The sequence below is a fragment of the Diadema antillarum genome, unplaced genomic scaffold (assembly GCF_040938485.1).
Source record: "Diadema antillarum isolate AM-2024a unplaced genomic scaffold, OU_Dant_1.0 seq00000320_RagTag, whole genome shotgun sequence".
Classification (NCBI taxonomy): Eukaryota; Metazoa; Echinodermata; class Echinoidea; order Diadematoida; family Diadematidae; genus Diadema; species Diadema antillarum.
In genome coordinates, this window is record NW_027271339.1 from 564,449 (window position 1) to 708,627 (window position 144,179).

Genomic DNA, 144,179 nt, shown 5'->3' on the forward strand with positions numbered 1-144,179 from the left:
AACAGAACATGAAAACTTCCCTTTTCATCTCTTTCTAGAATAAATTATCCTCCTTGAATGTTTCCGATACCTGATTGCCAAACACCACATTCATCAGTTTCAATGCAGTGACAATTTTTGAGATTGTCACAGAACTGAGCTATTATTGCTCCTTTGTAATTTTAGAGTCATTGGTGGTACAGCAGTAAGCATCTTGGAAGTCTTGATAATTGAGGATAACCCACACAAGGGCAATCAGGAAAAACCTACTCATTGGCATTCCTTATTCATTCTGTGTTATTCCAGAAATACATCCAGCAATTATGAGCTCCCTGATGAGTTGTTTCATTTTGTGGTCAACAAACAAGCGTGTGAATGGGATGCCTGGTAGGGTGACCATGGCATTTCTTGCCATTGCGAGACTTTTCCTTGTTTGTCTTCATTCTCTCCAGGCAACATCAAGTTTTTGAAGATCACCTTTAATCGTATCAATGCTTACTTTTGTACAAATATTTAACGAGGTTCCACGACACCAAATAATGTTTTGCCTGAGAGGCAAAAACCAATCACGTGTAAGCGAACCACATACCCGCTTGGCGCTATTATGGGACGTGGGATGTAACGCTTACACGCTTGCCCACACTTATGGGAAGTGGTATGGGACCCCTCCCCTCCCCCCCCCCCACACACACAGTTTTTACCCCTCAGGATGGCTTGATGACGTCATTGGAACCTCGTCCTTACAGTCTGAATTTATGGCGGCCATTTTGAATTAAGATATGGCTGTCGTTCTGCGTGACCTGAAAATGAATTCGGTCTAACTAAGACAATTTTGGCAAATTTATCTAAGGCGCTTACCACAGTATGTTTTTCAATGGCCACCATCTTTAATTTCAAGATGGTGGCCTATCTAACGATCGACAATAGGAAACAGCTGTACTGGAACGTTGGACACCATAAGCATGTGCATTACTGAAAACTTGATGCTCCTACAATAATTGCAACATGAGAAATGGGTAAAAACGCTATGGCGGCCATTTTAAATTTCAAGATGGCAGCCGATAAATTGTATCAAAACAAGCCACAATAACAGAAAATGATATATCAGAGTATCTGACATCACAAACCATGCATTTTGCACCAAATTTGAAGCTTCTACAATGCTCACTGTATGAGATATGGTTCAAAATACTGTTTGCTATGGCGGCCATTTTGAAATTCAAGATGGCAGCCTACAAATTGTATCAAAACAATCCACAATATCAGAAAAAGATATACCAGAGTGTCTGACATCACAACCATACATTTTGCACCAAATTTGAAGCTTCTACAATGCTCGCTTAATGAGATATGGATAAAAATACAGTGCACAAGACTTATCACTTATATTCCGAAAACTCAAGGTTCCCTCATGTATAAGGGGAATTTCCCCTTTTAATCGACCCTTTCCTCCCTCAGTCCCCCCCCCCCATCAGTTTTTTTTTTTTCTTGTGATTTCCCAAATGTTGATTCCATCAAAATTTAATATGCGTACACGAGATATCTCAATTTCAACCTTAAAAAGGCAAAAGCTCCATCGGAAGGGAAGGGTGGAGATAACACTCGCCCACGCCTTCTCCCTGCTCGCCCGCCCCTCCCCCCCCCCCTTCCGCCATGCATAGAAGTAGACTGTGGCTATACCCAGATCGCTTTATTTCAATTCTAAAAACGCAAAAGCTCCGCGAGCGGGAGGGGGAATCCCCCTTCCCCTAAGCTCTACCTCACTAGACTTCATACATACACACAGATGGTGCACATCCGGAATAAGAGCTAAATTCCGTGATTTTAACACTTCGATGAAAAAGTATTGCACCAAAAATTTGCACCAGATCGCTGAATTTCAGATCTGAAAACGCAAAATCACCTCCGTGTGGGAGGGGATATGCCCCTATCTACACCCTCGTGTGCATGCTTATTCTGTTTGATTGCTGAACAGACAGCGTTCATGATATTCAGTGTAAGAATTAATACAAGAAGATTATTTAAATGATACCATTTTATAGGCAAATTGTTCAATAATAATCTACACTAAAATATACTGCAACCTTAAACAAGTGGGACTGTTTCAACTCGTTAAAACACGCAAAACATGCATCAAATCGCACCATTTCCAACATCAAAATGCAAAAAGTTCTCACGTGGGAGGGGGGACACCCCCCTCCCACACCCTCCCCTCCCCCTTCGCTCGCTCCGCTCGCTCGGGTTCAGTCGTGTTAATATATTCAGGGAAAAGAATTAATACAAGAAGTGTATTTAAATTATACCATTTTATAGGCAAATTGTTCAATAATAATCTACACTAAAATATACTGCTACCTAAAACAAGTGGGACTGTTTCACGTCGATAAAACGAGCAAAAACATGCATCAAATTGCACCATTTGCAACATCAAAATGCAAAAAGTTCTTACCGTGGGAGGGGAGACACAACCCCTCCCACAGCCTCCCCTCTCCCCTCGCTCGCTTCGCTCGCTCGGGTTCAGTCGCGTTCATGATATTCAGTGAAAAGAATTAATACAAGAAGTGTATTTAAATTATACCATTTTATAGGCAAATTGTTCAATAATAATCTACATCAAAATAAACTGCTACCTTAAACAAGTGGGACTGTTTCACGTCGATAAAACGCGCAAAAATATGCATCAAATTGCACCATTTACAACATCAAAATGCAAAAAGCTCTTACCGTGGGAGGGGGGGACACCCCCCTCCCACACCCTCCCCCCCCCCCCTTCGCTCGCTCCGCTCCCTCGCAGACTAACCGCCCCCCCCCCCCCCCCCCAAGATGAAATCCTGGCTACGCCGTTGTCTGCTCCATCACTGGAAAAGGGGAGATGATTAAGTACAATTGACATTGTTGAGAGATTATGTTCTGCAAATTGTTGTGATAAACAAAGGTCTGCTTGGTCATGCCTTTCATGGCACAGGCTGAAGTTGAAAATTTGAGGATGTCTCAAAGAGCAGATGGATCATGAATTCTCTTAGCCTTGAATCATGCAGAATGTGCAATGACACAGTCCATGCCTTCCAGAAGTTGGGCGTGGATGACTTCAATCTGGACAATCTCCCGCTTTGCTCTCGTAGAGTCTTGATACAACACATCCAGAGAACAAGCCTTGTAAACCTTCACAACCTAATTTGTGCCTCTACTTACAGGGGAATATGATATGGTACATTGTAGTTATTTCCAGCGGATACACATAAACTGTGCAATTAAATGCTTTGAGCTTCCTACACCAACGGTAGCCACAGAATTCATTATCATGTTCATAATAATGGCAAGAAATGCAAAAGTCATTGTTTCTGGAAGAATTTAGAACCGATTCTCCCCTGTGTACAGCCCTGTATACAAGTGCTGTGACTTTAAAGGACAAGTTCACCTTCATATACATGTGGATTGAGTGAAGGAAACAATGTTAGTAGAACACATCAGTGAAAGTTTGGGGAAAATCCGACAATCCGTTCAAAAGTTATGAATATTTTGAGTATCTGCGCAGTCACTGCTGGATGAGAAGATTACTACAGTGTATGATGTCACATGCGTACAATAATATAAGGAAAATAAAAAGAGACTTTCACAAAACTTGACTTTTTGAATAAAGTGCACATTTCCTTGACTTGTTACTGACTTATGTTAGGGGTAATATTATTCCCCCTGACTTCTGAAAGAGAGAAGTCGAGTGTTCTTTTATTATGTGAGAAAAGTGAGAATATCTTGAACTTTCTTTATACTTTCTTTATATAGTTGTACTCATATGACATCACAAGCTATAGTAGTCTTCTCATCCAGCCGTGACTGAGCAGAAACTTCAAAATTTCATAACTTTTGAATGGATTATCCGATTTTCCTCAAACTCTCATTGATGTGTTCTACTAATATTACTGCATTTACGCAACCCACATGTCTATGAAGGTGAACTTGTCCTTTAAAAACACATGCAGGGAATGAGCCTAGAAGACGTTAACTAAGTAAATTTCCAATAAATTTTCTAGTACACGGCTAATATTGTTTATTTAAACTCTACAACCATATCGTCTAGATGGGGGCATTTAGTCACTCAGACACAGTTATTGAGGCACTTTTGAAAGTCATTTGCTTTGACACCAGAATCACATGATTTCCCATTCACAAGTTTTACCCAAATGCAATGCTCTAAAAATGAATGTTTTCCATGGCAGCCATTCTGCATTTCAACATGGCAGTGTACCTACAGGAAGCAGTCCCTATGCAATAATACTATTTATTGAAGTGATTGACTTTACACATAGGTCCTACATGAAAGTGCTCCAGAATGCTTGAGTTTGCAGAGTAAAGATTTTACAATGGTCACCACATATGGGTCGAAATCCATCTTGAATTTCAAGAGTGGCAGCCAATGCGAATAATCCATTATTATAGAATGTATATAATTATGTCTGTATGTCTGTGTTTGTAAAATAATGTACAATATGCCTAAAAGATGCTTGTAACCATAGATATTAGCTGAAAAGCGGTCATTTTGAATGATAAAATGGCAGCCTCAAAAATGATCTGCAATTTTAGGGAGGGGATCAAAGTACATCTGAATGTTCAACATCATGAGCCCGGTTTATGCCCGAAATGTGAAATTTCTGTATTGTTTACAACATGAAATATGGGTCAAAATATATATTCTGGTATGGCGGCCATTTTGAATTTCAAGATGGCCACTTATAATATCAAAATGGACCATCATTTGAGATAAAGATGTTTCAGAAAGTCTGATAGCAAACGCATGCTCTTTGCCCCAAGTTAGAACCTTACACAATGCATACGATATGAGATATAGGCCCAATTACATTTGCTACGGTGGCCATTTTGAATTTCAAGATGGCCGCCAACCAAAATTATCCATCATTTAAAACAAAAATATATATGTTAGCATATCTGATATCATAAGCATGCTTTTTGCCCCAAATTTATACTTTCCATAATTCTTACAAGCTGAGATACAGGTAAAAATACATTTAGCTATGGCGGCCATTTTGAATTTCAAGATGGCAGCCCTCAAATTGTATTAAAACAATCTACAATATCAGGAAATGGTGTATCACAATGTCTGACATCATAAACATGCTTTTTGCATCAAATTTGAACCTTCCATGATGCTCACATTATGAGAACTGGGTCAAAATACAGTTTGCTATGGCGGCCATTTTGAAATTCAAAATGGCGGTTGAAGACGTGGTCGAAAAAATGGAACCAAAGTTTTTTTGGATTCAACACCCCCAAATTGATCAAGTTAGCTAAAAAAAAAATCAATTTTTGCACGAAAATCTCACGGGATCCAATATTTCGACAAAGCAGACCATACTATTCCTGGAAATCTGTTGATAATGTTTGCAACAGTGATAAATAGATTGAAATTTCATATCCCACAAAAATCATTACTTATGTTATATTCGTCGTTAACATTGCCTCATCTTAATTATGGAGTTTTAGTTTGGGGTAACACGAATCAGAATTTATAAGAAAGAGTTTCCCTTTTGCAAGAGAAAGCTCGCCGCGTAATCTGTTATTCCCCTGTACGTTCTCATACAAATATATTGTTTACCTCTAAGAAGCTCTTAAAAATCAAAGATTAGTGTTTTCGTTTAATTTAGGGCAATTTATGTACAAGTACAGCAATAATTTGGTTCCGTCTATTTTTGATTCTATGTTCCTCAAAAAGCAATCATTATTCATGAATATCCCACCAGGCGTTCCAATGAATTTCATTTACCTCTTTTACGAACGATTTTTGCTAAAAAATCACTTATTCATGTAGGCCCAAATTATTGGAATTCTTTGAATCATGACATTAAAAAAAAGTCCTTTTTATTGCAATCGTATGACTCTACAGTATACTGAAAGGGACTCTACAGTACTGGTTGAGGTGGTGATTCAGGTTTTAACATTCCTAGGTGAGATAACGAGAAATCTCTTATGAAATATGAAAGAGCATGTAATTTTAAGAAGGATTCGACATTTATTTGATGAAAATTAGTTTTCAAATGGCTGAGATATCCAAAAAAGTGATAATAATAAATGGCGACAGGCCACGCCTTTTATTAGGATCTCTTTGTTTCACCTTGTTTTTGGATATCTCAGCCATTTCAAGACAGATTTTCATCAAATAACCCTTTGATGCCCCTTAGAATTGCATGCTCTTTGACATCTCATAGAGCGGTTTCTGAATATCTCGCAAAACATTCAAAGCTAAATCCTCACCTCAACCAGAACTACACCCTTTAAACTATATAGCCATTTGGCCTTCTTTCTTACATACTGACTTACTCACTTTGTCTCCTCTTCGAAGAATTAATTGTATTTTTTTTATGTTTATTGTCATCTATGCTATTGCCCAAAGCGTCTATAGGAGCAAGCAATAAGCAACAACAAAAAGAAAGAAAAAAGGTCTCTTCAATTTTTTTGCTACCACTTCTCCACTTAAAAACAAAAGAACAAAACGAATGAAAAAACAAGGGACAAGCTCAGGACCCCCGACCCCACCCCCCCCCAAAAAAAGACAAAACAATAAGGAGCCCAAGGGGTTTAAACCCCCTAACCACACCTCTGATCCCCCCCCCCAGTAGATCTGCCACTCACATTTTTTGCTGCCACTTCTCCACTTTTAAACAAAAGAACAAAACGAATGAAAAAAAAAGGACAAGCTCGAAGGGGGGGTTAAACTCCCGACCCCCCCCCCAAAAAAAAAAAAAAAAGACTAAGGGGTTTAAACCACCTTACCCCCCCCCCCAGTAGATCTGCCACTAAACCCTCCCCCGCACCAGAGCCCTCTCCCATTCTTTTTTTTCTTTATTATTATTATTATCATTTTTTATTTTTTTTACTTCGTGTTTTTTCACGATGTCTTTATAGGGCTCACACCTGTAAATAAAATGGACTGTCCCAGACCCCTTCACAAATTCGTACCAAAATACCAAAATAAATGAAGAAAAAAATTAATTAAAAATCAATGATGTAGTTTGGCAAAAAACTGAATAGCTGTAGATATTGAGTATGAATTCCTCTACAAACTGCATTTTGGTTGGAAGATGAAAGCTTTTCTGATGGAATTTGAGGGGACTATATTTCATTGGGTACGTGTACGGAAAATAGGTGATTTTTTGAGTGACAAGAACTCGTAGTCTGGCTTTGCGGACCCCTGGACAGAATTAGAGCAGAACAACCCACCCTGGCAATCTGATGGATGAAAGGTAATATCTCACTTATTCAGGTTAGTGAAGATGAAACACCTCATTTCTCCCAGCTATTTTACAGAATTTTTTGAAATTTGAATTTTAACACACGTCTCTATGGGGAATTATTTACCCGTGTGAGCCCATTACTGCACTGGCGTTCCATAAGTAGCCATCGTGCGGATCTTAGCTCTTAGGGCGGACTCACACTGTGCGATTTTTACTGCGATTTACCCTTTGCGATGTCGCACGACGAGAAATCGCACAGTGTGAGGATGTCTGCGATACGACAACCGGCGATTTGGGGATATCGCAGGGATCGCAGCCCCATCGCAGAACTTTGAACATGTTCAAAATTCTGCGACAATCGCTTGCGACGATGATCGAAAACTTTCAGTGAAGCAAGGTGGTAGAAGAAGTACAAATCAAGATTTGGCTGGATATGCTTCCTTTATTCCACAATTGCTTACTGATCTATATCTACATGATGACGAAGATGAGATGGGGAGGGAGTTTTACAACGACTAAGAGTGCAATCGTGAGTAATTCTACCATGAATATGGGCTTCTCGCGTCCATTGCAGCCGTTTTGTCCATACGTAGTCCCATGTATAGAGTTTGAACGAGGGCAGATTACACAGTCTGTGGGTTGGTTAAAATTCTGTTTGCGTACCGCCGGACCGGTACTGTATCATATGCATAGCCTTGGACTAACTTGTTAAGTGTTTTAGTCTAATGTTTGAATTATACTAAGCCTAGGCCCTACTGAGTATGCTATAAAACTAGACCCATATCTAGCTAGGCCTAAATACGTGTGTGGGCCTAGAAGTGGTTCTAGGCCTAGTCTGCCCTAGATCTATGTACATACGTGTTCCAGTCGAATTTTATAAATTAAATCGACATAGATCTAGTCTATAGTACACGTTGTATAAACTAAGTTACTAGGGCTAGGCCCCTGGTCTGGACAGGCTCTTGTAAGTCTAGACCATAATGGCTTAGTACTATTGCACTGCTACTGGATCGACTGACGTGGACGTGAACACTAACACTAGTAACAGTAACAGTAAACACATAACGTTAGGGCCTAACGTTAGACGTGGTTTCTGTCTAAACGACATAACGTTGAAAAAGAGTAACCAACAGTTAGAGATCTAGTCTAGTCTAGAGGCTTCAAATGTGAAACATTCTTCCTGCCCAGCCTGCACATACGACCATACTAACACACAGTTACAAAACGTTGGTGGAGTACAGTTAATTCTGAGTAGACCTCTATACCGACGGAACCGGAACAGAAACAGAAACAGATCCAGATATTTTTTACACGTTGATAGGAAAGGATATTGATAATTGAAAGTCTAGCCCATCAAGATGTAACTGATATTATTAGTGATAAGATCTCTAGAAATCTACATTTTATTATTAAAGTCTTATATAGATTACCTAAACTAGTCTGTCTAGACCCTAAGCACTAGATCTAACAGTTAATTAGTCTAGCACTAGCAGTCGTAGCATGCACTAACGTTAGCACTACTCGCAGTCAGCAGGCTTCTTCTTAGTTTTAGACCCGTTCTACAACATTAAACGAAAGTAATGTTAGTCCCTTACGGTGATCTAACGTAAGGGTACTAACGTTAGATGGGTCTACATTTTTTTTTCTTCCAAAATGTGCTCATGGATTTCCAAATCATACGGTTGGTCTACTCTGGTTAAGCTAGTGATGGCTACAGAAATACAGTGTCGATTATTACTTAGGCCTAGGCACCTACTGGATCTAGATTGTCAGTAGCTGTGCTAGCCTTTCCTGTCCTTGGCTGTGGTCTAACCCTAGAACCGTAGGCTTAGACCTATTTTGTATCAAACGTTAGAGGAATTAGAACTCTAACCGTTGGAGTTAGACCTACACTGTAATTGAGATCCATTGCTATAGTTACAAGCAGTATGAATCCAGATCCTAGACAAAAAATAAACAAACTGTTCCCAAACTTTTTTTTAGAGTAGACGTAGTGTCTAGTCTCATGGAAATTACCTAACTAAGCCAGGAGTATAGCACTCTAGATTTGTAACAATAAGGCCTAAGTGGAGCTGAGGTAACTTAGATTGATCAGTTGTTCTTGGAGATTTGTACAGAAATTGTAGTCTAGAAACACACACACACACACAAAACAAATGCAATGTATTGAAGTGACCCTCTCTACATGTAGGTTACTAGGTGATTAACATTTTATCCATGTTTGTCCGAGTATTTATGTGATGATCGATCATGCACTCCAAACTGAAAGTTGTTACTGTATGAGGCTGTAACATGTTCATGCTCAGGTCTGCAGACTAGTGCTACAAAGTATTTGATTATCCGGCAGTGCGTCATTTGTTAATCTGTGTCGATAATAAACACAGCCTTGTCGTTGCTGCCTCAGCAAGTCACAAACGTGCTGTGCACAGCACTTGGTAAGGCTATATAGTATACAGTACAGTACCGGTGTACATGTCATACTCTCTGTTAACTTTAATTGCCCTTTAATTTCATAACAAAGTATATCAAAATGAACTCTCAGTCTGAAATCATCAAAGACCCTGCCCCAATCTGTAGGGTGTACAAACTGTACTTGCAGTTTGATTGCAGAATGTAAAACATCATTCAAGGGCAATCATGAATTATCCAAAATTGCAGATTGTAGGAAACAATGCTGTGTGCGTCATGTGTTACACATGTATGTATATTGACATACTTGTACTAAACATACACTATATGTAATGCATAGTGTAATTTAGTTAAGCTTTCGAGCCCTTAGACCTTAGTAAATGACTGAAATAATTATGATTATGATATATGAATTTATGAAGCACTTATGTACAGGCCTGTCCAATGATCAACAATGGTGAATAGTTGAATAAATTTGTTTATCACTATATGTGTTTGTTAACTCTAGATTCATTCCCAAATGTTGTCCTTTTTACCCAAATGGTAAATTTAGAGTCTACTGTAATTATCATAAATGCCTGAAAATAGTTGTCCCTTTGTGTCACCCTAAACAGGTCTGAATAAAAATGAAATCTCTAAGGAATTCATACTGGAGGCTTGTCTCAATGTTGAAAAGGAAGAGCAGAAAAGGAGCAGCTGGCAACTGGTTGTCCTGCAGAAGTACATGAATCCCTCTCTTACCTGCACTTTCTGAGGACAAACATGCCAAGAGGATACCTAACCAATTTTGGAGACTGAGGTATAGTATACATGTATATGTTAGAAGATAAAATAAACACTTTTTCATACTTTCCAAAATGTTTATGTGACTGCATGTGTGAATACATCAGTTTCTTTTTCTTTTTATGGTGGCTTGACAATTAAAAAAAAAACAACATTAAGTTGCGAGCAAGAAAGATATTATTTCAAAAAGTGTAATTTAATTGGTCTTTTACAGTATTTTGAAGAAAATAAAAATTTCATTCATGCTACCCTAAAAGTGATGAATAGTTTGTTCATAGAACTTCAAATACAGTCATTGTAAGCAATTTCTAGAAATAAATGAAAACATCATTTCTTTGAAAGAATGAATCCATTGTAAGACATAGGGGGAATGCATCCCTCTTCATCATTCTAATTCAATGCAATATGTAATCATGTTTGTGTGGTTTTTTTTTCTTTTTCTTTTTCTCCTATTTACTAGGAATTACAAGATGATAAAGACTCTACCAGCAAGGCGTCAAAGGCTGAAATGCTACACATAAGGAGCAGGAGAAGGAGAAGCAGGACCTGTCAAAGCAAAACCTAAGAAGATAAGGAGGAGTCAAGAAGCAAAGGAAACCAAAATCTTATCAGCAGTAGGTACCCTGCTGATGCACTAATGGAAAATGTTTGCCTTACCTCTAAAATAGAGAGAGAAAGAAAAACAAAAAAATGCTTGTTGTTGCTTTTTTTTTCCTCTCTCTCTACAGACAAGTGCAACATATTTATATATTTGGGGTGTACCCGAAAATCCCAAATTTGATTTACATACTTCAAAGAACATTGTTGAGTAGACTTTATTCAAAGATTTATCATCCAGGGATACTTCTTTTTGTCAGGGCGTTCAGATCTATGATCACTGTCGAAAGGATTATTCAGGCGTAAGTTCTCTAAGTATAAAATAAAAACATGCCACATTGTTCTTTTACTTTTTCAAGAAAATAAAATTCCACGGTCAGTTCCATGGTCGAGGAACTTCATAAAAACTCAACTCGATAACTCAACTGTGGTTGTCAGTTGCTAATGTGTGTAGTTCAAGTGCTGTAAACACTGTAAGCAAATGGGCGGAAAGTTGGAGGCGTCCTAAACTACAAACATTTGCTTCACAGGGAACCTTATGCATTTTTGTAACAATATTTCCCCTATTTTCTCCCTTTTGCTCTCTTTTTTGTGTTTGTTTAGCCCTTGTCATGTAGTTCACCTCAACACTTACACCTGTAACTGCAAGATCGGTGTGGGATGACATTGCTGTCTCTCTGGGACTTACTGGAAACAAAAGCTACTACAAAGCTACTACAGCAGGCAGTCGTGAAGGTGGAACTTGAAGAAACTAACATATTGACTTGTTTCTTTCATTTGTGTTGGACCAGTGCAAGTTTCCATGAACTTTACATGCATTTGATGTTAACTTACAATGATTTGATTTCTGTTTTCCCACCAACTACAAACACAGCTACCGGTACTCTCGAAAAACTCAAATTTACGTGCAATCACCGTGAGTCATTTTTTTTTTTCTGAAATACCATCAAACAGCTGAAGAGTTTCAATGTGCAAGGTTTTGTCATGATTTTAAGGCGATTTTGCACTGTTACTCCGACAATGCACTTTCCCTTTCTCTTTAAAATGTATCCTGCAACTTTAAATCATGTGCAACAAATGCAGGGGCGGATCCAGGAATTCTGTAAAGGGGGGGGGGGGCGTGACTAATATTTCTGGTGCCACTTCCGGGTTTCATTTCAGTTTTTTTCTTTTTATTTTCTTTGTTTTTAACGAAAATTAAAGGGGGGGGGCGTGCGCCGGTTGCACCCCCCTCTGGATCCGCCACTGAAATGTACCATGTTTTGTTTGTATCACTGGAAAACTGGAGAGGGAAAAATTCCACAAGCTTTTGTTTGATTTGTGAGGGCCATTACAATGTTCAGAGACAATTAGCAACACTCTTTCCACTACTGTTTAGAAATGTACTGTTTTGTGCAACTTTACAATAAACTCAACATGTGGGCCAAACATTGTTTTAATGGCTCGAAAACTGGGGAAGAAAGCTGTTCTTAAAGCCGTTACATAACTTTGAGGGCAATTAGTGCTGTTACAACGGCAACACACTTTGCAGTGAGCTGAACATGCAAGCAAAACTTCTTTTGAATCGATGGAAAACTTCAGAAGTTCAAGAGATGTTTTACCTTGAAGTTGTTGTATAATGACTTGCACTGTTGCAAAAGTGGTAGTGACATGACATCATATTTCTTCGTCACTCACAGGACTGCACAGAGTAAAAACACCTTAGGCCTTTGTGGAAGTGAGAGCTTATTGCAAGTTGTCTAATATTAGTTTAACTTGACCATTGAACAACTTAGTTTTGTAAACTTATTAATCACCCAAATAATGCCAGTCTACATCAACAAGGCTTTTAATAATCATTGCACAATGATGGAATTGCACAGTGTGTTTTCATCGCCCTTGTCTAAGCGTATTGAAATGTGAGTCTGACAATGATACATGTATTGCCAGAAATGTTTGAGCTAGAAAAATGGAGAATGGCACACGTATCATTGCAATAAGTTGTACTATAGCTGCAAACAAGAAATCATGTTACTGTGCAATTCTGAATTTAGAGCAATGTGAATGCAGCTGTCAGCGTTCTGAGATAGCTATTTTTTCCTATGCAGTCGTATATATGCTACCGTATAAGTGCTGCATGGTATTTTAATCATACATATTTTAACTGCTGATCTCCCCCCTCTGCACAAAATTATGTTTGTTTGTTTGCTTGTTTTTTATCATACCTCTATCTGCATCGATGGATAACATTTATTACTGGACTCAACATCTGAGAGTTTGAGTCAGAAAATTGTTATACTGTAGTTGGATTTGCTACATTGTAGGCTACAATTTGCCACTTACCCTTATCAGTCAAAGCAATTCAATGTTCATTCATTTGTATCTTCCTGATTTATTGGTAACACAGTTGTATATTTCTTGCTTATAAGTCAATTCTGGAAAGTAATATGTGTAACCAAAATTACATGTACTCTAGCCTTGAACCTTTTATTTTTTTTCTTCCGCACATTTTAACCAGCACATCTTCTTCTTGCAAAGAATGCCTAAGGTAGGCACCAACATAATCTGGGATGGACAGAAAATGGGCAATGTTGAAGATGAGATCTCCTGTAATGATATTCATTTTTAAGTTATACAATTAACAAGGTTCACACACAGTTGGAATTTCAATTCAAATGACTGCTTTGCCACAGTATTTTGCAGTGTATGCAGTGTCTGATTAATCTGGATTAGGACCAGGAGCACATCTAGTGCATCTCAAAGCACCCCTTCGGATGCTGGTATGATCATTTCAATTTGGCATTTTTCAAAATACACTATATGTTTGCAGTAAGTGTTTATGTACCTTTGTACACAAACTCTAACTGTAAACATTGCTTGTAGAGTATGTTAGATTGCAGCAATTTCCTCTCTGAGGTTTGTTTGTTTGTTTTTGCAACATTATTTGGGAAATTGTAGTGGCATAGGTAGTTGTCTCATGCAAATTGTAATGGTAACTCGTTGAGCTGAACTTATTGTAGATGTTCAAGTTGACTGAATTTATTCATTGTTTATGTGGAAAAGAAATGGAAGTTGATGTTTTTTTGTCACTTTGTGTGATACTTTTAAGAACTATGACATCCATACTGCAGTATGTATATATGAATTGTACAGCACAATTATGATATTGCTTTTCCTACTAGTTTTGCATTTTTTTTGCATTTTTTTGACAGTACAATTGTATTGAACTAATTGAAGCATACAGCTGTAGTCATGATATAGAAAGACAAATCGACAACTTGAACTGCTTTGTACCATCTTATCTTTTTCTTTTTTGATGATGGAAATAAACTATTGAATTGACTTTAATTGTGATCAATGTGTCTATATTTAAGATTTAATTTAATGACTTGAATATATCATCTTTATTCTTGTCACGTTTTTATTTGTGAATCAATATATATTGTAAATAAGTGTGATTCCCTTACATCTGGATGGTAATTACATACCGTACACAAAACAAGAGTGAATTTTTCAAGGGCCACTCAGAAAAATATGTCAGCACAATATTTTATGTGTTTGAGAAACCACAATGCTAGAATTCCACTATCAAAGCCTTAGAAAAGCACTCAGAGAATACAGACCTCCACCAAGCAGTACTTTTTCACCCTTACTCTGATTTCTACCCATTGTAATAATTACATAAATATGCGTAATATGCTGTAAATGACTATTTCCAATGATCAAGAATCCTACAACCACGTAACCCCCCCCCCCCCTCCTCAAAAAAAAAAAGGGGGGGGGGACTTTGATCCAGGCAGTGATCCAAATTAATACCAAAATATGGTATTTCTTTTTTCTATCATTATTAACTTTATTTCTTAGAATATACACTGTTATTCGATTCATATCTAGTAATTTCTGTAGTTACTTTGGAATAATAAAAAAAGCAAGCTTGAACATACATGTACTTTTCAAACCAACGTCGCCAAAAAAAAAAAAAAAAAAAAAAAAAAAGTCACGAGTGACTTCTATTCATGGTGACCGTTCTTTATGATGAACAGGTGCCGTAATGTACGATGTACGCATGCGCACGGTGTAAATCGTAGGCCACAAATCGCACAGTGTGCGGTGTACATCGCAGCACCTGCGACAGAGTGCAACAGGCTGCGATATCGCACATTGTCGCAGCGCAGCGCATCGCAGTAAAAATCGCACAGTGTGAGTCCGCCCTTACGATTTACTCGTTTTTACCTGAATTTAGCAGACTATGTTTTGGGGCTTCCATAGACAATGCACGTGCGGAAATCGCTAAAAGTAGTCTGAGCGTACTAGATTGGCAACAACATTTGGGCCGACTTGCGCTGTTTACGGTGCATTTCGACAACACGCGTTCCGGCGGATCAAACACAGAGTTCTTGTGGGATCAACCCACGGGCGCGGGTTTGTGAGTACAAGTAAGCCATGGCCGATCTGACAAAGTGCATGGGAATGACTAATCGTACCTTCTCCTTTTGGCTCAGTTTCTCGCCTTTACGGATTTTCGTGAAGAGGAGACTACCGCCTCACACAGAAAGTAGAAGTCTACCAAGAACGTTACATTCACAGCTCCTCCAGTCAAAGAACGTTTGTCAGCGAATGCGGCCACCACCGCGACCAGTTTGCCATGTGAACAGTAGCGTTAGAGATCATGTGAACAGCGGTGTGAAGTACGTCCGTTGCTCTTCTTCGACAACCAGAACCTGTTGGAACTGTCACGCTGTGCTTTCGGGCAATTTGTCGGCAAGCGCAGGCCATGAAGACGCCCTGCGTCCCTCCATCGCGTTTTTCTGTCAGTCATGCAGTATGATACAACCACTCGATGAAGACCTGAACCATTTCCAGATCCTGGGAGTGTACGTTGCTGTTACGTTAGAGAGAGTTCAATATGTACATGTAGCATTATTGTTCTAACTTCTATTTATTTAACAGTCTAACTTGCTATTTTAGCTATCTAGACCATCTAGATCTATTATAAACCTAGCCCGACCAGACGCTAGCTCTCCGACTACCTACGTTGCTGTACGTTGTAGTATACGAGAGTGAATGCCATTCAAATAACACGCAGATGAGGAGTGAAGCAATAAGGACGTTTACAGACCTGATTTCAGCCACAGATTTCGGTGAGTGTTTGACGTAATTAAACAAAAAAATCGCGTACCGATTATTGAATGATTATCATAGATTGCGATAATTCCTTGTATTTTAGTTTTCCATGATTAATAAAGATATTCATGAAGGAGTCGCACAACCACACTGAAAAATGACAACGTCTGCGAGGGAATAGAGGTGCAGCCGTGTCGCGCTTCGTGACAGCGGCTGCGTGTAGTTATGTATTGACCTAGATAGTTATTATAAACCTAACTCAGTAACTGCGACCAGCCCCAACACGCAGCATAACTGTGTACACGGAGCGTCCCGGGGTTATTTATAATTATTCTTTAAATATAAACCTAATGTTAACTGGTGTTAGACAGAAAGATCCGGAGCCGGAGGAGTCTTTTTTGACGTTATCGCTCTCCTCTGTATATGAGGGGATCCGTGAAGCCAGACACAGTCTCCATGGAACATTTCCCCGACGACCAGATACAGACTGATCTTTCGGTCAAGATCTAACCCTGAATCCAACCTATCCCTGGGGCGCTCCTTGTGTAACGTTAGCCCCAACGCTTCGCGACCAGCTCCTGGTCGCAGTTAAAATCCAACCTAGCTTAGACAGAAAGATCCGTCTGTCTGGAGGAGTCTTCTATTTTATTTATTTTTTTGACGTCATCACTCTCCAGAGAGGGGATCCGTGAAGCCAGACGCAGTCTTTGTGGAACATATCCCCGACAACCAGATACAGACCGATCTTTCGGTCAAAACCTAGCTAGGCTTAACTAGAGAAATCTTTGTCTACCCCTGGTACACAGCCTTGCTGCTAACGTCAGATTACGGCGACAAGATAGATTATTTATATAGATAGATAAATAGATAGCTGGTAACTTCTATCAGATACCATACTCGAGAACTGAATCACATTGTCATTTGTCCTTTCCAAGAACAGTAAAGGACCTGGAATTCCCTGTCAGAAATTATTGCAGCGCCATTTCGTAACTGACTAATGGTTGGCTAGTCTTTTTCTTCATGTTTGTAAATATCTTCATGCTTGTAAATATCTGCAAATCTGTAAATAAACTGTATTTAATAACACAGTCTGCAAGAATCTTCAGATTATTGAAGGAGGCAGTCTAATAACCAGCTAAGAAGAAGAACATTTAACGGCGATGGGGGGGGGGGGTTGTTTCACAAAGTCAAACTTGATTCAAGATTGACATAAAAATTATGGTATGCCACTGGTTTCCGTTGTTGTTGTTGTTGTTTTTGTATTTGAGGCGCGTCATTCCCAATTCAATTTCATTAGCCTAATCACCACCCACTTCGAATTATCATTAATGTTTATTTTATCTTGTACATGTATTTTATCAATGGCTACATGGAAAAAAAAAAGTCTCCAAAATCCTCATTTTCATAGAAAGTTGAGCAACATTGAAGACACACACAGCATACCATAATTTTTGTCAGTCTTAAATTTTATTTACCCCCTGGTCTGGCTAACTAGGCCAAATCAGACACTGCATAGTACAGTTGGGCTAAGCCTAACCACGGGGCGCTCCTTCACGCAGTTTAACCCAATTTTAACTGGGCTATTTAACACCAAGTTGTTACTGGGGGGGTTCAATTTGACCCCCCCTTCAGATCTCGGCTGCCAATCGCGCGATCGCCGCAAAATCTGGCCTGAACATAGAGCCGGTTGTTAACTACAAGATTACATGGTCATGCAGTAGAAAAATTTTGATTTTATATTCTTAGTAAATTAATTATGGAAATTTACGCATGAAATCATATTTTCACCTACAACTCCATTAAAACGACTGAAGGATTGCTAGATTTTTTGCGTCAGAGTTCCTCAAGACACATGGAGCAATTTTCTTGAAAAAAATAGCTCAATTGAAATCATTTTCTTTTGTTTTTCATTTGAATTTCTTACGTATTTCATTGTTTTTTAAACTTTTGTTTTCTATTGTTTTTTCGCCAAAATCTGTTGCTGGTACTTTTTCAAGCTTATCTTCATTAGAATTGATTAATTTCAATGGTCAAAAGTTGAAATAATCTACATGTAATTCATATCAATTTAAGAAAAAAAAGACAATTTGCATACGATATAAATTTGAGCGGTTTTCAGGTTGACAAGCATATGCAAAACATTACGTAACTTCAGAACGGTGTACCCGGACGTCGCAAATTTGGTCTCAAAATATGCAGGAGACTTCAATGAAAAAAGTCGTGAAACGACGCGGCAAAATCATAGTGCGTTGCGGAATCGTGGCACGAAATGTCGAGGGGGGTCAATTGGAATAGGGTTAAAGGTGCATAGTCCCAGTAGTGTAGAGGGTGCTGTTAATGATACTGTCGATCACCGTTAGCATTGATACAAAGATTGCTGAAGTTAAGCTGTCGTCAAGAGTAAAGCGCGTAGGTGTTGCTAAGTAACGTTGCCTTGGTTGTCTTCTCTGCGCATCACACAGTCTGTAGTAATGCCAGGGTGCGTGCATATGTGCTTATTATTATGAGGTCACAAAAGAAGTTTGCTAAAGCTGTCATCTCCACTCAGCCGAATCACGAGCCGAACTGTGATCGGACCACTGACTACAGTGGATCAGACTTCTTCGGACTCGGAGAAGTAGGTCACAGCGTAAGGGCTAAAGAGGAGTTGATAGCGTAGGTCTCTATAGGAAACTTGCGCCGTGCGCCCGCGTACGCATTTGACTAAACCACCGGGATCATGTGCCTTTCATAGGCTAAGCCTTGACCGAAAGATCAGTCTGTATCTGGCCGTCAGAGATATGTTCAAAGACTGTATCTTGCTTAGTGGAATATTCCCTGAAGTCTAAAAATGATAAAAGACTCCTCTGGACAGACAGATTTTTTCTGTCTAGGCTAAGCCCTAACCACTCCATGTATGTCCTGCAGTACAACATACATGTAGTACTACATGTAGGCCTACTACGAGCCAGACCCTGCTAGGCACAGCACTGTCGCAAAGCACAGTGTTTATTTGGCTACCCCAATAGGCCAAACCCTCATGTTAATCCTAATCTTCGCCGGGGCTGGGGCAGTGCCAGTGAGGATGTTTCACAAAGAATGTTATGTACAATATTGTAAGTCGATCCTAAGTTCACCTGTTGAGGACAAGTCCTGAGTATACTCGGGCAGGTGTCTGTGGGAAATGCATGTTGTAGCAAAATCAGTCTGTCCTCAACGGGTTAAGGTTAACTTGAAATTATAGTAGCCTGTGCCACTTGATTCCCTGTTCAGTTTGATTCACTCTTTTCAGAATCCACTGCACTGCAAATTGTTAGCAAAATTATGTGGACAGATTCCTTTGTCCCTTGTTAATCTCAATACAAATGGATCGTGGCTGCATGGAGAAAGCAAAAGCTCCCTAGATATTATTTTCATTAGGAAGTTAAAATACGGTACCATTGAAGAGATACACAGATTTTGATATTCAGCCGATCTTCACTATTTAAATAAATACGATTAACTTAAATTCTTGAACTCTGTGAAACACCCCCCCCCCCCCCACCCTGCCTTCCTTGTCTAGCAGATTTGGACAGATCATGACATGTGGTCCATTTAGAGTATAGAGTAAAACCACCACTACTTTTATCTCAATGTCGGTTTTGTTAAAGGAAACCAAAATCCAAAGAGAAATGTGGATTGAGTCAAAGCAGCAACATTACTAGAACACATCAGTGAAAGTTGTAGGAAAATTGGACAGTCGATGCAAAAATTATGAATATTTAAAGTTTTGGTGTTGGAACCGCTGGATGAGGAGACTACTAGAGGTTATGATGTCAACAACAACAACGTTATGTGTGGACAACAATACAAAATAAACTAAAATTAATTTTTCATGAAAATTACATATTCCATCAACTTGATACTGGCATATGTTAGGGGAGCTATAATATTATTCCCCCTGCTTTCTGAAAGCAGTTAGTCAAGTGCTGTTTCGTTATGCTAGAAAAGTAAATTTTTATGAAATTTCCTTTATATTTTCTTTATATTGTTGTCCACGTATACGTCATAACCTAGTCTCCTCATCCAGCGGTTCCAACACCAAAACTTAACAAATGCATAACTTTTGCATTGATTGTCCGCTTTTCCTCAAACTTTCACTGATGTGTTCTACTAATGTTGCTACTTTCACTCAATTCACATTTTTCTTTGGGTTTTGGTTTCCTTTAAGTACTGGCACATCATAGAATTTCACAAAATCCCAAAATATATCACCTTAATAATCTATCAGAATCCATGCTGCCCCTCCAGAATTCGGATGGGCGCTATGCACGTTCAATGTCAAAAAAAAAAAAAAAAAATGCTCTGCGCCATACCTTGGTGGCTGACACAAGGTTGCATCGGAGAAGTTGTAGCACCCATTGGTGTCCAGATTTTGGGGAGTCGGCACTTGCATCAACCCCTGTACATTTAGTCACTGCATTGGCATGTACAGAGATTTTGTTTTTCTTTTGTGTTTTTGCAGGTCATATACCATCACAATTTGTGCTTGCAATAAGCGAGAAAATCTTGCAACAGAATGGCATGGTTTTCGATTGTTGGCGCTTTTTCTGCAACCTTGATTCTTAATACTGGACTTAATTCGTGCGTGCTTTTGAAAAGTGCACCAATTCTGCTTTTTTTACAGCAAAATTTGGGATTTGGGATGGATTTCTGGGAGATGACTAAGGGACTTTCCTGGTGTGAAGGACAGTGCCATTATGTGAAATGATACAGTGATATATGGGCCATTCTCCCAAAAAGTGTGCAAAACTGTGATTTTCATGATGCCAGCATGTTCATGCAGTTTAAATCTATATTTTGTCCCTTAGAAATCAATATTTTTTGTTCAATTCACCAGAGAGGTTAGACCTGTAAAATATATGTCAACTAGAGCACCGCACAGGAGACCCGTTCGAGCCCATGTATCTCCTGAACCCGTCTCCCATACCCCATCTAGATGACTTTTTAGGCAAGAATGTTGTATGATATGGCAACTGTCGCAGGATACAATAAAATCCGACGAGAAATGAGGCTGGTATATAGCACATACAAGGAATATGATATTTCATCCTATAAAAGTTTGAACAATGAGTGCGCTGGCAATGAAAACTTTTGTTACCTAGAATAACTCCCCACAAACCTCCATAGCAAGTTTGAATAAAATCCGACAAGAAATGTGGCTTATAGAGCATATACAAGAAATGTGACATGGCCTCCAAGTCTGAACACTGAGGGCGCCGTCACCACAAACTGTTGTGTCCTTCATGTAGAATGACCACCCATACACCTCCTTAGCAAGTCTGAGTAAAATCCAGTGAGTAACAATCAAGTTATTGCATAAATAAGCATTTTTGCAAATTTTGTCCTGATCAGGGTGACCTTTGACCCTGTAAAAGGTGGAACAGTGGGGGCAGCAGTATCAATAGGTATAGGTGTATAGATTTGACTATGATACATTTACATACCAAATTTGAAAAAAAAATTGGTCAAGAAACAAGGCCAGCATCGCACACAAAAGCAGACCCTGTTAAATTTACCTTTTCGTGTATAAAGACAGAACAAGTGAGGGCGCCATCACCAAAAACAATAGGCTTCTTTTGAAGATGATCTAAGAAGAACTGCAGCCAGTAGAGCGCTCACAAGAAAATCTCTGCGGCGGACGCGGCGGCGCAACGAGGCCAAATCCATACTCTGAACTCTGTTGGGGGGATACACTATTTATTGGGACATCTGGGATAATATTAGAAATACGATCCAAAGTTAGATATAACCCGAAATACCCCTTGTCACCAGAAAATGAAGTGTTCTTATCAAGTTCTTACTCGTTAATATGTTCAAATCAAGCCCTATTGTACTTCATTCCATTGCCCCTCAATTGCCTGAATGACAAATAATATTACATAACAATATGAAGTTTTGATAATTCTCTAGGAGATCATTTATATCATGTCGCCAAATTGCAGTCAGACACGATGCCCTTTTTAAGACTCTTAATCTGTTGACGACTGTTTGATTTTGCTACAACACGCATTTCCCATAGACGCTTGCCCGAGTATACTCTGGACTCGTCCTCGACGGGTTAAGAGAAGATCAATGTAATGCCGCATAGCGGTGTAATTTAATATGTTAAACAAAGTCAACCTCACGCATACATGGAACCATGATTTATTCATTGGATCTCTTGTTCCAAAAAAAAAAAGAATAATAATATATATATCTACTGATCCGAAGCCATGGAAACCTTATTAAATTTAAATTTCGTTTATGTCCATCATTCCACAAGGATAAAAAAAAAACCACATGACATATAAAAAACAAAACAACGTTAACACAAGGTATTGTTACATTCATATGCTATACAAATCAGCACAAAGTACACAACTGTAATGATGAAAAATGGAATGCACATAAGAAAGCCCTTAAATGGCTTGTAAGACTGTGCATACCTAATGTATAGAAACAGATTTGATCTGAGAAAACAAACAAGCAAAAACATACAGAAACAAACAAACAAACAAATTAACATGGTCAAAATACATAAGTATATCACCCAAAATCTAAAACCGAAACTTTCACATAGAACTTCAGTATAAACTCAGAAGAATCTTTTTATACTGTTTTTAAAAAATATTATTAAATTGTACATTAAAAACATGGTTCACGTTCAAATCATTCCACAATACAGGTCCAGTATACCGTAATGAATATTTGAACCTATCATTTGAGAAAGACCATCGGTGAATCTGGTAACATGATCTAGTGTAATGTTAGGATAATAATGTTATGTTAGGATGAGCTGATATTCAGATGTTACTTAAACTTTGTTTCATTTAGAAACTAGAAATGTCGCTATGGCGACTGGTATGCCTCCGCCATAATGCCTGATTCTCCTAATGGGTCTATAGTACCAGGTACATGTGGACAATGTGTGATTACATTTTCACAAAATTGGCAAAATATCAAAATGACATGTTTGTCACAAATGTATTGAATGTTTACCTTCCTTGACCTACACGTGTATGTTTAATTGGATGAATTGGAGGAGAGCATGTATTTGGGGATTTAAGAACTTTAACTTGACTTTGACCCTTTCATAAGTTTATGCACCGAGTAATTTTCAAGGTATGGAGAAAAAGTGCAATTTCTGTATTGAACAGTAAATTGTTATCATTTTCATCTGGCCTTTGATTTATAAGAGAATCACGGTCAGGCAGAACATACATAAATATGTACTAAGTTTCAAGATAACTTGAGCCACTTCCGAGATATGGAGAAAGAAGTTCAGCACTTTGACTTTGACCTTTTGACCTTTGACCTTCTTGGCAAAAAAAAAAAATCCCAGATAATTTCTATTGGGTTATACATGCATACATCAAGTTAAACAAAATAATCCTGCTGGCATTGCATAAATATAAGGAAAATAGTAACATTTTGAAGTATTGCCTTGACCTTTGACCCCTGACCTTTGACCCAATGAACCCTGAATTCCCTAGATAACCACTGCCAGTCAGTACATGCATATATACTATGTTTCATGAAGATACCTTGAACAATTTCCAAGATACAGAGAAAAAAGTAAAATTTTAACACTTTACTTGACCTTTTGACCTCATGACCCCAAACTTTCACCAGAGAATCTTAATTGGGTAATACATGTATACACTACGTTTCAAGAAAATATCTTTAGGCATTGCATAGATATGGGGGAAATAGTGAAATTCTAATCATTTGACCTTGACCTTTTGACCTTTGACCTTGAGCATGTGCACCCAAAAGTTGATAGGCACAACTTCACCCCCTAATACACATACATGCCAAGTTTCATTAGGATACCTCAAAAGGTTTTGGTAGTTACCCTGTCCACAAAATTCATTACGGACGGACGGAAGGACGGACGGACGGAAGGACGGACGGACGGACGGATGGACAACCCGAAAACATAATGCCTCCGGCACCACTTCGTGGCGGAGGCATAAAAAGTATGCTGTAAACAAAAGCAAAGCCCAGGTACTTTTGAATACTTGGTAATAATGATAATAATCATCATTGTGGATTTATATTGCGCAGTTTCTATGGAGCATTTACAGTATACTCAACCGCAAATAGCTACATATAATTTAAAAAAACACAAATAGATTGATAAGAAAGTAACACAATCTAATGAGTAAATGAAGATTGTACAATATAATGACATTATGAAATTTAAGGACTAATACTTACATAATCATAATTTATAAAGGATATCTGATATCTGGGAACCATGCAGAGATGTAATGAACTGTGACGACGGGAAACTCTCCTGAAATAGATGTGTTTTAAGAAGATTTTTATGGTGCCGGAGGCATTATGTTTTCGGGTTGTCCGTCCGTCCGTCCTTCCGTCCGTCCGTCCGTCCGTCTTTCCGTCCGTCCGTAATGAATTTTGTGGACAAGGTAACTATCAAAACCTTTTGAGGTATCCTAATGAAACTTGGCATGTATGTGTATTAGGGGGTGAAGTTGTGCCTATCAACTTTTGGGTGCACGTGCTTGAGGTCAAAGGTCAAAAGGTCAAGGTCAAATACATAAAATTTCACTATTTCCACCATATCTATGCAATGCCTGAAGATATTTTCTTGAAACTTAGTGTATACATGTATTACCCAATTTAGATTCTTTGGTGAAAGTTTGGGTCATGAGGTCAAAGGTCAAAGGTCAAAAGGTCAAGTAAAAGTATTAAAACTTTTTTTCTCTGTAAATTGGAAAATTGTTCAAGGTATCTTCATGGAACATAGTATATACATGTACTGACTGGCAGTGATTATCTAGAGAATGTAGGGTTCATGGGGTCAAAGGTCAGGGGTCAAAGGCCAAGTGCAACACTTCAAAATTTTACTATTTCCCTCATGTTCATGCAATGCCAGCAGGATTATTATTTTTTGTTTACACTTGGTGTATGCATGTGTAACCTAATAGAAATTCTCTGGAGAGTTTTTTTTTCTTTTCTTTTTTTTTGCCTCAAAGGTCAAAAGGTCAAAGATCAAGTGAAAGTGCTGAACTAACTTTTTCCTCCATATCTCGGAAGTGGCTCAATTTATCGTGAAACTTACTGCATATTTATTCATGTTCTACCTGAAAGTGATTATCTTATGAATTTTAGGGTCAAAGGCCATATGAACATGGTAAAAATTTACTATTCAGTACAGAAATTGCACTTTTTCTCCATACCGGTACCATGAAATTACTCATTGCATAAATGTATGAATGGGTCAAAGTCAAGTTAAAGTCCTTAAATCCCCAAATACATGCTCTCCTATTCATCCAATTAAACCAAGGTCAAGGAAGGTGAACATTCAACACATTTGTGACAAACTTGTCATTTCAATATTTTGCCAGTTTTGTGAAAATGTAATCACACATTGTCCACATGTACTATCTAGACCTATTAGGAGAATCATGCATTATGGCGGAGGCATACCAGTCGCCATAGCGACATTTCTAGTTTAAACTGTCGATTGATGATGTATGTCTGATTGAGGGAGGGAGGTTATTCCTCCCTCTTAAGGTAATGACTAATCACACAACAGAAATTGCTTAAGAAAGTTAATATTTTTGTATTAAGTGTGAGAACTGTAACAACACATCAGATACGTTACCAACAAACATGTCATATACCTTACCAGTAAAATGAATCGTGCATCAAAGTTTAAACGTGAAGCGCTTTTGCGCACGAATTTAACCGGTTAACATCATGCTCTATGTATATGACTTGCTAACAGGACAATGCAGTTCTAAGAGGAATTAAAACTTTATTTGATGAAAATTGGCTTTGAAATGACCCAGATATCCAAAATAAAGTAAGAGAAAGAGGTCCTAACAAAATGTGATGGTCCATCTACTTTTATGTGGACATCTTTCTTTTCCTTTAATTTGGACATCTCAGCCATATCAAAAGTGATTTTCATCAAATAAATTTTTAATTCCTCTTAGAATTGCATGCTTTTAAGTATTTCGTATAAGCAGATTTCGATTATCTTGTGAAAAGTTAAAACCTGAATCCTCATCTCAACCAGAACGGTACTATCCCTTAGAATTGTGGCATTAACAAAAAAGGCAGTCAGATATATGTTACAAATCATTTTATTAGGTGATCAAAGTATCCTCTCGGATCACCTTCTGTATCTGTACTGATTCTTTCTTTATTTCTTTCTCACCAAATGTTGTGTAGAGGTTAACTCAAAAAGTCCTCAGACTATCAACTTCAAACTTACACCATATATGCATCATGTCATAAGGACGACAGATCTAATGTTTCATTGTGATTAGTCAATCATGACGTCATAGTGACGTCATCTGAAATTTCCTTCTCATTCATATCTCATTGATGAAATGGAATTTTTCAATGAAATTTACATCACATATATTACAGGTCAAGGTCTTTCTACTCATGTTCTCAAAAATCATCTGTACACTTAAAACGTATGCGTACGTGCACGTTGAAATATTAAGATTCTTCAATCGAGCTCAAAATTGTTTTGCACATATTTCAGGTTATTTGCATAAAATATTTGATAAAAAGTCGACGTACGCGCACGTGCACATACGCACGCACAACTCATATGCAATAGAAATTCCCCGTTTTCTCACATGGAGCGGATGTGTAAAATGTCAAGGTATAAATTTACCAAGTTTCAAGTCAATCCGACTCAATATGACGTCATACGGGCCTGTCAAAGTTGAAATTCCCCGCGCGTGTCAATGGCGATATACAGTGCAACTATGCCAAAAAACCGGCAATTTTAAATCCGATTTTACTCGTCGGGATGGACGGTGACCCCCCTTTTTTTTTTTACATATTCTGAAAGCTGATGAGTTGTACATGTAATTCCATGGGTTGACGATGCTGGAAAAATGATTAAAAGATATCAAATTTCTTAATAAAATAAAAAAAGTAAATTTTCAAAATGACGTCATCAAATTTCAAGTTCACTTGAGCGTATCTCACTTATCCTTTGCCGATTTTCACCCAGATTTCAGTATGTTGTAGCTTATTAAATGCTCTTTCATAAATGTAATATCAAAATTTTGATTGGATGATGGCATCACCTCGTAAAAATGGATTGAAAGTAACCTTGTCAAATTTGACCAGTTTACGTGTTATCTCTATGATAGTGCAGTTTTTCTGGAAATGAAAATTGACATGACTATCTTTTTTTAGCCCTAGCTCACATATCCTTCGATGAATTTCTCCCAGATTTTAATATGTTCTAGCTGAGACTTTGGGCTATCGTGAATGGACCCTCCATTTTTTCATACGACGTCGGGATCACGTTGAAAAACTTCGTTAAAATTATCACTTGGCTTCGATGTAGCATCATTTTGCTTAATACACAGAGCCTATGGGGGATGAAATAGCTCAGTGGATAGCGCATCCGACTTTTAATCTAAAGGTCCTAGGTTCGAGGTTCACCCCAGCTTTTTGCTTTTTTTTTAAAACACTTTTTTCTTCTTTTTTAGGTGATCCGAGTATCCTCTCGGATCACCTTCTGTATCTGTACTGATTCTTTGTTCTTCTTCTTCTTCTTTATTTATTTCTTCTCAAAAGTTGTGCAGAGGTTAACTCAGAAAGTCTTATGCCTATCAATTTCAAAATTATACCATATATGTATCATGTCCCAAAGATGACAGATTTAATAAGATCGTTGTGATCAGTCGACTGTGACATCACTATGATGTCATTATATGAAATCACATTCTCATTCATATCTCATTAATGGAATGGAATTTCTCAATGAAATGTACGTTTCATATAGTTCAAGTCAAGCTCTTTCTACTCATATTCTCAAAATTCATGTTTACACTTGAAACGTACGCGTACACGCACGTTGAAATGTTGACATGCTCCAATCGAGCTCAAAATTTTTTTGCACACGTTTCAGATCATTTGGAGCATTTTTTGAAAAATTGAAAAAAATGGACGGACGCGTACGCGCACGCACATGTACGCACGCACAGCTCGTATGCAATACAAATTTCCCATTTTTTGACATGGATCGGATGTCTAAAATGTAAAGGAATAATACTACCAAGTTTCAAGTCAATCCAACGCAATATGACGTCATACGGGCCCGTCAAAGTTGAAATTCCGTGCGCGCGTCAATGGCAATATACAGTGTAACTATGCAAAAAAAAACGGCAATTTTGAATCCGATTTTACTCGTCAGGATAGACCGCGACCCCCCATTTTCTTTACATATTCTGAAAGCTGATAAGTTGTACATGTCATTTCATGGGTTGACGATGCTGGAGAAATGATTAAAAGATATCAAATTTTTCAATGAAATAAAAAAGGCAAATTTTCAAGATGACGTCATCTCACTTATCCTTTGCCGATTTTCACCCAGATTTCAGTATGTTGTAGCTTATTTAATGCTCTTTTATAATTGTATATAAAAATTTTGATTACCGGTAGATGATGTCATCACCTCATAAAAATGGATTGAAAGTAATCTTGTCAAATTTGACCAATTTACGTATTATCTCTCTGGAAGGGCAGTTTTTCTTGAAATGAAAATTGACATGACAGTCTTTATTGAGCACTAGCTCACTTATCCTTTGGTGAATTTCTCCCAGATTTTGATATGTTGTAGCTGAGACTTTGGGCTATGGTGACGGTGCCCTCCATTTTTTCATACGACGTCGGGATCACGTCGAAAAACTTTGTTAAAATTGGCACTTGGCTTCGATGTAGCGTTATTTTGCTTAATACACAGAGCCTATGGGGGATGAAATAGCTCAGTGGATAGTGCATCCGACTTTTAATCTAAAGGTCCTAGGTTCAAGGTTCACCCCTGCTTTTTGCTTTTTAGCTCACCTGAGCCAAAGGCTCAAGTGAGCTATTGCGATCGCCCTTCGTCCGGCGTCCGTCGTGCGTCGTCCGTCGTCCGTCGTCCGTCGTGCGTCGTGCGTAAACTTTTTACATTTTCATCTTCTTCTTGAAAACCCCAAGACCGATTTTCATCAAACTTGGCAGGTAGCATCCCTAGGGGGTTAGGAACTCAATTTGTTAAAATGGGCACCATGCCCCACCCAGGGGGCCCCCAGGGGGGCCCAAACCCCCCAAAATTAAGGAATCTGTAAAAATCTTCTTCTCTAGAACCAGAAGTGATAGAGCTAAGTTAATACTATGAGTTAGTACATTGATGACTGTAGTTTCAAGTTTGTTCATGGCAGAATCAGGGGTGCCCCCCTTGGGACCCAGGGGAGGGGGGTGGGGAAGGGTTCTAATGGGGCCTAAATTGTACATTTTCATCTTCTTCTTGAGAACCCCATGACCCATTTTCACCAAACTTGGCAGGTAGCATCCCTAGGGGGTTAGGAACTCAATTTGTTAAAATGGGCACCATGCCCCACCCAGGGGGCCCCCAGGGGGGCCCAAACCCCCCAAAATTAAGGAATCTGTAAAAATCTTCTTCTCTAGAACCAGAAGTGATAGAGCTAAGTTAATACTATGAGTTAGTACATTGATGACTGTAGTTTCAAGTTTGTTCATGGCAGAATCAGGGGTGCCCCCCTTGGGACCCAGGGGAGGGGGTGAGGAGGGGTCCTAATGGGGCCTAAATTGTACATTTTTATCTTATTCTTGAAAACCCCATGACCCATTTTCACCAAACTTGGCAGGTAGCATCCCTAGGGGGTTAGGATCTCAATTTGTTAAAATGGGCACCATGCCCAACCCAGGGGGCCCCCAGGGGTCCCAAACCCCCCAAATGAAGGAATCTTTATAAATCTTCTCTAGAATCAGAAGTTATAGAGCTGAGATAATATTATGAGTGAGTACATTAATGACTGTAGTTTGAAGTTTGTTCATAGGAGATCCAGGGGTGCCCCTCTTGGGTAGGGGGGGGGGGGGGTGGTTGGAAGGGTCCAAATGGGGGCCTGAATTGTACATTTTCATCTTCTTCCTGAAAACCTCATGATGGATTTTTGTCAAACTTGGCAGGTAGCATCCCTAGGGGGTCAGGATCTCAATTTATCAAAATGGGCACCATGCCCCACCCAGAGGGCCCCAGGGGGCCCCAATCCCCCCAAATTAAGGAATCTTTAAAAAATTGGGCCCTTATTGTACATTTTCATCTTCTACTTGAGAATGCCTGGTCAAATTTTAATTTAGATTAGTGACTGCGTGAAAGGTGAACTTGCGATACTCAGGTGAGCGCTAGACCCGCGGGTCTCTTGTTTTTTTAAACACTTTTTTCTTCTTTTTTAGGTGATCCGAGTAACCTCTCGGATCACCTTCTGTATCTGTACTGATTCTTTGTTCTTCTTCTTCTTTATTTATTTCTCCTCAAAAGTTGTGCAGAGGTTAACTCAGAAAGTCTTATGCTTATCAATTTCAAAATTATACCATATATGTATCATGTCTTAAAGACGACAGATTTAATATTAAAGATCGTTGTGATCAGTCGACTGTGACATCACTATGATGTCATTATATGAAATCACATTCTCATTCATATCTCATGAATGGAATGGAATTTCTCAATGAAATGTACGTTTCATATAGTTCAAGTCAAGCTCTTTCTACTCATATTCTCAAAATTCATGTTTACACTTAAAACGTACGAGTACACGCACGTTGAAATGTTGACATGCTCCAATCGAGCTCAAAATTTTTTTGCACACGTTTCAAATCATTTGGAGCATTTTTTGAAAAATTGAAAAAAATGGACGGACGCGTACGCACGCGCACATATATGCACGCACAGCTCGTATGCAATAGAAATTTCCCATTTTTTGACATGGATCGGATGTCTAAAATGTAAAGGAATAATACTACCAAGTTTCAAGTCAATCCAACACAATATGACGTCATACGGGCCCGTCAAAGTTGAAATTCCGTGCGCGCGTCAATGGCAGTATACAGTGTAACTATGCAAAAAAACAGCAATTTTGAATCCGATTTTACTCGTCAGGATTGACCGCGACCCCCCATTTTCTTTACATATTTTGAAAGCTGATAAGTTGTACATGTCATTTCATGGGTTGACGATGCTGGAGAAATGATTAAAAGATATCAAATTTTTCAATGAAATAAAAAAGGCAAATTTTCAAGATGACGTCATCTCACTTATCCTTTGCCGATTTTCATCCAAATTGGGAGGGCAGTTTTTCTGGAAATGAAAATTGACATGACTGTCTTTATTGAGCACTAGCTCACTTATCCTTCGGTGAATTTCTCCCAGATTTTGATATGTTGTAGCTGAGACTTTGGGCTGTGGTGAAGGTGCCCTCCATTTTTTAATACGACGTCGGGATCACGTCGAGAAACTTGGTTGAAATTGGCACTTGGCTTCGATGTAGCGTCATTTTGCTTAATACACAGAGCCTATGGGGGATGAAATAGCTCAGTGGATAGCGCATCTGACTTTTAATCTGAAGTTCCCAGGTTCGAGGCTCACCCCTGCCAATTCTTTTGCTTTCTTTTTTATGCCTCCGCCACGAAGTGGTGCCGGAGGCATTATGTTTTCGGGTTGTCCGTCCGTCCGTCCGTAATGAATTTTGTGGACAAGGTAACTATCGAAACCTGTTGAGGTATCCTAATGAAACTTGGCATGTATATGTATTAGGGGGTGAAGTTGTGCCTATCAACTTTTGGGTGCACATGCTCAAGGTCAAAGGTCAAAAGGTCAAGGTCAAATACATAAAATTTCACTATTTCCACCATATCATTGAATGCCTGAAGATATTTTCTTGAAACTTAGTGTATACATGTTTTACCCAATTAAGATTCTCTGGTGAAAGTTTGGGTCATGAGGTCAAAGGTCAAAGGTCAAAAGGTCAGGGTCAAATACATAAAATTTCACTATTTCCACCATATCTATTGAATGCCTGAAGAGATTTTCTTGAAACTTAGTGTATACATGTATTACCCAATTAAGATTCTCTGGTGAAAGTTTGGGTCATGAGGTCAAAGGTCAAAGGTCAAAAGGTCAAGTAAAAATATCAAAACTTCTTTTTTTTCTCCGTACCTTGGAAAATTGTTCAAGGTATCTTCATGGAACATAGTATACAAGTATACACGTACTGACTGGAAGTGATTATCTAGAGAATGTAGGGTTCATGGGGTCAAAGGTCAGGGGTCAAAGGTCAAGTGCAAGACTTCAAAATTTTACTATTACCCTCATTTATGCAATGCCAGCAGGGTTTTTTTTTACACTTGGTGTATGCGTGTGTAACCTACATGTAATAGAAATTCTCTGGAAAGTTTTTTTTTTTTCTCTTTTTGCCTCAAAGGTCAAAAGGTCAAAGATCAAGTGAAAGTGCTGAACTAACTTTTTCCTCCATATCTCGGAAGTGGCTCAAGTTACCTTGAAACTTAGTACATATTATGCATGTTCTACCTGAAAGTAATTATCTTATGAATTTTAGGGTCAAGGCCAGATGAAAATGGTAACAATTTACTATTCAATTCAGAAATTGCACTTTTTCTCCACACCTGTACCTTGAAAATTACTCAATGCCTAAATGTATGAATGGGTCAAAGTCAAGTTAAAGTCCTTAAATCCCTAGATACATGCTCTCCTATTCATCCAATTAAACCTACGTCAAGAAAGGTGAACATTCAACACATTTGTGATGAACTTGTCATTCAAATATTTTGCCAATTTTGTGAAAATGTAATCACACAGTGTCCACATGTACTATCTAGACCTATTGGGAAAATCATGCATTATGGCGGAGGCATACCAGTCGCCAAAGCGACATTTCTAGTTTAAAAATACTCTTTTCTTCTTTTTCTTTAGTTAGTCTTATTCTCCCTTCCTAACTTTATCTTTTTCTGATTTTTTTAATGCTTCTCCTTCAAATTTCTATACAAATACAATACCTTCTTTATTTTTCTTTCTTTCTTCCACTTTCTGTGCAATAGATCAACAGCAACAATGGCTATCAACCCCATATTTTGCACACGTTTAGTTCATGTCACGAAAATCATTTCATAAAATAACAACTACTTCCTCCGACACCCTCTTGGGTACTTAGGTAAATTAGGGTCAAAGGTCAAAAGTGTTTAATCCTGTATCTCTGTGAATACGCGTCTTATCTTTCCCACATTTTGCACATGTAAGGACCAGATTGCAAGAATCGTTTCACAAAATAACAAGGTTTTGCTCAGATGCCATCTTGGCTGTATTAGTGGGGTCAAAGGTCAAATATACTTCATTCTGTAACCTCATTAGTGTATATGGTTTCACCGCCATACTTTGCACACACATGGGCCTCGATAGATGGATCATTTTGTGAAATAACAACGCTTTGGTCGGACGCCATTTTGGCTGTGCAAATGAGGTTCAAAGGTCAAATATTCTTTATTTTGTATCTTGCTTACTAAATACTCAATCAGGGCCAGATTTTGTACATAAATGGACTAAGGTGTCTGGATCATTTCATAAAACAACGACTTTTGACTCAGATGCCATCTAGGCTGTGCGAGGTATATAGGGTTAAGGGTCAAGACTACTTTGTACTGTATCTTGGTAACTACATGCCCTATCACTCCCATATTTTGCAAACCTTTAGCCCATGGCATATGGATAGTTTCGTGAAATAACAACTTTCTAATCGGATGCCATCTCGGCTGTCTAAAGTAGAGTCAAGGATCAAACCAATTTCATCCTGTATCTTGGTAAATACATGGCATATTGCACCATATTTTGAACAGATATGGACCTTGTCAAGAGGATCATTTCATAAGATAATGGCTTTTTATCAAAGTGAGGTTCATTGTGTCTCTTTGTTAACATAATATGCCCTTTCCATTTCAAATCTGTTGAGATGAAAGATTTGATTCCCTTTTCTTCAATGAGAATCTCAGAAATCATTTGTACATCTTATCACCTAATTTGTCAGTCTTGACAAATTCTCGGATCTAGTCTTTAGTTAGTCGTATTCTCCCTTCCTGACTTTGTCTTTTTCTGATCTTTTATGCTTCTCCTTCAAATTTCTGTATAATACCTTAACTTTTTCTTTATTTTCTTTCTTTCTTCCACTTTCTGTGCAATAGATCAACAACAACAATGGCTATCAACCTCATATTTTGCACATGTTTTGTTCATGTCACGAACATCATTTCATAAAATAACTACTTCCTCTGACACTCTCTCGGGTAGGTGAATTAGGGTCAAAGGTCAAAAGTGTTTAATCCTGTATCTTGGTAAATACATGTCCTATCTTTCCCATATTTTGCACACGTAAGGAACATGTTGCAAGAATCATTTCACAAATTAACAACTTTTTGCTCAGATGCCATCTTGGCTGTGTAAAGTGGGGTCAAAGGTCAAATATAGTTCATTGTGTAATCTCAGTGTATATGGTATCACCGTCATATTTTGCACACACTTGGACCTCGATAGATGGATCATTTTATAAAATAAAGACGCTGTGGTCGGACGCCATTTTGGCTGTGCAAATGAGGTATTATCTCTATGCGAGTACATTTTTTCTGGAAATGAAAAATGACATGACTGTCTTTATCGAGCACTAGCTAATTCATCCTTCAGTGAATTTCTTCCAGATTTTAATATGTTGTAGATGAAACTTTGGGCTATCGTTTATGTGATCCATATTCTTATTGGAAGTCGGGATTACGTCCAAAGACCTGGTTGAAATTGACGCTTAGCTTCAATGTTGGGAGATATGTCTTTCTCTCGGTGACTTTCTTTGCAATAGCTCAAGAAAAACATGCCCTTTCACCCCCACATTTTGCACATGTTTAGTCCATGTCAAGTACATCTTTTCATGAAATAACAACTACTTCATTAGACACTGTCTTTTCTAGGTAAATTAGGGTCAAAGGTCATAACATTTATTTCCGAATATATCGGATCGCCTAATTTGTCAGTGTTGACAAAATCCAAGTCTAGTTTCTGCTTTGTTTTGTGTTTGTTTGTTATTTGTGTGTGTGTATGTGTTTTGTACATGCGTATCAATATAACTTTGTGTCTGTAAAAATCAACTTAGAAGGACTTCAAGGGCTGAAGTCTGGTACCCACCTTCTGTTATCAACTTCAGAGCAAACAAAGCTACATGAATGGTCTACCTTTGTTCTTTATAATTTTGCATCTTATCTACATAAAATGCGCTCAGTATTATGGTTTAAGTCAAGAGCACTTCCTTAGTTGCATGTTTATGCTCTGAAAATGACAACAGGATTTGATGTCTAATGTTTTTGCATCAGGTTTTTTGAATCATGTTTGATCAGGGCTTGATGTAAATCAATAGTTTAATGTGTCAATGAACATATATGCTGTGTCAGATACATTACCATCGTTAATTGATTCTTGAGACCTTATTTTTTACAGACAGGAAAAAAATTAAATTCATGTGTATTATTTGCATAGAAATCTTTTCAACTTCATTTTTACCATCTTCCGTGTAATTACAAAATTTCAGAACTATATCAGAAAAAATTGTGGATTTGTGTGTTAGGTTCTTGTATTTCACGTATACCTCAAAGTTTTATTGAAGAGTTATCTCTTATCTTCTATCTATGAAGAGAACATTCTGTACTTTTAGAACTGTGGTGTTTTACCAAAAATAGTCACATATCATTGTGATGTTATTGCTAGCTAGTTGTAGAATAAATATATATTGGCATGATTGATGTTGAGTATGAAATTATATTATAACGCATGCTAACGGAACTTCTGATACGTCAGATACGTTACCACACACTGTTCTTTCAATCCAAAATGTATTTAACCTAGCAGAGATGTTACATGGCATTTGCTATTTATGAAAGTGTAATACTTATTCATGTTTCATACATAATCAATGAGATTATTGATATAATTCAATGCAGGTAAAAATTTAAATTAGGGTTATATATCTAAAGCTGGAAGATATGTTCTTGATTTTTATTTAGCCTTCACTTTATGAATCATGATTATTTTTATTACAGATTAGATCAAGGCTAACTCCAAAATGTTTCTGTGATGTTTGTTTATTTGTAAGCTTGTAATTTTACATCAAGGCATTGCCATTTTAAAGCAAGAAATAAGCAGACAATCAGCTACTTTCTATTAAAGATGCTATCTCTGGTAATGTATCTGATATGTGGTTTTAACATGTAAAAAAGGACTGCATTTGGAAATGTTTCTAGGAAAATATATGAGCTTTCAAATATCACTCTTTGATTTTTATTGTATTCCAAAGGGATTAAAGTTTCTGAATAGATAAAAAAGTGAATGAAATCTTTGATGTTAAATTTTTGTCATTTGTACAACTGTAATTGCACACTATTTTGGAGAATGGCCCGTATGCGTTTGTTGTGATAATAAAATTTGCTGGCTTGTGATTATAGTGATAAGTGTCCAGATTCTGGTTGGTGGTCGAAAACTGAGGGTTTCACTCTAAACCGGAAATCTACAATACTTACTGTAAATGTCCATATTTTTGCACGATTAATTTTTCCCACTGAGCAGGTCAAAACATATTTGTGGGTTCTTGAATTTGCACTGCAAGATTGTCAACCCGTTTCATATGTGTAAAAAACATTGTAACGATATTTTCACAGGTTTTAGAATTCGCGCTAGAAAAAAGTAGCGCAAAATGCAAAAAAAAAAAAATTTATGCACCCAGAAATTTTTTTTGCGTTTACAATATAGTTCAGGGGCCTCTTGTTATTACTATCTATGTGGTAGATAATGGGCAATACATCTGTTTTTCTTTTATTTGGGGATTTCTTCTTACCTGTGTGGTAGGTATTACAGTCTACAACACAGTTAACAAGAGGCCCCCAAACTATAAAGGCAGATTTATCTGTCTAATAGAATCATAAACAGGCCCTAAATATTCAGTTGATCCCCAAAATGTCTCAACTCTTGTAGATCCAGCAATATGTTCACATGTACACACACACACAAGTCAGCATGTTATGTTTGTATTATTTGTTATATTATCAGAAGGAATGTGATATTTTCTAACTATACTTTTATCAGTTATAATGCAGTGTTACAATGTATTATGTGGTTGAAGCTGCTGTGTTTGATGTGTGGTGAGATAACCCTGTTCAGCACCTTCATACCACTTCACTGGAGCACCCCTTCAAGTTATGTATTGATGTATATGTAATATCTCTGTAAGTATGAGCCTATGGGACTCAACACCACACATATTTTGTCAGGTTGCCTGCTCGGACCACGAAATCTTTAAATCTGAAATTGTGATGGCGCAAAATAAAAGCAAAAGTAACAATCCATTTTGAATCTAGTTGCCTGTCAGGTCACCAAAAGATAAATTTGGTGGCTTGGCACCAATTTTTAGTGGCCCTCATCCACTCGGCCACTGCTTGATGTCAAACCATGATTTTACACACTCACACATACACAATAATCTCATTGGAGTAGAAATAATGAGAAAAGGAGGGGAAAAATCATCAAGATTGCTCTGACTGCAAGTATACTAGACTTGTGTTTCCACTCTGTAAGGATGCTGGAGGAATTTTGGAAGAATTTTGTCTTCATGTTACGTCTTTCTATCCATCCATATACCCACATCTAGTTAGCATGACTGGAAACCTCAGTGTGGATTTGCATGGAATTTAGCCTAGTCATTAGGTATAGATGTACTGATAAACATTAGGATGTCAGTTTTTCACACCAACAGTTGCTTTGTGATATTTGGAGAGAAGGTAAGAATAGATGATGATTTCCATGATTGCACTTACTGTAAAGCAAGAAGGCCTTTCTCTGAGCATGAAATTTTCGTGAATTGTCACTGGTATTCAGTGCATATAGTGCTGTGGACAAGAACTTACACATGTTTCGCAAATCTGTGCTCTTGCAAAATTTGCAAAATTCAAATGCATGAGAACATTCCTTGTTTTCAGTAGCTGAAATTCTGAGTGGATTTTTTGAAATGATGCAATTCTTTTACAAACTTATTATGAATGATAACTGCATGGCAACTAAATGAGTATTATAATTTATATTATTTTGCCTTCTCTCACCTACATGTGTGTTAAAATGATCAACATGTCAACACAACTTCCCCTTTTTCGCTATTGCTGCCACAGTGTAAGATGACACGTAATCTCATAATATCACATGAAATATGGGCACACTAGTGCATAATATCAACCATAATATCACATGCAAAGTACCATGCACATTTCTTAAAGGACAAGTTCACCTTCATAGGCATGTTGATTGAGTGAATGCAGCAATATTAGTAGAACACATCAGTGAGTGTTTAGAAAAATTGGACAATCCATTCAAAAGCTATGAATTTATGAAGTTTCTGCTCAGGCACTGCTGGATGAAAAGACTACTACAGCTTGTGATGTCACATGTGTAGAATGATACAAAGAAAATACAAAGAAAATTCAACATTTTCCCTTTCCTCACATAAAGAAATGACACTTGACTTGCCTTTTTTAAAAGGCAGGAGGGAATGATATTATCTTTAATAAATGTCAGTGACAAGTCAAGGAAATGTGCACTTTTTTCTTTGTAATGATTGCATTTTTGTTTGTATTTTCATATTTTGTCTCCGGACCTTGACCAAAAACAGCTCATGCTTTCAAGCAATCCTGAATTAATGTGTTAATAAAATGAAAAATAAAAATAAAAAATGAAATTTGTGAAATTCTCTTTATATTTTCCTGATATCAGTTTACGCATGTGACATCATACTGTAGTAGTCTTCTCATTCATTAGTGACTTCACAGATACTTTAAAAATTCATGTGTTATTGTATCCCCCAGCATGTATGCTGGAGGATACTTTGGATTCAGCGGCATTACGCCGCTGCGTCACATTCTTGTGTGCACTCTAGCGGCCACAAACCGTGACAGATTTTTTAAAAACTTTGTATGGCGGTTCATATTGGTAATATCTCCACACCTGTAACTTTGGGTGATGCTGCCCCCAGTGTTCCGTCTGTTATAGGGTAAAATGCCATATTTTTGTGCATAGTTTGTGTGCTATCTATAGGCTACACTGGTTAATGGATTTTGTTCAAATTTGGTATGGAGGTTTATCATGATGTAATCTACAAGCCTATAGATATTGGATGTGCTGCCCCCAGTGTTCTGTCTTTTACAAGGTCAAAGGTCATATTGTTGATGGATCCTTTGTGTGCAATCTATAGGCTACATTTGTGAATGGATTTTGTTCAAATTTGGTATGGAGGTTTATCATGATGTAATCTACAAGCCTGTAGATTTTGTATGTGCTGCCCCCAGTGTTCCATCTTTCATATGGTCAAAGGTCATTGTTGATGGATGGTTCATGTGCCCTCTATGAGGCTACATTTGTGAACAGATTTTGTTCAAATTTGGTATGGACGTTTATCATGATGTAATCTATTAGCCTATATATTTTGGATGTGCTGTGTTCTGTCTTTTATAGGGTCAAAGGTCATATTGTTGGTGGATGGTTTATGTGGGCTCTATAGGCTGCCGGTACATTTCAAATTTTGTTCAAATTTGGTATGAAGGTCTACCATGATCTGAGCTACAAGTCAAAAGATTTTGGATGTGTCTATACTTCATGTAATTATTATTATTATTATTATTATTTATTCGGCTTTCAATCACAAATACATTTTTCGAAATCAGAAAATTGTACATTGGAGTGGTAAGGGGGCACCAGGTTGGGTAGCCCGGGTCTGGAAAGAGCCAACTAAATGACTTAGGCCTCAGGCCATCCTCCCCAACCCACCTGGTGCACTCAAAACAGTCAGTTTACAATATAAAAAATACAAATTTCATTAACAGGCATACATAAAAAACAAAAACAAAACAACTGTTTCTTTGCAAGTGTCAATTTGAGATATGTGAACCTACCAATCTTTCTTATTCCATTCAGATATCAGAGGTCATTTTCTAAATAAAAAACTAAGAAAAAAAATGATACATTGCATATAATATGTCAGCTCTTGAATGACTACCGACATCAAAACCTATACTGCGTGTAAAAATGCATACAGTTAATGAACAATGTATGAATTTGAAATTTCCATGTAAACTATATTCCCTTGCAACATTTCATTTTAACTTCATTATATTTGGACAGATAACAAAACAGAACTGTGAGAGAGAGAGAGAGAGAGAGAAAGAGCGAAAGATAGAGAGAAAAATAATAAATTCATAGATAACCAAAACTATCTCTCAACGTGAGTAACACCCCTACCCAACACCCATGGAGACAGCTCAGCCAGTAATGATCATCTGCATGTTTTCTATTGGAGAAAAAAAAAAGAATACCATGGGAATGTACCGCTCAACATTGAACAAAATGTACACTCTGCTCACTAATACAGCATGTAGTCACGTGTGCCATGTATTATCTCAATTCAAGTGCTCATAACCCGAGTAAGGTATTGGAATAAACAATGATTTCAATTAAGGAATGTTGTTACCATGGCAACACAATGTTTGACATGAAGATAAAAAATATGGGGAAAAATGAAATTTGCACAACTACACAATATATTTCATAGCTGTCACATGTGCCAAAATTTAAATGAAATTGCTCAAATGCTGAGGGAGTTAAATAAATTCACAATAACATTATGATTTTCATTCAAAATATGCTGTTAACATGGCTACACATTTTGTAACAATGACGAAAGATCAATTTTGTACAGGAACCATATATCTATCAGTCATTGACCACACATAAAGGAGAAATACTCGGTTTTTAGCAAAGAAAGTCAGATCCATCGACCACGGAATGTTGTTACCATGGCAACACAATGTTTGACATGAAGATAAAAAATATGGGGAAAAATGAAATTTGCACAACTACACAATATATTTCATAGCTGTCACATGTGCCAAAATTTAAATGAAATAATGCTCTTATAGATCCACTTTTTTTTACAGGGACAAATATCACATTCTAATTTTTGTCTTGATTCCTCTCCGGCAATCACCTTTTTATGCCTTCGCCACGAAGTGCTGCCGGAAGCATTATGTTTTCGGTATGTCCATCCGTCCGTCCGTCTGTCCTTCCATTCATCCTTCCGTCCATCCGTCCATCCGTCCTTCTGTCCGAAATCAATTTTGTGGACAGCATAACTAAAAAACCATTTGAGGTATCCTAATGAAACTTGGCTTGATTCCATTCAGATTTCTAAGAAGCACCATACATGTACTTTACTCTACCTGATTTTATTCTGATGCTGCCCCAGTGTTCCATCTTTTACAGGTCTAATGTTGCACATTGGTTGCTGTCTTGCATGCATTTGACAGTCACATTTTAGACTGACTTCTTCCAGATTATGTATGATGTACATCATAGTTTAGATTATATATAGTACATCATAGTTTACTCTTCCACAGTTTTTGATGCTTCTCCCGATTTCCTTATACATGGTCAAATATCACATTTTAAGCCTCAGTCACACAGTTGCTCAAACAATCCTCTGCGTCCAGCGTTGCATCCAAAAGGTCCATTTAAAACTTACACTTTTTGTGATGCAACGCCAGATGCAGAGCATTGTTTGAGCAACTGTGTGACTGGGGCATTAGCAGCTATCCAGTAGCCATTTCTAGTTTTATTATGCGAGAAAAGTTAAAATGTTGAATTTGCTTTATATTTTCTTTGTATCATTCTACACGTGTGACATCACAAGCTGTAGTAGTCTTGTCATCCAGCAGTGCTTGAGCAGAAATTTCACTCAATCCACATGTCTATGAAGGTGGACTTATCCTTTAGATACATGTATGGCAGCCTTTAGAGGTTCATAGATTTCATTGTTTAATGATGGAGAATGGGATGAAACCCTGTGTTTAGTAATGAGTAAGTGTGTGGTCTTTTTTTTTTATTAGTGGAAAATTGAGCAAAGAAAATGGGATTCGAACCCGAGACCTCCAGATTGCTAGCCCGGTGCTCTACCGACTGAGCTATAGAAAGCCCTAGTTTAGTGTTCGTCCCAGAAACCCTGAATTCTCAGTGCTCGAATGGTCAGAAGCTATAGCAGTGTGTTTGTGTGTGACACACACGCATACTTGCCAACATTTTGAAATCCTGAAGAGGTAGATTTTGCAAGGGAGCGAAGCGACCAAGCCCGAGCGCGCTTGCGCGCAAGGGGGGGGGGGAGGGTGTGGGAGGGGGGTTTCCCCCTCCCACGGTGTGGACTTTTTTTTGTTTTTCAATATCAAAATATGAGATTTGGTGCATGCTTTTTTAACCTTTTTGAAGGGTTCTTGGTATTGATAAAAAAATATATAATCCATGTAAATCTATGAACTCTTTTGTAGACTATACATATAAAAATAGAATCAGACATATTGGTAAATAATTTTTGTAGGCTAAGCATATGTGAAAAAGTAATCAAACATATTGGCAAATAATTTATCCCCTTATAGTGTACTTTCTATTGTGGAGCTAGTTTGATGAATAAGACATAATGTTGCCCTCACCAAATCTAAATTAATTAGTAGATGACCTGGCTGTGAGATTCCTGTACGTGGCAGATTTTGCTCTCTTCTGCAGTGTTTGGGAGGGTTTCCATTCGTAGCATTCACCGTCTTGCAGAACGTGAGCTACCAAAACATTACTATTATGCGTGGTTCTATATAGCTACAAGTACACGTGTACAGTAAGTCTTGCACGCACGTAGATATGATAGAGATTAGTGCGCCACTGCAGTGTGCATACATGTGTGCATATTAGAAGGCTGAATACGGCGTTTTTGAGGAATGAATTCCTTGAAATTATCATTAGTATTCTAATTACTAGCTTATTTTAGGGAATCAACGCACAATGAAGGGAAAATATGACTTCCATTTCATTTTATGGTAGGTTTGCTACAAAATCAGTAGATCAGAAGAGAAAATCGGTAGCCGGGTCAAAACCTCTAAAAAGTGGTAGTCTACCGCCCAAAGCGGTAGAGTTGGCAAGTATGCACACATACACACTTGAACGTGGCATAAACCTGAAGGATAATTAGGTGATACGCTATCAGCGTATCATCTATGGTGTTTGCTAAAATCTTCCTTAATTTTTTTTATTCTTCTTTCTTTCTGGACAATTTTGTGTCGTCTATATCTCAACAATGACATGACGGAATAACATGAAATTTTCAGTCAACATATCTCATGACAATATCTAGCGACAATAACATTTTCATGATGATAACATGTCTCTGACATCATCTAGGTGCCATTTTGTGATTTTCAGACAATGTCACATGATAGATCATAACTAAATGTCATTTCTTCATCAATTTTGGTAGACATAAAGTTTAAATCATGACTAATCGTCCATTACCATGCTAATTACCCAGGTCATCATGACGCAGGCGTACGTGTGCGTTAAAAATTTAAAATGCTCAAATCAACTTCCTGACCGGTTTTCTCGAAGTTTCAGACAATTTTATTTAAGCGTTTCAAAAAATTCCGCGCGTACGCATCTGTCCGCGCATTTTCACGCTAACAGCACGTAAGCAACATGAAAATGCACTTTTTTCAACTGATTTGGATTCCTGATACTTTGAGTAACAGTATCTATTGATTTCCGATCGATTTTGACCTGTAACAAAGGAATGCACTGGCGTCAAAGTTGTCTGCGCGCGCGTCTACATGCAAATATAGTGAAAAAACATGTCTTTGTTTATTTCGCCATAGCTCTTTAAAACGTCCAGCAACCCTATGTTTTTATTGCATATTACAAAAGCATATGAGTTGTAAATAACATTTCAAGTATCAATATTTTGAGGAAAACTCGATGACGTCATCATATTGTCATCTGAATTCAAAAAAGTGGAATCATTTTTTTTAGGTACTGTTTCTGCCATTCATTTGCTGGTATTTTTTATTTATTTATTTATTTATTTCTAATCTTTTGTCAGGGTAGCCCATTCACCAATAAATAGTAGTCTTCCATGGAGCCCTGAGTAATATTGATGAACATATGTACATTAAATAGCAAAACGTATATACAGAAGATGACATACAGTGTAGATACATACCAGCATACTGTACATTGCAAAGTAACATAAAAAAAAGTACATGCCACAGCAAGAGTTCACCAGAATGCCGAAATAACAATTAAAACGCTATTATACAGGAATGAGAAGCTAGCCCAGAATAAATTTCATGTGTTTCTTACAAATAACAACTTTGCTTAAACAATCTTTTAAATGAATATATGGAAGAAGCTGATCTAATTGAATGATCTAGCCTGTTCCATTCAAGTACAGAGGATACAATTGGGCTGCACTTGTGACAATCAGAGTGAAATCTTTGCACACGTAGATTTCCACTGTCTGTTAGCCTTGTGTGATGTTCATGTACATCACTAGGCTTAACTAAGTGCACCTGAAGGTTCGAAGGTGCTAAGTTATGGACGCATTTATATATCATCATAACGCGACTGAACTCAAAACGTTTTGAATAAATCATCCAACGGTGTGTCATATGTTTTGTCCAAAATTATTCGTGCTGCCCTCTTTTGAATTTTTTCTAACAGTAGCTTAGTTGTGTGGGATTGAAATCTGTTTGACCAAACAACAGAACAGTAATCAAATTGTGGTAACACTAGACTATTATAAAGTCATTTTAGGGATTGTTAGGGCAAAAAGGCCTTCGCTCTCTTTATCATGCAGACACTTTTTTGGGTACGTTTACATACATTTTCGATTTGTTTAGACCATTTCAGTTCTTCATCTATTAAAACACGTAAACATTTAGTGAACTGAACTCTTTTAATCAGACTACCATCTAATGAAATACTGAAATTTTCAATTTTCCCAAGATTAGCATGGGAGCCGATAATCCTGACAGAAGGTTTGTCAGCGTTAAGGACGTGACAATTTTTCTTAATCCACCCCATTACTTTGTTTAGTGCAACAGTTATCTTTTCTTCTAAAACTGCTGCGTCATTAGCACTGACAGTGAGAATCGTATCATCAGCGTACATATCTATAACACCTTCTGAAGTACACTCGGGTAGACTGTTGACATAAATTGAAAATAAAAGGGGACTAAGAATTGACCCTTTAATTGATCTCTGTTGTTTTAGAACAATATTATCCCAAATTCAGATATGTTGTACTGTGAACATTTCCCTTTCAAGCCCATGTCATTGTTTTGAAATTTGATAATGTTTTCATACTGGAAATTGTGATTAAAGACAAAGACTCAAAATCAGCCAAATTTATGTGTTATGTCTATGGGAGGTGATTTTTCTCACAACCATGCATTGACTTGACAATGTTCTAGCACCTGTATCTCAGTTGATTTTGCTCTATGTCTTCTTAAACTTAGGTGTATTGTGGCTGACACAATCAGCTGTAGTAATCATGCATTTTATTTTTCCAAATATCCACATCATGTTGACAATTTTTTAGTTTAAAACTGAAAATGAGAATGGAATCTGGACGAAACGATTCCCGATTTATCTTTGCAAAGTTCTGTATATTGATCGAACCAACCTGGCCAGTTGTGGGAAGTTGAATAGCGCCATCACAGTCAATCACAGTCACTTGAAGACGTGATTATTGTTCAGTGCAAGTTCACGTACGTGGGCACGTTTTAGTTTTGCTCTATTTCATTTGAAAGTCAAATATGTTTTACCTGAGACGACAAATTTTATCAATTTGGCATGGAAATATCAATCAGACACTATCAGGGCAAACATTTCAATATCGAAGTAAATTTGTGTGGTGAATGGTATCAAGACGAAGAATTTTCGTATTCATTTGTGTTATATAGAGTTAAGTTTCGCATCTGACATTTGGGAGAACCGTGTGGCTCAGTCGCTTAGCGCGCTGCGTGTTCATAATGCCATACTGGAGGACGAGGAGTTCGAGTCCCAAAGGATGCCCTTTTGATTTGATTTGATTTTTTTTTTTCTCTATTTCTCTATTTTTCTTTTTTTCTTAGAAAGTTCAGCTTCACTCCAACGTCATTTATCTTACTATTTCATCAAGTATAAGCACCCCTACGAACACAAACACGCAATTTCCCTTGTTTTGTATCGTAAGTTACAGTGCTTCTATTGCTCATGTGAATTTTTAGTTATCGCCAAATTACAATTCATCTAGCTGAACATGGATACTCAAGCAGCAGAGCCCTTAAAAGGGTTCAGTGAGTAGTTACAATATAGCGGCATAGTTCATCCAGGTATAAATCCCATTGTCATGTAAAGGCACACACTCGCTCTATTTCGCTTTGTTTTGTATTGGACGCTTCATTGTTTTACTGCCGGAAAATTTTACAGGCTTGTATCTGTAAGAGCTCTCCCAACTGATCATTTTATATAATGACAGGATTAGATACAGCAGTTTTGGTTATGCAAATAAGGGTCAAAGTTCATATTTGAAAAGACCAATATCAAAGTCAAGATATGATCTATGAAACACTTTATTGTCATGTTTCAATTTGTTTGTGTCAAGGACGACATGGTACAGATACACTGTACTAAGAAAACCTGTTAATCTACTTAGGCCTACTTGCACACGCAGACACACACACACGGGACTTTCCATGTGGTTTGCGGATGATGACAAACAATTTGATCTGAATTATAAAGGTACAAAAAATTTGACTTCACTCAGATATTATTGCAACAATAAAACTTGAAGTCGCTATATTACACGGGTGACCGATATCTGATGATTCCCAGCGTATCACCTAACTTGTCTTTTACAGTGACGAGTTTTCATGTCTCGTTCAACTTGGGGATAAATGCTGGGGATCACTGAAATGATGCAGGCTTTTTGAGTATGTAACAAACGCAAACAGAAAAACTGACCAGAAATTGATATTATATATTAGTGGAAAATTGAGCAAAGAAAATTTTTCATATAAATCCAGCAGATATGGTTCTGGGTAGGGCCAAATGTTTTCTGGTATGCCCTTCCATGCCATCTGATTTTGATGTTCAGTGCAGCTGTAGAAACAGCAATTGCAATCTCCAAGGGATCAAAAGGTTAGGTAGTTACGTAAATATTCAGTATTTATCACAAAAATGTTTTAGTAATTATTCAATTTAGTAGTACAGGGAACTTTGTTTCAAGTAACACATTGATATCATAATGGGTATCTTGTTATATCAGAAATAAAAGGAATGAGACCTACAAAATTAAGTTGTTATACCAGATATCTCCCTATATCTAGGTCCCATTTTATTAGTAGGGATGGTTAGACTGGAATTGACTTAGATTCATATGACATTTTATTTTTCTGCAGAGAAGAGAAATTTGATGTGGATATTGCAGATCTGACAAGCAGGTTTCGAAATCTTCAGCGAGTGCTCCATCCTGACAAATTTGGAAATACTTCAAAGGTTTGTGTTTACCTGTAAGATACATTGCATTACAAAAATAAGGATTTCCAGGGTGTGATTGATCACATTCCCTTTTAAGTACTGCACAAATTCTCAATATGGGGTTTTGATGCACCATCATAGAATCCTTAGATCCTCCATGTAGTCGTCATTTATTTTTATGTAACATTATACTACAAAGCATTCCCACAGAATGGTTGTGGCTACTACAGTTAGCAAGATTATTGTAGTAGAAAACAAATGAAGTTTAAAATATTTATTTTAAGGAAAATATTCATCAAATGTAAAGACAGTGTTTATTTACTGTGTTGCTGTCCAAAATGATAATGATAGTATTAGTATAAATAACAAAACATAAAGCAACTGCACTCATTTGAATTCAGGGCAGGGAAGCCATCATAATTCCTGGGTATTGGCAAATCCTCAGAATTTGGAATGAGCACAAATAATTACACTGTGCAATGTATTTTTTTATGTTGATTCCATTAAACAGCAAAACAGTGCTTGATTTTTAAGAAATCATATGTCAAGGTAGAAATTTTTTCCACTTGAACTGAGAAAAACCAGGTGAGTGAAAGAGATTTGGTTCAGTGCAGGTATTCTGTGCTATCAATAATGTCACATACTAAAACACATGACATTGAATATGAATTACACTGAACAACAAAATAATGATTGATTATTTAGAAATGACATGTTAATGTCAACATTTGTCCACTAGATCACTTGTATGAGAAATAAACAGATGATACAAATAGAATCAGTTCGACATTCTGTGCTATCAATCTTGTCACATACTGAAACATACTTGCGTCTTTTTATCACACAGATGGAGCAAAGCTTTTCAGCATTGCAGTCATCTGCTGTTAACAAGGCGTATAAAGTTCTCCTCAAGCCCTTGTCAAGAGGCATGTACCTGGTGAGTGCAGTTGCTTGATACAATGGTCCATGCTTTTGCTAGTTGTCTAGATGTTCCTTCTTGCACTCCAAAATGAGTATAAAGGTTTACTGTGTGCAGGATATTCCATGTAATTGAGGGAAGCTTTCCAGTACTGTGGGCATCTCTGTCATCTTGTGTTTGTTATGCCTCCACCACGAGGTGTCACCAGAGGCATTATGTTTTTGGGTTGTCCGGCCATCCTGACGTCTGTCTGTAATCAGCTTTGTGGACACCATATATCTTGAAAACTATTTGAGGTATCCTAAAGAAACTTGGCATGTGAGTGGACAAAGTTCTGCCTTTCAGCTTTTGGGTGCACTTGCTCATGGTCAAGATGTCCAGTTCAAATTTTTACAATTTCACTGTTTCCCCCTTTCTATGTAATGCCTGGAGGTATTTTCTTGAAACATACTGCAAACATGTATTGCCAGATAAAGATTTTCTAGGGAAAGTTTTGGGCTACAGGTTCAAAGGTCAAGTGAAAGTGCAAAAATTGCACTTATAGTCAAGGCGCTAATTCCTGTAAGAGGATTAATTAAGGAGTTCGTTCAACCCACCCCGCAGAAAAGGTTTGACCAGACAAGGTGGTAGATGGGACCTCTATTAACATCCCCAGGTAGTATGTGGTTCCAAATTGTGGTGTCAGTAGAATTTTACTGGCCACTTTTCATCATGATTTGTTGGAACAAACGTAAAAGAATCTGCGCACGCCAAGACTATTACACGCACCACTAGCACTGCTACAGGCGCCAGTGCCAGTGCTGCGTGTAGTAGTCTTAGCGCGCATATACTTTTTCTTCGATAAACAAGGGTTTTGCCTGCAAACTAACTTTTCACGCCAAGCCGGGTTCGGTGTAGTGTAGTTTCTAGCCGTTTTTATTTCGTCTTTATTTCAAGAGTTCAAGCAAGCCGAGTGAGAGCGCATACCCGGTGATTGTGACGACCGAATCGCAATCACTGGGTGTGTGCTCTCACTCCTTTTAGCGCAATATATACAGCGGGCTTCTGCATAATACACAAGCTGCAACTCAGAGAAATAAAGACGAAAAAACGGCTAGAAATTAAGACTAGGGTCAGTAAACGCTTGTCGCTATTTGGGGCACTGAAAACGACAAACTCACACAGTTTTTGCATTTATTTCATGAAGAATTCATCAAAACTGCATAAAACTATATATGTACATGTTGCTAGAGATGTCATCCATACAGTGGAATTCATTGTAAATTATAATATTGTGCATGGTTACCATGGTAACCGGATGCCTAAAGGTGACTGGTAACCCCCAAAATGCCTCCTGCTGCTGCAAACATTGTTTTTTTTATCTTATAGATGCAATAAAAAAACAATTTTTTACTGATTTTCGTTAAAAAAGTTTTCCCTGTTGCCATGGCAACCAGTATTATCCAATCAGAATTTAGTTGTCAATAACTCAAAAACTAAAGCCCATAATTTCAAAAAGCTCAATAAGCATGTCCTTCCTTCTGCATAAAGTGTATGACATAAGGTATATGTGAAGAATATTTTGAAGCATTATCAAGTTACAGCAAAATTTGTAAGCAAAGGCATAATAAACGGCCATTGAAAGAAAGATATCATTCTCGAATAGTAAAATGCATGAAAAAGTTGCATCCGTCGTACTTTCAACACAAATTTGACTTCAAAGCATAGGCAAATGTATATAGTTTTTAATAATGTATGGACACAAATTTCCCTTACAAATAAGATGAATACAGAAAGCAAAGCCAATATTCTATAGTAGCTCTTTCGAGTATTTACAGAGCGATGGTTATTCAAAACAATCCTGGAAAAGAGCTGAGGAAAGCAATTGATTGTTTATGTTCTTAAAGGAAGTTTATTCAAGAATACCGATAAATTCCTTTCTAAAGAAGGAATATACACGTGCGCTGGATTATCCATCAAAGAATTAAGCGTACTTTTGTGTTCGTTAGCTATTGTAAAAAAAAAAATATATATATATATATATATATATATAGAGAGAGAGAGAGAGAGAGAGAGAATAAAATAATATATCATGATAGGTAGATTTTATTCAAAAAGTGCAGTAATGAATTAATGCTGAGGAGAGAATGAGGGAAAAATCTTGGGCGTCTTTTCCCCTTTTATCCAGACTAATTTTACAGTGTAGAGCTCATCTACAATGAGTGATGTGCACGAAAGGCAAAAGAAACAAACCTGTCTAAATTCCAGATATTTTTGAGAGTTACCAATCACCTGTAGGCATCCGGTTACCATGGTAACCATGCACAATATTATACCTTACAATGTATCCCATTGTATTGCTGACATCTCTAGCAACATGCACATATATAGTTTTAAGGCGTTTCGATGATTCCTTCTTGAAATAAATGCAAAAACTGTGATAATTTTGTCATTTTCAGTGCCCCAATAGCGACAAGCGTTACCGACCCTAGTCTTAATTTCTAGCTGTTTTTATTTCGCCTTTATTTCTCTGAGTTACAGCTTGTGTGTTGTGCAGAAGCCCGCTGTATTGCGCTAAGCCGAGTGAGGGTGCATGCTCAATGATTGCCACAAAAAACGGTTTGGGCGTCACAATCGCTGGGTATGCACTCTCACTTGGCTTGCTTCAACTCGGAGAAATAAAGACGAAATAAAAACGTCTGGAAACTACACTACACCGACCCCAGCTTAGCGTGAAAAGTTAGTTTGCAGGCAAAAACCGATGTTTGTCGCGGAAAAAGTCTTTGTGCGCTAAGACTATAACACGCACCACTGGCATTGACGCCTGTAGCAGCACTAGTGGTACGTGTAGTAGTTTTAGTGTGCGCAGACGCTTCCTCGAAGAATATGGTCATGTCGCAACTAAAATGGCCTGTAAAATTTCATCGATACCACAATTTGATATCACATACTACCTAGGGGTGTTCCAGAGGGTCCAACCGACCACCCCATGCAGTCAAACCTTTTCTGCGGGGTGGGTTGAACGAAGTCATTTTTTCTGGGTCGCTGCGCCTGGACTATTATTTGTCCGTATCTCAAAATGGCTGAGGTATCATCATGAAACTCGGTACATATGCATTTACTGCCTGACAGCAATTCTTTTAGAAATTTTTGTGTCATTGGGTCAATGGGCAGGTTGAAATGTTAAAAATTCTACTAAATTACACTTTTTCTTTACACCTTGGAGATTACTCAATGCATAAAGTTGATAAAACTAGGTGTAGGCCTATGGGTGAGAATTTTTAACAATGGACAATTGCTAATTTTCACACCTGACGACACTCTTCTCATCAAACACACTAGGATGATCTTAGAAACTATTTTCTTTCATGTCATAAAAGCCTGCTAAATTTCCTTTCAGGAAATGAAAGACGCCATATTGGCTGTGTAAAGCAGGGTCAACGATATATCTTGATAAATACATGGAGTACTGCTCCCATACTTTACGCACATATAAATCATGTCAAGAGAATCATTTCATAGATGTGCAAATTAGATTCAAAGATGCAAAATTTTCTTTTTTTGTCTCTTTGTTGGCATAATATGCCCTTTCCATTTTAAATCTATAGCCATGATAACAGGTGTGATTTTCTTTTTCTTTGATGAAAATCTCACAAATCACATGGCCCTTTGCCCTCAATCACAAATATAAATCAGATAGGGTCATCTGAATCATAGTCGGGGCTCAAAAGCTTTATTTCCAGATACATCAAATCACCTAATTTGTCAGTATAGACGAATTCTTGAATCTAGATTCTTTATTATCTGCACTATTTTAGGTTCTCAAAGTTACGCTAACGGACGTTCGGTCCAAGAAAAGAAATATCTGATGATTACAATAATATCATTGCACGATAAGTTTATGTTACTTGAAAATATTACTAAATCACTGAGTCTCTTATACCCAAAAGCGAATAACATTCAGCCTTTAATTTAACTGTGATAAAAGAAGTAAAACATTTTGCTCACAGATATGTGCATTCGTAGGAGAAATCCATGGATTACGTAGTAGAAGGTAATAGTGACAGATGCTCCCCGGGTATATCTGTTGAGTAAGATAAATGAATACATCCATTTTTGGTCCCCATCAGGGATGTTCGGTGTACATGTAATTGTCATATTTTCTATGCCTTATTTTTCCCTTCACAACAATTTTTCTCTCATTCCCCATATTTAGCATGAACATGCCACGGCCAAGAAGAAAAAAGGACAAATCCATAAAGTGCTACGCAATCATAGTCGGAATTGAAAGGAAAAGGATGAAATGATGGCAGAAATCTGTAATGTGCAAGAGACAAGAAGGAAACATAAAAGACTGTGGGAGCAGTTGAGTGAAAATGAGAAGAAACAGAGAAGGGATAGAGTTCCCATGCACAAGAGAAAAAAAGTTCAAGTGCACTCCTGTTGTAACGTGATGAAAACACAGAAACCCTGCATATAAATAACATTATGTTGTTTTTTTAAACTCATAGTTTGCTGAAGAGCAATGTTAATTGTATCTCTTAAATTTTGTTGAAATTTTACTTTTAAGAGACAGAGAGAGCATTGAGTTGCTTGTGCTTTCGTGCTTACTATGAAAACACATGTTCAAAAAATGGGTATAAAGCACATAATTTGATAGGTTGGCTATTCCAAAGGTTCGTTATTCGGAAGGTCCATTATTCCCTTGATTCGTCATTCCAAAGTTTCATCATTCCAAAAATGGAAAAAATGTTTTGTAATAATTCCTGAGATGGTTCTTTATTCCAAAAGTTCTAATTCTGAAAGTTTGTTCATCCAAAAATGAAATACAGTTTGCCATTCAGAAGGTTCATTCTTCTAAAAGTGGAATAAGCCTGATATTCGTTTAGGTGAAAAAAAATTAATTTTTTTTTTAATACCGAAGGCTTTGGTTGTTAATTTGTTTCTCTACATTTAGATTAACAAACCGTATTTCATGTTCAAACTAACAAACCTTTGGATTAATGGCGATTCCTATCACTTACCGAATAACAAACCTTCAAATTAGCTAAATGATGGTGATGGCGCCCTCGCTTGTTCCGTCTTTATACATGAAAAGGTAAATCCAATAGGGTCTGCTTGTGAGCGCTCTACTGGCTGCAGTCCTTCGATAATCTTCAAATTTGGCATGAAGGTGTATTATGGTAAGATAAAGAGGCCTAGTGTTTTTGGTGATGGCGCCCTTGCTTCTTCCGTCTTTATACATGAAAAGGTAAATTCAATAGGGTATGCTTGTGAGCGCTCTACTGGCTGCAGTTCTTCTTCGATCATCTTCAAATTTGGCATGAAGGTGTATTATGATAAGACAAAGATGCCTATGGTTTTTGGTGATGGCGCCCTCGCTTGTTCCATCTTTATACATGAAAAGGTAAATCCAATAGGGTCTGCTTGTGAGCGCTCTACTGGCTGCAGGTCTTCTTCGATCATCTTCAAATTTGGCATGAAGGTGTATTATGGTTAGACGAAGACACCTATTGTTTTTGGTGATGGCGCCCTCGCTTGTTTCGTCTTTATACATGAAAAGGTAAATCCAATAGGGTCTGCTTGTGAGTGCTCTACTGGCTGCAGTCCTTCGATCATCTTCAAATTTGGTATGAAGGTGTATTATGGTAAGATAAAGAGGCCTAGTGTTTTTGGTGATGGTGCCCTTGCTTCTTCCGTCTTTATACATGAAAAGGTAAATTCAATAGGGTATGCTTGTGAGCGCTCTACTGGCTGCAGTTCTTCTTCGATCATCTTCAAATTTGGCATGAAGGTGTATTATGATAAGACAAAGATGCCTATGGTTTTTGGTGATGGCGCCCTCGCTTGTTCCATCTTTATACATGAAAAGGTAAATCCAATAGGGTCTGCTTGTGAGCGCTCTACTGGCTGCAGGTCTTCTTCGATCATCTTCAAATTTGGCATGAAGGTGTATTATGGTTAGACGAAGACGCCTATTGTTTTTGGTGATGGCGCCCTCGCTTGTTTCGTCTTTATACATGAAAAGGTAAATCCAATAGGGTCTGCTTGTGAGCGCTCTACTGGCTGCAGTCCTTCGATCATCTTCAAATTTGGCATGAAGGTGTATTATGATAAGATGAAGAGGCCTCTTGTTTTTGGTGATGGCGCCCTTGCGTGTTCCGTCTTTATACATGAATACGAAAATTCGATAGGGTCTGCTTGTGAGCGCTCTACTGGCTGCAGTTCTTCTTTGATCATCTTCAAATTTGGCATGAAGGTGTATTATGATAAGACAAAGATGCCTATGGTTTTTGGTGATGGCGCCCTCGCTTGTTCTGTCTTTATACATGTAAAGGTAAATCGAATAGGGTCTGCTTGTGAGCGCTCTACTGGATGCAAGTCTTCTTCGATCATCTTCAAATTTGGCATGAAGGTGTATTATGGGATGAAGACGCCTATTGTTTTTGGTGATGGCGCCCTCGCTTGTTCCGTCTTTATACATGAAAAGGTAAATCCAATAGGGTCTGCTTGTGAGCGCTTTACTGGCTGCAGTCCTTCGATCATCTTCAAATTTGGCATGAAGGTGTATTATGATAAGATGAAGAGGCCTCTTGTTTTTGGTGATGGCGCCCTCGCTTGTTCCGTCTTTATACATGAATAGGTAAATTCGATAGGGTCTGCTTGTGAGCGCTCTACTGGCTGCAGTTCTTCTTTGATCATCTTCAAATTTGGCATGAAGGTGTGTTATGATAAGACAAAGATGCCTATGGTTTTTGGTGATGGCGTCCTCGCTTGTTCCGTCTTTATACATGTAACGGTAAATCGAATAGGGTCTGCTTGTGAGCGCTCTACTGGATGCAAGTCTTCGATCATCTTCAAATTTGGCATGAAGGTGTATTATGGTAAGACGAAGACGCATATTGTTTTTGGTGTGGGCGGAGACATCGTTGCCATGGTAACAAGAATTTTTGTGGAAATAGCAGAGATTTCCTTGTGAGCGCTCTACCGGCTGCGTTTCTTCTCCATGGGTACGATTGGGTGTTAGGTTCAAGGCAGACTAAAGATTTGGATTAGGGTAAGCGTTAAGCTTTATGTGTGCTTCAACACTAGGATTCCTTGCCGGAGCATTTGTCATCACAGCATTTATCATGGAACCCGTTTTGTCAGTTAACAAAACAATAAAATATCAGAAGTGGAAACAAAAAAAAAACAAAAAAAAATTGTCTGCATTGATACCTGTTGTCACCTATTGCCATATTATACATTTTTATCCCAAATTCATCCAAATCGTAGATTGGAAGAGGGTTAGGTTTACAATGCATCCAGATTACTCTATAATTGTATTCCCTCACAGGTACTACCAGAGGATACTTTAGATTCTGCAGAGTTACACCGCTGCATCATATTATTGTCATCAAATTTGGTACCCAGAGGCAAAATGTAGAGAGGATCATTGTTGCCATGATAACTGTATTTATTTATGGAATTTCTGTGTGAGCTCTATACCGGGTGTCCCAAGAAAAGCGGAACGGTGGGTTTTCAGTACCTTGCGTTCTAAAAGTGATATATTTTTTGACAACATTAGAAAGAGCATCTTTCACAGAAGACCATGATACCAAAATCATTAACTTTGGTTCAGTACTTTTTATTCTACACCAATTTCTGTAAATGCAGTCATTTTCAATTTTTTGCGACTTATGAGATAATGATTTGGGTGCGACACGCGTTCCATACGGTGAATTGTGGAAGCTCGCTGATCCATGTCAACAAAAGATAACACTTTCATATTAGGAGCGCTCGCACACACACACAGACACACACACACACACACACTGTTTTTTTCCTGGCCCGTGCCCAGTGTGAAAGCTGTATCTTTTGTTGACATGGATCACCGAACTTACACAATATTCACCGTATGGATCGCGTATCGCACTCAAATTATTATCTCATAAGTTGCAAAAATCCGGCAAAATTTGAAAATGACTGCATTTTCAGAAATTGGCGTAGAATAAAAAGTACTAAACCAAATGTAATGATTTTGGTATCATTGTCTTCTGCGGAAAATGCTCTTTCTAATGTCAAAAAAATTTTCACTTTTAGAACGCAAGGTACTGAAATCCACCGTTCCGCTCTTTTTGGGACACCCGGTATATTGCGATGATGTATGATGCTGTGGGTTCGGGGGATACATGTGCTCGGCTGCACGACCCGCCGAGCACCAATCTCTAGTTACCGTTTGCACTAATAATTTGAGTATGCTTACATAGGAAATTTTTTAGTAAATGCGTGATTTTTCACCAAGATGTATTTTTGTCGTGCCGGAAAAATCCACAGCGAGCGCATCCTCTGTAAACTGTGTATAGATAAAAAGTCTCATAGGTAAACCACGCATGTGTATGCTATTGGATCTGCCTGTGTTGTCTTTGCATTTCTACTTGTATTGTTCCACTTGGATGCTGTCCTGTGGGATCTTCTTTAATTTTGTCCCTCAGAGAGATTCAGCTTTCATTCATCGGTCAAGTCTTTCATCCTTTTGTCTAAGTGGTAGACTTCACTAATTGTCCCCATGCTAACATACAAAAGAAGAAAAGGCTTTTGTTTTTGTCTATGTACACATACAGTGAACAGAAAGTAGACCTGTATAATTATGCCACTTGGTACCACACGTAGGCCCTTAGTTTGTTTTGGTGTGATCGTCACTGCTCATCTCCTAATTCAAAGCAGAGTAAAAATCAAAGCAGAAATCTATTTGCTACCTCAGGATTGCAGACAAAAATATAGAGTTAAAGATGAGAATTATTTGGCTACGTTTAGTTTCAGAATTTAGGGCAGCGTTGGTGAGGCCCAAAGAACAAGTTATTTTGAGCGACGACATACAATTAGGTTTTTGCCCAAAACCACTTTGGCTCAAACTTACAAAAGTGAGTAGAAATAACCCTATGTAGTATTTTCTTCATGATTGTGACGATGTGAAAAGCATTCAAACTATATTTCCCAGACATTTGTTTTTGCACTTGCATTCACTGCTGCTGTTCTACTCGCTTCAATGTGTTTGTTTTTATGCCTCCGCCACGAAGTGGTGCCGGAGGCATTATGTTTTCGGGTTTTTCCTCCGTCCGTCCGTCCGTCCTTCCGTCCGTACGTAATAAATTTTGTGGACAGGGTAACTATCAAAACCTTTTAAGGTATCCTAATGAAACTTGGCATGTATGTGTATTAGGGGGTGAAGTTGTGCCTATCAACTTTTGGGTGCACATGGTCAAGGTCAAAGGTCAAAAGGTCAAGGTCAAATACGTAAAATTTCACTATTTCCTCCATATCTATGCAATGCCTGAAGATATTTTCTTGAAACTTAGTGTATACCTGTATTATCCAATTAAGATTCTCTGGTGAAAGTTTCGGGTCATGAGGTCAAAGGTTAAAGGTCAAAAGGTCAAGTTAAAATATTAAAACTTCGCTTTTTTCTCCGTACCTTGGAAATTGTTCAAGGTATCTTCATGGAACATAGTATATATACATGTACTGACTGGCAGTTATTATCTAGAGAATCTAGGGTTCATAGGGTCAAAGGTCAGGGGTCAAAGGTCAAGTGCAACACTTTTTACTATTTCCCTCATATTTATGTAATGCCAGCATTTTTTTTTTTTTAACACTTGGTGTATGCATGTATAACCTTATATAGATTATCCGGAAATTTTCTTTTTCCCTTTTTTTTTTTGGGGGGGGGGCGGGGGTTTGCCTCAAAGGTCAAAAGGTCAAAGATCAAGGGAAAGTGCTGAACTAACTTTTTCCTCCATATCTTGGAAGTGGCTCAAGTTATCTTGAAACTTACTACATATTTATTGCATGTTCTGCCTGACAGTGATTATCCTATGAATTTTAGGGTCAAAGGCCAAAAGAAAATGGTGACAGTGGACTTTTCAATACAGAAATTACACTTTTTCTCCATACCCTGAAAATTACAGTATTCATACACTTATGAATGAGTCAAAGTCAAGTTAAAGTCCTTGAATCCCCAAATACATGCTCTCCTATTCATCTAATTAAACCTAGGTAAAGGAAGGTGAACATTCAACACATTTGTGACAAACATGTAATTTCAGTATTTTGCCAATATTGTGAAAATGTAATTATACATTGTCCACATGTACTATAGACCTATTAGGAGAATCATGCATTATGGTGGAGGCATAGCAGTCGCCTTAGCGACATTTCTAGTTGGTTTTTCTTTGTTGTTATTTTTCCGAATTGCTGATGAAGAGAAATTGTTCAATATCAAGCTATCAAGTGGATTTTCGCACTCAAGAGGAGATCATGTCAGTGTGTCTATTCGTAAATTACAATATGTATTTAAATGTGCTAAGATTATCATTACATAGAACTTTAGGAAATATGAGAGAGATAGAGAGAGTGAGAGCAAAGTAATGTCAAACATTCTTTGTCTGGAGGCAGACCTTGAAAACTTCAAATATAAATCCCACTGCAAAAACAAAATTAAAGTAAGAAACAAATCCCTTATGATGCTGTTTCATGAAGACTGTGTCACTGTGCAGTGAATATAAATGATATCATATTCATGAGTAGAAGTACAAAACTAACACTCATCGGCTAACCAGTATAGGAACTACAGCAGTGGGGTGATGTTATAATTTCCATGAAAGATCAAAATGATATTGCTGGTTGCAAGTCGTTCGGCATAGAACTTAAGGTGCCATGTGAAAGTATTGAATGTACCACTGAATGATGCCAGATAATCAAGTGCAACTAGCGAATGAGACTAAAGAAAATCAGAGGCAACAACATTGAGAAAGCACACCAGCAATGTAAGATTGGTTTCAAATTTGTTGTTTCATGTACATGTAGGTTCAATAGATCACCATTTACATTTTTGTCTTCTTGCTATGACCAGGCCTACTGTCCTTTTCTGACTTTTGAACATTTCAAATCTGACTAGATAGATTTGTTTGCAAGGTTCAAGTTACTTCAAAACTCTGGCCGCAATAATGGGGCGATCTTTAACGGGCTGTTAATGATCGCCCCAACACTGTACAGGCATGCTAACCTGGAAACATTGAACTGAGCATTACTTGAATATAAGACCATTCTGAAGCAAATAATTTTCACTCAACAATAGATATATAATGTACTCTTCAATGAATCCCACAAGGATTGAAACAATCATCCCCCAGCATTCCCACTGATTCCCACTGATCAGTTACTAGCCATCCCCTTTAAAGAACAGACTCTAAGCTTTAAAATTATATATAGCTCAATTCAAATCAACTCCTCTAACCTATCTAAATACCAGAAAGAAAGCACACACTCTGGAAAAAAAAAATGTGAACTGAGAAAAGAGGCTTTAAAGTACAGTACCAAGCTGTGCTAGCTGTACAATGAAAGGGACAAAACATAGGATGTTAACCACAGGAACAACAACAATGAAGGGATTATCGGATTAAGCTGAAATTGAGCATGTTCTATTAACACATTCTCTCCATGATTAATGCCAACTTTCCAAGCAGTAGAGTTATCCTTTCAAAAGTTATTAGAATTGAAAGTGAAGAGTGTGTTGAAGGATTACAAGTAATGAAAAGGCGACTCTAAGACATACCTAATCATTCTATTCTCCCCCCTCCCCCCCCCCCCCCGCAAAAAAAAAAAGAGTAGTAGAAAACTGCTGAAAACACACTTTCCCATGCATGTTATGATCCCAAACTAAACAATAATGTAGCAGAAGGATAGCTCTTTCTGAAAATATGAAAAACTCGAGATTGACTTGGTTGACCCATTTCACCTTTTTTGAGTCCTCACGTAAAATCAAGGGATGCAACTTTTTGTTCTTTTTGTGGTGCACGGTCACATATGTCAGTATCAAGTTGATGGAATGTGTAATTTTCATGAAAAAAAAAATTCCCTTTGTATTGTTGTCCACACATGACGCCATAACCTCTAGTAGTCTCCTCATCCAGCAGTTCCAACACCAAAACTTTAAAAATTCATAACTTTTGCATTGATTGGCGGATTTTTCCTCAAATTTTCACTGATGTGTTCTACTAATGTTGCTGTTTTCACTCAATCCACATTTCTCTGTGGGTTTTGGTTTCCTTTAATGGATACTGAAATTACACTTTTTCCCCACACCTTGGAGGAGATTACTCAATGCAAAAACTTATAAAATGGTCAGAGGTCAAGTAAAAATCCTCATATCCCAAAATATGTGCTCACTTATTAAAATAATATAGCCATTCATCCAATTGTGAGGAAAGTGAACACTCATTGCTCACCACAAGCTTTGCTTTTTTGAGGTTCTACCTTCCTGTACAATAATTCCATGCATGTGATTTCCTACATGAAAAAAAAGATGGAAAATAAATGTTATACAAACTTGAACTTGAACACAATGCATTTGTGACAAAATGTCATTTCAGTTTTTTGCCAATTGCGTGAAATTGTCATCACACATTGTCGAGACGTACTGTAAACCTATTGGGAGAACTAGACATAATGGCGGAGGCATGCCAGTCACCATGGCAACATTTCTAGTTAGATTTTGTAGCCAGTTATCAATTCTAGTGGCCCAGGCAATCGCTAATGACCAGCCCTGTATACATGGATATATTAAACGAACTTACATACATAAATTCTTCATATACTGTTTTCTCCAGCAATGAGGCCACACCTCCACATACCCACATGCTGACTTTGTCGACAAAAAGAATAAAAAGAATGCGGAAGGATTTTAATTCAACACTTTCGTCCTTTTTTTTTCTGAATTTTGACATGCAAACTTTGTTTGTATTTCTACCTGGGTTTGCATGTTTCCTCATTCTCTGTGTGTGTGCATGTGTGTACATGTTAAGTTTAGATGATATGAACACTGACTGATGCAAACTATGTGTCCTGTAATGTGAAGGAAAATTTAGTGTGTGTGCCCAATGTTCATGTATCAAACTATACAGAATATAACTGCAATCAAAAGGAGCATACACGTTTGTGTTTTCATTCACACAGCTTGCTGTACAATAGCGGAGGATTGTGCTGCATGAGATAGAGCTATGATTATGATCATTGTGTGATGTTTTGTGGACTATTGTAATGCAGGCCCCAGCAACTTGTTGGCGCTGCGCTTTATCTCCCCAAAATTGGTGCAGAAACAACAGCAGTTTGTGATGCCAAAAACTCAAGTTGTCATTTAATTGTTGAACATAGTGTTATCTCTAAGATTGATTGATTCATGGTATGATATTGATTTGCTCTGTGGCACATTGCATAGTCCCTTACATGATTATGTTGGATCAGCAGCTTTTTTGCTAGGTTGAACAGGCCATGATTTGGTTGTGATGCCGTATTGACCGATTCTGTGACGCGCTATGTGTATTTTTGGCATGGGCAGCGCCATTACGCGGTGTCTTAGCCATCCTTTCCCTCCCCTCTCCCCCACCCCCTTCAGCGCACGGAATGAAAAACTGATACATGGTTGTTTTAGCCAATAGGCGTCTCGTACTGAGAGCGCGAATGCTTGCAGAGACTCCAACCCCAAGCACCTTCTGATCTGGAGATTCTCCCGCCCGAAACCCCTAGCAAACGGGAGACTCCAAGTTGATGTGTGCGAACCGCGAAGTTCCTAGGTTCTAGATGTTCTCTGGTGCTATCTAAGGCTAATTTTTTTCAACATACGATAGCAATGAGTAAGAAATCCTTTCCAACGGGAGACACAGAGCCAGGGCAGGAGAAATGAAATCTTCAGCGGGAGAACGGGAGATTCTGCAAAAATGGGATTTCGGCGGGAGATCTCCCGTCGAAAACGGGAGAGTTGGAGTCTCTGTGCTTGCTTAGTGCGCGAACCTTTGTTACAAGTGCGCGGTAAACATGTTGCCCGGGGGGTGGGGGAGAGGAGGGGGGTCGGCTAAGACACCTCCAAATGAGCTCATGGCTGCGCCCAGTGCCACAAAATGTCTGCTGCCCTCAACGAACCCGAATCGGTCAATAGGCCGAACGCTGAGTTTACTGTAAAACACAATATACACTCAGCAAAAAAAGAAAGTAAACGCTTTTTAAAGTTTAGATTTCTCATGGATCATTTGGCTGAAAGCTAATGTATTATATACCATATTGAAGGTAATTTAATTGGCTATTAACCTGGTAGGCCAACAAAAAGGGAAACTTTACGCATGAGTGAACACCATTGTTTTTCTCTTCAAGGGCACAAAAGTAAAAATTGCAAAACTGAACAAGTTGTCATTCATGGGTATGCGCTCTTCCATAGAACAATAAGAACAAACAACAAATTTCACACAAGAAGAAACATGAATTAAGTTGCAAAAACAAACCTTTGATCTCTATGATATCTTTAAAGCCTAAAAGACCAATGAAGGCGAAAAGTAATGGAGGAAAATAAAGCATCTTTTATCAAGTCTAAATTCAAATGAGATAAAAGAAGAAGTAATAATTAATAAAAATGGAACAAATTTGAGAGTTTTTTTCAAATTAGGAACTTGTAAATAATGTTTGGTTCTTGAAATTGTCACAAGGAGTTTAAATCACTAGTTTAAAAGAAATAAAAAAATTATCCTCATTCAAACATCTTTATGCTTTTTATTCCCTATGTCATTTGAAGTTTGACTTGACAGAAAATTATTATTTTTCCCCTTTAGTTTCCCACTTTTTTTGAGGTAATAAAGAGATAAAGAGAAGAAAAACTTATTTTTGCTATTTCATTCATGTCTCTCTTTGTCTTTAAAGTGGTCTTTTGTTGACAATGTTATCGTGAAGGGCATAATTTGCAAATGAAAAAGAACGTCAATTTTTTCAATTTTTGATTTTTGTGCCTTAGAGGAAAAAAATGAATGTGCTCACTCATGCGTAAAGTTTTCTTTTTAATTACCCTGTGAGCTTGATAGCCAATTAAATTACCTTTAGTATGGTATACAATACATTGATTTTCATAAAAATCTTCTATGAAAATTTTGACCTCGAAAAAGTGTTTACTTTCTTTTTTTGCTGAGGGGTATTTGTGGCATAAAATTTTGCTGATTAGAGCCGACAGCCTTTCTTGACGCATGAAATTTTCGCGAATTGCCACTAGCATCCAATGCATATTGTGTAGACAAGAACTTTCGTGTGCAATTTAATTTTGCAAATGTTGGCGCTCGCGAAATTCGCAAAATTAAAGTGCTCGCGAACATTCCTCGTTTACAGTATTGCTTCTTTTCTGTGAGAATTAGTGCTGCCTTATCGCCAGAGAATACGGTATATAGTAATGTGAGGTGACAGAAAGATACCTGATTTTGCTGCAAAATTTATTAAAGGGGATTGCTAGTAACTGATCAGTCGGAATCAGTGGGAATGCTGGGGAATGATTGTTCCAATCCTTGTGGGATTCATTTAAGAGTACAGTATATATCTCTTATTGTGTGAAAATTATATGCTTCAGAATGGTCTCATATTCAAGTAATGCTCAGTTCAATGTTTCCAGGTTAGCATGCCTGTACAGTGACGGAGCACACATCACGAGCACGTAATAAGCAATATTTCGCAGCTTATCTCTCTTTGTGCTGCTTACATTCAATGTTCTCTCTCACGTTTTGCACACCAGTGTCTAAGTATGTGTACCAAGTAGTTTGATGTTTCTTATGTTGTGCACATGTTTTTCACATGTTTGAATAAATTTTATTTTGAGCTTAATACAAATTTTTGAGGGTGTTGCACAAGAATTTGAGCATGTTACAGCAACATGCTGAAACCCCTCGTGGACCATCCTAATCTTTCTGGACTAGTGATGACTGTAATACAGTCAACCTCGGTTACCTAGACGTCGGATTAGCCGAATATCACTTACCTCGGGGGCAAAATGAAAGTCCCGATTGTTCCTATGGAGTTTGCGTGTATTAAAACTTGCGTAGCTCGAAAAAACTAACTCGAAGTTCGGTTACCTCGAAGGGAAATCTAATGTCCCAATCTTAATTAATTTATTGTTTTTCCCAGCATGTTGCTCGAATCGAAATTGCAAACATCACTCAGCATTTCCGATTAAGCGCGCATGGACAGCGAAGACATGTCACAAATCTTGTCACACTCGATTCATTGTAAATATTCTGAGACCAGAACAATCGTGCACCCGAAGAAATACCCGGTACACAGCTGACAAGAAAAACCCCTAACACCTGCCTGCACACGTACACGGTATGCACATAGCACCCGTGCTTACAATAGCACTACGCTCTGTTCCATCATCTTCTTTACTTTAACCACTGTGTTCTGATTTGCGATCGTGATAGTCATGGTGTGTGCGTAGATTTCTTAACTGTCGTGGCACTCCTGCTTAGGTGTTGACAGTAATATCTTCGGCATTAATCACAGTCCACTGTCTAAACATCAATCTCCTGCGTAGAGCTTCTTTTAAAAACTTTTTTCCTTTCACGAAGTTTGTTTCATTAATTCTCCCCCGAGAATGCAAGCACTGAATACTTTTTTTTTTCAGCAATTGATGCCATTATGAAAATAGTGTGGTATATGATCTGGAAGTATAGGCCTAGCATAATAAAGAATAGAATAGACAGGGCTCCACACTAACTTATTTTTGGTGGCCCGATTGGGCTACCAATATCATTTATTTTTAATTTTTGGTGGTCGAAAGTAAAATTTGGTGGCCCAAAAAAATCAAGAAAAACATAAAAACTAAATCGGTCCTACTAAACATAGAAATTAAGTATTACTGAAGAGATATAGGTACCCATGTCTAAAATAAATGAATAGAAAATTCAATCATCTTACCATTATTCTGAGTTCTAAGAGTTAGCAAATAGGCTTAGAGATTATCATAAAACTTGATGCCTATTTAGGTGGTCAAAACTTACGTTTGAAATGAGAAAGTGGGAGCATTTGCAGACATTTGTAAACATCTGACATTTGTTTTAGCATTGTAAAGAGCCAAAAGTTACCGTTATTCATTTCTCATTGTAAAAGCAATCATCCAACATTTACCAGTATTTTAGCACCTTACTGAGCCGAATGATCACAGTTAATAATTTTCAAATGTAAAAGCAAACAGCCAATATTCATTTTAGCATCTTCTGGAGCTGAATGTTATCCTTATTCATTTCCGAACATGAAAGCAAGCATCCGCTATTTATCTTAGCATCTAACTGAGCGGATTGATACCATTGATCATTTCCAAATGTAAAAGCAACAATCTGTTATTCATTTTATCATCGTACGGAGCAGAATATTACTGTTATTCATTTCCAAATTTAAAAGCAAACATCTTACATTTACTTTATTATCGTATGGAGCCGAATGTTACTGCTGTCCACTTCCAAAAGTAAAATGAATCATCTGACATTTATTTCATCATCGTACAGAGCTGAATGTTACTGTTTTTCATTTTTGAACGTCAAGGCACACATCAGGCATTTATTCTACCATCAAACGCAGCTGAATGTTACTGTTATTCATTTCGAAATGTAATAGCAAATATCCGATATTCATTGTAGCGTCGTATTGGGCAGAATGTTACTGCTATTCATTTCCAAACATGCCAAACGTTAAAGCAATCATTTGACATGTATTTTAGTATCTTCCAGAGATGAATGTTATTGCTATTTACTTTCGGACGTAAAAGCAAACATCCGTTATTTATTTTATCATCGTATGGAGTTGAATATTATTGTTATTCATTTCCGAACATCAAAGCAAACATTCGACATTTATTTTAGCATCTTCCAGAGCTGAATGTTATTGCTATTTACTTTCGAACATGAAAGCAAACATCAGACATTTATTTCATCGTTGTACGGAGTTGAATATTATTGTTACTCATTTCCGAACGTCAAAGCAAACATCAAACATTAATTTTACCATCGAACGCAGCTGAATGTTACTGTTAATCATTTCGAAATTTAAAAGCAAACATCCGACAGTTATTTTAGCATCGTATGGAGCAGAATATTACTGCTATTCACTTCCGAACATAAAAGCAATCATCTGACATTTATTTTAGCATCTTCCGGAGCCGAATGTTATTGCTATTTACTTTTCGCAAGCATAAGCAAACGTCCGACATTTATTTAATCATCATATGGAGTTGAATATTATTGTTTTTCATTTCCGAACGTCAAAGCAAATATTCGACATTTAATTCAGCATCTTCCGGAGCCGAATTTTATCCGTATTCATTTCTGAATGCAAAATCAAATATTTGACATTAATTTTAGCACCATACGGAGCTGGATCATTACCGTTATTCATTTCCAAAAGTGTAAGCAAACATCCGACATTTATTTTAGTACCATACCGAGTCGAATATAACCGATATTCATTTCCAAAATTAAAAGCAAACATCTGACATTTATTTTAGCATCTTACGGAGCCAATTGTTACCGCTGTTCATTTTCAAAAGTAAAGGCAAACATCCGACTTTTTTTGTGGGGCCACTATGTTGAACATCGATAAACGTCGGATAAGTCGAAGAAAATTCGACATACGCGTACCTCGAAGTTTGCGTACATCGAACCATTTTCTTCAGTCCCGACTAATTCGAGGTATGCGAGGTTGACTGTACTGGTTTCCAGTTTACGTACTGCCTTCAGGTGTATACAAAAAAGTAGGAGTGTAAATTGAAACGTGGTAGGATGTGTCAAATTGTAAGCCTATGTTTTCCACAGCACTATTCAAGCATCTAGGCATTGACTTTTCTCCATGGAGAATGTGCTGACAATTATCTATTGTATCCCCCGAACAGAGTTCGGAGGATACTATGGATTTGGCCTCGTTGCACCGCCGCCGCGTCCGCCGCAGAGATTTTCTTGTGAGCGCTCTCTACTGGCTGCAGTTCTTCTTAGACCATCTTCAAACTTGGCATGAAGGTGTTTTATGGTAAAACAAAGAAGCCTATTGTTTTTAGCTCACCTGAGCCAAAGGCTCAAGTGAGCTATTGCGATCGCCCTTCGTCTGGCGTCCGTCGTGCGCGTGCGTCGTCCGTCGTCCGTCGTCCGTCGTCCGTCGTCCGTCGTCCGTCGTCCGTCGTGCGTCGTGCGTAAACTTTTTACATTTTCATCTTCTTCTTGAAAACCCCATGACCCATTTTCATCAAACTTGGCAGGTAGCATCCCTAGGGGGTTAGGAACTCAATTTGTTAAAATGGGCACCATGCCCCACCCAGGGGGCCCCCAGGGGGGCCCAAACCCCCCAAAATTAAGGAATCTGTAAAAATCTTCTTCTCTAGAACCAGAAGTGATAGAGCTAAGTTAATACTATGAGTTAGTACATTGATGACTGTAGTTTCAAGTTTGTTCATGGCAGAATCAGGGGTGCCCCCCTTGGGACCCAGGGGAGGGGGGTGGGGAAGGGTTCTAATGGGGCCTAAATTGTACATTTTCATCTTCTTCTTGAGAACTCCATGACCCATTTTCACCAAACTTGGCAGGTAGCATCCCTAGGGGGTTAGGAACTCCATTTGTTAAAATGGGCACCATGACCCACCCAGGGGGCCCCCAGGGGGCCCAAACCCCCCCAAAATTAAGGAATCCGCAAAAATCTTCTTCTCTAGAACCAGAAGTGATAGAGCTAGGTTAATACTATGAGTTAGCACATTGATGACTGTAGTTTCAAGTTTGTTCATGGCAGAATCAGGGGTGCCCCCCTTGGGACCCAGGGGGGGGGGGGGTGAGGAGGGGTCCTAATGGGGCCTAAATTGTACATTTTTATCTTCTTCTTGAGAACCCCATGACCCATTTTCACCAAACTTGGCAGGTAGCATCCCTAGGGGGTTAGGATCTCAATTTGTTAAAATGGGCACCATGCCCCGCCCAGGGGGCCCCCAGGGGGCCCAAACCCCCCAAATGAAGGAATCTTTAAAAATCTTCTCTAGAATCAGAAGTTATAGAGCTGAGATAATACTATGAGTGAGTACATTAATGACTGTAGTTTCAAGTTTGTTCATAGGAGATCCAGGGGTGCCCCTCTTGGGGGTAGGGGGGGGGGGGGTGGTTGGAAGGGTCCAAATGGGGGCCTGAATTGTACATTTTCATCTTCTTCCTGAAAACCTCATGATGGATTTTTGTCAAACTTGGCAGGTAGCATCCCTAGGTGGTCAGGATCTCAATTTATCAAACTGGGCACCATGCCCCACCCAGAGGGCCCCAGGGGGCCCCAATTCCCCCAAATTAAGGAATCTTGAAAAAATTGGGCCCTTATTGTACATTTTCATCTTCCACTTGAGAATGCCTCGTCAAATTTTGGTAGAGCTGTGAATAATTTAGATTAGTGACTGCGTGAAAGGTGAACTTGCGATACTCAGGTGAGCGCTAGACCCGCGGGTCTCTTGTTGGTGATGGCGTCCTCGCTTGTTCCATCTTTATACGTGAAAAGGTAAATTTAACAGGGTCTGCTTGTGTTTGCGACACTGGCCTTGTTTCTTGACCGATTTGTTTCAAATTTGGTATGTCAATGTATCATAGTAAAATCTGATGCTGCCCTCACTGTTCCACCTTTTACAGGGTCAAAGGTCACTCTGATCATGTCAAAATTTGCAAAAGTGCTTATTTATGCAATAACTTGATTGTTACTCAACAGATTTTATTCAGACTTGCTAAGGAGGTGTATGGGTGGTAATTCTACATGAAGGACACAACAGTTTGTGGTGACGGTGCCCTCAGTGTTCCGACTTGGATGCCAGTCACATTTGTTGTGCATGCTCTATCAGCCACATTTCTTGTCGGATTTTATTCGAACTTGCTATTGAGGTTTATGCGGAGTTGCTCTAGGTAACAAAAGTTTTCATTGTCAGCGCTCTCATTGTTCAAACTTTTATAGGATGACATGTCATATTCCTTGTATGTGCTATATACCAGCCTCATTTCTCGTTGGATTTTATTGTATCCTGCGACAGTTGCCATATTATACAACATTCTGGCCTAAAAAGTAATCCAGATGGGGTATGGGAGACGGGTTCGGGGGATACATGTGCTCGAACGGGTGTCCTGTGCGAGTGCTCTAGTTTATTTAATTATTTATTTATTTATTTATTTATTTATTTACTTGTTCATTTATTTATTTACTTATTTATTTATTTATTTTTGAGAGGTCAGGGAGTTCTTCAAATTGTAGCATTGGGCACATGTTCAGTGATATATATAATTAGTAATATGTTATATAAAAGATGCCTCGAAACGTCCGAACATAGCCTTGTAGAACTGTAAAGATATCTTTATGATGCCTTTTCTTTTTGACAACCAGCTAGAATTACATGGCCATTCTATTGAGGAAGGAGAGAGCGGTATTGACCCAGCATTCCTAATGGAGGTAATGGAAGTGAATGAGGAGTTAGCCAATACAGAAGACTTGGCTGCTGTCCATCGTATTGGCAAAGACAATTCTGGTGAGATATTCTTGTATTCTGAGCTAAATATTTAGAGCTTAATTGTACTTCTGTGGATGGAACAAACTAGGGAAACCTTCCAGAAGTTTTATATCTGTGTTTAGAGAAATATAATGCCAAATGTAGAGTGTTTCTATTAAATGCAGATATTAGTGGTGTGATTAGCATGCAAGTCATGCCTGTCAGTCGGATGTAACACTAGCTGAGTACTCTTGATAAATATCTCATTGGCAAGGTGTTTCAGCATAACATTTAAGGTAATGGATGCAGTGTGACCGAAATAAGTTGTGTACCTTGTTATCTTTTCATATATGGTATGTACATTAGATAATTCTTATGTTCTGCAAGCACACGGAAGAGATCACAAAAAGATGGGAAAGAAATGCAATTGTCATAATAACAATGTCTTTTGAAATTCAAGTGCACATTATTTGTATTTATATATCTAATTGGTATTTTTGGTCAGTATTGTAATGAAATAGACATGCACTAAGATCAGTGTTGCACATTTCATGGGTATAGGGAAAATACCCCCTGGGCAATTACCCCGGACCCTTACCCTAACCCTAATGCTAATCCGAATCCTGATCCTAATCCTTTCCCTAACCCAAACTCTAACCCTTAACCTTACCCTAACTGTAATCTACTCTAACCTTACCACTAATCACTATTTAGCTGGGGGGGGGGGGATGATTGCCCCCTGAGGATAATTACCCTGATATGCATTTAATAGCTGTTAGATCAATTTATCAGGCCCCCAAAAATAATTTTTCATACAAAGTATGCATTCCATTGACTTGTTACTGAAATATGTCAGTGGCAATATTCCTCCCAGCTTTCTGAAAGAGGTAAGTCAAATACTTTTTTAATTGTGGAAAAAAAGAGAAAAAATATGTTGAATTTTCCTAATATTGTGTCCACCATGACGATGTCCTGAAGTATAGTAGTCTCCTTATCCAACGATGATGGCACCAAAACTTCAAAGATGCATGACTTTTGAATTGATTGTCCGATTTTCCTCAAACTTCACTGATGTGTTCTACTAATTTTGCTGCTTTTACTAAGTCCACATATATATTTGGACTAGTAGATTCCTTTAAAATGGCACCATAACCACTCCCTCTACTCCAGGCAGGCCAAAGCCCCCAAATTACAAATCTTTAAAATCTTCTCTTGAACCAGAATTACCTTAGTAAGTATTATGAGTTTGTACATTGGTAACTGTAGTGTCAAGTTTGTTCTGGGCCCTGTTTTATCAAGATAAAGTTAGCGTTGATTGTGAAATCAACGCTAACTTTATCCAACTTGAAGTCCGCTATAACTTTAAATCAACAGCAAGTTTCCGTTTTACGAAGAGACTGAACAGTCGATTATAGTTATAGGTGATCATCGTGACTTAATTATTGATTTAGTCAAAACAAAAAATACGGGACGAGGCTGGTTTCCGGTACTGTCTGCTTAAAAACAATACAGTGGATTTTTTACTTTCCTTGCATTTTTTTCTGCTTATAATTAACTTGCCTACTTGGGTTTGATTTGATTATTTTTAATTAAGTTTCAAGCTACATTTGTCTTTGGATAGCAACTCTTGAATGACAACTTCCCATAGCAACAGCCAATCAAGAAGCTAGATTCTTGTCATTACCATGACAATTGCCATTCTGGCAAGAGGTGCTATCATATCAATGTTTTGTGAAATGGGGTTCAGAATGACTCATCTATAAGTGCAACATGTGGATTGGATGACTGTATTCCAGCACTAGAGTTCCGTCCCCCTTGCAATGCCAGTATGATAACTACAAACTTTAAGGAGCGACCTGACCACCACAGTTCAATCACATCTTCAGAATCAGGGGAACAAGATGAAGAAAATCTCATAGAAAATTCTCCATACGGTCTCTAAAGCCCCTTCTGAGGATCATGCATCCAGCTCTGAGAATTTCAATTCACACCTAGACAAGCTCAGAAATCTCCTAGCTGAGGTGGTTAAGCATCTTACCCATTCACACAATCAGACCACTAGCCCTAGCCATGCAGCAGTGGTGCATATGGACACATGTACATCTGTGGTTGAGGATTTTTCCCGTCTTCCAAACATCCACCATTTTTGGGACAAGTTCAATATGTCTGACAGTGAGCATGATGTACCACTCAATTATTACAAAGAGGTAGAAGAGGTTCCCGCTGCCTCACAATTGGCAACCAAGTATGATATTTCCCTTGGGATTGGCAAGGCAGTTAAGGGAGATATGACTGGATATTGCTAAATAATGTCAACTATCTTATCAGCAATAAACTGTAGGACAAAAACCATCGAAGAGACTGTTGGCAATTACCCCCCTCCAAGCTATTGCACCCACCTCAACACACCAAAAGTTAATGCTCCCATTTGGGAACACCTACAGTCTGTGACGTGTAATCATGATCTCAGATAACAGAGAAAGCAGAATTGTTCTGACGTGCGGTATTGGGACCCTCCTTCGCTGTCTTGATGTGCAGGATATTTCCAAGTCTCAGCAAGATGCGCTTGCCCTCCTGAGTAATGTGAACTTTGAATTGAACTGGTTGCAAAAGGACCTGATAAAACTGGACATCAACTCAGATATTTTCACCTCTGTACACTGTCTACACCTGTAGTTTGGTTACAATCTCCCTGAACAAATAATGAACTTCAAAGAGCAACACAAGGCCTCTACATGCTGGGGCCATGAGAAACAGATTCCCTTCTGAGCAGCTCTTTTCTTCCATAGAAACTATTCAACAGCGAGTTCACTGACAGGCTTGCAAAGCTGGCTTGGCAGACTTGTGTATCGCTGCAGCTTCACGTTTCATGTACAGTATTGCAAATCACCCTTTTTTGGATCAGTGCTACCTGGAAAAGCCGCAACCTCCCCCACAGCAACTGCCGCAGAGCAGAGCTCATGCACAGGCCAGAGGGAAGACTCTCCACAACAAGTAACTCAGCAGCTCTCTGAAGAGGTAGGAAACTATGATTCAACAGATTGTTTCAGTGACATGTCAGTAAATGACTAGGATACACAAGATTGTTTCAATGACATGTCAGTAAATGACTAGGATACACATTTGTGACCCGCGACAACGGTTTCAGGCAAAAGTCGCAAGAGCACATTCTCTCCTAGGCGGGGTACAAAGATTTTGACCATTGTTTTAGTAAATTTAGGTTTTTTGCAGAAATCGACTTTATATGTTTTCTACATCTCCACTAAATTTCATAGCATAAGACTGAGTTTTTCCTATCGAAAATGGAATTTTGAACACCCTATGTTGGATCACACTCGTCAGTTTCGAGCTTCTTTCGAACGCCGCGCCAATATCCCCAGTGTTTCTACGGTGCAGGGTCTCGCATGCGAATGGCTGGTGAGTCGCACACATTTACATATTTCGGCTTTCAGAGACACCAATTGCATTATTTCGGGAATGCTTTGTCCACACGTGCATGATTACATGCCCCGTTGTTCTTGCTACAATAGATACACTCGCTCCGTAGTGTGTGCTCTTTGCTTGGCTTTCTATCCGAGCTATTCTACCACAATGTTCAACAACGGAAGTGAAACAAAAAATGAACAGCAGCGCTAACTTCCAACGTGAAAACAGATGCATGGGGAACATGGTTTGATCACATCAGAGTCGCGAATCACTACACAAATCATGTATCATGCTATCGGAAACTCACTTGTCACTTGCAGCATGACATAATCGTGTGAAAAGAAAACAAACATTCTCAAATTTGTCTACTCATATAGTAAATGATTAATATGACAGCAGGCAAACTCAAGGGACAGTAGACGAGAGGAAAGGAGCGGTGACATATGACCAATATTCAAATACTACAGGTCAAGATTGCACCGAACTAACGAGTCGTGTTTGTTTAAATATAATAAACACCACCAAACAAAGCAACATATGCACTGCTTGTAAAAAAAAAAAAACAAACAGGAAGCGTGACCTTTGCCAGGTCTAGCAATTTTCTGCCTTCAAAAGGGTCCCCAATGATAAAGACAAATCAACCACAATGAAAATGCGATATGTAAATGCGTGAATTTGCCACCTGCTCCTGTTACATGCACACGGTCATGGCATGTGGATGCCATCGGGTAATGTGTGCACCATACACACGTACACCATCAAGCTTGCAATTATCGTATTCGCCATCTTGAAAGACATACTGGTAAACAAACCGAGCGAAACGCATTGTTTTTCGGCTCCATACACTGCGTTCCGAAGAAGGTGCCTGGGAAATTTGACTCTCATTGAGCCAATCGGAAGGCGATGTGGTTGCTGGAGGCGGAGTTTAATATCGATTGGCACCATCGTACGGATGGGTGATTCTCACCTCGCATCGCTGCTCGGACATTGTGTTTGAGAAAGAGGTGAATCTTCAAAGCCCGTTTTCTCGCAATTTTGTCAGGCTAACAACAAAAAGTGCATTATATTTCGCTCTTTATGCCCACTTACAGTGCCGAAGAATACAATTGTTTTATATCAATGCAAAGCTTAGGAAATGGGCAATGTGATTTAGTTAAAAAATTGATTTCCAAAATTCCTGACTTTTGCCTGAAACCGTTGTCGCCGGTCACATTCAGCCTATGGTTCTAGAAAATACCTGTGTACATGACCTTCCAGTTAGCGGTCAACGAGGCTTCATGCTCTTAGTCTGGAAAAAATTAGCTTAGGTTCCCACTGTACTAACAGGCTGTAAATGGCTATAGACTTGAGTTCACACTGGTCAGAGTGCTTCCCACCCGAAAGAGATAAGCTTTTGATTCAATGCAAAAGTATAGAATGAAGACTTGGCTAACATCCAAGCTGAAAATGATGCAATGGCAGCCAAAAATGTTATGGAACCTTGCTTTCATGATAAAGGACAATTCATCTGTAATATTTTCACCCACCCAAGGAGTGGTAGCCTTTGAGTCATTCTTTACTTCTTGGAATTGAATGAAAATTTAGTCTATCAGCATTTTAACCCTAACTAGGCCAGGCTGTGTAGGTAAATGATAGGTTGGAGGGGTACCAAGCCTCCCTCCAGAAATCAGCCGTCGACTGCATGACGCAACAAAAACTGGCACACACATTGCTTTCGATGTAATCTATAAAACTGTGGAGTTCATTCAAAATGTTAAAAAACACACATTTACGCTAATTTTGCATAATGTTTGCATGAAATCAGACTTTTTGCTATAAATCACTAAATAAAGCTCTAAAAAGAACTACTTTTGGTGTACATGGAGTGTTCTTAGCAAATGTAAGTGAAAACTGCATTTGGGAATTTGTCAAGACTGACAAATTAGGTGATCTGATGTATCCTGAAATAAGTGTTTGAGCCCCGACCCCAATTTCAATAACCCTATCTGTTACATCTGTGTTTAAGGCGAATGGCCATGTGATTTCTGAGTTTCTCATCAAAGAAAAGGAAATCAAACCCACTGTGACTACAGATTTTAAATGAAAAGAGCATATTGTGCTAACAAAAACACAAAATGAAAATGTTGTATGTTTGAACCTCATTTTTACATTCAAGCTTGTGTCTGAGAAAAAAGCTGTTATATTATGAAATGATCCCCTTGACAAGGTCTATATCTGTGAAAAATATGGGGGCAATATGCCATGTATTTTCCATGATACGGGATGAGATGTTTTTGATCCTTGACCCTACTTTACACAGCCAAGATGGCGTCTGATTAGAAAGTGTTATTTCATGAAACAATCCATATGACATGGGCTAAATGTGTGCAAAATATGGGAGTGATAGGGCATGTAATTACTAAGATCCAGGACAAAGTAGTCTTGACCCTTCACCTTACCTTACACAGCCAAGATGGCATTTGAGTCAAAAGGGTGGTTTTTTTTAATGAAATGATCAGGTATACATGGTCCATATATGTGTAAAATCTTGCCCTGATTGAGCATATAGCCAAGATACAAAATAAAACATTTTTGACCTTTGAACTTCATTTGCACAGCCAAAATGGCATCTCACCAAAACGTCATTTAACAAAATGATCCATCTGTCGAGGTCCATTTTTGTGCAAAATGTGGGGGTGACTGATACCATGAACACTAATAAAGATGCAAAATGAAGTATATTTGACCTTTGACCCCACTTTGCATGGCCAAGATGGCATCTGAGCAAAAAGTTGTTATTTTGTGAAATGATTCTGGCAGCATGGTCCTTATGTGTGCAAAATATGAGAAAGATAAGACAAGTATTCAACGAGATACAGGATGAAACATTCATGACCTTTGACTGTAATTTTCCTACCCAAGATGGTGTCTGATTAAGTAGTGGCTATTTAATGATATGATGTTCATGATATGACCTAAACATGTGCAAAATACGGGGTTGATAGGGCTTTTTGTTCTTGAGCTATTGCAAGAAAAGTAGAAGAAAGAAAGGAAAATAAAGAAATAAGTTAACCTATGGTATAGAAACTTGAATGAGAAAAATGAAAGGATCAGAAATAATAAAGTTAGGAAGGGAGAATAAAACCTACTAAGAGTTTAAAAAAGCAAACGAAAAATGAGATATGAAACTCATCACCTGAAGACAAGTTAGGTAATACGCTGGGGTGTCATCAGATATCGGTCACCCAGCATGAATGACAACCCAAGGGATGTGATATAGCGACTTGAAGTTATATTGAGATACGTTCATAAAGTCAAGTTCTTTCTACCTACATAATTCAGATCAAATTGTTCCTGTCATGCAACCAAATGGAAATTCTGTGCATGTGTCTGTGTGTGCAAGTAAGTCGATTTTACAGGCTATCTGAGTACAGTCTATATACCAAGAGGTCTTTGACATGAACAAATTGAAACATGACAAAGTGTTTTAAAGGTCATCTTGACTTTAAAATTGGCATTTTCAAATATGAACTTTGACCCTTATTTGCATAACCAAGATGGCTATGTCTAATCTTGTTATCTTTATATGGTATGATTAGTTGGGAGAGCTCTGACAGCTAAAAGGGTGCAAAATTTTGCAGCAGTCAAAGCAATGCTCCCTCCAATACAAAACAAAGGGAAATTGTGTGTGTGTGTGTGTGTGTGCGTTTACATGATAATGTTATTTATACCTGGATGAAAGCGGCATTACTTCAATTAGAAAAAAAAGTAAAAGAAAAGCTATTCTTTCTGCATCCTGTGGGGTTCTAAACTGCACGGGTCCAAACTTACATCTCTGGCGACAGAGACAGCACCTTTAACAACATAGCTATATGTGTCCATGAACCAAGCGTGTGGAACGGAAGCTTATAATATGTGAAAGATAAATGATAATGGTCGCAGGTGACACATCTTCAAAGGCGATAGTGAGAAGCTGAAGCAGTAGGCCCCTACTATTAAAGTATTGTCTCATCAATTCAAAAGTAATAATACCCTTACATAGGCACACCACAATGTCGCCTCTGAATCAATGATAGCACTCATGCACGAGTGATTGCGTCATGTATTAACTTCCCTTTATAAGCTACCATTGAAACGTGTCATAACATATTGTGTAATTCAATCACCAGTGAATGACTTTTAAGAAGAAAGATATCAAATTGAAAGCTTTCAGTGTAACCCAGGGTGATTTCAGCATGATACTCTTTTCTGTACTGCCCCAGACGCCAACAATACACATCAACCACAGCTGCTAGTGAAACAGTTATGACGAAAATAAAAGCTTCACCTTTTCCAAGGCAGAACGACACAGAACCCCTTCATACACACTACACTAGGCAGGGTGTGGCACGAAATACCTCTTTCCCAGTAAAAGCCCATACCTTTCCTGCCTGTCTACAACTCCAGTATTGGGTCGAACAATAACAACCTGAAATTTCAAAGAGATGAGCGAGACACTATACACCTGACCTAGAGTTAATTAATTCAGTTCCCATTCCTACTCAAGTTGGGTTTTATAAATGCACACGTTCCCTCCTATCCTGTTGTCACTAACAAGAAGAAACATAGACAAAAGGGAAGAGAAAACGAGAGGTGGCAAGGGGAACACTGCATAAGGGCATTTTATAACCTTGAGTGTAAAAAATGAAGCAAATCTATGTATTAGACAGACTTTCTAGAGCTAAAATGATATGAAATTCCATATGCGCATAGTCCTACATAATGTGATAATAGTACTTCAGCATAGACTTTTTAGCTCACCTGAGCCGAAGGCTCAAGTGAGCTATTGCGATCGCTCTTCGTCCGGCGTCCGTCGTCCGTCGTCCGTCGTGCGTAAACTTTTACATATTCATCTTCTTCTTTGAGAACCCCTTGACCGATTATCACCAAACTTGGCAGGTAGCATCCCTAGGGGGATAGGATCTCAATTTGTTCAAGTGGGCACCATTCCCTACCTGGGGGGCCCCCAGAGGGGCCCAAACTCCCCAGAATTAAGGAATCTTAAAAAAATCTTCTTCTCTAGAACCAGAAGTGATAGAGCTAAGTTAATACTATGAATTAGTACATTGATGACTGAAGTTTCAAGTTTGTTCATGGCGGAATCAGGGGTGCCCCCCTTGGGACCCAGGGGAGGGGTCCTAATGAGGCCCAAATTGTACATTTTCATCTTTTTCTTGAAAATGCCATTATGAATTTCCACCAAAGTTGGCAGGTAGCCAAGGAAGCGGGATGGGATGGGGGGGTCCAAATGTGGGCCTAAATTTTCATCTTTTTGCTGAAAACAACATAATGGATTTTCACCAAACTTGTCAAGTAGCATTCCCATAGGGATAAGATCGCAAAGTGTTTGAATGGGCACCATGCTTTCCTTAGGGGCCCCAGGGGGTCCAAACCTCCTAAATTAATGAATGTTAAATAATATTTTTCTGTAGTTCTAATCAAAAGTGATAGGGCTTTAAGTCTTTTTTACCAAGCTGCATAATCCAACATTCTATAAAGTACAGTGTACTTGGCAGGTATTGTTACCATTGTGATGGAATATGTAAATGGACACCATGCCCCCATTCTCAAAGCTACCCCCAATGTTTTCAGGTAAGAGTCTGCAAGAATGCATGGATGTTTTCAGGTAAGAGTCTGCAAGAATGCATGGAAGGTGAACTTGCGATACTCAGGTGAGTGCGTGACCCGCGGGTCTCTTGTTGTACTTTTTAAAGGAATCTTTAAAAATCTTCTTCTCTAGAACCAGAAGTGATAGAGCTGAGTTAATACTATGAGTTAGTACACTGATGACTGTAGTGTCAAGTGTGTTCATGGCGAAATCAGGGGTGCCCCCTTGGGACCCAGGGGAGGGGTCCTAATGGGGCCTAAATTGTACATTTTCATCTTCTTCTTGAGAACCTCATGACCCATTTTCACCAAACTTGGCAGGTAGCATCCCGAGGGGCATAGGATCTCAATTTGTTCAAATGGTCACCGTGTCCAACCTGGATGGCCCCAAGGGACCCAAACCTCCCAAAATTAAGGAATCTTTAGAAATCTTCTCCAGAATAAGAAGTGACAGAGCTAAGTTGATACTATGAGTTAGTACATTAATGACTGTAGTTTCAAGTTTGTTCATAGCAGATCAAGGGGTCCCCCCACCCCTCCCTGCAGGCAGGGGGAGAGGTGGGGAGGTCCAAATTGGGCATAAATTGTAGTTTCATCTTTTTTTTTGAAAACCTCATTATGGATGTTCACCAAACTTGGCAGGTAGCATCCCTAGGGGGTTAGATCTCAATTTGTTAAAATGGGCACTATGCTCCATCCAGGGAGGACCCAGGCAAATTAAGGAATCTTTAAAAAAGTGTTCTTCTCTAGAACCATGACAGAAGTGATAGAGCTAAAATTGATACTACGAGGGGGGGGGGGATGGTCCGAATTTTGACCCTAATTGTACATTTTCATCTTCTACTTGAGAATGCCTGGTCAAATTTTGGTAGAGCTGTGTGTAATTCAGAGTAGTGACTGCATGAAAGGTGAAACTTGCGATACTCAGGTGAGCGCTAGACCCCCGGGTCTCTTGTTAATTTTTTTTTTTTTTTTTTTTTTTGCACATTTGCACTGTATATCACCATTGACGCATGCACGGAATTTCGACTTTGACGGCCCGTATGACGTCATACCGGTATTGAGTCAGATTGACTTGAAATTTGGTAGAATAACTCCTTCACTTCTTTAACATCTGATCCTTGTAATACAAAATGGGAAATTTCTATTGTGTACAAGCTGCGTGTGTATATATGCATGTGTACATACACGTACGTGGATTTTTCATCAAATGCTCCAATTCACCTGAAATGTGTGCAAAACAATTTTGAGCCTGATTGGAGCATGTTAAAATTTCAATGTGCATGTACATGTACATTTTAAGTGTAGAGATGAATTTGAGAATATGAATATATAGAGCTTGACTTGAGCTATATGAGACGTACATTTCATCGAGAAATTCCAGTCCATTAGTGAGATATGAATGAGAATGTGATCTGAGATAATGACGTCATACTGACATCACAGTTGACTGATCACAATGATACATTAGATCTGTTGTCCTGAGGACATGATACATATATGGTATAAGTTTGAAATTGAAAGTGGAGGGACTACTTGAGTTTACCTCTGCACAAGATTTGGGGAGAAAGAAATAAAGAATAAAGAATAAATAAAGAAAGAATCAGTAGAGATGCAGAAGATGATCCGGGAGGATACTTAGATATCACCTGAAAATTGTGCAATTGAAAAGAATTTTCTATGTATTTCTTTTTTTATTTCTTATGTATTTCTTTGTTTTTTTACTTTTTGTTTTTCATTTTTTGTAGGAAATTTGTCAGTGACACTTCTGAACATGAAAATATGTTAGTAATTGATTCTACTCAATAAAAAGCAAAAATAATCATGCCTTTTTGAAATTTGGCTGAAAGCACAATTTGCATTGAAATTGTACATGAATTCACAATTTGAGCAATTTTTGGTCTGACATGCTTGTACATATTAAGGGGTAACATCAAACCGCACGCCCGGGCATTGCAAATTTGGTGTCAAAAGATTCAGGAGACTCAAGAGAAAAAAGTCTTTAGGGATCAAACATCACAGTCATAGCTTTTTGCAATGGTGAGACGCTGCTGCTGCTGCTGCTGCTGCTGTGTTGCTGTATCCTCATAGAACCCTTCGTTATGGAGTTCCACAGGGTTCAGTCCTTGGTCTGTTGCTCTTCACACTCTACATTACCCCTCTTGGCTCTATTGTAGAGCAACATGGCCTTGGTGCACATTTCTATGCCGACGACACCCAGCTCTACCTCACTTTTGATCCAAAAGTTGGAGGTGCTGAAGAATGTGCTGCTGCTGCTGTTAGGGCCGCCATTGAGGAGATTCACTGTTGGATGAACAGCAACTTCATGAAGCTCAATGACAAGAAAACAGAGTATCTGTTGCTCTCATCTCCACATATGAGGAGCAGTATCATTGGTGCTCCAGTTCTAGTCAGTGAAGAAGCTATATCTCCCAACAACAATGAGTATGGAGAAACACATATATGTTTGTCAGTCAGCATACTACCAACTCCGCCGGATCGCTGAGATCAGACACTGTCTTACACGAAGTGCTGCAGAAAGTGTCATTCATGCTCTGATATCATCTAGACTGGATTTCTGCAACTGTCTCCTTGCTGGCTTGCCATCAACATCAATCAAACTCCTCCAGGCTGTACAGAATGCTGCTGCATGCCTTCTCACTGGCACCAAGAAGTTTGACCATATGTCTCCAGTACTTCGTGAGCTTCATTGGCTGCCCGTGCAACGCAGAGTACAGTATAAGATCTTACTGCTTGCTTATAAGGCTCTCCATAACTTGTCTCCTGGCTATGTGTCTGCACTTATCAGTGTACGACAGCGACGACCAGGACTACGTTGCACTGGCCTGACTCTCCATGTTCCCAATACCCGCCTAAAAATGTATGGGGATAGATGTATGGCAACATCTTCTGTTGCGCCACGTCTGTGGAACTCACTACCAGTCCAGCTTCGGAATTGCAACATCCTCAATACCTTCAAGTTTGAACTGAAGACCTATATTTTCCAGCAACTTTGTGAATGATGTGTGACATTTTGTGGGAGCCGGGCGCCTTTGAATGTTTCTACAGATAAATGGCGCTATATAAATGCTGTTTCATCATCATCATCATCAACTGTTGACATTCTCTTGTGTACATTTGCTCTTGCCACTGCCATTCCTTCATTCGTCCACATCCTGATGTTGTCAATCGATCCCGTTTTCCTATCTCCTCCTTCTACTGTCATCTGAACAAGGCCGTCTGATCGGCATTTCCAATGTCCATACATGGACAGGTTCCTCTTCCTTAGTTGGGCAAGCAGTCCTTCTTCTGAAACTTCTACTTTGGTGAATCCATACATTGGTCCTCCTATCTCTCTAGCTGACCTGAAGCATTCTGCGCCACACCCATAGCTCAAATTATTCTATCATCTTCATGTGGCTCTGCTCCAATGTCTTAACTTTCTGCACCATAGAGGTCTATGCTCCACATAATTGATTTCACTAGCCATTTCTTCAGTTTCAGGCTGATCTCTTTTTGCCTTCCACAGTCCAGTTCGTTGGCTGGTGGCATCTCTTTCAATTGCCAACCTGGCACAAATCTATGGTGTAGAGTCTCCATCAATTTTTACCATTGAGCCAAGGTGTTTGAAGTGGTCTACCTGGCTGATTGTATTTCCACCAAGGAAGATCTGTTCTTTGCTCCCATGAATCATAACATGTGTTTTGGTTGTGTTTATATGAAGACCAAATATGTAGCTGCATTTCTCTAGTTCCGCGGTTTGCTTTTCCAGTTCTATCCTTGAACGTGCGAGCAGGGTAGTGTCAACAATATAGTGGATATTCCATATTGCTCTTCCACCAACAACACTACCTGATCTTTCATCTAGTGTCTCATTCACCTGTCGCAAAATGGCTTCACCACAGGCATTGAAAAGTAAGGGGGACACAATGCAGCCCTTCCGAACTCCTTTCTTAAGTGGAAGCTGGTCTGTATGGCCACCTGCTAGCTTCTGAATATAGTCTCTCAAGGAGCCAAACTAGGTGTTTAGGGATACCGTAATCCTGGAGAGTTTTCCACAAGACAGCGTGATTAATCTTGTCAAATGCTTTGCTGTAGTTGACAAACATCAGCCACAATTGTTGATCTCAATGATGTTACAAATGGTGAGGATAGCATCAGATGTCCCTAATTTGCATGAGATGTCCCTGTTATCAAGGATTGCTTTCATGGCTTGTACAGCCATTTTTCCTCCTGCCTTTATCATTTCTGCAGAGGTCCCATCCAGACCAGGTGCCTCAATATCATCCTTCAGCTTCTTTATGACTGCTCTAATTTCACTGGGCATTACTTCTGGTTCCAGAACTTCTGGTGATACTTCTGGCAAGACATTGCATGGAATGTTGGGGGGGGGGGGGGGGGCGAGGGGCTCCCAGCCTAGTTAGAGTTAAACTGGACTTCATTAATACAGCAATGCAATTTATTGCATCAGATTGCAGTTTAGCCTCAGTGGACCTTCAAGATGCATACTTTTTCATCCCAGTTGACCCAGAGGAATAAGAAATACCTAAAATTTTTTGTGGCAGAGGCAACTTTAGCAATATCAGGCCTTGCGGAATAGGCTTATTACAGTACCTCGTCTATTCACTATACATCTCGAAACCAGTTTTTGTCCCCGCCGATCGAGTTCGAGCAGGGGACTATGAAACGGGCTCCGTATGTGTGTGTGTCCGTGTGTGTGTCCGTCCGTGTGTGATCAAAATCTTCAATTTGCTACTTCTCTGTCATTTATAAGCCAATTTTGATTCTGTTTGCTTTATATGATAGCACTATGTGGGAGCTTTGAAACTTCTACACAGAATTTCAGTTGTGACCTTTGACCTTGACCTTGACCTATATTGTACATTTTGCTACAAAATGCTACTCCTTCGCCATTTCTAACCCGATTTCGATTCCGTTTGCTTTATGTGATGGCACTAGTTGAGGGCTTCAAAACTTCTACACAGAATTTTGACCTTTGACTTCTTTGACCTTTGACCTTGATTTTTTGACCTGTATTTTACATTTTGCTACAAAATGCTACTCCTTCGCCATTTCTGACCCGATTTCGATTCTGTTTGCTTTATGTGATGGCACTAGGTGAGGGCTTCAAAACTTCTACACAGAATTTTGACCTTTGACTTCTTTGACCTTTGACCTTGATTTTTGACCTATATTGTACATTGGCTACAAAATGCTACTCCTTCACCATTTCTAACCCGATTTTGATTCTGTTTGCTTTATGTGATGGCAATAGGTAAGGGCTTCAAAACTTTTTTACAGAATTTGACCTTTGACTTCTTTGACCTTTGACCTTGATTTTTGACCTGTATTGTACATTTTGCTACAAAATGCTACTCCTTCGCCATTTCTAACCCGATTTCGATTCCATTTGCTTTATGTGATGGCAGCAGGTGAGGGCTTCAAAACTTCTACACAGAATTTTGACCTTTGATTTCTTTGACCTTTGACCTTGATTTGTGACCTGTATTGTACATTTTGCTACAAAATGCTACTTCCGGCGGGGACATATATTACGCACCGCGTAAATTCTACTTTTCCTTGTTGCTTATCTAAAAAGAGCATGAAATATGGTAGTGGAATACCTATGTGATAACATCATTATTTGGAAGAGTGAAGCTTGCACCCAAAGAGCAGTGAATGCCACAACTGAGCTCCTCAAAGAATTGGGTTTCCTTGTCCACCTAACTTAATCATTGTTAGAACCCACTAAGGAAATCCCCTTTGGGGGATTTTTTTTTCTAAACCCCATGGACATGACAGTCATTCTTCCTGACTCCAAGAAGGACGATATCGCCAACCGATGGCGTATATATCTAGAATTCTACAGATTCTGTATCCGAGAAGTAGCAAGGGTAATAGTAAAATTAATGGCCACCTTTTCCAGCAGCTCAATGTGGCCCTCTCTACTACAAAACCTTGGAAAAAGATAGGATTTTGATATTGAAGGCCAATTGAAGTTATTCTGAGAGGATAATGAGCTAATCAAACAAAGCCAGATGGGAACTTACAAGTAAATGGTGGATTGACAACTTACATTACACCTCTAAGCAAATTCATATCTGCACCACTACCAGTGGGTTTTAATGGGTATCAACTGACATGTGCACAAAATATACAGGGGAAGAATGGAATGTAGAGGAGAGCAAAAAGGCTGATAGCAATGAGATCAATTATCAAGAGCAGCAGGATTGGCTCTGAAGTCCTTAAGTTCTTGCATGGAAAATTTCCATGTTCTCATCATGCTGAATAATACTACTGTTGCCTGTTATGTAAAGAACATTCATTCATTCATTCATTCATTTATTTTTCATTTCCAACAGAAACATATAAATATATTACAAAAATTGAATACAGTGCATAAATTTCATCATACAAAGTAAAGAATAAATTTACAGAAAACTTGTAGGTATAGGAAAATGTTGGAAATGGGGAGGAATGCTAAAAAGCTGAGCTTGTAGGCTGCATTCCCCCCACACGTAATACAAGAAATTATATGATCGATAGACTGATAAGCATTGAAAATGGATGAAACAAAGAAACTAAGACAAAAAGACCTATAACCTAACTTATCCAAAACAAAAACCCTGAACAAATCCCTACACTAAGTCGCTGTCATGCCGGAAAAGAGAGGACAGAAACAAAGTAGTATGTGTGTGTGTGTGTGAGTGTGTGTGTGTGTATGTGTATGAGAGAGAGAGGGGGGGAGAAAGCAGCTTAATGCGTGGAGTGAAGATAAAAGACAAAAAAAAATGGAAGGACACGAGAGGTAGTGGATGGATGGAGCCGCTTCGCTGTATTTTCACTAGAATATAAGGTTGGATTTTACACTTCCTTGCAACCAATAAAGAATCAACAATTCTTATAACTATTCAAAATATTTTTCTTCAGATTACTCTTAAAAGAACTTAAACTTGGAGATGTCCTCAAACTGTTAGAAAGGTTGTTCCAATATTTAGGTCCAGCAAATGTAAATATAGATTGTGTAAACATTGTTCTAGTTAAAGGCAGATGGAATTCATCTGAGTGACAAGTTGGATATTTATGGAACGAGCGGTTTCTCGCAAACATGCTCGTGAAGACAGACGGCAACAAATTATTAGAAAGTTTATACATAAATTGGCCAAGAGAATAATAATAAATATCAGTTATCTTTAAAATTTTGTTTTCAGAAAATAAAACATCGGTGTGGGCTCTCCAAGAAACATGACAAATTATTCGAAGAGCTTTTTTCTGGAGATGGGACAGTCTGTCGAGATATGTTGGATGTGTGTTCCCCCAAGCTATAATGCCATAATTCAAATAAGGTAAAATCAAAGCTGAATATAACATTAAAAGTGTGGGAATAGGAAAATAATATTTAACTCTATTAATAACACCAATATTTCGAGATATTGTGTGACAAATACTATCAATATGTAACTTCCATGAAAGTTTATTGTCAATAACCAAACCTAAAAACTTCATTGATGCAACTTCATCTATAACTATATCATCTATTTTTATATTATTAGGAAGATTATCTAAAGTATTACTAAATAATATACATTTAGTTTTAAGAAGATTAATAGACAACTTATTTGACCTTATCCAACATAACAATTTCTTTAATTCAGAATTTAACAAATCCACCAAAATATTAGGATCTGAATGAGAAAGAAAAACATTAGAGTCATCAGCAAAAAGTACAAAAGATAAAATATTAGAAACATTTGTTATATCATTTATATACAAAATGAATAAAAGAGGTCCCAGTAAACTACCCTGAGGAACACCACAGGTGACAGATTGGTTGCAGGAGTTTTGACCAGATAGAAAAACGTACTGTTTACGATCAGAGAGGTAACTCCTGAACCACTCCAAGGCCTTGCCACGTATACCATAGTGACATAATTTATGAAGTAATATTTTATGATCAATGGTATCGAAGGCCTTGGAGAGGTCCAGGAAGACACCCACTGTGTGATGAGCCCTATCTACTGCTTTGGCTACTTTTTCAATAAAGGAGAGAATTGCTTGAGAAGTGCTATGTCCTTTGCGGAAACCGAATTGTGAATCAGAAATGATATCGTAAAAATCAAGAAATTTAAGGAGTCTAGAATTAACAACTTTTTCTAACAATTTTGAAAACGATGACAACAATGAAATTGGTCTGTAATTACTAATGTCTTCCTTATTACCTTTCTTATAAATTGGGATTACTTTAGCAATTTTCATTCGTAGCGGAACAACACCACTGCTTAATGACAAATTAAAAATGTAAGTTAAAGGTTCAACAATATTCTCAGCTATATTTTTCAAAATAACGTTATCAATACAATCAGGTGCAAACATGGGGGGCTTCAGATCACAGGATTGAAACAGATTGTTGCATGACACAGGATTGAAACAGATTGTTGCATGACATTTGAGAATGGTGTATCAAAGGCAAATGTGGATCATGGCCACCTACAATACCAGGGTGACTCAATACCACTGCAGAATACATGTCAAGGAGGTTTGATGATCAAACAGAATGGATGCTCAACAAAGCCCAATTTAACAATGTGATAGAACATTTTGTCTGTCCTAAAATCAACCTTTTTGCTTCTAGACTTCATGCACAACTGCACAGGTATATCACTTGGCTGTCTGATCCTTCATCAGAGAAAGTAGGTGAATTTAACAGTAGATTAGGATCTATTACCGTTCTATGCTATCCGTCCTTCCTGCCTTACCCTAAAGTGATTGGCCTACACACTCATGGTTCCCAGCTCTTCAGGAGATGCTGATGGAAAAACTGCTGGTACTATACAGACATGCACAACTTTTTCAACCAGATTCTCTTCTGACCCACCCCTAACACTTATTTTAGGTGGTTCTCAATATGATGGCTACAAGGGTTGGTACTCACATTTTGTGGAGCTTCTAATTCTGGATCATGCATGCAAGCTCTCCCATTATTATAATCGTAGTCTCTTCTTTTGCCTTCCTCATAAAATACAATTCAAGTTTCAAACAGGAAAGTTCTCATTTGGATTTTCTATTCTTTTTGAAAACTCATGCTCAAATTCTCAACATACGTTACGGTATCATTGCCATTGTGATAGAATAGAGTGTACAAATGGATACCATGCCCTCCTGGAGGTCCCCAAAGCTTTCCAACTTTGCTATGTTCTTCTTGGGTAATAGACTGCAGGAATGTGTTGAGGGTGACCTTCAATGCTCAGGTGAGCATAAGACCCCTGAGTCTCTTGTTACCTCACCTTAACCTCACAAAAAAATGCTAGCTTTTGTGGTCCCTTAGCAGTGTGTCATTCATATGCCATCATTCTACATGTCCATTGTCAGTTGTCTGCATAGTCTTCTGAAGTTTCATCCACTCCAGTAATAGCAAAATTATAACTCTTTGGGGTAAGGAATATAAATTTGCTCGACTAGTACATGAGGCCTCCATCAGTCTCCAGGGGCAGGGCCAAAAGGCCCCTAGCCCCCAAATTTCAAATGTCAAACATTTATTCAGGGTTGCCACATCATGTGTAGAATTATTCTAAATATCACATGAGCTGTTCAAAATTGATTATATACTCTTTAAAAGAAAGTAACACTGAAGTAAAATTTCCCTAATAAGTATGCATGCACAGAAATTTCTTCTTCTTCTTCTGATTAAGTCTGCCTCCTTCAATAGGCTGAAGATTCTTGCAGACTGTGCTATTTGCACTGTAATACAGTTTATTCACAGATATTTACAAGCACATAACAAATTTGAAGAAAATAACTAGCCACTGTGATCAGCCATTAGTCAGTTACAGAATGATCCCACAGATGGTGCTGAAACAATTTCTGACGACGGGGAATTCCAGCTCCTTACAGTTCTTGGAAAGAACGAATGGCGATGCGATTCAGTTCTCGAGTATGGTACCTGATAGGAATGTGGTTGCATGGCTCTCGTCAACTGAGTAACCTGTTTCATGCTATAGTCCTTTTAATTTGTTTGTGTCTTCCATTAATTATATGGTGTATAATGGAGCTGACCACATGTATTTTTATTTGCATAGTTGTTGTTCAGTGATTTGAACAGTCAGCATGATGAACACATGGAAGAGGCACAAGTAGCCCTAGAAAAGTGCAGGATTCAGGACTTTCCTGTACTCAGTTAAAGACTGCCAGAGCAGCTATCACAATCGCAAGAATGAATGACGCTCAAAGGAACGACACCATCAGACAAATGGAAGCAAACATATCCAGGTGAGAGATTGTGAGAGTTTTCATTGTGTCCCCTCGAACCATTTCAAGATTATGCACCCTCTACAAGGAACATATATCAAGATCTGGTAGAACGCGTGTCACCCACCACTCCTGTTGAGGATTACTACATATGGTCAAGCAACATACATCAAAGGACGACCACTGCTACCTCTACTCTACTCATCAGATCTGTATTCTCAATACCAGGACTGTGCAGGATCTCTGACCAGCCTGTCGTGGTTGTGATTTTCACTCTGCAACATCGACAGTTTCGATTACAAAGTTGTCAAGGAGATGGAAGGATGAATTGCAATTCATGCACCGCAGACAGGATGGAATGACCAGTGTCTGCTGCTGAAGAGGTGAACATCTTGCAGCCAGTTGCATGCAGGAAGGGACAGTGCGATGGCAGGAAGTGGATTTCGTTACCTTGGTGGAGGAAATGCAATGATGTGGCCAGTCATTTCACACAATTCCAAGACAGGGTATTTGCACATCAAGCACTATGCCGATGATATCTTGCATCTGTACATCTTCCACAACATGGCCAATGGCAACGCTGTTCTCTAGCACGGCAATCCCCATCTTCGTACAGTCGTGCATCACCACAACCTTCCAAGCAATCAACAGCATCAGTTTTCTTCCATGGCCCCGCAGATCCCTAGATTTAAACCCATTCAAACATTTGTGGGATGAACTTGACACTTACATCCTCAACCTCAGACACTTCAACAGCTAGCTGCCGCTTTGGAGGGTGAGAGGGCTATTCAGCACAATGTCATCGATCATCTGATTCCTTCAATGGACAGGATGTACCAGACAGTACTTGACTTTTATGGGGTCACACTTATTGCTGACTGCACGTAATATCAAACGGAACCATCAGACATTACATTTCAAGTTTCTGCTACATTAGAAACATTTGATGAAAAATTTGGCTTTATGTTACTTTTTTTTTCCAAAGAGTGTATTTGTATTATTGATACACTTCAGTTTTGTCTTTTTCTTTTTCAGTAAAGCTGGATGCTCTCCTGAATGAGCTGAGAAGGGCATTTAAACATGGTGAGTAATAAACCACTGTCCAAAATGCATATGATGAAGCTTATCTTAGTGATAAACAAAACAAAGTTCAAAGTGCATATGAAAAAGCTTATCTTCAGAAGGGTAGATTGTCACAACCAGTGAAAGCATGTGATGGCTTGTTGGTCAGTGTTGACTACTTAGATATGGCACTCAGACAAAGTAGTAAAAACACAATATTTCAGAGAATTAGGTTTAATTCCTGTCTTCCAAAATTTGGATACGAATATTGTGGTGATACAAACAAACACACACACACATACTCACAGAAGGTTCAGTCGATGCTTATAAGACATCTCAACTTCCACTCTATGGAGATGTCAGTCTCATCCCAACCTCCTAACTTCTGCCTGAAAACCTAACAATTGCTTCACAATAGAACTATACTGTAAAACAAGGAATTTTCGCGCGCACTTTAATTTTGCGAATTTCGCGAGCGCCAAGATTCGCGAAATTAGAATGCATGCGAAAGTCCATGTTTACATTATAGGCATTGAACGCCAGTGGCACTTCGCGAAAATTTCATGCCACGAAAAAGGCTGTCGGCTCCAATTCGCGAAAAATTCATGCCACGAATATATCATGTTTTACAGTAATTACATAAGCTTTACTCCGATTGCTGACATAGGTTTACACCTGCTTCGTTAATGCAACACTCATAATAACTCATTCATCTTAAACTATCCTCAGGTGCAATTAACAATCAGTATTAAGTCCAATCTTCCTTCCAAAATAAACAAAACCTGGTAATGTCATACAGAAGTTGCCTTCATGGTTGTCGAACGTGAAACAGTTCCCAACATTGGCTGCTAATACAGAGTGGTCAACCCCTCATCAAGGCAACAACTGACATGCAGTGTGTGGTGGATTTACTTCTCTGTCCTGAAGTGACCTGTTAATGTCATCAAGTTATTGCCATCTACAGTGACAAGATCATAACAGCATAAAAACTACCTACCCTCCATACTATGCCATTCAATATCAGTGGACACAGATCCAAAATGATTTACCAGTGTAACTATCATTTTGCTGCCTACATAAACAAAAAATACATATTTTCAAATGCTTGTATACAGACCATTCTGACTCCAGTTAAGCATTCATCTTGTTTGATAATGCTTCCCACAGTACTACAATATCAATGTAAACCCTTCAGCACTTGGCCAGAAAATAAGTCACCATTTTGTAAGTAATTAGCATGAATACCGTACATCCTTCATACAAATTCAACCATCACATTGAAGCAGTTCAGCGGAATAACTTCTCTGCATTTCATGTTATCACATACGAATTCAAGCTGCTTTTTAATAGCTCGCACTGTATAATAATGAGAGGCTGTGCAAATAGAAAATCTCATCAATTTACCAGAACCACTTCTCCTTAACAGAGTACAGTTTTGAAATACAGTAACTCTGTGATAGTTTACAGCAAAAGAAATGATAATTAAATAATAAATATAAATACACAATGAAATTATTCACTTACAGTTTAACTGGTGACAAGAACCTGGGAACAGAAAAGGACCATGTCCACTACAGACAATGCTGGTGTAACAAGCCAAGAGGTCCCATAGTACTGCCATGCACAGTTCCACACCTGCAGCTCAATGTGTTGCTGTCACCTGACTTCATCAGCTTACAGTAGTCATCACGCAAAAAAAAAAAAAACTTAATATTCATAAATAAAGTGAAATATAAATTTCTGGAAAGCTTTAGTCTGTAGAAATATGAATAATTAAGTTGAAAAATGTTAAATCGCACTAGAATGATGGAGAGATGGTGTTTTGAAACCCTTTTCTGATCGCCAGAACCCGAATTTTGGGACCGAAATTATGATGTTGTGCAAGGAAGAAATAAGCCCTGTGCTGATGCGCTGTTGCTACACAGCACTGTGGTTCAAACCGTGAATTCTGCATAATCCGTAGGCACATTTCAGTGAGATATCTTCCTAGAAAAGGAGATACCTGAACATTGTTCCATGTAATTGTCATAGATTTTTACTTATTGAATCTATCTTGTCAGAACTACCCAGTCTCACGCATTCTGCGTGATTCTCAAGCATTTAGGGTCCGTCTCACGTGTGGCACCCATTTTTCTCATGCATTGGGACCATAGCTCAAAGGATGAAAGTGATTGTTGCAATTGAAAGTATATTTCCTTTTTGTCTTTTAAAATAAGCAAAAAATAGTCATTTAAGTATGCACCAGATTGCACCATTAAGAGCTAAAAATTGAAAAAGCTCCCTACAGTGGCAGGGGGGGACACCCCCCTCCCACAACCCTCATGCCCATGCACAGAAATGCCGAGTAATGAAAATCTCACTCATAAAAAATTTTTTAACTTGGCATCTCTGTCTTGCTTAGAACTAAGAATACAGATGTTGTTTTTTGGACTTTTTGCTGCTGGACATTTTCAAGAGTTATGGTGAAATAAACAGGCATGGTTTTTCACTGTATTTGCACATGGACGCGCACGCAGAATTTCAACTTTTACGCAAGCGCATGCCTTTGTTATTGGTGAAGATCGATTGAAAATCATTGGATATTGTCACTGGATCAGGAATCCAAACCAGTCAAAAAAATGTAGATTTTCATGTTGCTTATGCGCTATGCGCGCGAAAACACGTGGAAAGACGCACAAGTGCGGAATTTTTTGAAACACTTAAAATTGTCTGAAACGTTGAGAAAAGCCAGTCAGGAAGTCGTTTTGGGCATTTTACAATTGAAAATGTTATTGTCAGTAGATATTGGTATGAGATATCGTGACTAAAAATTTAACAAAATATGGTAGAAAGAAAGAAGAATTAAAAAAGGAAGATTTTGACTAACACAATAGGTGATACGCTGATAGGGTATCACCTAAAAAATAAAGGAAGATTTTGACAAACACAATAGGTGATACGCTGATGGTGTACCACCTAATGAACTACCTAAGTCTGCACAAAACTGTACAATAGTAACTATCATGACAAATAAATTTTTTAATCACTGGTGTAGATAGGGAAAGGCTGGTAGCATCCCTTGTGTGACAAAATCATAATTTCTTGAAATGTGCTCCAAATATGCCAGCCCCCAAGTATAGACTCTTATAAATGTTCTCTGGAACTGGAAGTGATAGAGCTATGCTAGTGCTGTGAGTAAGTACATTGGTAACTGGTTGTTAGTGATAGATCCAGGGGTGCCTCCCTCTGGGCCAAGGGACCATATTAGGGCCCAGTTTTCACCTTTCCCAGCTGCTTTGTGAAGACCCCTCAAGGATTTTCATCAAACTTGGCAGGTAGCATCCCCAGAGTGATAGGGTTGTAATTTGTCCTAGTGAGCACCATGCCTCCTCCCCCAACCCCAGAGGCCCCAAAGTCCCCAAATTGAGGAATCTTGCAAAACCTCTTAAACAAACAAACAAACAAACAAACAAACAAAAAAGATACAGCTTAGCTAGTGCTATGAGTTCGTACATTGGGGAATGTAGTTTCAGGTTTGTTCATTGAGAATCCAGAGGTGACTCCCTGAGGGATGTTTGGCCATGATGGGGGCCCAATTTTCAACTCCTTGAAAATGCATCATCAAATTTTCACCAAATTTGGTACTTTTGCTAGGTTGATAGACATACTTTGCTGTGACAGATTTTAGGTGATCTGTACTTGAAAGCGGATCACCTTCTGATTCTGTACGTGTTCTTTATTAACCCCCACCCACACGTAGTGCGTATGGGGGTATATAGGAATCACCCTGAGGTTGGGTGGCTGGGTGGTCAGTTGGTCGGGCGGTTGGTCCACTGCAAAATCTTGTGGATCTAACTGGTCTGAACAAACTCTCATTTTTTGAGCAATTGACTACAAATTTGGCATGTGTGACCACTATCAACGGTAGATGTGCTAGACACTTTTGCGTTAGTATCGCATAATGCGTTGCCATTGCAACGGCATATTTTTTAGAAATCTTACAAAATGTTGTGGATCAAACTACTCTCTTTGTTTGATAGGATATTTGAAATTTCTTTGGGACAAATAGTCAATGTAATGTGCAGTTGTGCAAGATGCCTGTATTGTGTTTGTGAATAAATCTGTTGCCATATAGCAGTTTTTTATACCAGTCATACAAAAATATGTGGATTGACCTAAGTCAGTTTTTTAGTATTTGACTTGAATTTGGCACATGTGACCACTACAGTATGTAGATGAGCAGAACACGTCTTCTGTCAATGAGGAACACTTTGTTGCCATGGTAACAGCATTTTTTTTTCACTAAAAAGCATACAAAATACTGTGGATTCAGCTAACTCCCTCAGTCTTTAAGCATGATATACAGCTGTAGCTTGAAATTTCACACAATGAGACCGCTATGGCATGTAGATGTGCAAACTTCATCTTTCGTCATTGTTGAACAATGCATTGCCATGGTAACAGCATATTTTGAATGAAAATCATACAAAAATACTGTGGATTCAGCTAACTCCCTCAGTCTTTGAGCATTTAGCTTAAAATTCGGCACATGTGACTACTATGGTATGTAGATGAGCAAACTTCATCTTTCGTCATTGTTGAACAATGCATTGCCATGGTAACAGCATATTTTGAATGAAAATCATACAAAAATACTGTGGATTCAGCTAACTCCCTCAGTTTTTGAGCATTTAGCTTGAAATTCGGCACATGTGACTACTTTGATACGTAGATGTGCAGACTTAGTCTTTCATCATTGTTGAATAGTGTGTTGCTATTGTAGCAGCAGATTTTGAATGAAAATCATACAAAAACACTGTGGATTCAGTTAACTCCCTCAATCTTTGAGCATTTAGCTAAATTTGGCACATGTGACGGCTATAGTACAAAGATGGGCAAACTTAATCTTTCGTCATTGTTGAAGATTGCGTTGCCATGGTAACAGTATATTTTGATTGAAAATCATAAAAGATTTTGGATTCAGTTAAAACTCATTTTTTGAGCATGTGGCTTCAAATTTGGCACATGTGACCACTACATTCCCTAGCTGTGCAAAATTTATCTTTCATTATAGTTGAAAAATGTGTTGCGATGGTATCTGCATATTTTCAATGAAAATCATACAATAATGTGAATTCACCTAACTCCGTCAGCTTTTGAACATTTGACTTTAAATTTGGCACATGTGACGGCTATGATATAGTAATGCAAACTTCATTTTTTTTGTTAAAGGGATGGTACAGTATTGGTGGAGATGATAATTGGACGTTAAACTTTTAGTGAGATACCAAGAAAACACTTATTATATAGTACAGAGCATACCATTTTAAGAGGAATTCAAAGTTTTTTTTTATGCAAATAGGGTTTGGAATGACTGAAACATCCAAAAACAAAGTAAACAAAGCAATCGTAATATAATGTGGGTCTCACACTTTATCAAAATCGCTCTTTTTGGATATCTCAGCCATTTCAAAAGCAATTTTCATCAAATAAACATTGAATTCCTCAAAGAATTACATGCTCTTCCATATTTCATAAGAGATTTCTCATTATCTCACCAAAAATGTTAGAAACCTGAAATTAGGTCTCAACCAGAACTATACAATCCCTTAAATGTCAAACATTGTGTTTACCATGGTAACAGCATTTTTAATGAAAATCATAGAAATTGCTGACTTACTCTTACTCAGGTTTTGAGCACTTGACTTGTATAGATACATGTATGGCACATGTGACTATTAGTGAGCAAAATATACATTTATTCAATGTTGAACAATACATTGCCATGGTAACAATGTTTTCTTTCATTCTTTTATTCATAGAAAACCATAGAAATTGTTGATTTATTTATCTTACTCAGGTTTTGAGTACTTGACTGTTATAGATACATGTATGGCATGTGTGACTATCAGTGAGCAAAAAATACATTCATTCAATGTTGAACAATACATTGCCATGGTAACAATTTTTTTTAATTCTTTCATTTAATTTTTTTTTTCCAGTGAAAAGCATACAAAGTAATTGCTGGTTGAGCTAACTCCCTCAGTGTTAAGTGGGGTTATTAATCACATTGAGTGATAGTTCTAGTTGTTTCTGTTTTATATATTTCTTTCTTTCAGTGCAATCTTGTGAAAACATTTTCATCAAAATTACAATTTTAAATTGCATGAAACTTATGTCATCTTTGTTCCATGTCTCGAGGATAAAAAACCCTGAATCTCAGTGTGATCAGTCAACTGTGACATCATTATGACATCATTTTCTAAAGTGAAATTATCTCTACCTCAATTTCTAAACCTCATTTCACAGTAAAACTTGACAGATACATATTACATGCAATTGTCTATGTTTTCTGTATTAAAAAAATGGCATGACATGCACATCAAAATTTGCATACGTTTCAGACCATTTTGAGCATTTTTAAATTGTGCACACTCGTCATTTGCACCCATATGGGCGTCCGTGAGGCAAAATGAAATGTTTGCATGGATTTGGTTTTTAATGTCGTTTGAGAATATTTTCACAAAATTTCAAGTCTATCCAAACATCAATGGGGGATATACAGTGAAAAAAAAAGGATACATATGTTTTTTTAATCCATTGTAGCTCATTAGGATGGATGATGACCCTCGTAATTTGTTACATTTTGTGTCTTAAAGGCTGGCAAAATTATTCAAAGTTATTGAATTCCTGCATGAAATCAAAAATTTGAAATTTCATAATGATGTCATCAGATTTCAAATTCATTTGAGTGAATTCCATTAATCCTTGATGGCTTGACCAAATTGTACCCAGATTTCTGTATTTTGTAGCTTATTAAATTTTTTATCAAATTTATTTTATCATGTCATCATTGTTTGTTTGTTTGTTTGGTTTATTTCTGCATTTTCTTTCTCCGAATACAATTGCAAATGAAAACAAAATGATACAGATACATACAAATCAATACAAAGAAAAATCATTTGCGTAACAACATTCAGTCTGAAGTGACATAATTATGAATCAAAATAACATATTAAGGCATACTGTATCTATTAACAAAGGAGAAATCAATACAGGGGACCGTCATCATAAGCAGAGCTTGACGTGGATGAGGCCCTATCTGAATATGTGATACCAATGTAATACAACACCAATTATATATGTACTCATAAAACTCTTAATCTTAATACACGAAACACATTTTGCTACAGAAAAAAAAAACAGAGAAGAAAAATAGTGACTTGGCGCTTTAAAACAAGAAAAAAAAACAGCAAGCAGCACCATTGACTACTGCATGGTATAGTAGACAATAAAAGTGTAGGTGTGTGCGAGTGACAGTGCGTCGTGTGTGCAGGTGACAGTGCAAGAGAGAATAAAGGCTGTAGCATGCCTATTTTGGGGGTAAGGTATACGCTTTACTGAATGTATGCAATATCATTATCAAAGAAAGGAACGGGAGGGAATGAAAAAAAAAAAACACTTTGCATGGATCAGGGCTTACTGAGACTTCAGGAAAAAAAGAAAAAAATACATTGATCAAAGACTACTAACTGGAAACATATTTCGATAATAAATACTTTTTTAAATGAGCTTTAAAGGAAAAAAGTGAAGTACACTGCTTTAATTGATCAGGTAGGTTATTCCAGACATCGGGACCATAATGTCTAATTGATTTCTGAGCTAAAACAGTTTTGGGGTTTACAAGGTGAAAATCTGTCGAACGGCGAGTTGGATATGTGTGTATATTCGAATTTAAGTGAAAAATATTATGAAATAAAGAGGGAAGTTGATTTGTTGCATTCTTGTACATAAATATACCTGTTTGTAAAATGTGGATGTCCTGAAGCTTCAAAGTATGCAAACGGTGAGAAAAATAATTGAAGTTACCCTTGTAAAATGTGACCATTTTTTGTGTCATCTCTGTGGCAGTTCCTTTCTTTCTAAGAATGCCAAATGGCATGAGTTAATTCATTGAGCAGTAGCTCACTTATCCTTGGCCAGATTTCCCATATATGTGTAATGTGCTTCTCCCTTCTCCCTGGGATTAGTATCCTTCCCCAGACTTTCTATGAGTTTCCGCACACTCGTAATATTGGTATGTATTTTATTACTACCCATTATAGTCTGTAGAAGGGAAATATCCAAATATGTCCACAAATTTCCACAGGCTCAATATCTTCTGTATATTTCTTCATAGTATGGTTTGCGAAGTTGAAGACAGGTTTTCCCCTGTTTTGCTCCACAGAGCCAATATGGCGGCTGCAGTATTAATGTACTAGCCACAAATGTATGCTGTACTCCAGCATACTATTAAATACTATCCTAAATGGCATGAATTCCATACCATAGATTTGTTATGAATGTGTGACACAGGATTAATCCAATTGCTCTGTCACACAGAACATAAAATGTGACCGTGCATTGCAAAACCAACAAAAAAGTCACATTCACTGATTTTGTGTCTGGACTCAATATTGGTGAAATGGGTCAAACTAGCCAATCTTGAGCTTTTCATATTTTCTGAAAGAGCATGTCTTCTTCTACATGTTGCTAAAGTTTGGAATCATGAAACGAACAATGAGTTGTGTTTTTAGCAGGTTTTCTCAAACACTTTTTTAAGAGTAATGTGATTAGGTACCGGGTATGTCTTAAAGAGTCCCCTTTTCATTTCTTACAGACTGTGTACACACTTTGCACTTTCAATTCTAACAACTTGAGAAAGGATGATGCTACTGCTTTGCAAGTTGGCATCAATCATGGACAGAATGTGTTAATAAATCATGCTCACTTTTAGCTTAATCAGATATCCCTTTATTAATGTTGCTCTGGTGGTTTACATCCTGGTTTTTGTCGCATTCATCGCACTGCTAGCACGGTTTGGTGAAGAGTAAACGCTTGAATAGACCCTGTACTTCTCTTTTCTCAGTTCACACTTTTCCAGAGTGTGTACACTCTTTTCAATATATAGATAGGTTAAGGCCGTGTCACACCTTTCCGGGCAAGCTACGCGGGCTTGTTTCGAGGAGGGATTTTCCAGCACACAGAATTTTCTGCGGTCCAGCAAGAATGTTTGCGAGTTTTGCACTTGTTTCTTACCTACTAGACACATGCTACTTAACTTCTACGTGCCTGTATTCAGTGTGACCTGCATGAGAGCTTTGAAACCGATCCGTTTTCTGTTACGAGCGACTTGCAGGTACAAAAAAGTACCTGCGTTGGAGTTGCCTGCAAGGTGCTACCGGTAAGAGTCTCCTACTGGTGTTCTGCGTGTACCTGTGAGAGCGAACCCCCACAACTCACTCAGAACAAGTTTTGAGCATGCTCAAGGCCTTGTCATACCGTATCTAGGGAAGTTTTGAGGCTTGACTTGCGGGGAAACAAATTTGCTACCCGGAGCTCTCCGCAGTTGGTCCGTAACTGACAGTACCGGTACCTAGCAAGTATCTCGCCTGTAGTTGCCCAGCGGTTGCGCACACAATTCCAATTTAACCACAGCCAAGTTTTGAGCATGACCAAAACTTTTTCTGGGTGAGTGGCAGGGCTGCCCGGAGAGGTCCATGCAGAACGCCAGTAGGAGGCCCTTAGCGGCAGCACCTCGAAGACAACTCCCACGCAGGTACTTTGCAGTCCCCGTATGCAACCAAGATAATGACATTCTGTGGGACTTCTGCCATTCCTTCAGAGGAATTCCTTTACTGAGTTGTCAGCCCCCATGCGACTGGTACACAGGTCACACAGTTTACCCTCAAGTAGAATTTAAGTAGAACGCGTCCAGCAAGGAAGACACATGCACTGACTCGCCCAAATCCTTGTCCGCCCTCAGAAAGTGTCCAGTATGCTGGAAAATCCCAACGTGCAACAGGCCCGCGTAGCTTGCCCAGATCTAGAAAGGTGTGACAGGGCCTAAACATGATTGCGCGTAAAAAGATTTGCGTGTGCACCTCCAGGCAACTACAGGTGAGATACATGCTAGGTACTGTCATGTGCGGGTCATCTGCGGGAACCTCCGGGTGGTAAAAATTGTTCTTCGCAAGTCGCATGCAAGGCTTGCCTGGAAAGGTGTGACACGGCCTTTAGGAAAGTCCATTTGAATCGAGTTGTACATCATTTTAAAGCTTAAAGTCTGCTCTTTCAGAATCTGCTCTTAACTAAGAATGCATATCTGGTGACTTTTTGGTGGTTTTGTCACATATGAACTTTATTGGTTAGACAGTGTTAGGCACTTTGGTAAGTCCTTTATAGATCTTAATTTTGCATGGAAATCTATATCCATGCATTGAACCTAAAGCCAGTAGGAAGTGACATTGTTATTATATCCCTACCTACACGAAGTGTATAAGGGGGTTGCAAACCTTGCGTCGCCAACTCTTTCTACAGTTTTGATGCAATTTAGTTGAGACTAAACATGATGACAATCTGATGCAGATGTGCAAGACATGTTTTTTTTTTGTGTTTGTTGGAGAAAGCATTGCCCATGGTAACCACAATTTTCCCAAAACCTTGTGGAAGGTTTTGGTTCCACAGTATTTAAGGACGTTCCTCAGTTGAGTTTGTGCGCATCCTAGCTGCGCAGGTTTCAGTGACGTAACAAAGAACATAGATGAGCTGAGCCAGCTGAGCTGAGCACCTGCTACTGTAGTAGATGGAGCTAGAGTGTGGTACGTACGGATACCCGACAGCTCCCCACCGCGGCCGCGCTGGGGGGCCTCGCTCGGCTCGCGTGCCGACTGTACGCGTTGCAATCTGTACGTACTGCGTAAAGTTCAGCGGTCCGAGCCGCATGTACATGGTCATGGTAGCACAATACTGATCAACGGAATTGGGAAGCTTGGAAGTGGAACTGAGCTGTTTCCATTTTCAATCCATAGATCTGTTTTGTGACATGCAGTTCATTATCTGTTCATTAACATGGTCAAATCGAGTGCTAAGGTACCTGTAGGGCCTATAGGCCCTAGTCGGGGACAACTAGTCTACCAGACTAGGTGTTAAAAAACAACAACAGCAACAACCAAACAAACATATGACACAAATTTCATCTTCAGGTCTAACAACTAAAATAATCTGAATATCTCTGTTAAAATCTAAATTAGATCTAAACTTGTCATTGCTAATACAAAATATTGTTTGTTTGTTTTTTATTTTTGGTTACAAAATACAAGGTCACGAAAGTATTACCAAATATGTATTTATCACTTTCACCATTCAGATATTAATGTTTGATTACCAAATCTGGTGTAACAAAAGGAGAATCAAAGAATCATTTTTTTTTTCGGAGGGGGGGTACTCAAGGCACATATCCATATTTCACAACACGACCTTTACCAACCACTGCAACAACCAACACATGCAATAGTGCTGCAACCAATGTCATTATATTTTTAAGATTTGTTTTTCCTTTGGAGGACCGTCAGACTAATGCCAAAACTCCCATTTCCTCATATTTATTCTTCTTCCTCCATTATAATTTTCTGCACATGGTTACAGCAAGTGGGTAAAACAAACAAGCATGTTAATGTGGAGTTTTCCACGCTTGCGTCCACCTGATATCATTATGGCTGTGTAGGGGAAATAACAAAAAACGCACATGTTGGACCTGAATTTCTGAATATTTTTCCACCATATCACTGCAATTGTGACACCTTTTTTTTTTGAAAAAAAGAAAGAAAAGAAAATGGGGTTTTGAGTGAACCGCATGAGATTCATGCATCCTAGCAGCATATATCCCTGCATTGGTTCCTGATCAGATTTGGGGGTTTTACGATGATTTCTGTTGCAAGGAGGCTCTGCTAGCACAAAAGCGAGCACATGAACTCCCACTTTTGATTGTTTTTCTGGAATCAGTGTGCCTCTTTCTTCAATTTAGTTAATTTTCGTGAAATTGACATGGGTTTTGAATGTACAGCATAAGTTTTATGAACGCATCATGCCAGGGCATCCTTGCATAGGTTCCTGACCAGATTTTGGGGACTTACGATGATATATGTCGCATGGGGGCGCTGCTAGCACAAAAACGAGTACATGAACCCCTACTTTTGATTGTTTTTCTGGAATCAGTGTGCCTCTTTCTACAATTTGGTTAATTTTCGTGAAATTGACATGGGTTTTGAACGTACAGCATAAGTTTTATGAACCCACCCTGTCAGGGCATCCCTGCATAGGTTTCTGACCAGATTTTGGGGACTTACGATGATATATGTTGCATAGGAGCGCTGCTAGTACAAAAACGAGTACATGAACCCCCACTTTTGATTGTTTTTCTGGTATTAATAAGCTTCTTTCTACAATTTGGTCAATTTTCATGAAATTGACATGGGTTTTGAATGTACAGTGCGAGATTTATTAACCCACCCTGTCAGAGCATCCCTGCATAGGTTCCTGACCAGATTTTGGGGACTTACGATTATATATGTCGCATGGGGGCGCTGCTAGCACACAAACGAGCACATGAACCCTCACTTTTGATTGTTTTTCTGGAATTAGTAAGCCTTCTTCTACAATTTGGTCAAGTTTCGTGAAAATGACATGGGTTTTGAATGTACTGCATAACTTTTATGAACCATGTCCTTTTGCTCACCCCTAACAGAAAACGTCGATGAGAAGGATTTAAGAGATTTCGGTGTTTTCTGCCTCGTGAGGGCGCTGCTTGCTCAAGAATGAGAGTGTAAACCCTAACTTTAAAACCTTTTCCTCGTTTTGGGTACCCTTTTCTGCAATTCTTGCAAATTTGGAGAGAATAACGTGGATTTTGAAAGAATTATGGGAATTTAAGTTTGTCATTGCTAGACTTTGTTGCCAATCATGGTCTTGATCCTGTAACGCTATCATTTTGGTACAGGACGGCAGATTAGTCATATTCTTCAAAGTCCCGTAGAAGAAAAACAAGCACATGAACCTATGGTTTTATTACATGTTTGGGCTTCGGATGGGTCAAAGTTACGGTATGGAAAGTTTGAAGAAAATGACATGGACTTCACTTTAACTGAGGAACGTCCTTAAGCAATTTATTTCAAATATGTTATGCAAGACACTCTTTGTGTTCGTACCTGCCAAGGCATTGCCTTTGTAACAGCTTATTTTCTGGAAAATCTTCAGGAGTGAACTACTTCCACAATTTTGAAGCAATTAAGACATGATGACAATCTGGTGTAGATGTACAAGACATGTTATTTATGTTTGTCGGAGAAAGTATCGCCATGGTAACCACAATTTTCCCAAAACCTTGCAAAGCGAACTACTTCCATAGTATTTCAAGTTTGGCAACACAGTGCAATTGACTCACCAAAAACTTTTTCCCTCATCGCCTAATTTGCATAAAGTAAACATGTTTATGCAAAACTGCTGGAGAAGTGTTGCAGAACAATTGCAATATCTCACCGCAGAAGCCATCAAATGACAAAATTTATACAGCAAATTGAAGGAGAAACTATTCTCTAACTCGCAATTTTAGTTATTTTGAGTTTTATTGAGGATTAACCTGTCAAAATAATGTTGAAACATATCTTCCAAAAAAGAAACCTTGGTCTGTAAAAAAGTTTTATTTTCTGACATTTTTCTTTATTGCCAAAAAATGAAACTACAGTATATGACTTGTTGTAGCGTGTCCATACTGTGTTCCAAATATCTTTTCTGTCTTATTTGTCACACGGTCATGTCGGGAAAATCGAGATCTCTGTCTTTTGTGACCTATCAGATCTTCGCAATATGCACACGTAAAATCCATAGCATAAGCATTACACAGACCCATGTATCAGTTTCCGTGCTGCATGCAACAGTTGAAGCACACTGCAAGGTTTTCCTCACCGCCCTGTGGACCAAACTGTAGGAACAAACCCTGGCGCTGAACCTGACATCGCTAATTGGCTAAGCGTGCGCTGACCAGTAAAGTATGCATGTGCAGAAGGATGATCTAGTTGTGCATGTCCAGTATTTTCTCTTAAACTTGGTTGTCTATTTGCTCTGATTTTGACCTAACTACTTTACACAAACAAAACATCGCAAGTAGTGAGTCTGGAGTATACAGACTAGCAATATGTTACTACAGTTGAACCTCTCGTATCCGGACAAGTCGGGACCGGGGCTCATCCGGATAAGGGATTTGGCCGGATATGGGAGACTCAATGCTTTATACATGTACATGTATAAAGCATTGTATAAGCATTAACCTGCTTAAGTATGTATACATATACATACACATGTACTGATGTAGCCCATTGTAGTACCACAGATGTACAAATAGTAATGTGTATACTGCAACCTTTTCATTTTTACACTCAGTAACAGACCCCAAAATAGAGGTTCGTGTTTGCAAGAATGAAATCATTTTCTTTTATAAATTCTTGGGATGATTTACCTAGATAATTATTAAGAAATGTATCAAGTATATGTAATTCATGTGTGTTTGTCTAGGAGTTCTCAAGGAGTTGGGAATCCCCCTTTCCTCCTGTAATTATTAAAAAAAAAAAAAAAAATCACGGCGAGATTGCGTCCGTATAATAGAGAGATCCGGATAAAGGGAGGCCGGATAAGAGAGGTTCAACTGTATATACGCCAAATATTTTGCGAGGTTTTTATTTTCACGAATTTTGCGAGTCAGGTGCTATTCGCGAAATCACACAAAAATATTTACTCTGATCCCGATGTGGATGTGACGTACACATGTACATTTCTCCGCTCAAAGGTACAGAACTCCATGATTGCGAATTTAACCACTCGCGAAATCATCTGGGCTTCCCTATTCTCAGAAATTTAGACTCGCAAAATATATGGCATACCAGTATACAGTAATCAAATGCACATTCATGCTGTAGCAGACATGTGTTGGGGAAATAATCGTAACCCTCTCCCGCGATCAACTCAAACAGAAAAGTACAGATATCTCCAAAGATACATCAGCATTTTTGCCCAAATTTCGTATGGAGGATTACATACACGTGTACAGGTGAAGTTTCAAGAGATTTGGTAGCAAATAAGGGAGATATGAGGAGGTGAACTTTCAAGATTTATTGTCCTTTGCTTCGCACAGTGCTTCGATGACCATTACGAATTCAAAAGCTTTTGCCTCTTATCGTGGAGTTAAATGCACTGTATTGCTGAGCCTGATTTAAGCAATTTATTTCAAATTTGGTATGTATAATGATCTGAGGTTGTTATGCCAGACACTCTTTGTGTTTGCACCCGACAAGGCATTGCCATGGTAACTGCATATTTTCTTGAAATTCTTGTGGAGTGAACTACTTCCACAATTGTGAAGCAATCAAGGTCACAAGGTACTCATATAGGCCTACACACACACAAATAAACAGAACCTTTTATCAAACCCTGGTTAAATTTTTTTTTTCATAGGAGTCTAAGCTGCTTAGTGTGGGTCTGCACTCTCAGAGTGCTTACTCTAGTTTAGACCTTTGTTCGTAACCAATCAGAAAGTGACTTCCTTCACCTGTTAAACGGCAATGTTCTGATTGGGTAGAGCGCATTTTATGCTGTAGCGTAAGCCATGGGTTCTTGATTTCAGAAATCTATCCATCATGGGGATGCGCACTCAATGGGTAAAAAGTACACTGTATTCAATTTTTTAATCTTGTCAAAGTATCAATAAACCCTATTTGAGGAGCATACTGTCAGAATTTTTTGTAAGTCCTATAATGTTCATTTCTTTAAGTGATTTTTTAATTGATTTCTTAATCTCTTAAATCGCTACAGTGTAATCAAGCTTCTTAGATTTATTTTATATCTTGTGCATACTGAACACTTTATTTTTTGAGTAGTAACCTTGTTCTTTCTTTTTAACTGGCATTTCCACATATTTGCTTTCCTCATTATTTGCTAAATATTATGTGCCATAACCTGTATATACAACCATGGTTATATTGTCCATTATTCAAAAATGTATTGAACAGTACAAATTGGCCCCTGTTCACATCTTCTCTGAAGCATCATACAATCTCACCAGCCATCGCATAATCTCACATCCACTCTAACAGCCATGCGATCGGTTGTGTGACTATTGATTAGTGTCAGGCCACTCGCAATCATGCAAAATTCGCATGTGAAAGCACAACTCGGAAGAGCACAAATACAATCAAATGTGACTTTGTGCAATAGGCCCAAAACCACTATTTCGGCGCAATTGGTCAAAAATCGTGTCGCTTATGTTCCTTCTCACCTAGGAGAGATAAAAAGCTCTTTCAAAATGCTCCTGTGGTTTTATGTGATGCCAAGGGACATATAGACAAAAACTGAAGTCATTACGAAGGCGAGATTATACCACTAAGCCATTGGTGGAGGGTTAAGTTCGGCCAACAGGCGTAAAAGTGCATGTCGCCAACGATGATTTTTTATGTTTTCTCAACTTTGTGGGAAAATATGAGCATAAAGAAGAACCTTACTCACAGTTTCAGAAAAGTAGCTTAATGTTCTATGAAAACCTAACACAACTTTTTAAGCTTATCATTCTTTAACAACAAAATACCTGATGGAAATGTGTCGCCAGATCTGCTGAAACATACGTTAACATTTTTTTACTGCAAACTTGGTAATGCTATTACAGTGAGTACTACACAATTGTATTGTTTTTCTGACCAAAAGGGGTCTAAGTTTATGTTAAAAAATATTTCATCACTCGGCTTCAAAAGACATGCGACTGCTAATCTCGCAAATATAGATTTTAAAAAGGTAGATTTAAGAGAAGTAACATACGTTACCATCTTTGTAAAAAGTATGAAGGTGCATGGCTCTGAATGATTGTTCTAGAGTTGAGACTAATGGATTAGATAGTCCTCATACCCATGGGTGGCAAAAGATTCATTATTATGTTGCTAACTACTATACGATTTAATCCACAAGTGTAACATACGTGATGTAACTTACATTACCACCAAATGACAGAAAGCTTAATTACCATCTAAATGTACATTTCTCGAATCTGTGCCGTAAATTTGAGGTCATGGGATAGCTCAGCAACCTCTTTTACTGGCATATTGAGCATTGTCAGCGTGCAAAATACCTTTACATGATGTGTTGAAAAACTGAGTAAGTATTTGATTGTTGGAAATGTGTTGTTGTTTTTCATAGAATCATGCTTTACTTCTGTTTATTGTGTGTTTATTAAGTCAGTAGATTCCACCGTAAAAATCCAGTTATTACTTTGCTGTACAAGTTTATTCTTTTGAAATAAATCACTCAATTTATTAAGTAACGTATGTTTCAAATTTTGGTAACGTAGGTTTCAAGATGCTGTCATGTTAATAACAGACAATCCACGGAAAAGCCCATTCAATTTGAGACAACTTAATTGTTGCAGTTATGATGCTGATGAGTTTCTCCGTCAAAACATATCAAATTCATTTACAGTTATATGTTTTTGTTTGTTTGGAGGATGCAGTAAAAGGGGACATAATCAAAATCGTTTGGTGGGCGTTGATGTTCAACTTGGCATAATTCAGGTATAAACAATGAATTTAACATTGTTTAAGAAAATTCAATGAATAGCTAATGAAATTAGAGATTATGCAGATCTCTACTTCAAAACTAGTGGACCAGATCCCTGCATTAATGTAGTAACGTAAGTTTCTAATTTTGGTAACGTAAGTTTCATCAATTCATGTCATTGAAAAAGGATATTTTAGAGAATGTGCGTGGATAAAAATAACATTTACTTGTTCTAGAACTATTGTTGAAGGAATTCTGTAGGGAAATACGTCTTTTCAATTGTATTTATCTTCGGTTATCATAAACCAATATGGTGACTTTAACTACCTGACTATTTTTAACGGAAAAAAATAAACTCAAATTTGTGTCGTAATGTCGTTGATGATCTCAAAGTGAAGAAAAACACATTTTGAATGAAGAAAAGGCAACAAAAATACAGTGCATTAAAGAAATGTAATTTCAACTATTACTGTGCATATCGATCAGGCCTACATGATAATAATAACGATAATGATAATTATAGTAATACATGTTTCAGTAAGTTATTTGTTTAAGACATTAACATTTTGTGTTCTTTCTTCTCGTTGAAGTTAATACAGTTGCAATGGGGAAGAGCAGTGCTAGGATTAAAACCCCATATATAGGGAACGTGTAAGCTGTAATCAGATTGGCGAAAAAGCATATCTCTAAGCAAAGATTCAAGAAAAAAAAACATTTTCCCGTCTCATAGTTAACAAAGAAAAGTAGCAAAGTCACACATCTTTTTTTTTACCCTACCACATCAGGGTAACTATAGGGGAGGGGGTTCAGGGTCCCCCGCCCCTTTGCCAGCAGTCAAAATATAAACAAAAGGAAATAAAAAGAAAAAAATGAATCGCGGAATCCCCCTCCCCATGTGAAATTTTTTTTAAAAAACATGAAATTGGGCTTGTACTGGCAGCATAGAATTGAGCTGAAGCCTTTTTTTATATTTCTTCAATTTTCTTTTCTTTCTTTTTTTTCTTGCTTGTCAGTCGATGAAACCCGGCAAAAGAAATGACCCCCCCCAAAAAAAAAAAAAAAAAAAAAAAAAAAAATGAAACGGGAGCTTTTATTTTTCTGCCTGTCAGGAGATCAAAACTGGAAGTGGTCGACTTTTTCTAACTCTGACCCCATCCCCCACCCCATAAAAAATCCTACTTATACGGGCCTGCATGCCTATAATCATTATCAGTACCTTTGTTGTGCATGTATAGCAACTTGTTCTTTCACTTTTCTTTTTAAAGATTCAAAACATTTTTCCAGGAGACAATTTCAAGATATGGCAAGAATTATTAATGCAAGACCTGTTATTCTCGTTATCCTTGTGGATTATACTGTTTTATGCATACATAACAAGGAAAATCGAGTACATCATTCTACTAATGACAATTTCATTCATCCTACCCAGCATTGTGCTAATGAAACTGTGTAATTTGACGTTATTTCATGGACCTCATTTGCCATAGTAAACTTAGTAAAGTGCTCATTTATTTAATTAACAAAGAACATTTCTTGGTTCCTTCTTTCCCTATCTCTTGTTTACCGAGTTCAGACATTTTAAATACAAGCAATACGGCGTTATTGTTCATTATGAAGCACTTTAATAGAGTAATCATCTCGTTTCTGCCGTTTCTTGTTTCATACAAGTGTTAAAAATTTTGTGAATACTATTTTATTGCAACTGCTATTTTCAAACTGTTCCTGCATAGAGTAACACGACAGCTGATGAGTCTGCAAAGTTATGGATTCGAAACATATCTTTCAACAGCATGAAGATAACAAGTTACAAGACATCAATATGAAGATAACAAGTTACAAGACGTCAAGCATACGAAAACTTTCATTATGATAAAATTAAAGTGAAACCTACGTTACCCACCACTCGTTTTATATTACACGTACATCATGACAATATTTTCATCCGTGAAGGCACGAAACAGCATGTTCCCAACTCTTATCATTTCAATGCCATAAATTCATAGGTATGAAGCCAATTGTCTTCAAAATATCAACAGTTACGGATTACTGTTCTACTGAAGAGATTATATGCAGACATGTTATAAAGTCTTGCAGTTTTACAACTATTTTAATTGTTATTTTTTAGAATTGTATCGCCATAATATTGCGACATCGTGTTATAATATACGTTCACTTAGAGTTGACGAGAAATTAATGTAAGAGTATATACAAAAACCAAAAAGAAAATGTGCCAAAATTTGTTGCACATGTAGTAGTATTGTCTTTGGTTACGTTACATTATTGTGAAACATACGTTACGTGGAATCTAACGACTATATTTTTGCGCACATAGTTTCACATGTTTCATCGATGATACTCAAGAATTGGCTGGCAATTTGGGACTGATAAATGTTGAAAATATTTTCGGAAGAAAATCTGACGTCAAATTATCGAGAAAACAAATTAACATTTCCTGTCTAAGGTTTAACACAATAAGACATGCTGTGTTCAGTATAGCATACAGGTCATTTGCCATCCTTCCCATCTGCAGGCAGCATTTACAAACATGGCAACCGATGGTATACTTCACATCTGACGCATAATTATCTCAATCATAGACTGTAGTCACCAATCTTAATGCATTTGAAATAGAATGACATGGTAACGTATGTTACATGATGAAATTTACGCCCCATGAAAGAAATTATCACACCACAAAAATAAAGCAAAATTATGTTTTCATATTTTTCAACTACAAACTTGAATATTTGTCTCGTGGATTGGTATAAAAATGAAACCGATTCTAACAACTTTAATTTTCCCGTTTTGTGATTGTTCAATTGTGCCGAAATAGTGGTTTTTGACCAATAGTCTCTTCTAGTGGCTCTTGTTGTATGACAGCTGTTGCATTTGTGAAAGTCTTTATGCGACTTGATGAGATCGAGGGGCCATTGGAGCCTGTTGCTCCCTGTCATTCGTCCCAAATGGTCTGAAACTGTCACAGACCAGTTGTGAAAGCGGCTTTATGAATACTGTCACAACACCTGCATATAAGTGTATGATACAAGACAAATCCACAAACCAGCACTTTCTGCTACAGCATAATTCATGGGCTGATCCCTTTGCTTGGGCAGAATCAGCAAAGTCCACTGAAAGGAGGATAGAATTCCAAATTCCCTTTTCTTAAACAATACCACAGCTTTTGTAACAACATACTAGTAAATGAGTTCATGCCTTCCAGTGAAATAAAACAATGCTTTATTTCTTAAGTTAACATGTTAAAGCACAACCATACTACAGTTTGTGTGATTCTGTTAGGCACACCTTCACTTTGTCCTTAATAATAAAGCGTTATTTTACAAGCAGTACTCTGTACCCCTGACAACTTTTTCAAGTTTCGTATCTGTACAATTGATTGGCCTTAGTATAAGAATTAGTTATGATACAGAAAATTTTCATCGGTTTGAGAAAGATATGCTGTACTAGAATTATTGTACCTAATTTGCTCTGGTACAAAATTTCACAGTGAGTTGCCTCTGTGCTTGTTTTGGCAGTGTGAATTAAAAATGCTGAAAAGTTTCAATGAAGAAACTTCCCCCGCAGAAGAGGTGCATTGCCATTGCCAAGTTAAATGCACTGCACCTACTGCATTGAAATGGACATCGATGTGTGATTTTACAATCTGACCATTATCAGTGATCCTAGTTAATGTTACTTTTCATTCTATCTTTGTTCTTTGACATCAGGAAATTTTCCGTCAGCACGTGAGACTCTCATGAGACTGAAGTATTATGCCAACATTGATGACAAGGTGAAGGAGAAGCTTGGAACTTAGTGACTGTGATAGATGAGCAATGCAGAGGAAGAGGAAAAACACTGTGTCTGTCATCTGTCAAAGAGTGCACAGATAGACAGAATTCATCTGACCATTGAGAAGTTAATCATTTTGTGCAATTTTAATGTGTCATTTTCATATTAGCATTCAGCATGCAGAGTTTGTGGTTTAGTGCAGTTTATTTGGGGAAAAAAACACTAAATGTTTAACCATTGGACTGGGGAATCCTGTTCTAGTGTTTACATGATTATCGAAGTTTCTTTTCTTTCGAGATAAATTTATGGCCTAAAAACAGAAAAACAAAGAAGTTTGAGTGGTTATAACATTTGTTTTCAACCAGTACCAAACAGAATGCGAAGAAGAGTGCCACAAGTTCCTGAACTCTTTTTCTGAGGGCCCTGATGGGAATAGCAGTGGAATATGTAAAGGCTGTAGCCTTCAGTAAGGAATACATGGCACTATATAAATGACGAACGCATCAATTAAGATTATTCTTTGTGGCTTAAAAAGAGAATAGTCTAGTTACATGGATGTATCCAAAATGTTATGTTAATCTTCCAAAAGCTACATATCAAATGAGAGACACTGAATTACATATCAGCAGTAAAATACGATGAGATCATATGCTATAATTTGAAGCATGTCCTCAACATGATGCATTGCAACAAGCTTGCAGCACATAAGTATCTGTAAAGCAGATGTTCAGATTTTGGTATTAGGTATGGGAGTAATGTGATGTTTGGCATGGTTTTAAAGGAAATGAACACTTAAAGGATAAATTGTGATGTAGAATTACACATTTATTTTATTAGTATCAATTTGTCATAAAATGAAAAGTAGTCATAAGTAGCGTTTCTCAGCCATGTTAGGTATGCTAATCATATCGTATAACATATTCTTCTTCCAGTATGAAGGTCATTACCCATATCGGGCCACCTACGCGATATTCCGTAGTTCATCCGAACACCGCAGAGGCCACATACGGAATATCCCGTAGTGAATGAAATGACTTATGAACGACGTCATCCTTATTTGACAACATATCCTAGAATGCTTTGCAACACTGTGTGCAATAATTCAAGAAGGTTTTGTCAGTCGAATGCCAACAATATCGTAAAAATCGTTGAAAAAATGTGTGTTTACATGGAATAACGTGATATAACCACAAAGCGTCAGTGGGTGCTATCTACAGCTGTACGGAGTGCTCGATTTTGGATTTTCTGCCGCAGTTTTTGAGGAGGTTTGGACACTATCTGGGCGATGATATAACTATGATAATAGTCCCACATGTACATCCACAGGTATTTATCGTGAGGAGTTTCGCTTCAACAAACTAATTATTCACACATTATAATATCAATTTCCCACGCACTCGCAATGGATCATCGGCATAAACATAAACATAAACCTGCAATTATTGTATCAATGGTCATGATTTTTATATGTCCAGAAAGCTGACACTCTGATCATTTCATTTCCGGTACTGGATTTGTAAAATTACAACTTTTGTATTTTTAATCCATGAATGAAACAAACAAACAAAATAATTTCGTAACTTTTGGATTACTGTACTTCACTTCTGCTGAGTACTATGACTGCAATGTGTATTGAATGGCAGAGGCCACATACCATTCTAAAGGGAATTTTATCCCCTTTCAAATGACATATAACTTCTCTATGTTTTGTTCATTGCTTGCTAATTAAGAGCAATTGTTTGCAGAGTTGTCTGCCTGTCGGCGTGTGTGTCAAATCTAAAACAGGCGTCAATGAGCATTCAGAATAACAATTCTTTATATTATCGTCGCAAGAATACCTATGCACTTTCCCGTCATATTTCCTGTTTTTCTGTTCATCAATAAAGCGTCATCGTACAGTGCATGTAGCCCAGTTATACAGTGGACTCCCGTTATAATGAAGTCCTCGGGACCAGCGGTTTTCTTTCGTTTTTTCAAAATTTTGTTATAACCCAACAAATAAACAGTGGAAAAACATACAGTGGATAATGCTGCAGCCTGAATTTTCAATTCGTTGTAACCAGAATTTCGTTATAACTATGTTCGTTATAACGGGAGTGCACTGTATCAGAGCTCGTGTATACAGTGTACATTTATTGGGTGTTTTTTCCAAGTATTCGGATATGAGAATCCACAACAAAATAAATCATTCGGAACTGACAATCTCGCTTAATGGGGTTCCCTTGTATTGTAACATATTGCAGGCTTTGAAAAGATTTTATACAATACATGTACTGTGTTGAGTGAAGTGCCCAAGCTCTAGTGTTGGAGACATGTGAGAAAAGAAGAGTGAAATGTGTCTCATACTAATCTTTCAGATTTTTGTTGACTCAGTGTTTAAGATTATTTCTCTTTCATCAATTTAGAACCTGAAAGTTGTTGGTGCTCTCTGATATCCTCTGCTGAAGCATAATTCTGTCTTACAATTTATTTGCATGTGCAGGCTACCTGTCATCATTGAAACTTTAAAAGATATGACAATGAAAAACCCAGCATGGTATGGTAATTATTGAACAATTCCACGTAAATGTCAGTGAAACCTAGAGAAGCATTTGTTGATGGTTAATAGAATCAATGTGTCTAATCTGTATGCAGGGCTCAACATTAGCTGTGGCATGCGGCAACTAGACATTGATGTTGGGCCACCGAATTTCTGGGAAAGTTCATGTTAGGCCTGATTTGGCAACTGAGATTCCAATGAACAAACCCATGAAATTGATAAAGATCATTTAAGCGCCATTAAATTTCCTTAAGTATCAGAAATTTATATAGAATATATGCATTTATCAAATATCAAGATTGTTGAAAATTTAAAAGTCGGGAGCGCAATATTGCTATTCTCCATGAACTGCACAAGGAAAGGTAAACTTGTAGGCTCTTGCAGTCTTTCATCAGACATTGCAAGTAAAATTTGCAAGATATTCAATGCTATTGTACAAATTTGAATAAAGAGATGTACAGTTCACTCCCGTTGCAATGAACAAGGTTATAATAAAATGTCATTACAATGAAGTAGAAATACAGGGACCATATTATCATTAAAGTCTAAGTGCACAGTTCACTTACAACAAACATGGTTACCAGTGTGTGTTTAGAGAGAAATTGCTTAATTTGCTCTCTGTGCCACACAAATGACACAACATTTGCTCCTGCGACAATTGCTGCAATCTTATTTTTTCCAAGGACTTAGGGTAAGGGCTGTGATATGGTTTCAGGTTTTGTTTGATATGAGGATTAGAATTAGGGTTAGGATTGTGTTTGTGGGTAGAATATGTTTGGCTTAGCATGCAGATATTTCATGGAAGCATTGTCGTAGGAGCAAATGTCGTGGAAGCGTGCCACACGTTATGAGACAAATTGTCGCCCCGGCACAAATTGTCGCCCCCTGAAACAGGTAATAAATTGTGCATGGAGCTGACGGCACAAATTGCCTCCCCTGCACAATTTGTCATCTTGCAACAATTTGTACCAAGGGCTGATGGCACAAATTGTCACCCGCCCTTGAAGCACATTTTTGGGGGTAATATCATTCTTGACAGTCATTGAAATACCAACACATAACTTACATGGCTACATCCATGCAAACAAGCCATGTAAAAAGTCACGGTGTGGTTTCAAAGAAGTGTGTATGTGTGCGCGCACATGGTAATTGAGTGTCCGTTCATGTGTGTGTGTGCGTGTGTGTGTGTGTGTTGCATATTACGGAAGAATGTGTGTTGAGGTGGTTTACATGCATTATGAGGATTTGTTTGAGTGTTTGTTGGTGCTGGTTTATAAATACGTATGTATTTGGGGTGTGCATATATGGCAGTTCGTTTGTGCTAAAATCAACTCAAGATTGAGAAATTATTCACAGTGTGTCAAAATTATTCGCTCATGCATAAATCATGACAAACTTATTCTGGCAGGGACAAAGAATAGTGATATGGAAGTTGGAAGTTAAGACCAGTGGAAGAAAATGAATGCAGCGAAAAACATGGACAAAGACAGATAACATTTAGGGAGGGTACCTTCCTCGTATGCCTTTTCTCATGGTTTCTCTCTCCTAGCGCGCATCACCACTGAAATTGACACACCCATACTATTTTGAAATCAATGCTGCTGTGAACTCTAAACACGTGCTCATACACGTTGAAGGCATATTCATTGCCACAGTAGACTTTTGCTCCTGCCTGCTGCTGAAGATTTATGTGGTAAGACTTTCTTTTCAGTTTGATTAATATTTAATTAGAATGCTCGTTTAGGGTCAGCACCTACAAATCATACACAACACATACCATGCAGCCCCCGCCCCCACACACACACACGCATAACTTACCAGTCATACCCACCCCACCCAAGCATAACACCGGAGCAACCACCCCAACACACAATTCATAGTGCGTGGCCGACAACAATTTGTGCAGCTACGTTTCATTTTGCCCACACAAATTGTTGCTATTGAGGTAAAAAATTAGGAACTGAACAAGCAGCACAATTTGTCGCCAGGTGACAAATTATGCCGGGACGACAATTTGCGCCGTCAACTTCTTCACAAATTGTCGACCCAAGCCGGGAGCGACAATTTGTGCCGTAACACACACACTATTTTTTAGGAAAACTTGTATGATATGTCCAATTGCTTCTTCCCAAACACAAATTCTGCATACCTTAGTTCGTTACTATAAAAATTTGTGACATTATGTTAAAGGTTTGTTAATCCAAAAATGGAGTAAGGTCTGTTATTGTGAAAGTTTGATAATCTAAAGATGAATAAGGGTCATTAATCTGGAAAAAAAAAGTGAGTACGTGTGTATATGTTCGTTTGTGACCAAACTTGGATGGTAGATGTCCCTTGGGGAGTTGAAGGTCACCACAAGGTCAAAGGTCACAGATAGGAATCAACAAACTTTTAGGGCCCAATGTTAAGTTTTTACGGCGCGACACAATTTCGCACTTGCCTGTTGGATTAATGATCCTTTGGAATAACAAACCTGATTTCATTTTTGGATTAGCAAACTTCACAGCAATGAACCATGTTCAAGCATGATCTGTAGGATTAAATTGGATTTCCTTTTGTAATCATTTCAAACATGCTTATGGGGTTAAATAATCCAAACTTACACTCTATTATGAACTCATCAATTGTTAAACCCCATTTTTCTAGTGTTAAGGGGAATTTGGTAGCATTCTGAAACTCTAGTCACAGTTGCAGGATGATATTTGTAACATGCATGGAGTGTACATGTCTTCATGGTGCTTATATTCCCAGTCTCTGAAAATTATTTGAAAAATCAATGTTTGTATCAAATTAACATCAATTATTATTACCTAATGATCACTACAATTATGAAAGTGAAGTGGTATTGGATGCACTTGAGTGGTATATTAGATCAGATATATTGCATTCATCAACATGAATATTGCACGAGTCGAAGACGAGTGCAATATTCATGTTGATGAATGCAATATATCTGATATACCACGAAAGAAATCCAATATCATTATTATTATACATACAAACCACATTCAATTTTTAAAAAAACAAAAATGAAAAAGAGTTTCACTCACATTCGACATGAAAGTGATCAAAACGTCCACAGCAATTCCTTCTGTGTTAAATATGCTCTAAAAACATCTACAGCACTTTTTGTTGCCTTTCATGTGTTCAACGCGTCTTTTTCTTTCAGAATGTTTTCGAATTCGTCAAAGTCTAGAGTCGCGAACCGTGGAGGCCGCCATTGTTGTTTACAAAATCTAACCTTTCAACTTGTAATACGGAGGTACAGTACAGTACAGTACAGTACAGCATATCAGCGGGCGACTGCCGCAGACCGGGCCGCTAAGACGATTTACGTGTACTCCTATGGCATTTCTCAACTCATCGCGCATTTCTCAACCTCATTAAGCAATGCCACTGCACTTTGCTTTCTTTGCAAACGATACTGCGCATGCGTATAAAGAAACATTTGAGTGCGTTATTGACAGCAGAGTACATTATTGGAAACAATATTGTACTCTTTTTCTCCATTGATACAGGTAATGTAAAATGCATGGGACAGGTATTATGCTAACAATATTGCATGCCATTATTAAGCAAACCCCTTGCAGGAATATTGATACATGGTTTTATTGTATCGAAAAAGTGGCTTGTATGTATAATAATAATTTTATATTGATAATTTGATAATTATTTGTTGTTAGGCTGGCACAAAGTAAAATACACAACACAGAGACAAATCAGATTTACAAGATACAATATACGGTGAGACCCTGATATAACGATGTCCTTGGGACCGCCGATATTACTTCATTGTAGCAGGGTCCTCATTGTAACTGTGCTAAGTTTTATACAAAGTTTTATACATGTACCAAATAGTCAAATATATGAGAAGTCTTTACCCTGATATTTCACAAATATTGTATGTGGATCATTATTAAGCAAGAATAGATTGAACTCTTTGTGAATTGATACTGAAAAAAAATGGCTTGATAATTCTTTATTTTGTGATGTTTAAATAGTGATGTATACAAATGATGAAGAGGCTTGCAGTAACGCTGTGTAAATAGTTTTTGAAAGAAGTGATTAGTGAAAGAAGAATCTAGGAAGAGGAAAGTGACAAAGAAGGAGTGCGTAAAGGAAGGCAGATAGTGACAGTTGAAGGGCAGCAGCAAGCTGGAAGTTGAGTTTGCACTGATGGACACAGGAAACTAGGAGACAGGGACAGTTGTAAGGAAGAACTGAGTGAGAATCAGGTAAGGGGTTTAAGGAGGGAGAAGAGGTTGTAATTCATTCACTAATTCGTCTTTTTTTCTATGAAAGCACTCATTTTCAAATCTACAAATGCTTGGGCAAGGTTTATGAAATCATTTCTTTTGTAAACTAGAACAAAGTGACCAAAATAGAGCTTAAGCAATCAATCAATATGCATTAAATGTCCTCAATTGTAGAACTGAAGTGAGTGGTGATAAAAGAGGGGCAGATGTAGCCCAGATGGCTACTAGCACATATAGTCTAGTGGGATTTCTGAAAAAGGGCTCTCTAAAATGGTGTTAGAGGCATTTTTGAGTAAAAGTTGGAAACCGGTCCCTTTTACTTAATTTGAGTATGCTGAATCCGAAAAATCTGGTTCCCAAGCGAAATTCACCGATCTTGACCATCTAATTTGCATAAACAAAATGGCTGCCAAGCCACAGAAATGATCAGTTTTAGACACGCATTTTCAAGAAATTCTTTGCAAACGAGCTGGAAAAAAGTGATTTGAAATGTTTGTTCAGAAAATAGAATTACCAATTTAAGGGATAAACGTTTCTCGCGTGGTAAATAGTATATTTTATTCATAATTATGCAAATTAGGACTGAAATATGCTGATAAATATATATATATACATTAACACTGGAAGAGTAATTTTGACATTTTTTTTTTGAGAGGCAAATTAAATACTAAGTATGCAGACTTTAAGGTTTTGAGGGTTAGGAAAAATCTGGTACCCAAGCGAAATTCACCGATCTTGACCATCTAATTTGCATAAACAAAATGGCTGCCAAGCCACAGACATTATCAGTTTCAGACACGCATTTTCTATAATTTTTCTTGCAAACGAGCTGGAAAAAAGTGATTTGAAATGTTTGTACAGAGAATAGAATTACCAATTTAAGGGATAAACGTTTCTCGGGTGGTAAATAGTATATTTTATTCATAATTATGCAAATTAGTACTGAAATATGTAGATAAATATATATTAACACTGGAAGAGTAATCTTTAAAAATTTTTTCTTGAGAGGCAAGTTAAACATTAAATATGTAGACTTTAAGGTTTTGAGGGTTAGGAAAACTCCGGTTCCCAAGCGAAATTCATGGATCTTGACCATCTAATTTGCATAAACAAAATGGCTGCCAAGCCACAGAAATTGTGAGTTTCAGACGGTAAGCACTATTTGGGCACCCGTCCCGCTTCATCATGAATATTCATCAGGCAGTTAGATACTGTACTAGTAAATGGCAGAACGCTGGATACGTGCCATAGAATGTAAAAACGTATTGCCGGGAAATATAAAAATCTCGAAAAATTGCATCAACGGGGAATATTAAAATGTCTCGCCGGGAGATGGAAAAATGTTCGGTTTTGTCGGGAAATGTAAAAACACTGCCGGGAAATGTAAAAATCGTGTATTTCCACGGTATTACGGATACATGTAGATGATGAATATTCATGATGAAGCGGGACGGGTGCCCAAATAGTGCTTGCCGTTTCAGACCGTTTTTTTTTTGTAAACGAGCTGGAAAAGTGATTTGAAATCTATGTACTTACACTGGTATTACCAACTGGAGGGATAAACGTTTCTCAGGTAGTAAATAGTATATTTCTTTCATAATTATGCAAATGAGTACTGAAATATGCAAATATTGTATTAACACTGGAAGATTTTTCATATTTTTTTTTCTTGAGAGGGAAGTTAAAAACACTAGATATATAGACTTTAAGGTTTTGAGGGTTAGATAAAAACTAGAATCCCTTCTCAGTGGTATCAAAATAAATGCAAATATTTTAATTGGTATGCAAATTATATTTAGGCTTCATGAGGTTTGTGTGCATGCAGTTCATTCACCCTCTTAAAAGGTCCTTTTTTTTAAAGAATTCAAGTAAGGAACCCGATTCTTAACCAAAATTGATTGCGCTAGGGGGAAAAAAAATGTCTTTTTCAAACAAATACACTTTAACATCTAATTTGCATAATACATACAAAATAGCTGCAATATTGCCATATAATTGTCAATTCCATGAAAAAAAAAATTAGTACATTGATAATCGCAAAACGAATTGATGAAAACTCTATCTACGCGGATCATGACCCAACTTTTTATGGGATGGGGGAATGTCATCGATCAACGCCATTTTGTTCATATGCAACATCCATTATTGTATTGTTCCCAGTTAACCAGAGCATGGTAATCATATATATATATATATATATATATATTCATATACAGTATACAGATTTAAATATATGATTACATATGATTTTATATATATAGCAAACATTCGTCTATAGATTGAAATGGGATAGGTGGTTTTATTCTATTTTCTCTTGAAGCGTGTTTTTTATTTTCCTTACAAATTGACGAAAAATACTTCTAATGTCACAACAAACATTACTGATGCCCCAATGAATAAACAAAATTATGTTGTAAGTCCGTTAGACGAAGTTATATATATATATATATATATATATATATATATAAGACTGGAGAAGGATCCATTGGAAAGTTATAGAATAGGCGCGATCACACACTGGCAAAAGATCAAGAAGTTTAAAATCGCGATCTCCAAAATCTCAAAAGGCGTGGCCAAATTGGCAAATTATCGGAAAGTTTATGATCGCAATTTATAAGATCTTGAAGTTTTTCAAGTGCGTGTGACTGCAAACTTTCCTCTAAACTTCCCACTACAGCTAGGTATATTTCATTTTATAATGCTGTCCCCGCCAAACTTCTCGATCTCTTGCCATTGTGACCGGACAACAAAAGATCGTGAAGACTTCGCGATCTTAAACTTTGCGATCTTTTGCCACTCTGATCGCGCGTTATCATGATAAAATTGAATAACGATGTTAGAATAGCAGTGAGGGAGAAGAAACGGAAAAAAAAAGTGTGGCAAACATCTACCTATATTTTATCCTTCTACATCTGTTTAAGAATGTAACTTAGTCAACTTCCAAGACAGTTCGAACTTTGAAATTGCCTCGGCCAGTGCAATGTGCGAAATTAGGGGTTTACACCTTCCTGTTCCTTTTTGTTTTTGTTTTCAATATGCGTGGATAACATGCTGCCAGTGATAACCACCATGCAGGTACGATGCATTTCAATTTATTCTTAACTGGACGACGCCACGCTCCCTTGTCTGTCTGACTTATGATATATCTCACCTGGTGTGATTCAGATCATAGAAATGACATTATTAGCAAACAGGCCTCTTGCTTTAAGGACCAGTGGATTGTAAGAACTAAGGAATAATGAATACTCATTAGAAACCCTGTTACATACAGAAGATTCCACTTCGTATCAGACGTAAATGGGCTCCATTTTGCCTCTCATTATATGCTTTATCAAGTATAGTTTTGAATATCCATGTTGTCACTTGAATTTCTGCCCAAGAATTAGGAAATGGATCTTTTCATGGAGGACCAGGGTTTTCCACCACCTTGCGAACATGAACTTACTTCTGTTCCCTTGAGAGATAACATCGATCCGATAGCTACCTTAAAGAGACCTTCTTCCGTAGATACTGGAGTTGTGCAATTTCTGCCAAATTGATACTGACAGTAGCACTCTTATTAAAGCAAGTGATCAATGACTCACAATCATCAAGGATGCTGCTTGTACGAGAAGAAAACTAAAGGGTTCCAAGAACATGGTTGTTATCAGTCGTCTTTATAAGAATAAACTTATATTCGATTCAAAAGATGCATCACACAATAGTAGACGGCGAGTTGTCACAATATTGGGGTGTTCTTAAAATTTTCTGTAGATTTTGATTTTTTATGCTATTTCCCCTATTTTGGGGGTGCTGAACACAAATCCACTTATTGCCATTTTTCTAACCGACGTCTTCACCCGTTGCCATGGCAAGGCATTATTTTCCTTAAAAGAACATGTATTCATTAAAAATCATAAAAACATGATGTAAACACCAAAATATGTCATTATAAATCCATTTTAATTAGACTTAAGAAAGAATACAATTTTCATAATGTCATGGTTACCTTATAGCAATGACGGTTACCATGGCAACAACTATTTATACAGAAAAATCATATTTTTCATGAAAAAGCAAGAAAACATGACAAGATTGAGTGGAATATTTATCATAAATTACTATCTAGATTATCAGCTTATTTTTCCACTATGTTAATTTCACATCAGTTTCGTTGCTATAGCAACAACATGACAAAAGCTGCCTTTTAAAGAAAAATAAGCATTGCGATTGAAAGAAAAGCAAGAATACATCCATAGATGATGAATTTCTGTATAGTGAGTTTTTTTTTAGCTATTTCCTTTATTTTGTCGGTGCCAAACACGAATCGACTTGTTGCCATATTTCTAAATGACATCTTTAGCCGTTGCCATGGCAACAAATTATTTTCTTTGAAATAACATGTATTCTTCATTAAACATCACAAACGCATGCTAAAAACACCAAAATAAGTCAATATAAACGTATCACGCTTCAATTAAATTAAAAATCACAATTTCCGACTGTCACAGCAACCTCATAGCAATAAGGGTAGCCATGGCAACAGCTATTTTTAAAAGAAAATGATTTTCTATCAAAAATCATGAAAAGATGAAAAGTTTTAGTAGCATACTCATTACAAATTGCTATCGGATAATTATCAGCTTTTTCACTACGTTCATGCCACATTATTATCGTTGCTATGGCAACAACTTTCTTTTCCCGAGAAAGGAGAAGTATCCCATTAAAAGAAAAACTAGATAAATAAATGATCAATTTTTGTTTATTATAATTATGTTATAATTTCTTATTATTACCTTTAAAAGAACGTGTATTCTTTATTAAAAACATAAAAACATGCAGTAAACACCTAACATCTAAACATCTCTTTAATCAAATTAAAAATTACAATTCTTATAACGCCATGGTTACCTCATAGCAAAGATGGTTGCCACGGTAACAACTAATTTAAAGAAAGTAGTGATACTTTTATGAAAAAACAAGAAAACGTGACAAGATCGGGTGGAATATTGATTACTAACTACTATCATGACTATCACCTCTTCGCCATTATGTTAATTTCACTTCCTTTTCGTTGCTTTGGCAACAACATGACAAAAACTGCCTTTTAAAGAAGAAAAATAGGTACTATATTTCAATTAACAGGAAAGTAAGAATGAAGTAAATCTGTAGAAAATACATTTCTGTAAGAGTTAGATTTTTTGTGTTTTTTCCCTTATTTTGGGAGTGCCGTACACGAATCCACCTGTTGCCATATTTCTAATTGACATCTTTAGCCGTTGCCATGGCAACAAATTATTTTCTTTAAAGGAACATGTATTCCTCATTAAACATAAAAACTTACTGTAATTTCCAACAGATGTCAATATGAACATATTTCTTTGATTTAATTAAATATCACTATTTCCGAATATCACAGCTACCTCATAGTGATGACGGTCACCATGGTAACAGCTATTTTTTAAAGGAAAATAATGATTTTTTTAAAATCAAAAAGCATGAAATCATTAAAAGATTGATTGAAAAAGTTATTTCGTTACCAGTTAGAGTCTAACTATGATTGTCAGCTTTTTTTTACTATGCTAATCTCACATTATTATTGTTGCTATAGCAAAAACATGAGGAAAACTTTCTTTCATAGAAAGAAGAATCGTTTCATTAAAAAGGAAAGAAAGAATAAAATAAACAAGTGATTTTTTTCATCTCTTTTGGGGATGAACAGGAATGCTCCTGTGCGTGGTCATTTTTTAAAATGATGTCTTGAGCTGTTGCCATGGCAACAAATTTTCTTTAAAAGAACATGTGTTCTTTAAACATTGTGAAAACATGCTGTTAACACCTAAATGTGTCAAGATCAACATGTCTCTTTAATTTAGTAAAACATCACGATTCTTCAATTTCATGGTTACCTCATAGCAATGACAGTTGTCATGGTAATAACAATTTATTATGAAAAACAAAAAATGACAAGATTGAGTAACATATTCATAACAAATTACTGTCAGTTCTTTTTTTTTTTCACTATAGTCATCCCACATCGTTCTTGGTGCTATAGAATTAACATGAGAAAACCGCTTTTTAAAGAAAAAAATAACGTTACTAATTAGATATGGAAGGAAAGAATACACTAAACAAAAAACAAATAAGTAAAAACACAAATATTTAGTCAGCTTCCCGAATTTCTGATTACATTGCACCTTTAAAACCTTAAATATCCGAAATGGTTAATATTCAACATGGTTGCCATGGAAATGCATCAATTTTTGTAGAAAAAAAATCTTCAAGGAAAAAATGTGAAATTATGGCCTAACTTTTGAAGTATTACAAATGAGCAAGACTATTAGCCATATATAATTCTGTTCACATCATTTCTGTTCCTATATCGCAACATGTTAAGGAATAGATTTTTTTTTAAACTATAGATATACCCAGGAAACATAGAATACAAATAGTAAGCAATACAAATGTCTAAAAACCTCCCCCAAAGTTCCAATTTTCTCGTCATGATGTACTCTGTTTCAGCATTAATGTCTCCAAGACATTTGATAACCTTAAATGACTATGATACCTCCTCTATAGTAATTTCCAACAGATTGCTATAGAACTTTAATCCTTACAAATCATTTTTCTCATGTTATTGCTATGGCAACAGAAATGATGTGGAATGAACATTGTGAAAAAAAAAAGCTGATAGTAATTTGTAATAAATATGGTACTCAATCTCGTCATTTTTTCAATTTTTTTCATTAAGATATCAATATTTTCTTTTTAAGAATTGTTACTATGGTAACTGTCATTGCTAGGAGATATCAATGTAATTGAAAAAAAAAAAAGATTGTTTTTATTACTTGAGGAAAATATATATGACATATTTTGGCCTTAACATGTTTTTATGTTAATGAAAAACCAATGTTCTTTTAAAGAAAATAATTTGTTGCCATGGTAACGGCTGAAGACATCATTTAGAAAAGTGGCCATAGGTGGATTCCTTTTCAGCATTCCCAAAAGAGTAAAAAAAGGGCCAAAAAATTAAATTCTACAAAAATTAATTATTTATTTATCTAGTTTTTCTTTTACTGGGGTACTTCTCCTTTCTAGGGAAAAAAAGTTGTTGCCATAGCAACGATAATAATGTGGCATGAACGTAGTGAAAAAAGCTGATAATTATCATAGCAATTTGTAATGAGTATGCTACTCAAACTTTTCATCTTGTCATGCTTTTTGATAAACAAAATCATTTTCTTTTAAGAAAATAGCTGTTACCATGGCAACCGTTATCGCTATGAGGTTGCTGTGACAGTCGGAAATTGTGAGTTTTAATTTGATTGAAGCGTGATATGTTTATATTGACTTATTTTGGTGTTTTTAGCATGCATTTGTGATGTTTAATGAAGAATACATGTTATTTCAAAGAAAATAATTTGTTGCCATGGCAACGGCTAAAGATGTCATTTAAAAATATGGCAATAAGTCGATTCTTGTTTGGCACCGACAAACTAAAGGAAATAGCTCAAAAAATCTCAATATACAGAAATTTATCATCTATGGATGTATTCTTGCTTTTCTTTCAATCGCAATGCTTATTTTTCTTTAAAAGGCAGCTTTTGTCATGTTGTTGCTATAGCAACGAAATAATGTGAAATTAACATAGTGGAAAAATAAGCTGATAATCTAGATAGTAATTTATGATAAATATTCCACTCAATCTTGTCATGTTTTCTTGCTTTTTCATAAAAAATATGATTTTCTCTCTATAAATAGTTGTTGCCATGGTAACCGTCATTGCTATAAGGTAACCATGACATTATGAAAATTGTATTCTTTCTCAAGTCTGATTAAAAAGGATTTATAATGACATATTTTGGTGTTTACATCATGTTTTTATGATGTTTAATGAAGAATACATGTTCTTTTAAGGAAAATAATGTGTTGCCATGGCAACGGGTGAAGACGTCGGTTAGAAAAATGGCAACAAGTGGATTCGTGTTCAGCACCCCCAAAATAGGGGAAATAGCATAAAAAATCAAAATCTACAGAAAATTTTAAGAACATTACAACTCGCCGTCTACTACAAGCTCGTTTGATACAAAATATGTTCCGCCATTTTACCGACAGAAGTATACTGAACGCTCGCGGAAGCAGCTCAACGACAATACTCCTGTATCAAAAAAAAAAAAAGAAGAAGAAGAAAAAAAGAAAATCCTGCTCACAGTGCCAGACCTGATCTTTCTTCCCCATTGGACAATGGGTAGGGACGTTTTGATCTGGTCTACAGCCTGTACAACTTATATATCTAGCTCCAATCCTGCAAAGTTGCATTGAGATTATTTCATGTGCATGCGAAAGCAATGCAAAACATTTCGATGCAAATGTCACAAATCAGGCCTACGATGTACAGCAGAGTGTGCATGTTAGCAACAATGTGATGGTGCAAACCTTGCAGGAACGTAAATCAATTTAACTCGATTGAGAAATAAACTTTTCGACTCAGACTATGTTTCTTTTCAGCCAAAATATAAAAGCGTTGATGACTAGAATTACAAAGTTCATCCTTCGTTTCTGTTTCCGACACTGTCCGAGATACCAGGATTTTTCTTACAATTCTTTTTTTTTTTTTGTTGTTGTTGCTTGAGCCTGCAGAGTGGGTAAAGAGATAGATAAAAAACCCACATAAATTATGTTTGCAGATGAGAATTATGAAAGTTGCCACTTGATTTTAAATCTAATGTATATTGATGTGATTGCCCGATAACTTTGATGGCAAGACCTTGTTTTGGTGGTAAATATGCATAGAAAATGGTGAATATTTGCATAATCTATTATACAAATGAGATCATAGATGTGTGTTTGTTTAGTAGTTGTAGTTAATTTTTGCATCTCTTAATCACACCTGGAATCATTAACAGGTCATGATGTTATAACTGTTAAAAAAAAACATTTTCATATATTGCTGCAGTGCGTTGTAGAATCTAGAAACCTGCCTGGTCTACGGCCTCTTGAATATCAATTTGCAAACATATTTCAGGCTTTCAAGTGGCCCTACTTTTCCTACTTTTTCCTACTTTTTTACTGCTGTCCCTACTTTTCCTACTTTTTTGCTCAAAATCCTACTTTTTCCTACTTTTTCCTACTTTTTTGGTGAAAAACCCCGCAAAAAAAAAAAAATGTGCAAGGCTACTTGAATAGTTGATATTCAGAAATGATGAGTAGACTCTAGTTGCAGATTCTTACTGGTGGGGAGAGCCTCTTCAGCATGAAAGAGGGATAACACAAACCAATCAACCACAAGACTGCTGCCAGCCTCAGCTTTTGCTCCTGTGCAGATGTGATTGATCCCACTGATATTGCAGCCTAGGACATGGAGCAGTGCTCATCCAGCTTTCATCATTGCTCAAAATTACCAGGCTCTCCAAAGGAGCAAAAGTGAGGCTGAGGCAGCAGGGTTGTGAGTACAAATTAAAGGACAAGTTCACCTTCATAAACATAAGGATTGAGAAAATGCAACAATGTTAGTAGAACACATCAGTGAAAGTTTGAGGAAAATTGGACAATCGATGCAAAAGTTATGATTTTTTTAAATCTTTGTCTTGGAACCGCTGGATGAGGAGACTACTACAGCTTGTGAGTCATATGCGTACAACAGTATAAAGAAAATGTAAAAGAAAATTCAACATATTTTCACTTTTTTCGCATAATAAAAGAGCACTTGACTTGCCTCTTTCTAAAGGCAGGGGGAATAATATTACCCATAACATTTGTCGGTAACGAGTCAGGGGAATGTATACTTTTTTCAACAGATGGAATTTTGTGAAATTCTCTTTATATTTTCCTTATATTGTTGTACGCATGTGACATCTAAGTTATTCATACACTGCAGTATAGTCTTCTCATCCAGCGGGTACTGCACAAAAACTTCAAAAATTCATAACTTTTGAACGGATTGTTTGATTTTATTCAAACTTTCAATGATGTGTTCTACTAATATTGCTACATTCTCTCAATCCTTATGTTTATGAAGGTGAACTTGTCCTTTAAGATTTACATGTAGCAGTGGCATATCTAGGGGGGGGCAAGGGGGGCACGTGCCCCGGGTGCCACTCCTTGGGGGCTCAAAAAATGGAAAAAAGAAAAAAAGAAGAAGAAGAAGAAAACGAAAGAAAAAAAGAAGAGGAAGAAGAAGGAAAAAAAAAAACCTCGCCCGGACGGGGTGGGGGGGGGGGGGGGGAGGGGAGAAGGGGGGAGGGACAGAAAACCAAATCAAACAAGATAAAAACAAAACATGATGATGACGCGGACAAATAACAATGTTTATTGTGTTCACACAAGAATTCCGAATTCCATGTTTTGTAAGCTGAAATACAAACATTTTCGGCTCGCTCGCCAAAATTTAACCAAAAAAAAAAAGATAAGAACAAAACGTGATGATGACGCAGAAATATACAAATTTCGGCTCACTCGCGCATACTATTTTAGAGTATTTCTCAAGTCCTCAGTTTGTTGGTATGAATGGTTATCAATCAGACCGTCACTATATCTTTATTAGAATTGTAAGATTTAATAAGCAAAAAAGAAAAAAAAAGACATGTTTGTAAGCTGAAATACAAACATTTTCGGCTCCCTTGCTGCGCTCGCTTGCCAAAATTTATCAAAAAAAGGTAAGAACAAAACGTGATGATGACGCAGAAATATACAAATTTCCGCTCACTCGTGCATACTAATTGAGAGTATTTTTTTTTCAAGTCCTTAGTTTGTTGGTATAAATCGTTATCTATAAGGCCGTCACTATATCTTGATTAGATTTGTAAGATTTAATAAGCAAAAAAAATGACAAGAATCCCATGTTTTGTCAGCTGAAATACAAAATTTTTCGGCTCGCTCTCTGCGCTCGCTCGCCAAAATTTAGCCAAAACAAAAAGAACAAAACGTGATGATGACGCAGAAATATACAAATTTCGCTTCACTCGCGCGTACTAATTGAGAGTATTTTTTCAAGTCCTTAGTTTGTTGGTATAAATCGTTATCTATAAGGCTGTCACTATATCTTGATTGGAATTGTAAGATTTAATAAGCAAAAAATGACAAGAATCCCATGTTTTGTCAGCTGAAATACAAAAATGTTCGGCTAGCTTGCTGCGCTTGCTCGCCAAAATTCATCAAAATTTATTTCATTTAAATCACCCTCAAAAGACCCCTTTTAGGTGCTTGAAAAAGCATATCATGTGGACTTTTTTTAAAGTCCCTACCGGGATGGGGTTGGGGTTGAACATTTTTTCAGAATTTAGGGGCGCAATTTTCGCGCTTGCCCCGGGCGCCATTTTCCCTAGATACGCCACTGATCAAGAGTTCTGGTGAGTATCAACGAAAACTACTCCAAGAAGCCTGCACGTGTCCTGATTTATTCCTACTTTTTTTTCTTTAATGCCCTACTTTTTCCCTCTCATGTCCTACTTTTTCCTACTTTTTTAGAGATTTTGTTCCTACTTTATTCCTACTTTTTTGCATTATCCCGCTTGAAAGCCTGATATTTCCTTTCAGTGTCATTCAGTTCTCCTTTATTGATTGATTCCTTGATTTACTTCGGACTCTGACATCATAATGTGCAACTTGTTTGCCCAATAACTTAGCTGTATTTTAGTACTTCAAGGTACATTTTGATAGCAAGACTTTGTTTTAGGGAATATATCCATAGAAATGGCCAACTATTTATATAATTCATTATGGAAATTAGATTATTAGGGTATGTCTAATAGCTGTTTTTTGTATCTCTTTATCACAAAAGAATCATCAACTTATGTCTTGATATTATAACTATAATGATTCAGATTCATATATCGCGGCAATGTGTTGTAGAATCTCGAAGCTAGTATTACCAATTTGCATACGTTATTGCAAATATTGTTATTCATATTTTTATTCTGAATTGGTTGATGCCAGTACTTTAGATTTTTCTCGGACTCTCTGTACACTTTATTTGACCGATAGCATATCTATTTTTCAGTACACCAATGTACATTTTGATAGCAAAACTTTGTTTTAGGGGAAAATATGTTGAGAAAATTGAAAAATATTTGCATAATTCATTATGCAAATGAGATGCATGTTTTATTTCAATACAAAAAATTGGTCCTTGTATCTCTTTATTACACTAGAAATCGTGAACAGGTCTTGATACAATGATATCTATCATCATAATTATATTGCGGCAATGCATTGTAGAATCCAGAATCCTGCCAGTTATGTATCCTCTTGTATACCAATTTGCATAGATATTTGCATAAGTGTAATTCAATTCTTTTGTATTGATTAATTTTTTATTCGACTCTTCCTACACCAAGTACTTTTTGATTGCCCGATAACTTGTTAAAATGATTAAAAACAGAAGTGAACACGTAGGTACTACATGTGCATATACAGTGTATATGCCTTAATGCATTGCTGTATCAGCGGCAACTGCTAATTTGCATATTTCACCTCTTAATTTGCATATATAGATGAAAGTTATGAACAACTGATGACCTAGCTATTGTCTTTGCACCTTAATTTCTGAAATTATTACTATTTCTGCATGTCTAAGGAGATTTTATGAAAATTAGATCATCGAAACACCTTAAAAAGCAATGAATTGGCAGCCATTTTGTTTATGCAAATGAGATGCTCTTAGACTCAAAATTCCGCTTGGGAACCGGAATTTTTGGATTCAGCGTACTTGAATTATACAAAATAGACCGGTTCCCAACTTTTACTAAAAAATGCCTCTGACAGTCATATTTTCCCCAAATCCCACTAGACTAATATAGTAAAGAATAGAATAGACTAGGATAGAAAGTTAAAGAAAACAGAAGCATTACAGTTGTTTTCCAAGTCACCCTGTGACGTCAATATGAATCAGTCTTTCCCCTTCTAGGTGTTTATGAAACCCTTTATTTTGCTTCAAGCTAGACTTCTTTTTTTTTGTCAATTCTCCTCTCCCAAGAAAAGTTATTGGTCCTAGGAATTTATGAGTTTGACATTGGCTACTTTCTCCAGCTAGTGGTCAGTTCCCTGCACTCTCCATCCCCAAAGCCCCAATCCAAATTACAGGAATGACGTATTTTTGCCCTCTGATCCCCAAACGTGAATGACCCTCTGGGCTGGAAGGTCGTTTTCCTGCCTCTTATTTTAATGCTGTTAATTGGAGTGGGTTAGACAGAAATTTCCAAAGACAAATTCAGGGACAAGGACTCAGAACAACGATGACGATAACGTTGGACGTCGTAAGGACACTAGTATTCATTTGGTTTATCATTTTATTATCCAAGAAACAAAGTTTTGACCAGTGGTTACAGAGAAGAAGGAAATAAGGAAACTAAAAGACAGTGGTCGAGTTTATCAGAAATTGAGATGAATCTTAGAAAATGGAGTTCCACAGAAACAAATGGGAGGAGCTAATGAAACATCTGAGCAATAAGAAATTAATTTCCAGTGAACAACACACCCCAAAATATTAAAAGAGTTAGCCTATGAAATGTTTTCAGGGAAAGGATACCAATAGAAAATTTGTTATAAAAGACCATGTTTGAGCCAAGAGAGGAGGAGAGAAGTTGGAGTTGCAAGCACGATGGGAGCGGCTTCACACTATGTAGTGAAGCAAAGGCTGCAGAATATTTTAGAAGTTTGAGGGGAAACAGAACAGAGGAGCTACGTGATTAGAGAGACCGGAAGATAGAGAAGGGGCAAGAATAGTTGGAGACCACAGAGATAAGAGTCAGGAGATCACCTTCCTTGTACATCATGCTCCCCTCCATATTAATCTAAACTTTATCAACGCTCTGAATGTGACGAGAATCTTGGTTGAACTGCCCAAGAGTTAATTAGTTAACCGGTGAACAACGACAGGAGAATGAGAAACTGTGCTTCACGGGAGAGTACAGAACTTCGGTTTACACCAATCTGGGGTGTAACGAGCTCCAAATAATCAACTGGTGTCATCGGAGATGTCGAAGCGGCCTGTCAGGCTGATACAAAGTGGACTGTGTTGGTGATGACGTGCTTACTGAGGCAGTGAAAGCAGACCGGTCAACAGACGCCTCAGCCCTTGGACGAGCTCGACATACGACCGTCCCGATGTCAAGATAAGTGGCCACACCCATTAACATCATTTCTCCCTACCAACCAAATCCCTCCCCTTCCCATAGCGTAAGATGGTACAATTTATGAAGGAAATGTCTCCAAAGGTGTAGAAGAGTAAAGTGATGAGTGATGTGTTCAATTGTCTTGTAAGGAAAGTAATTGGTGTTTGTAATCAAGTATCTATATTTCAGACCTATACAAGAAGGCAGGTCGGTGAATAAAAATATGCTGTTAGCATGCAGCATTGAAATTTTCTATGTAAATTCATTCTCCCGCAATTTATATTCACTGTTGTTGTGAAGCAATATTTAGTTTTTTTCTGATTTTTGGAAATTTGATGATGATTGGTGCCTATGTGATTACCTAACCCCCGACCAGTACAGAGAGAAGCTAACAGACCAGACCAACATTTATCCGCCTCTGTACAACATTGGTCGCCCCTTGAGACGGTGTTAGGGGTGTGGGGGTTAGACTGAACTCACGACCTTTTTCAGGTGGTGAGCAATTAGGGACCGCCTCTATAAATCAGGAGGACTGTCTCCCCAGGACGGTCAAAAAGGTGTCGGCTTCTATAATACCTGGTGTTGTTGAAAGTGATGTTGAAGGAATAATAACAATAATAATGACATTTTTATAGCGCATATAACAAATGAATGTTCCCTATGCGCTTTACAATCTCATCACAAAACATACTGTAATTAACAATTTACTTTCAATACACACATACATGTACAAAGAGAAAAGAAAATATCAATTCACAAATAGATAAGTCTTCAAAGAAGATTTGAATGAGCCCAGTGAAGCTGACTGACGGGTATGTTGTGGTAGTGAATTCCATAATCTTGGGGCAACAACTGAAAAAGACGTGTCACCATAAAACTTTGCATTAACTTTAGGTATGCGGAGAAGGGATTGGTGTTGTGATCTCCGACTACGTGTGGGAACAGGTGAGGTAATCAATTCCTTAAGATATTGTGGACTAATTTCATTTTGAACTTTGTTAGCTAACAGGAGAATCTTAAATATGAGACGCTTTTCAATGTGGAGCCAGTGAAGTTGAGTAAAAGTATGTGAGATTTCACTATACTTGGGGAGCTTTTCAATGATGCGGGCAGCAGTGTTCTGAATCCTTTGAAGATGATAACAGTCCGATTTGGAAAGATTAATCAACAAACTATTACAATTATCTAACCTACTAATAACAAAAGCGTGAACTAAAGTGTGAGTGATCTTCTTCGTGAGGTAGGGTCGTAGTTTGCCGAGACATCGAAGAGCAGCTGTAGCAGACTTGCAGACCTGCTTGATGTGTTCCTTCATGGTGAGATGGCTGTCAAGAAGGACGCCAAGACTTCGAACACAGGACGATGGCATAATGTTGACATCACCAATACTGACTGCCACAGGACTTGGGGATGTAAGAAACTTGGAGGAGAAATGGATAACTTCAGTCTTTGAGTCATTCAAGGTAAGGCAATTGTTGGTAGATCAGCGTTTTATGTCAGCCAGACACTTATTGAGCTTGAGAACAGACATCTCTCGATCATCCGGATTGAAAGTGACTAGAATCTGTGTGTCATCTGCGTAGACCATTGGTTGAAGGCCGTGGTCATTGATGATGTCGATGACTGGAGAGCTGTAAAGCGTAAATATCAGTGGTCCCATAACTGAACCTTGTGGGACGCCACAGCTGTCATGGTGGATATCAGATGTAGCGTCTTCAATCTGCACACTGTGTGTCCGGTCTTTCAGATAGGATTTTAGCCATTCAAGGACATTTCCACGGAACCCATACCTTTTGTCCAGCCTTCGAATTAGGATGGGATGGTCCACGGTGTCAAATGCAGCACTATAGTCAAGAAGGACGAGGATGGCTTCCTTGTGTGAATTTAAGGCCAGCAGGATCTCATTGTAAACTTTCAAGAGGGCTGTTTCTACACTGTAGTTTTTCCTATAGGCGGACTGCATTGAAGGAATTAAGTCTTGCTCACAGAGGTACTCTCTGATCTGTGCACAAGCGGCCTTTTCGATCAATTTTCCAATGAAGCTCAGATTAGAAATAGGCCGATAGCTGCTGAAATCGTCATGTGGCAGTCCCTCTTTTTTCAGATGTGGACGAACTAAAGAGTGCTTCAGAGAAGGAGGAAATCGACCTGTTTGCAGACTGGCATTGACAATTTTTGTGATGGGGGACAGCAGACTGGACATACAATTTTTCAGCAATGATGTAGGTATAGGATCGAGTGCTGACCAGGAAGTGGAAGCTGTCTTGAGAGTGTTTGATATAACATCCTCTGGGACGTAGTCGAATTCAGACATTGTGACGGTACACATCCTAGGTAATTTAAGTGAGAGATCTTCATAAACTTGCCCCTCAGCATGACAGTTATCCCGTAGACGTTCTATCTTCCGATAAAAAAAACTTTGAAAAGTCATTAGCTAATTGCTCCGGTAAGTGGTGATGTGGCAGCACAGGCGCCATCGATGAGGAAGGACAAGACAGGCTTTTGACCATGCGGTAAAGACTGCATTGATCAGTGGTGTTGATCTTACTTGAGATATACTCGGTCTTTGCGTGGTACAGGAGTTTGTTGTATTCTATGCACAGTGCCTGGTAGATTTCTTTATGAGCATATAGACCAGATTTCATCCACTTTCTCTCACTCTTTCTTCGCTTTTGCTTTGCTTCACGAAGTGAATGTGAGAACCATGGAGCATGCGGTCGCACAACAACGTCCTTCTTCTCCATGGGAGCGTATTCATCAAAGATTCTACGAAGTTCTGCGTCATAGACTTGAGTTAGTGCATCGGGATCATCTACCGAGTCAGCCATTATGCGAGACTTGGAAATGTCAGATTGGAAACTGACCACATCAATGTTTTTCATATTTCGTGAAGAAACCGGCATCTTTGCAGAGAGTGGACGAGCAGCAGCTAAAGTACACAGCACAGCAAAATGATCAGAAGGCAGAGAATGAGTCGCTGAAACACCAGAGACAAAAGGAAGAGAAGTTTCCCGTCCCCAGTGTTCCCCGTTTCCTCAGGTGAGAATTTGTAGTGAGACCGCCTCAATAGATGAGGAAGACTGTCTCCCCAGGACGGTCAAAAAGGTGTCCGCTTCTACCTGGTGTTGTTGAAAGTGATGTTGAAGGAAGAGAAGTTTCCCGTCCCCAGTGTATATATATATATATATATATATATATATTATGTATATATATGTATACATGTAATATACACATATTTTTTTTTCACACGTGAGGTTCCTCCGTATGCACTATGGTCCGCACTGTTAGCTTACTATCACTCTTAAATTCAGTGAAAACTTTGCAGCTGTTATGCCTCTCTGGCACCATCAAAATATTAGCCTTTTTGTGCGGAGAGATTTCAGGCTTTCGTCTCTATAGAAATGGCAAAATCTAAACCCAACTCTACTCTGCTGACAAACGAACGCATATTGTAGTTTTTGTCAGTTTGAACTTGCTGTCAAACCAGCTCTACCTGATATAGTGGAGATGGTACAATATAGGTGTTCCAGCAATGAACCCTGCAAGACTGCACATGCAGTTGAATAATTGCAAGATCATACTGTTTTCTCTACATGCAGAAGTTTTGAACACTAACAATCAGTGGACAAGACATGTCCATCTCGAAACATAATGTGATAGTGATGAAGAGAAGCTTACTGAGATTGCCCAGCATTATTCATCTTAATCTATGAACACTCAAATTGGTTAATTGTATCATATTGGTGGTCTTGATGTCAATTTTGTACTTATGTTTCATTTTTCGGCAATATGATGTAATATGATGTAATATCATAAATGAATAAATATATATTTCTTATTTGGCAGCCATTTCAAAAGTGTATAGTTTTTTTTTTTTGAGACACACGGTATACAGTATATATTTCTTATTTGGCAGCCATTTCAAAAGTGTATAGGTTTTTTTTTTTGAGACACACGGTATACAGTATATGTTTCTGGGAGAAAAGGTTTATATGTATGGATAGCTTATGGACTCAACTTTCATATGACACCAAAAAGTCTAAAAATAATTCATGCCTGAATGAGCACTGCTCACTTTTGTAAAAGGTATGAAAATTAGGCTGCGCAGGAATTAGCCTTCCAATTTTGCGAGAGGTAAGTTCGTTGGAGCTTACAAAACTGAAGTTGATATGATAGGTAGGGATTATGTAACATTGAATATTCAATTATGAATTGTCAATAAAAAAGAAGAATGTCAAAGATGTCAGCTATTTATTCTTCAGGTCAATAGGCGTTTTCACATCAGCCCGATGTTTCGAAATAGCGCGCTACTTGATAATAAGCGTTTTCACATCAGCCCGATAAAAATCCAAGCTCGAGATATTTTTCGCGATCACAAATTAGCGCGCTATTTCATTTCCTATTCACATCAGCCCGAACATTATCAAATAGCGCGCTAGTTCGCATTAATTATCCTGCTATTTCGGAAATTTCCCGAGTTGGACTCGAGAAATTTTCTCGATCAATTAGCGCGCTAATTTGTATTCACATTATCAAATAGCGCGCTATTTCGTGTTCCCAAGTCCGAAAATAGCGCGCTATTTCGAAACATAGGGATGATGTGAAAACGCCTTGTGTGAACACAAATTAGCGCGCTAATTGATTGAGAAAACTTCTCGAGTCCAACTCGGGAAATTTCCGAAATAGCAAGTTAATTACCGTAATGCGAACTAGCGCGCTAATTTATAATGTTCGGGCTGATGTGAATAGGAAATGAAATAGCGCGCTAATTTTCAATCGCGAAAAATATCTCGACCTTGGATTTTTATCGGGCTGATGTAAAAAAAGCCAAATGGGTAACACTGAATAATAAGTAGCCAGTAGCTGTGACATTCCTTTTTCAACAAAATGTATTTGTATAACCAGATGGGGATTATGTAAATTCATTATTCAAATACATTTTGTTGAAAAAGGAATGTCACAGCTACTGGCTATGCAATTATTATTCAGTGTTACCCATTAGGCGTTTTCACATCAGCCCGATAAAAATCCAAGCTCGAGATATTTTTCGCGATCGCAAATTAGCGCGCTAGTTCGCATTAATTTTCCTGCTATTTCGGAAATTTCCCGAGTTTGACTCGAGAAATTTCCTCGATCAATTAGCGCGCTAATTTGTATTCACATTATCAAATAGCGCGCTATTTCGTGATCGGGTTAATTTCCCAAGTCCGAAAATAGCGCGCTATTTCGAAACATCGGGCTAAGGTGAAAACGCCTTTTGACCTGGGCCCTGTATTATCAAAAGATAAATTTAACGTTAAGTCAAAATAATCTATGATTAACCTCTCAAATCAACTCTAAGTCCACTTAATCTATGATTATTAACTTCCAAATCCACTTGAAGTCCGTCTTATCAAGACACCCAGAGTTGACATCAACTCCAACTTCCTAAAAAATCAACACATAAGTTTTCTCAACCGCTCCAAATGTATGATTAACTTAACAGTTGATAAATATCAACTTTAAGTAGAAACAGTCTAGGTAGACTCAATTGTAAGGCAATTTACAGAAGAAAGATGACTGTCACACTTTCCTAGTCTAGCTGGGGTCTTGTCACAAATGTTTGTCTGTTAACTGCTCACCTTTCTCTAACAATTTGTTGCGTTTCTTTCATGTGATTATGGTCTTTTCCTTGCATGAAATTCACGATCGGCACGCATTGCTTACGCGACTGCTGCACGCAAACACCCTCGACAGCAGTCGCAATCCCAGCCTGCGTGCCCGGCGCCTCGGCCCGCCGCCCGCCCGCCAATCAAGCTATCGCCAGCAAGCAAGTAACCCGAGTACGGTACTGTGACTGGAACCGCGTCTGTGTGTAATGCATATCTTGCCAAAGAACCCATATGCGAGGAAACCAGTGATTTCTGACGTGCCTACGTAGAGCTAGTTCGGCAATAGATACTAATTAAGAGTTCAGTAGACATATACAGAAAATAAAGAGTTTAATTCTATATAGCACCGAGTACGACAGTAACTTGAGATAACGTTCAGCGAGTCGTTTGTACTTACCGTAACACGTAGTGGCGTACTGCTGATTAGAGCGTCTAAGTCGATCTAGAATTTCGACATGTTGATGATGTAGACTCGCGATCTATTCTTTACAAAGCCCCTGCGCCGTAGAGGTAAAAACAAGCTACTGTAGTCACCACACTCTCACAAGTTTCCATAATCCTACACTTAAACACACAGGACTTGTAACAATGCATAGTGGTAGGCCTACAAGACCTTCACCTTGGACAGTCAGTTACTGTACGTTTTTAGATCCATTCCAATGAATACGTGAGTGTTTTAATAATCCTAAGTATGTGCGGAATCTTTACGGTACGCGCGAACGCAGATTTTCGTTGAGCTCGGGATGTGCTAGATCTATCGGTTACAGCTCGTTATTCCGAAGGCTCTTTATTCCTAAGATTCGTTATTCCTAAGGTCATTGTTCCGAATTTCATTTTCGGATTAACAAATCTTCGGAATAACGAACCTTCGGAATAACGCCATAAATTTTCGGATTAACGAACCCTTTTTCATTTTCGGATTAACGAACCTGTAGGTATAGGGAATTTGCGTGTTTCGGATTAACGACCCTTCGGAATAATGAACCTTCGGAATAGCGAACCTTCGGAATAACGAACAGCACCCGATCTATCGACCTACTTTTTTCAATACAACGCAAAACGGCGTATTTTGCGGTTTTGTTGCAAACTTAATACCTCTATAATTCAGCGACTGTATAGCGCTAATAATACTGCGTCGCACTATAGCAGACTACGAATCCGTGGCCATGGCAACAATCATGTTTTTGTTGTTTGTTTTGCTTAATGTATTGTTTTGTTTTCAAGCAGACAGTACCGGAAACCAGCCTCGTCCCGTGTTTTTAGTTTTGACTAAATCAATAATTAAGTCATGGTGATGAGCTATAACTATAATCGACTATTAAGTCTCTTGGTAAAACGGAAACTTGCAGTTGATTTAAAGTTATAGCAGACTTCAAGTTAGATAAAGTTAGCGTTGATTTCACAATCAACGCTAACTTTATCTTGATAAAACAGGGCCCTGAAGAATAAATAGCTGACATCTTTGACATTCTTTTTTTTTTTTGACAATCCATGATTGAATATTCAATGTTACATAATCCCTACCTATCATCTCAACTTCAGTTTTGTAAGTTCCAACGAACTCGCCTCTCGCAAAATTGGAAGGCTAATTCCTGCGCAGCCCAATTTTCATACCCTTTACAAAAGTGAGCAGTGCTCATTCAAGCATGAATTATTTTTAGACTTTTTGGTGTCATATGAAAGTTGAGTCCATAAGCTATCCATACATATAAACCTTTTCCCCCAGAATCATATATTTCTTATTTGGCAGCCATTTCAAAAGTGTATAGTTTTGGGGGTTTTTTTTAGACACACGGTATATACAGTATTGCATGTAACACATAATATTACGCGCAGATGAAAAAATAACAGGCAACGTGCCGTCAACAAAAAGCGAATAAACAAACAAACGACAACATAAGGTGACAGTTGATTGTCCAGTGCTTATGAATATCAAAATAATGCAGTATGGGGTCATGGATGCAGCCATTTCTAATGACGTAATGAGAATATGCTACAAGTTTCATATGAATACGAGGCGAGATTCATAAGAAAACCAGACAAGTTTCAACACCAAATACCAGCAAGCCACAATATTTACTCTATTAAAAGCTGAAGTAGAGAAACTTCACATCTTTGGAGCCATATTATTGGCGACCACAAAGCATTATCTTATAACATTTTGGCATAATGAAATTTATGAAAATTTTCAGTCGTGTCTTTTTGTTCGTATATTATCAGCTTCAATATGCCAATATCTTCTTCTTTTTTTCAGTAGGTCCTGCATGTAAAAATTCCATGTGAGACATATCGGAATATCTCAGTATATGATACCATTGTGAGAGTCACTTTGGATGACATTAATTTTTGGTTGATTAGACAAATTCGCTCAACTTAACTGAATTTGAAAATACGAATTATTGCTTTTACCCTGGGTTCAATCCCTCCACTTTAGAGCACAATATTTCACAATTAATAAGAAGATATTAAGGAATTTCCATTTATACAGGACATTTTTTATCAATATCTCAAAACCTTCAGCACCCTCAAATGGGGCAAGACCATCAATTTATTTTTAATTTTCCAACATGAAGAAATATTAATATTGGAATTTCAATTTTGATAATTATTTTGGTGGTCATCTTGAACATCTCAAAACCCTAAGGAATGCAAAAATTTCATCAACTAAATTGGGATTCAACACCCTCAAAATGGGGTAAAACCATCCATTTTATTCAATTTTACACCATCGAGAAGGAAGTAGGGGGCAACATGGGAATTTCAATTTTTGCCGGCCATTTTGGCAGCCATGTTGCGGCACAAATTGTCGCCCCCAGCACAGGGCGACAGTTTGTGCAGGGAGTGACGGCACAAATTGTTTGCCTCTTCACAATTTCTCGTCTGGTGACAAGTTGCGCTGCTCATGCAGTTCCCAATTTTTTACCTCAATGGCGACAATTTGTGCAGGTAAAATGAAACGCAGCTGCGCAAATTGTTATCGGTCATTGTCTTTGAGATGCTAAGATGCACTTCGAATTGTATGCACTTCGAACCCACCCAAAGGTGGGTGTTCCTGTGTTGGGTTGGGTCGGTATGACCGGTAATGTGAAATGTATGTGTGTGTGGGAGGGGGGGGGGGGGGCTGCATGGTATGTGTTGTGTATGGTGTGTATGTGCGTATTATTTGTGACGTGCGTATGTGTGTGCGCATAGCTGTGTGTATGTGTGTTTGGAGTATGATAGCATATGTGGAATCTGTGCGCATGAGTGGTGATTGTATAGTGGTAGTGGTTTGTTTGTCTGTGTGTATATACGTGTGTGTGTGTGTGTGTGTGCATTACGTGTGTCTGTGTGCATTTGCGTGTTTGGCTGTTTGTGTGAGTGTGTGTTTGTATGTGTTTAGTGTGTATGTGTGTAGTGTGTATGATGTCTGTTATGAGTCAAATGGCAGTCAAATTGACAAGGAGACAAGTACGGACAACGGTGATCTTTACGAACTTTTTAGCCAAGTACTATCTGCCGTTAGCGAATTATCCATAAGACTCAACAAACTCGAAGCTATCGCAAGAGTTAATAATGAGAGAGAATGAGCTGGCAGAGGAGAAATTAAATTTCCCAAAATAGTGGGAACCGTTTCCAAAGTGCGTCTCCCTGGGCATGATGAGGGACACAACACGGACAAAACTACCTACACCATCCCGACACAGAATCCATTCGATGTCCTCGCGGAAAAGCACGACGATCTACCTGGGCCTTCTCCTGTGATGTCAACAAGCGACCAAATCAAAGAGTATCGTGAAAGGCACCATCTCCGCTATCTATCTAAGCGACCTGAAGTCATCCTTGGAAGTACGAATGTAGTAAGTCTTCTAACGAATTGTCGACAAGCGAACAACTAAAGCAGTACCGAGAAAGTCATTGCCAAAGACGCTTGGATGTCTCTGTGCTTCGTGAGGCTGCTACCTCGGCGTCAATACCAAATAGCGGCCAGGTAAGTGAGTGCCCGGAAGACAATAGACAACGCCATGTCACTGAGTTACCGGATGTTGTCATCGTAGGGGACTCTATGATAAAGCACATCGACGGCCGTCTTCTGAGCCGAAGACGCAAAGTGTTCTGCCATCCACACCCGGGTGCAAAGGTGGCAGATATCTCCGCCAAGAAGGTTACCGAGGGTGTAAAGGCGAAAGGAGACGTCATTCTACATATCGGGTCAAACAACGTTTCGCATGGCAATGGAAGTACATCCACCGCAGATGACATCACAGCCTTAGCAGACGGGATTTCAAATGAAGGATGTGAAGTTGCCTTATCTAGTATCGTGCATCGTAGATGGGAATCAGCTCATCAGAGGCGCCTCGTCGATGGGGTGAATGAGCGTCTGCATACCGCTGCCCGTGAACGGAGCTGGGGTTTCATTGACAACAGCAGCATCGGTGATAGGCATCTTGGGCGAGATGGGGTTCACATCAACAAGGCTGGGCAAGCTGTTCTTGCTTCGAATATGCGAAATTTCATCAGGCGACCCAGAGAGCAACCCACTGCATCTTCTCAACAGAGATCGTATGCTGAAGTGGTGGGATCCTCAACGCGGAATTTCAGGATGATTCCACCTCGAGGGCGGCTGAAATCGACCCTCACCCACCCGTGGCTTCCACTGACAAAAGCTCAACAGGGGTGGCACGAGCATCTACGTCTCGTAAAGGCAACATGCTGTTAACCTCCCGCTCTAACTTCGGTGAACATCGTGCGGGTTCTCGTTTATTGAAGTCAAAATCACAACCAATTTCTAACAGTGCTTTGAAAGTTTGTACCGAAAATTTGAATTGCAATGATAATGTTAACACTGGCGAAGCACAAAATGCTCTTCAGGAGCGACCACTTGAACAAATCAAAAGTAAAATTAATAATTTGATAGATGGTACAATTCCTCCACTCAGAAAGAGGGGTCTAAAATTTGCCCATTTGAATATTCGTAGTTTAATTTCTAAAATTGATGAACTTAGATTACTTCTGAGACATACATCACTTGATGTCATTGGTTTGAATGAGACATTTTGTGATTCCATGATTGATGATTCTGAATTGCACATCGATGATTATGTCCTATTACGTATAAACCGTACAAGACATGGTGGCGGTGTGGCAGTTTATACAGTCAACTTCGGATACCTCGAATTCGTCGGGACTGAAGAAAATGGTTCGAGGTATGCGAAATTCGAGGTACGCGAAATTCGAGGTATGCGTACGTACATCGAATTTTCTTCGACTTATCCGACGTTTATCGATGTTCAACATGGTATCTGTTATAGTGCCTACCGATTGTTTGCATGCTTGTCAATTGGAATTGAATCGACTTTTATATGAATGAATTGAACGAAAATCGGAATTGAAATCAAAATATCAGAAATGAAGATTTTGGTGGCCCTATCGCGCCACCAAAAAAAGTCGGATGTTTGCCTTTACTTTTGACAATGAACAGCGGTAACAATCGGCTCCGTAAGATACTAAAATAAATGTCGGATGTTTGCTCATACTTTTGGAAATGAAAAACGATAAGACTCAGCTCCGTATGGTGCTAAAACTAATGTCAGATATTTGATTTTGCGTTCGGAAATGAATAAGGATAACATTCGGCTCCGGAAGACTCTGAAATATATGTCGAATATTTGCTTTGACGTTCGGAAATGAAAAACAATATTCAACTCCGTACGATGGTTAGATAAGTGTCGGATGTTTCCTTATACTTTCGAAAGGAAATAGCAATAACATTTGGCTCCGGAAGATGCTAAAATAAATGTCCGATGATCGCTTTTATGTTCGGAAGTTGCAGTAATATTCTGCTCCATACACAATGCTAAAATAACCGTCTGATGTTTGCTTTTAAATTTCGAAATGAATAACAGTAACATTTAGCTGCGTTCAACGGTAAAATTAATGTTTGATGTTTGCTTTGACGTTCGGAAATGAGTAACAATAACATTCAACTCCTTACGATGATAAAGTAAATGCTGGATGTTTGCTTTTACGTTTGAAAGTAAATGGCAATTACATTCAGCTCCGGAAGATGCTAAAATACCTGGTACATCTCGAATGATTGATTTTACGTTTGGCATGTTTGGAAGTGAATAGCAGTAACATTCTGCCCCATATGATGCCAAAAAAATATTGGATATTTGCTATAACATTTCGAAATGAATAACAGTAACATTCAGCTACGTTCGATGGTAAAATAAACGACTGATGTCAGCTTCGACGTTCAAAAATGAAAAACAGTAACATTCGGCTCCGTACGATGATAAAAAAATTGTCAGAATGATTCATTTCACTTTCGGAAGTGGACAGCAGTAACATTCGGCTCCGTACAATGATAAAATAAATGTCGTGTGTTTGAAATGAATAACGGTAATATTCTGCTTCATACGATGCAAAAATAAATGACAGATTGTTGCTTTTACATTTGGAAATGATTAAAGGCATTAATCTGCTCAGATATAGATGCTGAAACAAATAGCGGATGTTTGCTTTCACGT

At 38.0% G+C, this 144,179-nt stretch overlaps 1 protein-coding gene across 4 annotated transcripts; it reads left to right on the forward strand.

Moving 5' to 3' along the window:
- The first annotated feature begins 15,423 nt into the window (after nucleotides 1–15,423).
- LOC139730509 (iron-sulfur cluster co-chaperone protein HscB-like) lies at nucleotides 15,424–112,755 on the forward strand. 4 transcript variants are annotated; one of them, XM_071641348.1, is made up of 6 exons: nucleotides 15,424–15,868; nucleotides 47,301–47,397; nucleotides 48,227–48,316; nucleotides 69,494–69,635; nucleotides 72,502–72,614; nucleotides 111,068–112,755. In XM_071641348.1, exons 1-6 carry the CDS (start codon nucleotides 15,438–15,440, stop codon nucleotides 111,098–111,100), a joined length of 906 nt encoding a protein of 301 aa, XP_071497449.1. In that variant the 5' UTR covers nucleotides 15,424–15,437; the 3' UTR covers nucleotides 111,101–112,755. The 4 variants fall into 4 exon arrangements, with proteins under 4 accessions (XP_071497449.1, XP_071497450.1, XP_071497452.1 ...); XM_071641349.1 differs by lacking the exon at nucleotides 72,502–72,614 and adding an exon at nucleotides 89,928–89,975; XM_071641351.1 differs by lacking the exon at nucleotides 111,068–112,755 and adding an exon at nucleotides 89,928–89,963.
- The last annotated feature ends 31,424 nt before the right edge of the window (nucleotides 112,756–144,179 follow it).

Bases quoted from the DNA above. Each gene is read 5' to 3' on its own strand.
- LOC139730509 (XM_071641347.1), top strand. From the start codon at position 15,438: ATGGCCGATCTGACAAAGTGCATGGGAATGACTAATCGTACCTTCTCC. The intron at 15,869-47,300 runs GTACGTTGCTGT...ATTTTTCTGCAG, and splicing joins CATTTCCAGATCCTGGGAGT to AGAAGAGAAATTTGATGTGG. The intron at 69,636-72,501 runs GTGAGATATTCT...TTTTTGGATCAG, and splicing joins TATTGGCAAAGACAATTCTG to TGCTACCTGGAAAAGCCGCA.